We start from the raw sequence: 144,179 nt of genomic DNA, 5'->3' as shown, positions 1-144,179 counted from the left end.
AAACAACTACTGATGCAAAATATCATTTTTTCCTTTCTAATGGATGAGTAATAACCAGGAGATTTCTGAAAAGCTGTCCAGGGTGCCTGTCAGAGCTGGCAAAATTTCTGACCCAGAGAAATATATTCACGAACAGGCCCTGTGATTATGAGTTACAGGCCCCTTTGGAGCAAGCTGCTTAGAGAAGCACCAGAGAAATTATAAAACTAGTCTAAATACTTGGCACATAGAATTCACCATTCATACATGCATACAATTTCGCACAGAAGAAAATATATAAAATTATATGTTCTGAATTAAATTTAAAACAACATATATGGAATATATGTTACACGAGAACTCTACAATGAAACCCTATTTCAATAGATGCCAAAGGGCTGGAAATCAGGAAATGGATGTAAATTAGATCAGACTTTGGCACCTTGCAAATCCATATTCCCATCAGTCCCAATCCTAGTGCTCCAATTTAACTTGATTCTGAAGATCCTCTTTGTGGTCTGATTTGGAACCTATTACCTCTCTTTTGAAAGGAGAACAATAAGGGAGGAGAGCAGGAATATGTGAAGAAAGGTAACCATAATTCACTTGAATTAAGGGATCATTTTGCTTCATGTTCCCTTTCAGTCCCTCCTGCCCTTGCGTAGATCTTGGCAACGGTTGCTGTTAACGGTGCCAATTTAGTGAAGGCAGTGGGCACCGTGCTGGAGTGGAGAGGAACAGCATAATGTCTCCAAACGGAAACTGTTTGTCAAACGCCAGAAGCCAACAGAGTGATTTAGGAAACTAGGGGTTAAAACAACTGTGATCATTCAAATCAGCGCTTTTGTTCTACACGGGATTTCTCTTCACAAGGGCAGTTCAGTAGCAGGCGCCTCTGCCTGGTCCCTGGGAGAACTGCCATAACTTTCCTCTAGGTGGTCTCTCAGAGTGCTGTTCACTTTGCAAAGCTGGAAGGAGTGTGGCCAATCAGTGAGGAGTTGTGCACTTAGCAAGGTATATATACAGGATCTATACAAGATTATTTACAGGGCCTTGAAATGAAAATGATGAATGCAGTGTTTATACAATTCCTATGCACATAGTAAGCTTCTTGGACAAAAATCAGTTAAAGTGGCAATTTGGCATCCCCTGGAAGAAACATCTGGTTAGTTGACTACAATTTCATTTGTGAATCAGCAGTTTTGGCACTGTACAGACACAATCAGAGATTAATTTTATGACGTTATCCGAGCTTATTTGCACTTCGTTTTGAAACTCAGGCAAATGTCCAAGTGTGATTGGGGGATGATACAACAACGGTAACTTTGTCTAGTGAGTAAATTGCATTAATACTAATGGGATAAATATTTTAGATAGCAATTTAGGTCATATTTACAGTCTGCAGAGTACTTCTATAGGTATTATATCATTTGGTTCTCATAATAACTATAGACAAAGGAGATCTTTTCAGATTCACAGTAGAGGAAACTGAGGCCAAGGAAGTTACTGGGGCCCAAGGTAACTTCTCAAACCAGAACTTTAATTCAAGTCATCTGATTCCAATTCTAGTGCTAATTTGCATCTCACCGGGCTAGGGAAATATGCTAAATGTAAGAAAGGGTGCTTTAATACTTGGTCACAGGGTTGTTGCCGTTGGTTCAGAAGTGGAAGAGCACAAGAGCATGAAAGGCATCCTCGTGACTCAGAATCTGTTGCAGAGAAACAGTGGGTGTTTGTGGATATTGGTAGATACAGTCCATATGTATTTAAGTGTGCACATTTGCGTTTGGTGTGGAACCATGCCCTACAGAGAGTGATCAGTATTCATATGGCTGGTGTGGTTGAAAATGCACAGGTAAGTCTGGTCTTAGTCACCTTTTACATGCCCTAAAACAGTACAGGTACTTCTCAGTTAGCTGTCACTATCGCCTTATTATCCTTTAGGAAGATACAAAAAAGGAAGGAAGCATGGGTAGGTGTTGTTCACAGTAGCAAACAACACCACCGTCATTTTCAGAGTGCCCTGGATAAGAGACAACTTTCAGTGCCTATCACATCTGAAGCTAGCATTCCAGATTCTCAATTTTCTAATTTGAAAGAGAAGATGGACCATCTCTTTATTCTAATGTGTTTATGAATGTACCATTTCCATTTTTAAAAATTCCAAAATACCCAACCTCCCCCCCCCTTTTTTTAGATGCAGTATATTTACGTGACATTCTGAATGTACCGTGAAACTCAGACAGAGTGGAAATTTAGTTTGCTATCGGCTAATAACTTCTCCCTAGCAGTTCAACCTAAAATTCAGGAAATTGACTCTTCACATGCGTGTGCCCAGAAGCACTTAAAAAGAAGCAGTACCTGTGCATAAGGGAAATAAGGAGATAATGGTAAAGAATATGAATGCCACGGAACATGGTGAGTTTCATAGGCTTGGTTTTTAATTCCTGCCATTTTTTCACATTTCGAGAGTAAAACAAAGAACAAGCGAACAGCAAGAGATTAATGCAAAAAAGGTGGCTCTTCCCCAAACATTCTGCCTTTTTATCCTAGTGTCTGGAAAATGAATTGAGGCTTCTGAAAGTAGCAGTGCCTTTGCATTTTTCTTCATTAGGAAGTGTATTTGTAAAACAAGCTCCAAATTTTTGCCATTCATGATTCCTGGTCACAGGGTGATATTCTTCAGTGACACAGTCTTCGATGTATATGAGCCAAAGGATCATTTCTCATCCAGGGCTCAAGACGTAGTTAAAGCGCAGCTAAAACCACCCCTCCCACACTCTCCACTTCAACAACAGCAGCTCATTATCAGAAGCACGTTGCAAAGGGCGGTGCAAGCACAAAAATCAATCTGATTGCCTGTATAGCTCTGCAAAATCATTCCAGGGGAGAAAAAAGAAATGTCGGAGAGGAAGGAGGAAAAGGGGCTGGGAGGTGGGAAAGAGCAGGAATGAGGACATAAGCCCTCACAGGCCCATAAGGACTGAAGTTTAATGGCTGAGTGCTTGTTTTGAACTGTGACCTGAGGTTTGGCTGGGCACTAACAGTGGCATGCCTCATCAGCCACTGTCATAGCCACCCCAGGGTATACCTCCAGCAGGGAGTCAGCTCCGTATCCTGAATTCTCAACTACCAGCTACCCACTGCCTCCTCCGCACGCACTGCTGAGACCCTGCCGAGAAATCAGCATGCAACCCAAGGAAGCATCCTTTCCTCTGGAATAAAAATTAATATTACTTGTCATATTTCATGTCTGAGCTCTTTTCATGCTTTATCCTCTGGTAATGAGGGCTAAATTACCAATATTAGTAGATTTTCATGGCTAGCACAGAAAGAGCTGTTACCAGAATAAATGTTTGCCTTGCTTCTGTTGGACACAGGCTCTGCTAATGCAGCTTTGCTAATTATTTCTAAATAGGCAATAATCTGCATCCCCTAGTGCTGGATAGTGGATTGGCCACGTACCTGCTATTTCCCTTATTTACATGTTTTACAACTTTATCAACTACACTAATTACACTCTGAGCACTGTTTAAAATTTTCTGTTAATAGAGATACAATGATGCACCAGAGGATGTGTATTTATGCCATAATTACGCCTCTGTTCCTACGATGCAGTCTCCAATTAGCTGTCTACGGTGGCACAAGCAGCTGCCTGATATTCTAAAGCAGTGAAACATCTGCACGGCGGATGATACGCTCACATGGATTTTTTTTTAAGCCTAGAAATTTACACCCAAGGGAGTGCAGACAAATAGGAGCCTGTCATGTGTAGGGATGATTAGAAATCCTCACCATGGCAACATTGGAGCAGCCATGTCACAGAGTGAGGGGACACATGTCTAGATGAAGGCGCTAAAAACATTTGCCATTTTTTTTTTAGCTTCAGTCTTCCAAACTTCCCTCCCTCCCCCTTTCTCTTTTTCATATTCTTCTCTTTGCATCTAAAGCCAACCAAAACAGCAGGTGAAAAGGCCAAAGTCTGCAGCCATGCAAGGCATATGACACCCGGGATTTAGTGTTAGGAAAAACAGTGCGCAATCAGAAATGTTAGACCCAGAAAATGTGCAGGGCCAGGAAGGGGTGTGCGTGTGTGCGTTGTTTGAGAAATATTGTAATAATAATTTTTATCATATATATATTTTTTTAGTGGCCGGTGGTGTTAAGAGCAAGAGGCAAGATAGAAAATAAATATTAGACAGATTATAACAGTTGAGGTACCTTATTCCAAAGATGACACCTAATTTAAAATTTCCTTTTAACCCTCATTAACAGTTACAATTTCTGCATGAACAGTTGGCTAGCACACATTAGTGAGAGTAGGGGAAGGCACACAAATGTCTTCTAGTTTGATATTGAATATATTTCTTAATGGCTGCTTCTTTGATAAGCCTGCCTGTATAAAGACAGTGCATGGATGTATTTAACCATACATAAAAAGGGCATTGAACCCTATAGGCAAATATGGAGAAAATATAAAAACACACCATCCCTTTTCCCAGAACTGTATTGATTTGTGTATTATAGTAATTACACTTTTGTTAGGAATAACATCATACTTTGCCTATGATTTGACCACATAGGCTTTAAAGATGCATCTCATGGTATTTATTGTTTTGCTCAATATATTGCCTTTATTCCAACATGAAAATACTGAAATTTAGTTATTAACTTAAAATTGGTTTTCCAAATAATTATCTTATCAGATGGTCATGGCAACACTTTACAATTAATAACAAAGACATGTTTAAAGGTATTTAATTAGCAGAGAGCTGAGAGGTGAAGGGGGCTCCTACTAGTGAAATAATTAGAGGGAAAATGCTTTAATATGAAGAGTAATTATAGGTAGGAGTAAAAACGTAACATATGTGCTAAATTATAAGAGTACCACAAGCAATGTGAACTGCATTAAGGATCAAACCTAATCAGTTAGAATCAGCACTTGTTCTGTGACAACAGTCCTGGTGGGAAGGCACTTGGTAGTCCATACCTGTGTTACTTAACATCACTTTAGATGCTACTAATGTCAGAGTAAGGTCCAGATCATTCTATCATAACTGGACTGCTCTTGGGAATAAGTCGTTTTTAAAATGCACATCACCTAATTCATTCTCTCGAGAAAGAATACAACATTAGAAAATGATTGTGTTATTAAAAGGCATATATAATAACTTCTGTTAACAGACTAAGTGTTTGCATATATGCATATATGTATATATGTGTACACATATACGTAAAGACTGGCAATGCTTTCAAATTAATTGCATGATACGATACATCCATAGTGAAGAATCTCAAAATTGGAGTTGTGTGTTTTAGAAACAAGGTTTTATAATTCCTTGATATGTTTAAACTAACTTCATAAAATTCTAATAAAAATTTTAACGAAAAGATCATTTTCAGTTAACAGACTATATGCATTAGCTTGGGTTAATGGCAGATAAATCTCCTAAGCCCACTTCTTCTAATCTCCCAACACTCTGGTACCATTGGGTACATGATGATCAATATTTCAGTCAGTCCCCTCAGGCTCCTGGCTTTTATCAGACCATGGCACTAAAGCACCTTACAGTGTTTACCAATGAAATCATAAAGCATTATGTTAACAGTGAAAATGTCTTTCCTCTACTTAACACTTCAGGTAACGTGGGAATTAGTTACTTATTCAATTCCAAAAGAGAAACTGAGAGTTGCCTTCATTTTTCCATACCCAGCAAGCGAATCCTGAGTGCAGCTGTATAGTGACCACATAAACAATTCTTGTCATGACTCTGGTCTGTGGGTCTCCTCATCCCTCAGCATACCATATTTTGTACAAGCCTTATATTAGAGGAGTATGATACTGAAGATCCACCATCCACCACATCTGTCAGCATAAGGACAGAGTTTATCTGATAAACAAGTCATTTTTGGAAACTGCAGGTGCTCCCACTGTGAAGTATTAAATGTGGCCCCGCTTAGATACATAGAATGGGGTTCCGGTCGACTGAACGCGGGCTGATAAGCTCTGCACAGCTCAGAATGCTGTTTGCCCACATACTAATGTTAAACAAAAGAACCGCAGACTGCAGAGAAAGGATGCGGGTCAGACCAGTAAATTGCTTAAACCCTTAGGCAGCCTTCTGAAAAGAAAAGGCATGAAAGAAGCTGATATGAGCTTTTATGCAGAATTGTTCTGTTTATTATCCCTGTTAAGGAAATGATGGCAAGTGCCTTGTTAAACTCTATATTCCAACAAGGCAAGAGGACTGACTCCCTCTAAACAAGATGCAATATGCCACTGGTCATCACTTGATAAACCACACATCTCTTCTATAGTATTTATACATTGTGAATACAATAAAATGACAATAATAAAGCAGCACAGATAATAACCATAAATGCTGTTCAGTTGTGTCCTAGTAGCACCCTACCTGATTTGTCACTGGGCATTCCAAACTACTACTATCTGTCATGGGAGAAATTCATTTTGTATCAAAATTTCACAATCTTCCGTTAAAACTCTGTTAGTTTTCAACTGTGATGGTTCGACTGCAAATGAATTGCAGAGACAGTTTAACAATAAAATCAGAATAAAGTATGTTATTGTGGCAACATGTAAACTTACCCTGAGTAAAACAGGGGTAGAATTTTATTAGTAAAATTCTCCAGTGGATAACATGACAGTCAATATTGAATCTCCCATGTGGTTGGGGTTTGAGCTGGTGGAAGGGATGGGAAGATTCTTGAGTTTGCTAGACTTTCAACACTTCCACTCAGAGCTGCCCCCTTAAAAGACGGCATCTTTTCTGAAAACAGAGTTTTCTTCTGCTAGGTTTCCTTTCCTACACCTCCCTACCTACAGAGACACTCCTGTTCTGATTCATTGTTGGGACAAAAGAAATGAAGGAAGATCCCAAAGCTTAAGGAAAATCTGATGAGAGAACTCTAATAGATAAGCAATCTATTCCATCCAAATCACAAAGCAAGAAAAGATTTGACATTCAAAGGGCCACTGTGCAGGAGAAGGAAATAAAACTACATGATGTAAAGACAGAATAAAAAAACACACACAGGCAACTGTACCAACAATAAAAAATTAAAAATTACCCTTTGCTTAAAAGTAGTATAACATGTCATTGAGTACTACTTTGACATTTCCCTGCGGCTTCTCTCAACAGGCAACAAATGAAAACAATCTTGAACCTGTTCTGCTAAAGGCTCAGTACAGGAGGGCTGTCCATACGTTGTCATCAGATAATCTTACAATCATGGTCAGGCTTCAAGTATTGATGCTTATAAGAGCAACAGGTTTTAATAGGAAAAGCTCAAATCTGGTCACAAATGTTTAAAAAACAAACAAAAATTTAAGACACACACACATGCACATCCATTCCCCTCCCCCCCCCACACACAAGCACATACTACTAAGATTCTTCCACATTATATCAAATTTTAGAGAAAATAAAAGTTTAATAGTTCTACCCTTAAGGGACATATAAGCTGAGAAATATTTTTAATCAGGCTAATAAATGGTAACAAAGAGAATCCCAACCATCAAAAGGAGAGTGGAAGGGGAGGGCCAGGCCTGCCCAAGAACATGTGACTAGGGATTGTGCAGACTCAGTATGACCAGTGAAGAGCTCAGCTAAGGACAGACATCAAAGGAAAAAGGAGATTTCCTAGAAGTAAAAAAAACATTCATCTCTAGATTTAAAAAGAAAACAAAACACACACACACACACACACACACACACACACACACTGCCAATTCTGACACTGTGTGACATTGCAGCTCTAGTGAATGGTCCATGGAGGGAGCTGTTGACACAAGTTCCTAGGTGGAGATAAAACGACACCATTACCATCTGCAAAGAAGGAAAGGGAAGAGAACTTAACTAAGCAACACATTTGAAATGATTTGGTAGAAATAACTTTCCTTGAAGCTAAGAATCTGTTCTCCAAGGGCATCACCTAATGTAGGTCCCTTCCAGGCACCTCTACTGGCCTCTGTGCGTGCTTCAGGGCTCAGTGCCTCTGCCTCTGTCCTATATGGACAGAGGCAGATAGCCTTCAGATCACACAAATAAGCCACCACTCCAAAAAGGAGAGCTCTGAGAAAGGCTAGGAGTAAGTGCTTAACCCCTGCCATGCCAACCATATTGTTATGGTAATTATTTACTCTGGGTAACACCGGTGGTAAATAGGTTGGAAGGATGCTCTCATCAAAGAGCTAAATTCAGACCTCGCAGAAGAATGAGCCTGCTGGAGATGTATCTTTTTGTATATTGTCTGACTCAAGAATGCATAATGGGTGCATCACTTCAAATAATTTTCATTTCACACATTTTCCAGTGTAGAAATTTTGCAGAGTAAGCCTTTCTTTTTCTTCTAATTCCTTGGCAATAGGCATTGACAGGCTTCAGGTGATGAAAGCAAAAGATTATATATGTGGACTGAGGATCCTCGCTGCTCAGGATTTATTCCCAAAGACCTTCACCCACCTAATCTGGAGGGTCTTTCAGGGCAGAGAGCTCACACCCTGCCTAAAGGAGGTTCACAGAAGGAAAAAAACTCAGCAGAGCTAATGTAGAGCAGGGCTTTAGAGCAGTCTGTCCTCAGCTGCCTCCTGCTTCAGCTCATCTGAGGAAGACCTATAAGAAGCCACACATTTTCGTGGAGTCTAAGAGCAGCAGTGATGACATTTGTTCGCAAAAGTGGGATAAGCTTTGAAAAAAAAATTCAGACTGTCTCCCCCTCCCCTTTCCTTTCTTTAGACATCTATGTGTGAGAGGGTGAAAAGCTCAGCTCAACAAGGAACAATATTATGTAACTTGGTAAACTTGAGTATTTTGGATTAATCTTTTGGAAAATAAAACTTTTTTTTTCCACAACACATTTATATATCCTTTTAGAAAACCTACCACAATGGCTATTTTCTGAAGTTGAGGAATATTGAAATGAGAAAGGTATCTTTTACTTCTCAATTTCTATGAAATTTACACTCATATTCAGCTCTTATGACAAAACATTTTGCCCTCAGGTCATAAAAATTATGTCTATCTTTTTGAAGTATGAAAGATCCTCATGAATTAACATTTACTAAAAACAATGAATATAAAAAAGAACAATAATTACAACCATGTTTTGACCCTACATATACTTGGAATGGTACTAAAATGGATAGACCAGGGAAATTATTTTCCATGGCATTTTGGTAAAAATTTGTGAAATGGTGAGTCTCCTCTTTGAGTCCTTAAGGATTACCTTGAGTTAAATGCTCCTTTGCCAGTAGTATCACATTTATCCTTCTCACAAACTTACGATGTCGGACAGAAGTTATTACTAATATCAAGGTTTTCAATGGAGAAACGCTAATAAAATATTAATGTTCATTAATTAATGCTTTAATTAATTAAGAGGAATGCTTTTTTTCTTCCCATATTTTTTTCAGTAGCTTTTGCTTCTTGCAGTGACTTCAGGCCCTGGGGCAATTACCAAAATTATTTTTGACATACAACCAACCTAAAGTTGGTTCTCAAAAACACAATGACTATTATTCACCACATAGCACTAAGGATTTATGTATGGATCCATTAAATTCTTCTTGTTTTCTAATAAAGAATCCTTCCCAGTCTGGCTTTCCTGTGTCTGAATTGCAGAGGTGTTTGTGAAGTGTTCTAATTGGTCAAGCTGCAGGAACATTATTGTTCTGTTAATTATTTTAATTCAGCCATACATAAGAACAGGTGAGGAAACAAAATGGAACAATAAAATGAAAATAGCAAAAAATAAAATAAAGGAATGAGAGTTACTGATGGGATAGTGTGGTATTTCTGTCAATGTGAACATAGTTTGACACCAAACATATTTCTAGAATAGTATCAAAATGAATGACATCATAAAGGTTATGATTGGGCCTTTCAGAATCAAATATTTGCATATTTAGCATATCCCCCTCTGCTTAGCTGTGTGTGTCATCCTAACATACTTGACCTCTCTGATGTCAGTTTCCTCACATATAAAATGCTCATGCTAATACCTAACCCATAAAGTTGATGTGATAATTAACTGATTAGTTAATGCGACAATATGTGTGGTCAAATTGTATCAATTCAGATAACTAAGGATTTTGTACTGCATTAATTGCATATTTTGGTTTTATTTAGAGCAAGCTATTGGAGATAAAAATTATTGGGTGAGAAAAAGAAACCATGCACTGATTGTGTACCTATCATTCTTGATTATTTTTGGAATGAAAACTTTAAAAAGTTCACTGAAAAAAACAACAACAGGTGCTGTCTGGATTGGGGGGTTTCAGCCTTAATTTCTCCTCAGAAGGAAATTCTGTTTCTCATAGTCCCCCTCTATGGACTCAGTGGATCCGACATGCTTTGTGGCAGTGGTTACTAACTGCCAAGTAATAGCCTCCTTCTCTGGCATACTCTGAATATGGGACAGCCTCATTTAGATCCATTACTTGGGTTTATAAGTTTATCAGATAAATAGGAAACGTTGGGAATAAAAGGGGACATTGTTGACAGCCAGTCTCTGACAACAGAAGTAGACGCAGATTCTAACAAACAGGGACATGTACTTCGTCTATTTATAGGTATCACTCTGTTGGTGAGCGATTTGTTTTAATTAATACATGAAGCCAATACCTTGTGAAATATTTCCCCCTCAATCACATGCTTCCCACTTAAGAGTGAGGTAGAAATTTTGTCTCTATAACAAAGATTTTAAGTGAATTTCAAGAAACTACTTAGACTGCTGAATACATACTACTTACTCTATGGCGTGATGAACATCTCTGTGATGCAGAAATTATTTTCTGCAATAGTATTTTTTAAGGCAGAAACCTGTAAAAGTTTGCTTATGTTATCGGGTAATATCAATACACTTCTTCATCGAAAAGGGGTTTGCTGAATTAAACTGAACAGGAAAAATATCTGGCCATTCTTAGACAATTTCAAAAGAACATAAAAGTCTGACATTAACACTTAGTGATTTTTGCCTTAATCTGAAAAATGCAAGCCATTATAGAATATTGAAAATATATACTTTGATCTCTGTGGTGAGATCTCCACTGCCACTAACTTCCCTAGAGATCCTGCTCTGATGCGATGAAGCTCTATTGCGTTAGTGATGATGCAACAACAGACCCTTCTGGCCAGATGAGGTTACCAGAAGCAACCCCTCTGAGCGCTGCAGGAGCTTCCTCTAGTTGGGTACAGGATCATCTTGCCATCAAATGTGACCTGACACGCTCAACAACAGTTGATATATGTGCAGTAGTTACTAAGGGTAACTCTTGATCAATATGTCAGATTTCAAAAGCGATTGCAACACAGTAGACTGTGGATTATGAGGGATCTGAATGCACAAAGGCAATAGAAGGACAAATCAGGCAGGACTGCCTGTGTTTTGCATGTCAAAGGACAGAGCACATGATGCTGGATCTATAAATGCTCTGAGTACTTAAGAAGGCAGTAGGCTGTGGATCATTTGGCGGGCTAAAAATGTTAAACATTACAAGTTAATTATTAGTAAGAAGAAGAAAGAGAAGAGGAGCATGAGCACACAGAGTTCTGTAAACCCCAGTAATTCTGCCCAGGCCTGTGACTTGCTCAGACCTCACCTAAGCATCCATTAACATGATAATGCGCATTAATCCCGCCAAACACAACTCATCTGTCATCTGCACTGGCAACCCATCTGTGTGCATGTTGAGGGGGGAAATTCACAGTTTTAGCTGTCGAGGGATTAGCTTCAGAGGAAAGGCTGATTTTCCGTAATTCTTTGCTAGGAAAGCACTCATTTGTTTGCATTTATTGAAGCACCTATTTACTTTTCAGCTTTCATTGTCCCACCAACATCTTTAGCAAAAGCTAAGCAGGGGATGGAGAAAATGGCAATAAAAACCTCTCAGGACAATCAGGCTGAAGCCTAACATAGCTCTCTCTCAAAGTTTGCGATATTATTTATACTTATTTCTTTGGCTGATCCTTCCTTATTTCCTTTTGCTCTCTGTCAGAGCAAAGGAAAGATAGGGACATATTCTTATATCTTTAAGTTTGTTCATTAAAGGGCTATCTTACTGACTTAAATGTAAAAAATACATATGTCTTATTGTCATACATATATTCTGTTATATGGACAAGAAAAAGAAGATACATCTTCAGAGAAGGTAAGAATAAAAACAAGTGTGTTTTCCTACCACTTATTTAAAAGCAAGCACAGTGCTTTTTTCTCCTCGCCATGAAACCTTATCTAGTGGTTGAATAGTTTGTTCTTTGGTTTATATCTACTTTGGGCAAAATTACGTATGTACAGTAAGTAAATACAAACTTTCTCCTAATGCAAACCTACAAAAAATATAAGAAACACTGGCAAAAGAAATGCCATTAAATGTTTTTGAGGGTAAACTAACAATTCCATTCAGCCAATTTAGTGGAAAGAAAAATCAGCCACAAGGCATGACTGGCTGTTTGACTTAATTATTCACTTTTCAATGGGTTATGTTGGAATAATCCAGCAATGACCTTCTGTGTTAAAGAAAAGATGCAAATAGCCATTTAAAAAAATAGCCATCATCAAGCAATCACTTTGGCTAGTTTTTCATCAAAATGATCTGCCATTTAACTAAACTGATCAGCAAATATATTTAAAAATCATATTGTTTGTTCTATGTTTGAGCACAGCCAGGCATTTGTTGTTGTTATTGTTAACACTCATAAAGGTAGTAAATCTCATTTATTTTCATTACCCTAGTCTAGAGTGTCCTAAAGTATACCCTGTGGGATGTGAAAAGATCTTATATGCAAAATGTTCCCTCATATCTAAGTTTGGTAAAAATTGGGCTAAATAAGATTATCCAGGTTAATTCATGGCAAGACGTCTTAGCTAATGAATTTTGTACATCCTTAAATAGGAAATGCATGAGGAAATTATTTTACATTTTAAATTCTGTTTCCTCATCTGTAAAGTGAGGAAAAAGCAGGACCTAATACCAACTAATGCAGCCAAAGCAAATGGTAAACAATCGAAATTAGCTAATATTGTTAGCATGTATACGTTCTCCAAACGTATTTGGGAAAGTATTTTTTCCCAAGTAATATTTCTTGGAATTAAATTTGTAGAACTCACTCTTGGAAACACTAACCTAGATTAACATTGTAAAATTTCTATTGTTAGACATATCTATCGGAGAATTTCTCCAATTAATAAACCCCTCAATGTGAAAAGATGCTAAAAGCAGGAATTTTTTTAAAAGTACCTATTAAAGAAAGATAATTAAAATTAAAGCCAATACATTCAAGGTAAAAAAAGATCAAGCTATGAAACTTGTTACTTGAGCAACTTCCTTTTGGGTACCTGGTGCTGAACATTCATTACCACCTGTCCATCACACCTGGAAAATGAAACAGATGTGAGAAAGCTGACACAGTAAAGCAAACACTGCTACTTAGCTTTCGTGTTCTTTTTTCTTCCTTTTAAGATGCTACTAATGGAAATGACATGGAAATCTGTGTATGGCAGCACTTCTGAAAAAGAACATCTATGTAAAAGAGCATGAAGGAGGTATGACAGAATTTAGCCAGCTCCATTTGGGTCTTTAGACCTAATAGCCCAGATTTGGCCCTCAGATGTGCATGCATGCATCAGGTAATACTGAATTTGACCGAAGCTGTGCAAACAGTCCTAAAGCGAAATGAGTCAAATGCTTGATGCCTCAAGAATTGGAACTGCAATTTCCAGATGAGATAGTCATAGAAAAGCTACTGGGGCACGCAGGAAATACCCTGTCTCATCCGCACTGAGACTAGAGTGACATTTTAAGAGACAGAAACGTTTAGAGATTCTTAGTGTGATTTTTTTCCTAAGGAAACTAATAACCAGATTTCTTTTCAAATTTACTTGAACCCATTAAAAGTAAATTTTGTGACATAAAACATACTTTATTTCAACCACTTAAAAATATATGGGTATTTGTGATCTATCAGCCCGAGTAAAAGATTTGAAACTTGTATATGTGTACAAAACTTCAGTTCTAGCAGAGTGAACTCAGTACATTTGCTTGCATATGCAATGGTGCAATCACTAAAATAAATGTACTTGCTGCACTCAATTAAACATTGTATTGTACATGTGTGTTTATTCAATTGTGTGACGATACAGTGATTGAAACACACACGCTTGGCACATTTGTCTCAATCTGTAGTGCATTTATTTAAATGTACAATCAATCACGGGCCTCTGCTTTTACTTTTGCCTTTGTATTTTTAAAGAAGCCTAGTAGAAACCATTGTGTGTATCCTGTGACATGGTGAATAACTGAAATGCACATTAAATAAAGCAATTCAGAACTGGAAATTTCAAGGAAACAAAGTATGCTACTAATATGTGTGAATGGACAACTGCCATCAAGTTGATTAATGGCTGCATGTATGTGCATATGTGTATGTTTATGTATATGTTTAACAGTAATTAATGATTTGAGTCTTGTTCTGTAATATTATTTGAAACATACTTATTGTAATATCAGTCTATTCTACTTGTCTGATTTTGTTGTGATTCTCATCCTTCTGCATGTTATGTCTGTGAATTCTCACTCAGAGTACAGTGTATCATATTGTGTAGTTTTTTTAAGGCTTATTTATTTCTGAGAGAGAGAGAACATGAGCAGGGGAAGGGCAGAGAGAGAGGGGGACAGAGGATCCAAAGCAGGGTCTGCAATGAAAGCTTCAGGGCTGACAGCAGTAAGCACGATGCAGGGCTCAAACTCACAAACTATGAGATCATGACCTGAGTCAAAGTCATACACTCAACCCACTGAGCCACCCAGGCACCATACATATTGTGTATTTTTATTTTAAAAAATTTTCAATGTTTAATTTTTGAAAGAGAGAGAGACAGAGACAGAGCGCAAGTGGGAGAGGGACAGAGTGAGAGGAAGATGTAGAATCTGAAGGAGGCTCCAGGCTCTGAGCTGTCAGCACAGAACCCAATGCCAGGACTCGAATCCATGAGCTGTGAGATCATAACCTGAGCCAAAGTCGGATGCCCAGCGAACTAAGCCACCCAGGTGCCCCCATATTGTGTAATTTTAAAAAGTAACCTCATCTTCAGTAGAGCTTTATCTATGCCTATTCGGTGTGGTCCAGTTGAGGGACTGTCCCCGCAGAACAAATTTTCCTGGCTGATGTTCTAGCTTAGGACCCCAAGTCAAGGGTTTCTTATTCTCACAGGACAGTTTTCTCTCCATCCAGTGCCAAGGTGGAGAAAGATAAACTTCCTTTCCCACTTCTGGACTTTTGCCCATGACTTTTACCTAGAAAGTGCTTTTTTTCCTACACTTGATATGGCCAACTCTTCTCATATTTTAGATCTTAATTTAGGTCTTCTTTAAAGTAGCTATCTCTGAAGACACTTCTACTGTTTTTTTTTTCTTTCTTTATTCATTCAATTACTATTTATTGAATGTTCATAACATTACAGGTACTGAGAATATAGTGACGGAGAAGCTAGATACGACCACTATACCTAAGCAATTGATATTCTAGCAATTGTGACCCTTCTATTCATGTCCTTATTCCATTCCTTCTATAGAACATGATGTAATTTGCAACTTTTCTGCTTGATTATATTTTTTTTCTTTGTTTTCCTCTTTTGCTTGGCTACTAGTTTCCTAAGTATGAACACTATGCCTCTCTTGCTCACCTGTGTTTTCCTCAACACACAAACAATGCCTGGAACATAATAGGTGGTCCAAAAAAAAAATCAGATGAATTACAGTTGACCCTTGGACAATGCTGGGATTAGGGGCACTGACCACCCGCACAGTAGAAAATCCATGTATAGCTTTTGCTCCCCCAAAACTTCACTATTAAACAGCCTACTGTTGACTGGAAGCCTCACTGATAGCACAATAGCCGATTAACACATATTTTGTATGCTATATGTATTATAAACTGCATTCTTACAATAAAGTAAGCTAGAGAAAAGAAAATGTTATTAAGAAAATCATAAGGAAGAGAAAATGCATTTATAGCATTATACTGTATTTATTGGGGAAAAATCTACAAATAAGTGGATCCATGCAGTTCCAACCCATGTTGTCCGCCAGTTGACTGTAATTAATTAAGACACAGATGAATTTAGTTCCCACAATGATCCAAAGCAAACACTATTGTTGCTAGTTTGCAGTTAAAGACACAGAGGCTAATGGTACTAATGGTATGTCCAAACCATGCTGTTGGTCAGTTATAGAACCAGAGATTAATGTAAAACCATTAATCTGTGACTCAGAGTCCACACTCTTCTCTGGGGTATTCTGAATCATTTTTCTGTACATCTGTAGGCAACAGCAAGTAGTTATGAAAGTAACTTGCAGAGAGCAAGTTTCAAATGCAGAAAAGTTTCTTAACCTCTCTCATCTCTGTAAGTGTAGGTAGTAATAATACCTAACTCACAGATATGCTGGAAGCATTAAATAAGATGATAGGTGTAAAGTGCTTAGAACAGTATGAATATTGTTACTACCATTGTAGTGATTATTACCCAAGAACAAAAAATATATAACTGTCAGAAGCATGGGCACCTGGGTGGCTCAGTTGGTTAGGTGCCCACCTCTTGACTTTGGTTCAGGTTATAATCTCACTGTTCATGTGTTTGAGCCCCATATCCAGCTCAGGGCTGATAGTGTGGAGCCTGCTTGGGATTCTCTCTCTCTCCTCTCTCTCTGGCCCTATTCCCGCTTGTGCACTCTTTCTCTCAAAATAAATAAACTTTAAAAAGTCAATTGTCAGAAGCATGTTCTGTGTGGAAGTTATTTGAATTATATCATTCCAATGAAAAGTCTAGGGACCACTTATATTTCTGTTGCATCTAAATTAGTATGTAAGTGTGCCATTCCTCGAAAGTCATTCAATCTATATGTGTTCTATTTGATCTATAAGGAAGGACTAGATTCCTTTGCTAAATAAAGAATATATTGCAAAAGATTGCACACTTAATACTTTGAAAATGATAAAGCAAGCACAGTCTCTTAAAGTATGTTTAAATACAAGAGTCCTGTGTGTTTTTGGAATGTAGAGAAACCTCTAGGGATCAGAATAGTCCAAAATTTTAGGCTAGCCTCTCTTAACTTTCCTATATAAGTCTTGTACTATCCAACGCCTATAAAATAGAGTTACCAGGAAAACAGAAAAAGATGATGATGATACTTAACAACATATTTGGCAAGGCCATTATTACCATTGAAAGTAGATTTTAAGACGTAAAGCATTTTGACATTTTAAAATACTATACACTTTGGAGATATGATTACTTTTAGCAATAATTGGCAACAAGCACCTGACTTAAGGCAAAGAGAAAAGGACCCAAGCGTCAGTCATGATTTCACTCACTTATTTGAAACTTTCAACTTTTTTTTTCCCTTGTGAGATTCAAAGAGAGGTGTTCTTCCTTATCTCTATTCAGAGGACTCAGTTACCAGGAGTCTCTCCCTAATCCAAGGCACAAGGGAGTGGAACAAGGTGTTATATAACTCATGAGAAGAAGGGAGACAGGACACTTGGAAGAACAGGACCACAATAGGGATGATCCAGAGAGCTCCAAGGACTAACGCCTCACCCTTTCTCCTAGGAGCCTGAAACACTTCCTGCCATTCACTAACCTCAAATGGGCAAAAGATTATCCTCCCTGTCAACCAGGATAGGTTCACTGTGGGCTCTTAGGGGAAAACACATGTCTCCTTCTCCATAAAAGACAGCTACATGACCAACAGAAGCCAGGCTCTGGAGCCCAGGAGGACCTATATTAGTTTGGAATCTGCCTGGCTTGCACCTGGCCAGCCCAGGATGGGAGCAGCCACACTTGGCAACTTACTTCTATCAGGACAAGAACTTCTCATTTGACTCTGAGCTATGTTATTCATGAATCCTCTTTAGCCATTGGCCACCATCAATTTTACCCTATCCAAATGTTTACTATGTGGGCTACATCATTTTTGCCACATTACACCGACATCAGTACCACCTGCCTGAGATGCTTCTGCTAAAGTCCCTGATTCCTGGCGTAATTACAGACCCATAGTTTGCCTGAGACAGTCCTAGTTTGCATCCCTTGTGACTATATGAGACCCAAGCTCCCTTTTTACTCTCAAAAGGGTCCTGGATTGGATCCTAAATTATATGATCATACTGCTATACCCTGACTGTAAGGAATCTGCTTTCACATTCATTCAGCAGAGAAATGTATCCACAGCCAAGTAGATAAATCAATCACTGTGTTAGGCTATCCAAGAAAACTAACAATGAATCAGAAACCAGTAATTTGACACTCAATGCCACAGTATTTATCAATACTAATACACTGTATGTTCCCAGCTTAGTTATTATCCATCTTCCCCAACTGGAATATAATTTCCACAAGGGCAAGAAGTTTTTCTGTTTTGTACACTGTTGTATCTCTAGCGTTTAAAAATTAATTGATAAAAAAAATGTTTTTGGCTACATAAACGAATGAAAGAAATCCAAGGGCTAAAAGAGCAGAATATGAACCTTACCATGATCCCAGATCTAAACCAAGGTCTTTACATATACTGTATTTTTCAATCCTAAAAATAACTCTATACTGCAAATATTACTTTTAAAGATGAATAAACCAAGGAAGATCAGAAATGAATAATTTGGCCAAGGTCATATGGCCAGAACACCTTGTGCCCAAGATACATATGTGACTATAGTGTCACAGCGCTTAGACAGTCATAGATGCTATAGCTCAAGCATCCATCCCTGTTTGTTTTTTTTTCATTTTCAGATATTTGGTGGGAACAGAAATAGACTAGCCCTATTGTTCTGTTTTGTTTTAGCTAACTTGAGAAAGATAAGGTTTAGGTAGAATTAAACACTTTCAGTTTCTAAAGACATATATTTTGATTTTTTAAAAACCAATAAACTGAGAAGTTGTCATGCTTCCAAGTCTGAAGAGTCATTAATGAAAAAAGCATATGCTTTATTTCACTATTTCCCTAAGACAGTTAAAATAGCTAACACTAGACCAGGCAGTGTTGACTGTACTCTCACCATCTTGCCAGTAGACAGCAGAAGGAACTGTGAGTACATTCGGCAGCAAGGTGTAAACAGGCTATGGCAAAAGGGGGAAAGCGACCAACTACAGTGTACATTGCCCTTGGATCTATCCTCATCTTAAATATTATGCCATTTTATTATGAGCTTCACCTACCCTGACAACTTGTTGTCTTCTGAATGATATCTCTAAAACATTGGCTTTGCATGCTAAAGTACTTAGAATTTCTTTTTTAGTTGCTTCACTGGAATCTCACTGTCATTTAGATGAGGTTGAAGCTACCTGCCCAAGCCCCCAAGGGTTTTTACCACTCCTCTTCTTTCTCTCTCAGTCATTGCCTCCTCTGACCTCTTCACCTCCTTCTCACAGTCTCAACCATCTGGAACAATTTTCTTATTTTCCTCTGACAAGTGTCATATCTTACTTAAGATCCTCCTTAAAACTCTTCTGAGGAGATCATTTCAAGCTTACTTTGATAGATGTGTGAGCATTCTGGTCATGACGTCTACCAACCCACTGATAGCCCGGGGTTCATGACACTAGTCTACTGTCTGGTCAATTGATTTTTTCCCTTCTCACTAGTCTATGTGTCCCCCCCCTCCAAAAAAAGGGCCTGATAAATGAGAGAATTATCTTCTCACATAGAGGAGAAATATTTTTAGTCAAGAGTGTAGGTATCACTATAGTCCATTGTAAGAAGCAGCAAAAGTCTTAGATGGTTGAGGAAACAGTTATTCTCTCTTCAAATAATGTGGGGGGGGAGTTCAATGCATTCCTCACTTGTTTCTCTCTCCTACATGACTCTTAAAGTATCAAGGGGAAAATATCCCATTGAAATTATTGTACCACATGGGTCAATAAAGTTATTTTTAAAACAGAGAACCAAGGCCTATTACAATTTCAGTAGAGACTCTAATAAGCATAGAGGTTAGGCATTAACAGAAATTTGTTTCATAGAACTGTGACACCAAAAGATGTAAGCTAGAAGGGTTCCATGGTTACATCATCTTAGAAGGCAATATACATATACTCTCCACTTTGGAAACATTTAACAGAATAAGCTTTGAGAAGTCCTCTCAAAGACACTCTGATTATTTTACTGTGTTTTCTAAATTTGTTCAAACTCTTCTCCTTTGCATTTACATAGCACACATTGTTATAAAGCAGAAATAGCATTCGACAGAGCACAAATTGGGAAATATTGACTCAGAAAATAAAAGCTGGAACAGGCCTATAAAACAAATCAAGTCCAGGCGACTGATCTTATTGATAAGTAAACTTGGACATAGAAAGGATGCCTTGAAAACTCATGAAACATCACATATTTTAGTTTATCAGCTTCCTTGAGTCTACATTTCACCTAATCCCTGCCTGAGTACCTTCTCATTGTCCAGCTTCCATCATTTTATGTCATAGTCAAATACCTCAAAATTACCTCATTGACATAACTTAGAATTCACACTTCGTAGCATGGCATTCTGTATGATTTGAGTGAACCGAGCATATAATTTCAGTGTCATCTAAATGTGCCCAATGTGCTGGCCAAAGTGTAGAGCAGCTTTCCAAAAACACTCAGTTAGTGCTTCTCCACTTCTGGATTTTCTGTTTATCTCAGTTCACCAATCCTACCCATCCTTTGAGGCCCTTTCAATAGTATTTTCTCCATAAAAACTTCTAAGACTCTCTAAATTAGAATTTTACATTCATCCACGCTCCCAAAGCACAACATGTGTGTACTCCAACTTATCAGACTCTATTTTTTATGTATTGGTTTGTCTGATATTTTCCTTGAGGGCAAGGTCTGCATTTGACTCATCCCAGAATCCTGCTGCCCAAAGGTCCATAGTAAATGTTTGTAGAGCTAATCATAGTAGTGACAGAATGATGCTTAGACCCTACCACCTTTCAGGATTGGTGTTGTTGCTAATAAAACCTAGTAAAAGTAATCGGAATGTGTATGTTGGTACAATACCGTCCTTTTGGGTTTTCATAGGAACCATAACATGCCATCAATGTCATCATTGCAATGCATTCATCTGTTTCATTTTGGTAACACTTCAAAATGAGTAGTAAAGATATGTGAAATTACTATATAATTTACAAAATTCCATCTTGGGATGAATCCTATAAAAGCAACAGAACTGTGGAAACTATTGTTTCTATAAATATTGTTTGGAGACAAACATAGATTTGGTCCCTTCTTAGAGGACATTCTAGTTTCAACTCTTTAAGCTTGTTTCTTTACTTGTAAAATGACGAACAATATTTATTGAGCATTACCCATGTGCTATGAATTGAATTTAGCCCACACTTAGCATAGATTGTCTCATATAATTTTCATAACAAGTATGAGGTAAATAGTATCCCTGTGTTATATGTAAGGAAACCAAAGATCATAAAGTATTCTAATAACATGACTAAAGATATACAGCTAGCTACTATGTATCAGAGGCAGGATTCAAACCCAATATTTGAAAAGGTAAAGCAAATTCTGTTTCTGTATTTCCTACCTCAGAAGTAATGGTGACAGTTAAGTAAAAGGATGCATTTGAAATCCCTTGATATAGTGTATCTCATACTATATTGGTTCCCTAAATGTCCCTTCCTTTCCCATTTCATTTTCTGTTCATGGATTAATGGAAATTACACCAAATCAAGAATGAAAAGACCTATGTTTAAGGAAGGCTTTTATTACCTAATGGGGATAATAAGACCATAATTATAAAAGAACTTAAAAAACTCAAAAGGCCTCATAAATGTAAGATTTTGTTACTCATTAGATGAATAATCACTACAGTATGGATTTGCTTATTTGGCATTCTAAGATTATGGTTTCATAGACATAAGTGTTAGTTTATGTTAAGAGCTCAGCTCTGCAATTGTTTTATTTAAACTCATATCTAAGGGAAAAAATGAGAAAATTAGAAAAACTATTATCTCGATTTTTTGCCTTACTAACAGATAAGTTCCCAAAGTCTAAACCAATTTTAGCCAGGTGGCCTCTGATGGTCTTGCAGAGTTGTGTCTATCTACTGATATTACTGAGTTGAATACCACAAGAAGCAATCCTGTCTTTCACACTTTGTCACTGACTCTCAGAATTTTCTATAATTGAAACTTGAGCTAGTTGGTCCTTGAGTCCAGATTTGGATGTTCAGAGAAAGACAAAGAAGTTCAAAGCCCATTGCTCTTTTTTCTAGATTGTTTCATCTGAGTGGTGGCATTTTTTTCTACACACACACACACACACACAGCAACAGAGTGCCAAAAATATGCAGATGTAATATGAAAACTCAGCCAATCATCTTAGTGTTTAAAAAATATCCAGATGTTGGATATAATGTAGACAAACCATCTGGCAGATCAGTTTAGTTTTCTACTTTTCATCCAGCTGTTGGATACTATGGAAGGACAGCCTAGGTTTGTACTTACAGATGAGCAAAGAAATTGTGTCAGATGTATATTGCTGGTCCTCTAGAAAACACTTTTTTTTGAGAGAGAGAGAGAGAGAGAGAGCGTGAGCAGGGGACAGGGGCAGAGGGACAGAATCTTAAGTAGGCTTCACACTCAGCATAGAGCCTGATGTGGGGCTTGATTCCATGACACCAGGATCATGACCTGAGCCAAAACCAAGAGTTGGACACTCAACTGACTAAGCCACCCAGGGGCCTCTAGAAAATACTTTTTTTTAAGTTTATTTACTCATTTTGAGAAACAGGGGAGGGGAGAGGCAGAGACAGAGAAAGAGTATCTCAAGCAGGCCCCATGCCCAGTGCAGGGCTTGATCCCATGAACCATGAGATCATGACATGAGCCAAAACCAACAGATATTTAACGAACTGAGCCACCCAAGTGTCTCTCGAAAACACTTTGATAGGTTCTAGGAATCATTCTTGAGTAGAAAACAAACAAACAAATTCCATACAGCAGTGATTTTTGTTTGGAACTTCCCACTTTTAAAAGACAACTTATTTTTTTCCAGAAACTTGTCATCTTAAAATAATACTGAAATTTGAAGAAATTGATTCCTACAAGCAAAATTTACAGATTCATATGTACAGTCAAATATTTCATAGAAGAAAAGTGTCATAGAATTATTTTAACAGCAAGTTATCAAATATATACTGCCAGAAAGCAAATAATCTTTGGCAGGTGTCAAAGAGCATAGCATCACCCAGCACCAAATTATAGACCAAAAGATGTCCTATCAAATACTGTGTCCCTCTACCTCCATCAACATACTCACGTGTGATGAGGCACCAAAGTCAAGATCCAAAAGCAGAGGCAGTCATTGGGATTAAAGTCTGTTTTGAGTTTACTTTGCAAAAAAGTTATATACATCTCCTGGTTAAAAATTTATTTTTTTAAAAAAAAGGTATAACTAAAACAAATGAACAACTTTTTCTTTCCAGATAAAAAGTGCAACATTCATATTACATAGCATTAATTTTTAAATATTCTTTTTTCTTAAAAGTTATAACTATACATTAAAAGGAAAAACTAACAAATGTGATAAATGCTCCTTCCCTCCTTAATTTCAGTAAGGCAGATTTTTTTCATATTTAGAATTCATAAGTGGGATGAAAATGTCTTATAACAAGGCAGTAAAAGGGACAGTGAAAATGAATAGATACAGCAAATATTATTTTGTTAACAATAAAGTAACCGCAAGATCATAGTACACATACCAACCTCTGAAAAATTATTAAAGGATGCCATGAGATAAAGCAGGGAAAAGTGGTGCACAAAAAAATCAGACGCTTTGGAAAAAGCAAGGAGAAAAAGATGGGCATGAAAATTTATAGACAGTTTGAGGGTAGGTTTTCAAAGTGGCATGTGACAGAGCCAAGCACAAATCCTCTTACTTATTAACGGGATTTGTCCCTGTACCTGTCACACATTGCTTTGAAAATATCTGCCTCTGTGAAAGGTATACTGCTTCTCTCCGTCAGTTTTACTCTTAAGAGACTAATGTATAATCTCTTTAGGTTTCATCTTTTGTATTTCTGTGCATATGACAAATTGTTTTGAACACTCTTCATCCATACACATAAGAAGGTAGGCACTAAGGGCTTATCACCGCATATTTAAAAATCCCTGGGATACTATTTTCCTTATTGGAAATAATTATTCTATTAAAATAATCTCTAGATTTATCACTGAGAATCTTCCAAAGAATGCATTCATGCCCTGACGCCATAAGGCAATTGTACTCAACCTTATCAGACTTACTGCCTCCTTTTTATAACAAATATTTTATAGCCCATTTACTATACTGAAATAAAATTCACAGATGTTATGACCACTCTTAGCACATCAGTAAAAAATCAATACAATGCCCCAACTACAAAATAAAAGAGAAATTAAAAAAGAAAAGTTTTTCATAACACAATAGCACATATAAAATATAAATACCTGAGCTTGCTACATAATGAAGACAGGAAAAATTGAGTGCTGATACCTATGCAGAGAAACTTGTAAATCTGTAAACGCATCAGCTGTCAATGCAAACTGACACAGGATTATTGTATTGATGTAGCAAACACCATAGAATTACCACTAATTGCTAAACTGTGATCAACAATTGGTAAAGTTCAAAGTAACGTTTTTCTCTTAATTTACATGATAGTTTGAGTTTCAGAAAATTCAGTGTTATGTTTTAAAAAGTCTTTTATAATTACATGTAAAATAAAAATAGGCTTCAACTGCAGATAATAATTGGGTTTTTAATCTACATTGATTATCGGATAGGATATTGAGTCCTGCCAACAAGGAACAGTTTTTCAATGTGCCGGGTCTTCCTGCAAGTTGTAAATGTCTAGCATTTTTTTGGCTTCACCCAAGCCAGTCCCAATGGCACTCCATCCAATTTTTGTAAAAATCTAAAACACTCTCATAAATTCCCAAATTTCTCTTTAGGGTGTAATATTGTACCCCAGTGAGAACTTCGGCTATAGGATTATAGAAAAAGGAGCACTAAAATGGTAGCAGCACCTTTTTGTTTTTATTTTGCTTTGTTTTTGCTAAGGTGAGTCAAAGCATACTTCTTTTCAAGTTTATTTACTTGTTCAGAGAGAGACCCTTGAACCATGAGATCATGACTTGGCCAAAATCAAGAGTTGGATGCTTAATTGACTGAGCCACCCAGGCACCCCCAAAGCATGGTGTTCTAAAACCCACCATGCAACCAACACTGAGTTTACACATTCTGTGGCAGTGCTACTCAAGAGTCTTCTGATGATAACTTTTAGTTAAAAATAAATGGACTTAGCACATTGATTGGGCACACTTGAGTGAAACTTGCTTAATGAGGTATCATGCACGCTAAAGCTGACTACTTAACTTAAAAATAGAAAGACTAGATTTTTTCCTCAGAAATTACATTTCACATGTATAAAGAATTAATCCAGATACAAAAATGTAATCCATAAATCAGAGGGGAAAATGAGATGCAGAAGGAATTTGAGGGAAAAGAAATAATGGTACAAGCAGTTGTTTCAATGGAAAAAAAATAACTTCGCCACATGACATGATATAGTGCTAGATTTATTATTCCATTTATCCATTTATTCTTAAAACAAGCCAACCATAGACATTTACCTTAGAAATCTAAAGTTGCTTATTTCTGTGCAGTACAGTTCTACAGAACCATGGATTGATGGTTTCATAAGGTATCAGTCACACTTCCATAGCATTTGCTGATATAAATATAAAAGCTTCATTTTAAAGGATAAATAAAGCCACACTATTATCTAAACAGGGTAAAATTTAACATCCTTGTGGTTTGTGGAAATTTTTGATGTGCCTGCTGGCTTTTCAATAAAAATCAATTATGCCTTAAATGCGAGCGGTAGTCAACATACTACAGACTATAAATTCAATTTCATACTCAGAAATATGGATTAGCTGAACTTGATGCCCTTCCATTGATTTCAGAAAGCAAAAGCTGATAAGGTAAATAATAGTAAGAGGCTCTCTGACACTCCACATCAAGTTCCGGATTTCCATATTATTTTTGTAAGAACTTTGCAGTCACCACAATATCCTCCTTGTGAAATATGTATGATGAATAGATATTATATGGATTGCTGATTCATCTCTCCATACAGAATGGATATTTGGCTTTCATAAGCCAGGAAGGAACCGCACAGAAAAAAGAATATGCTTATTTCCCTCAGCTCAGCACAAGGTATATGTCAACTGACTGTGAATAAATCCAGTGCATAATTAGAGAACACACCGATTAAGCACTCAGATCTCACTTATAAATAAAAATTCTATAAACCAGAAGCAAATGTACACTCTCTAATTCTTCAGTGTTTTTTTATATGTGTGTGTGTATATTTGTGTAATATGTGTGTGTATACACACATAAGCATATATATACACTATATAAATGTTATGTATATGAGTATATACACGGTGTGCATGAGCATAAGCATATACACTATGTGCCATATATATGTATATGTGTATACATACACATATACATATATATACACATACACACACACACACACACACACACACATACACATGGGGGGAGAGAGAACAGGAAATCATTCTAGAAACTGAAAATCACTTAGTCCTTCTGTTCACTCAAAAGAGCACCTTAAATTGGCAAGAATCTCACGAAAGGGGGAGTCACGAGAGGGGAGGGAAAGAAATGATTTGGTACTAAGAAATCTAAGGAATAATGATCATGAGGAAGAAATTTAGAATAGTTTTCAGCATAATGAGAAATCCAATCACATCTGCAACAATTTTCTTCTCTCCTCCTTTAATGTGCAGAACATTTAGGTTTTATAGAATTGTTCAAGTCCACACTCCAAGCATTTTATGGCTCAACCATTCTCTTTTGCAGTAAAGCCTAGTGCACTGGGCTTAAATCCCCAGAGTTCTTAGGAAGGTTTACACAGGCTCTGGTCTCACCTTTCCTCAAGACCAGATTCTGTGTTCCTGACACAAACAAGGATTGCTTTGTCATACTTCCAGCATGCTAACAGAAGAAAACTATGACTCACGTCAATTCAAAGATACACATTCCTTATCAGAAGAGTTCCCCAAACCTTCCCTAAAAGTCAGCATTTTGAGAGTTCATATAATCATCTTGGTAAAAATCCATGGCCAAAGTTCTCCGCTACTCCAAAGAAATTAATTATACTTGAATTTCTCAAGATAGAGGTAGTTTATTTAAAATAAAAATTTAGTAAAAATGCATTTTTAATGACATACAAGTAGTTTTATTAAAGAATGTTAAACATGAAAATAACCCACATAAAATGCTACAAATAGCAAATGAGACAGATCCTAAAGATACCAAATGAGAGAGATCCTAAATATTTAGGAAATCCTAAATATTTCCAATAGTAAATAATTTTTCATATAGTCATGTGGTATTGTTTCCTCCTCACTAGCAAGTTCTAGAGAAATCACAGAAAAAAATGGCAATGTAGTTATTGTGGATTTCTTTCACGAATAAGAAACTGTTTACACAAGAAGAACAAAATCACAAAAGAAATGGTACAGTTTCATTTCTGACTTTTTCAGTTATTTGTCGCATGAGAAAAAAGTCAATAAGCATGTTTTATTTGTAACTCTTAGATACCTGTGTGCATGTATGTTTATTTATAAATATATTTTCTTTTCATAACTGGGAATATAGGGGCAAACAGTTTTCAGCAATGTCTGTTCACATGTTATTTAAATGTAGGTAAAGAATACAACTAGAGATTTTGTTTTTCTTATATGAATATATACTCATAAATCTGAAAAACATGAAGTTTCTAATAAAATATTTATTTTGAGAACTCTAAAAGTTTAAGTTTCAGCGTATGAAATAACACTGTCTTTGAAACCTATGTAATACAAAAATGCCACAACCAACAATTTTCATCATATGTTGTAACGTGACTCTAGCATATGAGGAAAAAGGCATCACATTGTTTATGAAAAAACAATTCTTGTAGATACACTTGGAAAACTGCAAACATTCATAAACAGTTACTCTTTGGGGATAGAGAAAAAACTGCCATTAAACAGGTGTTAGAATTTAAATGACATCTCATTAGTGACTCCTTTTTGCAGCTCTGAGACAAATAAAACCTTCATTTAAAAGCATTAGTGCTATTCCTAAGGGTTTCTGGTATCATAATGTTTTGTTTTATGAAGATATTTAGTTTCTTCCAGCATTCTTGCTTATTTATACAAAATAAACCAATTGCATTTCCAAGTTTAGCTGAGCATGAAGTCAGGGGGTGAATAAGGCCTTTGCAGTGCTGTAAATACCCTTGCCCCTCCCTCCACTCCAGCAACTCTGGAAGGTTGGAAGGTTGGATCCCAGCCCAATAAACAAAGGTATTTGTGAGCATCACTTCCAGGTAGAGTCATTCCTTGTGTCCTTTGCCCTCGATTAAAGGGCATATAAAACTCAGGTTTTCTTGATGTCAAAGCCATTAACTATTTTTCCAATTCCTCTCAGTGTAAAATGTGAGACTATAATTATAATTCAAGAATTATACCAGAGGGGGTAGCTATTGAAAAGTCACCTGTTAATTGGAAAGTCTATTAACACTGCTATTGTATACTATTCTCCCAAAGATGATCTCAGGTCCCAAAATGTGAATCCAAAGAATAGCACACAGAATGCAAGTCCCAACAATCAAGCCAGTAGAGTAAGGACTCATTCATTTCATTGCCTCAGAATATTACGCAATTCACTCTGAGTTAACTCAGCTGACTGAGATCCTTGGAATTCCAGATATTACAATTCTAAACTGTATTGGGGGAAGTGTCTGCTAAGACAAGCAGAAAGAAGACAAAAACTTCAAGTAGCTGCTTCCCTTCAAAATTAATAATTACGACTGAATATCGGGTATAGGAACTGCACTGATATGTTTTAGAAATGTAAAGATAATTAGGCCAGATCTGGCCCAGAAAGAGCTTAAACTTGAATGGGGGGCAAAGATGGTGGGAAAATTATGGATAAGATAATCTGCAAGTATCTATAATATAATTAGGACCATTGAATGGTCAGAAAATGCAAGGGGGTAAAGTTCACAGAAGAAAAGATGACATTGGACTGGGAGAATCAGAAGAGGAGATGGCATTTGAAATGGATTTTATTGGGTGATGATGATTTCAAGAAAAACAGATAGGTTGTGAAATATAGGCTCTGTTCAAGGAACCTGCTGGAGATAAAAGTGACCCTGATATAGAAGAACCTAGGTGCCAGACTAAGAACATACCCTGAAGTATTAGGGATAAGGAGTTTTTGGAAACTTTGGGAAGGATAGAGGTATGAGGGCGGTGGGGGGGGATTATTGTAAAGGAGTGAAGGATGAGAAATGAAAGATAGGGTGACTCCTCAGAAGGAGGAGGCAAGAAAGTCTGAAGGCCCCATTAACAGTGTGAGAGAAAAGACTGAGGAGAAATTACTAATACTGTAGAGATAGATTCTATTGAATGTGGCAAATGGCTGAAGAATGAGGTATAAACAGGGATCTGAAAGCATCTTGCCTGGTGGCTTACAGTAGAAGGAGGCACTGGTTTGGGGGAAATAATGAAGGAGGTGTTTTGGAGCATGAGACATTAGCAGAATCTGAGTAGATAGTGTAAAATGACAATGCTAGCATATTTCCCAATTAAAAAATAAGTTTGCAGTAACTTTCTACTCCAGTATATTATCTGGGAGGAAAATTATAGTGTAACAGCTTATGCAGATAGAATGAGAAATAAATTAGTGGCATCTGATTTAGAGAAAATCTGAGCTTTATGAGACTATTATTAATCCAATATTCAATGATAAAAGTGAGGTTGAAGACAGAGAATTCTCTGGGCTAGATTTGCAAGCATTTATCTGCATAGGAATGAAACCACAGGAGGCAACAGTATCCAGAGGGAGAAAATACAGAGATTAAAAAAAAAAAAAAAAGAAAAAAAGGAAAAAGCTAGAATCATGGGGACATATACATAAGCCAAGCCAGAAGACCTGAATTTAATTCTACAAAGGGCTAGGATGTATTCAGTTACTGTTTATACATTTGGTGAATAAAAAAAAACAACAATAAGAAATGATGAAATTACTTATGTAGTATTGCTTATTAAAATAATCACTAAATACATTCTGGTTGATTTTGACAAGGTTGTAACACTGTGATCATTTCAAATTATCATCCAATTCTTATTTAATCACACAGTTTAAGCAAAATACAGAGCCCAGATAAAAAGGGGATGAACAGAGAACCAAAAGGCAGTTTAAACATGGTAAGTGACATTTATTCGAAAAGAACAAGTTGCAGGCTGCAAGAAAAAAAAGATGTTTCAGCTGAAATCAGCTTATATTACAAAATACATGACCCTGTGACCTAAACATTGGAACACTATTCTAGGATAACTCTAGAACAGCAGAATATAAATATGTGTATGTGTGACATTTAAAAAATATTCCCCTTTGAATATAATGAATAGATGTGCTTTTTTGTTCATTGGCTTTATTCTTGTCCTCATCCAGGAAATGAATTAAAAATTTATGGGAAGGATAAAATCAAAGAAGAGAGAAAAAAGGGACATAATAAAATGCTTTGGACACCTATAAATACCAGGTAATTTGGTCTTTTTACTATGGTTAAAGCTGAAAACAAATGCATCTTAGTTCTCCCGGTCCTCCTCCCTGCGTCTTAACTGTCTTACCTCTTTCTCACCCAACTCATCTACCTCAGATGCCCTTTACTTTCAAAATAACCTTCCTTTACTCAACACCAATTCTCAGGTAATGGTCTGATCTCTGTTGTTCACATCTTTATGCAAGTTCTAGTCAACATGTAACTAACTTCTAATCCTCATTCCCTCTTTTATACAGAATAAGTGAGATGTTAATAATTACTATCATGTACATTGGCATCTTCTGAGTTCATGCTTTCATATGTATTATCTCACTAGATTTGTAAACTATGAATTAAAAAATAAATTATTTTCTCTGTGGTCATTTTTATTATTTCATAGGTTTAAGTATGCCTTATTTATTATTATTATTGAAGTATAATTAAAATAAAATATTATATTAGGTTCACATGCAGAGCATATTGATTTCACAGTTATATATATTACTCAGGACATACACTTATACACTCAATCTTATATACTCAACTACACAATGAGTATAGTTACCATCTGTCACCATGCACTGTTATTACAGTATTATTGACTATATTCTCTATGCTGTATTTTTATCTCCGTGATTTACTTATTTTATAACTGGAAGTTTGTACCTCTTAATCCCCTGCACTTATTTCACCTTCCCCTTCCCTCTGGCAATCACCAATGTGCTCTCTGCATTTAAGAGTCTGTTTGGTCTTTTATTTGTTTGTACATTTGTGTTTTTAGATTCCATATACAAGTGAGATCACTTATTTTTAGTTAATGTAATATCCTCTTGGTCCATCCATAAATCTGTCATAAATGACCAAATTTTATTATTTTTTATGGTTGAATAATATTCCATTGTGCATAGATATACATACATATAGATATCACATCTTCCTTATCCATTCATCTATTGTTGGACACTTGGATTGCAATGTATGTCTAATTGTTGATTAAAAGTTTTTACACACTTCATAGAAGAATTGAAAGACTACAGAACAGATGAAGATGTCTGAGCAATAGAAGGAACAACAGGAACCCCTAAAATCCCAGTTTCCAGGAAACTGCCTATTTTAGCCACCACATCTGAACCAAATAGTCCTCTGTATGGAGGACCTGAAGTAGGGAGTTCTAGAGCTTTCCAGTGGTTGCTAGGAAAAACTTTCCCTATTTGGGTAACAAAAGAAGTGGCTCTAGCAATACAAGATTAAGCAACTCATCCCTGATTGTCCTAATCTTCTCTTTCCTTAATCCTTTCCTCCATAAAGGAGAAATCTTAGTTCTTCAATTAATTGTTAATACCTCATACTCTTTCTTCCTTCTTTCATGCCTTTCAATATCTTTACTTGCCCTAGTTCAGTCCTATTAAATTGTAAATGATTATAATTCTAATGATTTGCTTCATTTTGTGCATATGAAAGTTACCTCTACCAAGAGCTGGGAACTCCTAATCCTTGACCCTGTCTCTGGGCACTGAATAATATTAGCCCTAGTTAGGCAGATTTAGGGAGATATCTCTCTTTATTTTCTTAAGTTTATTTGTTTATTTTGAGAGTGTGTGTGAGCAAGTAGGTAAGGGAGGGAGGGAGGGAGGGAGGGAGGGAGAGAGAGAGAGAGAGAGAGAGAGAGAGAATCCCAAGCAAGTTCCACACTGTCAGCACAGAGCCTGATGTGGGACTACATCCCATGAACCATGAGATCATGACCTGAGATGAAATCAAGAGTCAGATGCTTAACAGACTCAGCTACCCATGCACCCCAAGGGAGCCTTCTCTCTTTAGATTTGACAATCACCATCAAGCTGTCATTCTGTTGGTTCTGCTCTGACCTTGTATGTTTTGCACCCAAATCTCAAACCTCCATGTTTGGCTCCTGTTCCAGAACCTGAGTCTGTTGGTCCTAGCCCTAGTAACACTAGTTACACTAGCAACATTAGGACACTAGGGTAAGTACCTTGTAACCTTGCAGCCATGAAAACTCATTTCCAAGCTGTGGCCTGGTCACCTGCTGCCCAAGTCACTGCTGTCTGCCGCCTTCATCACCACTCATTGTCCATTCATCCACATTCATATTTACAAACTGGAAAGTCAGATGCCAAGAGGTTATATAATCTGTTCAAGACAATACAGCTAACAAGTGGCAAAGATTAGATTCAAACCCAGGTCTGATTAATTGTAAAGTCCATAATCATTTGCCATACATCTAACTCACACAAAAATATGCATATACACACACAAAAATAATATTTCCAAAAAGGGTGCAAAATTTTCATAACAAACTGCAAGAGACAGCATCAGAATCTTCAAATAAAGATAAAATAAGCATTAAACAGAAGTCAATAAATGTAACAATGTTGCTGAATAAACAGATAAATTTAGAATCCCAGCTAGGCATTTAATTCCTTATTTCTCCTTCATACAGCTCTTTTGGAAGATGCAAATACTATTTTAGACATATTTGGAAAGTATTTTTCACATTTCAAGAGTAATATGCACATTCATGAACAGATCTAATATCTGCCATTAAACAATTCTTGATTTTCAACTCTTAGAGTTTTCTCACATGTGAGTTAAGTGTATTTATAAATATATGTTCACATTTATGATTCCCATCAGAAGTTTTTATATATGGCCATGTGTCTGTCTCAATTTTATCACAGAAAATCAGGTCTTTAATTTTTCTCTTGTTCTTCCTGTCCACAAGAGAAAAAAAAAGCAAACTTGACCCAAAATAATTACCAGTACATTAAAAATTCTACACACTCCTAGGTGTGCCCAGTTTGCTCCTTAATTAAAACATTGCCCTGAATGTTTGGCAGATTAAAGTCCCACATGAAATGAAATACTGGTGAAGAATGCTTTCTCTGTTAAAGAATTAGATTCAGAACAATGCCTTTTAGACTGGATCAAACTTTTTAGTAACTGTGTCAAAAAGGCTAGCCTTTAAAGTTGAAATTTAGTTATTTCACTGACCTTAAATAGGTATACATGGTATACCTGTCCAATGATGTAAATAAAAGTAAGATCTAGAGATAAAGCAAGAAATTCCTAAATTAAAAATATTTTAAACCACATTCAGCCCAAACTCTCTCTCATTATTAGACAGTATAATACCCCTAACAAAATATATTTAATCATAAAAGTGCAGCACTTTAAATATCTTTTAATAAGAATGGTCAAAACTCTTGCTCTTTATATTCAAATTCCTATACCGCCATTATCCCTTCCCATTCACATTATCTAATCGTTTACAATTGTTTAGAAATATTATGAGAAAAACTTCCCCAGGACAATAACTACCAGCTAAGAGGTTAAATTGCTGCATCACTTTTATTTAAATCACACTGCATTCCTCAGGAATGCCTGCATTTATGCCCCTGTCATATACTCTAGGCCACCAAAGTTCTTACATATGAGACTGGTATGAATATTGTTTGGTATTGCACACAAATCACTGAGGATCTATTCCAAACAGGCTTTTTGTTTTTCCCCCTTCCTTTCTTCCTTTTTTTTTTTTAAAGGGGGGAAAAACTGTTTTATATCGACAACCATCTGTGAGCCTGTCTTTCAGGCCATCAAACTCTCCCATCCATTACGGAGCCTTCCTCACCTCCGCTGCATGACAGCACAATAAAGATGACATACTAATTCAATGACTTGTAATTTCAGCTAAACAAAGACAAGTGCCGCAGCTTCTTCTTTTGTGTTAACAGTGCCATATCGGTGAAGCCAGCTATGCAAACATAGCACTGGGAGGGTTTTATGACAGCAGTTGAATGGGGAGACTAGCTTGGTGTTGCTTTTTATGGTTTTTGGCTCCATAATTTTTGGCTCTGAGCTGCTGGCCATGGCTATTGTGTCTGGATTCTGTGTCAGCAGCAGCTAATTGTTCCAATAATGTTTATCATAGGGATCCACCAGGGAGCTGTATATGTGGAGATAAGCTACAGGGCAATGATACACACTATCTTACTGATCTCTATACACAGTGCTTTTGCCTCATGCCAAAAAGCTTTTTAGGTTCCCAGTCTTAAAAAAAAAAATAACAGCTTAATCATCGTGCCAACAATAGTGTCTAAGGGGATGTAATCAGGTTCCTCTGATAATCTTAGCAACACATGAAAGTCATGCGCAAAAGCAGTAATTGAAGCAGTTGGTTCATTCTACCACCTGCTGTTGAAGTCACAGGTTAATCTAAATGAGGTCCCCTTCCGATGAAGCAGTGTGCAAGGCACTTTTTATATCATAAATGTGCATTACAGAAGCTTTACAAAATAATAAAGTAACAGTTCATTAAATGAACTGTATGAAGTATTCCAGGCTTGTCCAGCTTCTCCCGCTGCTGTCGAATGGCATATCCAAGTGTAAATTCCCTCCTCATGTCTATACCCCAATGCACACTTCAGTTTGCATATGGTTCCAGACAATGGGAGTTCCTGAGACAGATGCCCAAATGTAACTAAACGTCAGGCAATCACGGGAATCAGCTGCAGGAAAGTGAAACATTTTTCTTTGTCTGCTTTTGATGCTATTTCCCCCAAGATTACTAAATAGGATATTGACAATGTAAAAATGGCCCTAGAATCAACAATTAAACGGCTTGCCATGGTCTACATTAGCCCATGTATAAGGGATGCATTTTTCTAATTAAACTTTTAACACCTGATTTCCATTTAAATTTTTTTCTACTGTTTTTCAAAAGGTCTTCATCTGACAAAGAATAGAACACTACGATTATGTAGTATGCTGCTCTTCTAATAGGCAATTTTTTAACAAAATGATTTTAAAAGTTATGAGAACTGTCAAAATAAGCCTCTAATGAAATATTTTAAATATAGAAGAAATGACACATTCAGATTAAAAATTGTGCCTGATTTTAGGTTATTTCATTGAATAATAATAACCACCATATACCGAGAGCCAACTCAGCATCAGGTACTAGGCTAGGTAATATTATCTTACATATTTAAGTCTCAGGGCCATTCACTGAAATTGTATTATGTCTGCAAAAGCTGAAGAAACAGTCTTAGGGAGGCTGCATAATAATCCAAGTTTCTGGGTAAATAAGTGGTAGAGCTAAGACTGGGAACCAAATCAACATGAATTCAAAGCATGCACTTTTCCCAACAAGAGAAACTGATGCAATGTATTTAGCGTAAAAGAAGGGAAGGAAAATAGTGTTTAAGTTGAGAAAGAAGCTCCAGTTCTGAATTAAGGCCATGAAAGAAAGTAAATTTATGAACATAAACTGGCATACTCCTAAATTTAGTGGTGAATGTGGTTTGGGGTGGGGGTGGTGAAGGGTAGAGTAGATACTGTTATAGGACCAGGAACAATTTTTTGTAAAATAAATAACAGATTATGTTCATTTAACCCAATTCAACAGCACAAGTCAATAATAGTTAACAGGGTGACTATAACATTGAAGGTACATAATAAACATCAGCCAAATTTTAATGGATGAATGATTTTACCAAATAATAGTTATAAATGCAACCACAGAAACCAGTACACTTAGGAGTGCTTACTAAGTACCGGACACCATCTAAGCAGTTCACATATGTTTTGTCTTACATCCTCACCACAATCTGCTACCTTTGGAATGATTATCTCCATTTTACAGGTGAGGAAATTGAGGCTCTGAAACACTAGGTCACTTGTTCATGGCTCTGTGAGCAGGGAAGTGGGAGAATCAAGATTTGAGTCAAAGATAATCTGACTCCCCAAAGCTCTTGCCTGAACAAATTAATGAGTAAACCTAAAAATAATAAGAATGTTTTTAAAGTTCTCTTTGGTTGTCAAAGATTCTTTTTCTTTAAATTTTTTATTTAAAAAAATTGTTTTAATGTTTATTTATTTTGAGAAGGACAGACAGACAGAGTGTAAGTCGGGGAGGGGCAGAGAGAGAGGGAGACACAGAATCCAAAGCAGGCTCCAGGCTCTGAGCCATCAGCACAGAGCCCGAGTAGGGGCTCAAACCTACAAGCTGGGAGATCGTGACCCAAGCCAAAGTTGAATGATCAACTGACTGAGCCACCCAGGTGTCCCTGGTTGTCAAAGATTCTTACATTGTCTCCAAAGATAGCAGCTTCATGCCCATGGAAGTATGCAAAAGAATCGCAGTAATATAGTAATGACTGAGTTTAGGTATTTGGTATACTTTCTTAACAGCAAGAATTGTTAAGGTCTGGTATGTGGTACTAAAGAAGGCTCGAGAATTTTCTTTGAATATTCTAGAAAACTTTGTAAACAAATTTTACTTACATCTGTCTTGATTATTTTACTCAGAGGCTAACAGAACAGAATAGGTGACCTTTAAAGACATATCTAGTGCCAAGTTCCTATAATAACTGGATGCTAATTCTTCCAGAAATTCTTTCTGTGATAGATAATATATAAGTTAAAGTCTATGAATCTGAAAAGCAATGCTCTATGAATTTCCAGAGCTTTTAATACCTTGTTGAAGTATACTTTATGCAACTGCCTATCATAAAAAGTATATTCATCAGACTTGAGTATTAATTTTCTATTAATTCATGCCTGAAGAGGATTCATGATGACATCTTGTTTGGCAAGAGCAAAAACCAAAATAAAACCAAATTAAATTAAATTAATAAAAATAAATATAATATAATATAATATAATATAATATAATATAATATAATATAATATAATAAAACAAAACAAAAATATAAAACATAAGACACTTTCCCCTAAATAGCTTCTGTTAGAGAAGTTTTGTTTTTTCACTGATATAATGTTTTCAACATAAAATTTATTTGTTTGCCTGAAACTATTTTATTTTTTACTTTTTTAAAGTATAATTTATTGTCAAACTGGCTTACATACAACACCCAGTGTTCATCCCAGCAAGAGCCCTCCCCTATTTTAAAGTAGATCATCACTTAACGTTTACCCACCAAGGGGCACCTGGGTGGCTTAACCAGTTAAGCATCCGATTCTTAGTTTTGGCTCAGGTCATGATCTTGCAATTTTGTGAGTTGAAGACCTACATCTGGCTCTGCACAGGCAGCGTGGAGCCTGCTTGGGATTCTCTCTCTCCTCTTTCTCTGCCCCTTTCTCTGCACTGGAAAACCAAACATTCATTTGACTCACTTTTCTGTGATATTTGCTTTATTTCAGTCATCTGGAACCAAACCCAGAATATCTCTAAGGTATTTCTGTAATATTTTGCCATTTTGAATTTTTTATTTTACGTTTAGACTCAAACACATTAGCCTTTTAGGTACAACTAAGAGCTTCTGGTTTCTGGTTTCTGGTCTGCATGTAAGGAGCTTAGAAGTCCTCACACTATCCTAATGGCAAGTACAAAGTGAAAAAACTGAAAAATCAATAACTTTCCTTGGTCCATCAGAAAAGTGAGGTTATAAGGCAAATTCATGGATAGGAAGACAAAAAATTGTCACAGTCTAGTTCTCAACTCAGTCTAAAGATTCAACATAATCCAAATCAAATGCTTATGTTACTTTGTGTATATCAATAAATTGATACTAAAGTTTATATGGAAAGGCATAAGATCCAGATGAGCCAACTCAATATTGAAGGAGAAGAATAAAGTCAGGGGACTGACACTATTACTTTAAGATTTAGTATAAAGATGTAGTAATCAAAACTGTGGTAGTGGTGAAAGAATAGGCAGATTAATCAATGGAACAGAATGATGAACCCAGAAATAGATTCACATAAATATGCTAAATGATCTCTGACAAAGGATCAAAGATAATATAATACAGTATTTTCAACAAACAGTACTGGAACAATATTGGACATCCACATGCAAAAAATGAATATGGACACAGACCTTATAGTTTTCACAAAAATTAACTCAGAATTGATCATAGACCTAAATGTAAAATGAAAAACTATACAATTCTTAGAGGATTAGAGGAGAAAACCTAAGTGACTTTGGGTATGCCAATGACTTTTGGATATAACACCAAATATATGATCAATGAAAGAAGGAATTAATAAGTTTGATTTCACTGAAATTAAGAACCTTTGCTCTGTAAAAGACACTGTCAAGGGAATGAAAAGATAAGCCACAGACTGGGAGAACATATTTGCAAAAGACATACCTGCAGAAAATCTGTTATTCAAAATACAAAACATATTCTTAAAGCTCAACAAAAAGGAAATAAACAATTTGATTAAGTAATGGGCAAAAGACGTAAATGGGGGGAGGGGGGCGCCTGGGTGGCTCAGTCGGTTAAGAGGCCGACTTTGGCTCAGGTCATAATCTCGCGGTCTGTGAGTTCAAGCCCCACATCCGGCTCTGTGCTGACAGCTCAGAGCCTGGAGCCTGTTTAAATTCTGTGTCTCCCTCTCTGACCCTCCCCCATTCATGCTCTGTCTCTCTCCGTCTCAAAAATAAATAAATGTTAAAAAAAAATTTAAAAAAAAGACGTAAATGGGAGTGCCTAGATGGTTTAGTCAGTTAGGCGTCCAACTCTTGATTTTAGCTCAGGTCATGATATCATGGTTCATGGTATTGAGCTCCACATTAGGCACTGCACTGACAGTGTAGAGCCTGCTTGGGATTCTCTCTCTCTCTCTCTCTCTTCCCCTCTCTCTCTCTCTCCCTCTGCCTCTCCCTCACTTGTGCACTCGCTCTCAAAATAAATAAATAAATATCAAGAAAAAGAGGAACAGACACAAAGAAGAACAAAGAAGATATACAGATGTCAAGTAGGCTATGAAAATGTGTTCAACATAACATATGATCAGGGAATTGAAAATTAAGTAAGATTCTAATACATACCTATCAGAATAATCAAAATCTAAAACATTTACTATGCCAAATGCTGGTGATGATGTGGAGCAATAGGAATTTTCATACATTGCTGGTGGAAATGCAAAATGATTCAACCACTCGGAAGACAGTTTGGCAGTTTCTTACAAAACAAAATATATTCTTATCATATGATCCAGGTATTGCATTCTTTGGTATTTACTAAAGGAGTTGAAAATTTCTGTCAATAGAAATACCTGAACTGTTCATAGCAGTTTTATTCATAATTTCAAAAATTTGAAAGCAAACAAAATGGCCTTCATTAGGTGAATGAATAAACTGTGGTACATCCAGACGGTGGAACTTTATTCAGTGCTAAAAAGAAATGAATTATCAAACCATGAATAGACATAGAAGAAACTTAGATGCATATTACTAAGTGAAAGAAACCAGCCTGTAAGAGCTACATAATCTATAAATCCAACTACATGACATTTTGGAAAAGGCAAAACTATAAAGATAATGAAAAGAATAGTGTAAACTAGCATCTATGTAGGAGGCAGGAGTGAATAGGTAGTACACAGAGAATTTTTAGGGCTCTGAAACTATTCTGCATGATACTGTTATGGCGGATACATATTTGCTTTTGTCAAAATGTACATCAAGAGGGAACCTTAATGAAAACTGTTCACAGATTGATTTCTAGGGAAGATGGCAGGGTAGGAGGATCCTAAGCTCATCTCATTTCATGTATACAACAAGGTGACACCCATATCAATGTAAACAACACAGAAAATGATCCAAAGAACAGACTCTCCACAGCTATAGGTAGAGAAGATGCCACATGAAAGAAGGTAGGAAGGCGGAGATGTGGTCAGGAGCCAAACAGATCTATGGGACTGTCAGCAGGAGGGAGGCACACAATAGACATGGAGTAGGGAGAGGAGCAGACTCCCAAACTAGTCAGGAAAACTTGTACATGGAAGACAAATCCCCGTCACATTTGACTTTGAAAATAAGAGGAGCCTAATGATCAGTGGGGCTTAACCCCTGAAATGCTAAAAATCAATGAAGTAGGCTCTGGGAGAGGTGGGAGGGAAGAATCCCTGCCCTTAAAGAGGTAACACAACAAATAGCCCCACTGAGATACAGCATAGAAGCAGCAGTTTCAAAAACTCATAGGGTACATGGGAATAAGATTTACTAATCTCAGAACATGTGCTGGAGGGGCAGAGACCTTTAGGACACTTCTCCAAGAGAAAAAAGAGTTGGTGAGCACCAATTCCATCCTCTGCCCCACAGTCTAGATGCACAGACACCTGTGAGAATATGCAACATCAATACTCCCCAATACATTTGCAAACAGCACACTCCACCCTCTGCACACTTCTGCAGATCTGCCCCCTCCAACCTGGCAGGCCTTGGCTGGAGTTTTCTCAGGACGCTGTTCCCCTCCCATAGCAGAACAGCATGGATCTTGGTGGCACTGCATGCCCCCCCTCCCTAGTTCTTCTGTGGACCTGCTCCTTCCAATACACCCTTGGAGGGAGCCCAACCAAAGCAGTGCCACAAGCCTGACAGTATGAAAGTAGCCCTGACAAGGGTCAGCACCACTGTAAAGGGACTGCTGCCCCAGAGAGAGTGGAAGATAACTACACACACCAGTCCAACTGCAGTCCCAGGAGTGGGTTGGGGACAGACATCAGGTATGACTGCAGGCCTAACCCACCAATGAAAACTTCCCAGGGGACAACATGAGAAAGCATCCTGCAGTTCAGTGCTAACTGCATCTCTGGCAAATGCCTTGTCTGACTCAACTGAAGCCTGAGGCAGTCCCAGGCTGGCCCACTAACAGCATAGAGACCAAACCCTGTCCACAACAGGCAAAGAGAACCATTGCAGATGACTGGACTGTAGGCAAAAGTGACTCAGCCACAACAGTGGGGTATGTACAACACAAATAGGAGACACCATAAAGCACCAGGTTCTAATGAACAAGTGACACTGCACTGTAGGGCACTATAGGACCTCTTCTTCATTAGGCCATCACTTTCAAGAGTAGGAGATGCAGCTGACTTTCCTAACACATAGAAACAGACACAGAAAGACAACATGAGGAGATAGAGGAATATGTCCCAAATGAAACAACAGGACAAAATCCCATTAAGGCATTTAGACAAAATGGATAAGTAATATGCCTGATAGAGAATTTAAAGTAATGGTCATAAAGATACTGACTGGACTTAAGAAAAGAGTGAAGGAACTCAGTGAGACCTTCAATAAAGAAATCAAAAACATAAAAACAATCAGAGATTGAGAACTCAATAACTGAAATTAAAAATACACCAGAGGGAATAAATAGCAGATTAGAAGAAGCAGAAGAATGGATCCATAATGGAAAGCAATTATGCTGAACAAAACAGAAAAATATAATAAAAAATGAAAATAGACTAAGAAAACTCAGTGATATCATCAAGTGTAATAACATTCACATTATAGGGACCCCAGAAAGAGAAGAGAGAGAAAAGGGGGGAGAAAAGTTATTTGAAGAAATAATAGTTGAAAATACCTGAACCTAGGGAAGGAAGAAGAAATCCAGATCCAGGAGGCACAGAGAGCCACCAGTAAAATGAACCCAAGGACAAAAAGACACACAGTAATTAAAATGGCAAAAGTAATAAAGGCAGAGTTTTTAAAGTAGAAAAGAAAACCGTTACATACACGGGAAACTCTATAAAGCTAGCTATCAGCTGATTTTTTTCAGCAGAAATTTTGCAACCAAGGAAGTGGCATGATATATTCAAAATATTGAAAGGAAAAAACCCTGAAGCCAAGAAAACTTTATTCACCAAGGCTACCATCCAGAATAGAAGGAGAGATAAAGAGTTTCCAGGACAAATGAAAGCTAAAAGAATTCATCACCACTAAACCACCCTACAAGAAATGTTAAAGGGGACTCTGAGTGGAAAACAAAGACCATAAGTACAAGTAAGAAGAGTAGGAAGCACAGAAGCATTAAAATTAAGTATATTTATATTAATCAGTCAAAGGATTCACAAAATAATATGATGTAAATTATGATATCATATACCTGAAAAATAGTGGGGGAAGAGGAGTAAAGAATGGGTTCAATCTTAAGTGACTATCAACTTAATATAGACGGCTATATGTATAAGATATTATATATAAACCTAATTGCAACCACAAATCAAAACTGGTTAAAAATCAAAAAGTAAGCCAGCAAACCATGAGAAAAGACAATAAGACAAGAGCAGAACAGAGAAGAACTACAAAAACAATCATAAAACAGGTAACAAAATGGTAATAAGTACATACCTATCATTACTTTGAATGTAAATGCAGTAAAAACTCCAATCAAAAGACACAGGATGATGGATTGGATAAAAAAGCAAGACTCATCTATAAGCTGATTACAAAAGACTCATTTCAGAGCTAAAGACACAGGCAGATTGAAAATAAAGGAAGGGAAGAGCATTTATCATGCAAATGGAAGTGTAAAGAAAGCCAAGTTAGCAACACTTGTATTAGACAAAATAGACTTTAAAACAAAGACTGTAACAAGGGACAAAGAAGGACACTATATAGTCATAAAGGGAATAGTCCAACAAGAAATATAACAATTGTAAATATTTATACACCTAACATGGGGCACCCAAATACACAAAGCAGGAAAAAATTTGGAAAAATATAAGTAAGTTAAATAACATGCTCCTAAACAATGAATGAGTCAACCAAGAAATCACAGAGGAAATCAAAAAGTACTTGGAGACAAACAAAAAGAAAACAAAATGGTTCAAAATCTTTGGGATGCAACAAAAGCTGTTTTAAGAGGGACATTTATAGCAATGTAGATTTACCTTCAGAAGCAAGAAAAATTGCAAACAGTTGACCTCACACCTAAAAAGAGCTAGAAAAAGAAGAATAAACAAATCCCAAAACCAGTAGAAAGAAGGAAATAATAAAGATTAGAGAAGAAGGAGAAATAAAATAGAAATTAAAAAGAAAATAGAACAGATCAATGTAACCAGGAGCTGGTTCTTTGAAAGGACTCGTTAAAAAAAAACAAAGGAAAGAAAGAAAAAAAGGAAAAGAAAAAGAGAGAGGACTCAAATAAACAACATCAGAAATGAAAGAGGAGAAATAATAACCAACACTGAAGAAATACAAACCACGGTAAGAGAATATTATAAAAAAGTATATGCCACCAAATTAAACAACCTAGATAAATGGACAAATCCCTAAATCATACAAGTTACCAAAACTGAAGCAGGAAGAAACAGAAAATTTGAACACACTACTTACCAGCAGTGGAATTGAAGCAGTAATCAAAAAATTCCCAACAAACAAAACTCCAGGAACACATGGCTTCACAGATGAATTCTACCATACATTTAAAGAAGAGTTAATACCCTTTCTTCTGAAACTATTCCAAAAAATAGAAGAAGAAGGAAAGTTTCCAAATTCATTCTATGAAGTGATTATTACCCTGATATCAAAATCAGGTAGACTTTATTAAAAACAGAGAACTAGAAGCCAATATTTCTGATAAATACAGATGCAAAAGTCCTCAAGAAAATATTAGCAAACTGATCAAACAATACATTAAGAACATCATTCACAACAATCAAGTGAGATTTATTCCTGTGATGCAAAGGTGGTTAAATATTTGCAAATAAGTCAATATGGTACATCACACCAACAAGAGAAAGAATAAAAATCATATGATCATTTCAATAGACATAGAAAAAGCATTTGACAAAGTACAACACCCATTAACAATAAAAACCCTCAGCAAAATAGGTTTAGAGGGAATATACTTCAACATAATAAGTCCATCTAGACAAACCCACAGCTAACATCATACTCAATGGAGAAAAACAGTTTTTCCTGTTAAGTCAGAAAGACAAGGATACCTATTCTAACCACTTTTACTCAACACAGTACTGGAGATCCTAGCCATAGCAATCATACAACAAAAAGAAATAAAAGGCATATAAACTGGTAAGTAAGAAGTAAAACTTTCACTATTGGCAGATTACATGATACTATATGTAGAAAACACAAAAGACTCCATCAAAAAAAAAATACTAGAACTGACACATGAATTCAGTAAGGTCACGGCATACAAAATCAACGTACAGAAATCCATTGCATTTCTATGAACAAATAATGAAGTAGCAGAAAGAGAAATTAAGAAAACAATCCCATTTACAATTATAGCAAAAATAATAAAATACCTATGAATAAACTTAACCAAGGAGGTGAAAGTCCCGTCTCTAAAAATTGTAAAATGTTGATTAAAACAAAGATGATACAACCAAAGAAAGATATTTCATGTTCATAGGTTAGAAGATCAAATGTTAAAATGTCCACACTTCCCAAAGCAATATACAGATTTAATGCAAACTTTATCAAAATACCAACAGCATTTTTCACAGAACTAGAAAAAACAATCTTAAAATTTGCCAAAGCAACCTTTAAAAAAGAATAACAAAATTGGAGGTATCACAATCCCAGATATCAAAGTTTAAGTTTTCCAAATTTTTAAAAATGTTTTTTAAATTATTTTTGAGGAAGAGAGAGACAGAGCATAAGCAGGAGAAGAGCAGAGAGAGAGGGAGACACAGAATTCAAAGCAGGCTCCAGGCTCTGAGCTGTCAGAACAGAGCCTGATGCGGGGCTCAAACCCACGAACTGTGAGATCATGACCTGAGCTGATGTCGGACGCTTAACCAACTGAGCCACCCAGATGCCCCAAAGTTTAAGTTTAATACAGAGTTTAATAATCAAAGCAGTATGACACTGACACAAAGAGACACAGATCAACAGAATAGAGAATAGAGAGCCCAGAAATAAACCCATGATAATAGGGTCAATTAATCTTCAACAAAAGAGGCAAACATGTGTGATAGGAAAGAGTCTTTTCAACAAATGGCATTGGAAAAACAGGATAGCTACATGCAAAATAATGAAACTGGACCACTTTCTTACACCACACAGAAAATTAACTCAAGCAAAAGAATGAAACTGGACCATTTTCTTACACCATACACAAAAACAAATTCAAAATGTATTCAAGACCTCAATTTGAGACAGGAAACCATCAAAATCCTAGTGGAGAACACAGGCAGTAACCTCTTTGACATCAGCCATAGAAACTTCTTACTAGGTATGGTTTCCCTTAGGCAAGGGAAACAAAAGCAAAAATAACCTATTGGAACTTCATCAAAATAAAAAGCTTTTGTATAGTGAAGGAAATAATCAATAAAACTAAAATACAACCTAGGAAATGGCAGAAGATATCTGCAAATGACATATCTGATAAAGGGTTAGTATCCAAGATATATGAAGAGCTTATAAAACTCAACACCCAAAAACAAATAATCTAGTTAAAAAATGGGCTGAAGACATGAATTTTCCATAGAAGACATACATATGGTTGGGGCACCTGGGTGGCTTAGTCAGTTAAGCATTCGTCTCTTGATTTTGGCTCAGGTCATGATCTCACAGTTGGTGAGATCGAGCCCCACATCTGGCTCTGTGTTGACAGCACAGAGCCTGCTTGGGATTCTCCTCTCCCTCTCTGCCCCTACCCCTTCTCAAAAATAAATAAACTTTTTTTTTAAAGAAGACATACAGATGGCTAACAAACACATGAAAAAATGCTCAACATCACTCATCATCAGGGAAATACAAATAAAAACTACAATGAGGTATCACCCCATACCAGTCAGAATAACTAAAATTAACAACACAGGAAACAACAGGAGTTGGTGAGGATGTGGAGAAAAAAAGGAACCCTCATGTGCTGTTGGCAGGAGTGCAAACTGGTGAAGCTACTGTGATAAACAGTATGGAAGTTCCTAAAAATATTAAAAATGGAACTACTATGTGATCCGATAATCACACTACTAGGTATTTACCCAAAGAATATGAAAACACTAATTTGGAAGGATATACGCACCATGTTTATAGCAGCATTATCAACAATAGCCAAATTATGGAAAGAACCCAAATGTCAATCAATTGATGAATGGATAAAGAAGATATGGTATGGGGTGCCTGGGTGGCGCAGTCGGTTAAGCGTCCGACTTCAGCCAGGTCACGATCTCGCAGTCCGTGAGTTCGAGCCCCGTGTCGGGCTCTGGGCTGATGGCTCGGAGCCTGGAGCCTGTTTCCGATTCTGTGTCTCCCTCTCTCTCTGCCCCTCCCCCGTTCATGCTCTGTCTCTCTCTGTCCCAAAAATAAATAAACGTTCAAAAAATAAAAAATAAAAAATAAATAAATAAAAAAAAGAAGATATGGTACACACACACACACACACACAAGAATATTAGCCATAAAAAAGAATGAAATCTTTCCTTTTGCAACAATGTGGATAGAGCTAGAGAGTATTATGCTAAGTGAATGTCAGGCAGAGAAAGCCAAATACCGTATGATTTCACTCCTATGTTGCATTTAAAAAACAAAATAAATGAACAAAGAAAAAAGATTAACAAAAAAAAGACAATTTTTTTAATGTTTATTTATTTTTGAGATAGACAGAGTATGAACAGGGAAGGGGTAGAAAGAGGGTGAGACACAGAATCTGAAGCAGGCTCCAGGCTCTGAGTTGTCAGTACAGAGTCTGATGCAGGGCTTGAATTCATGAATAGTGAGATCATGACCTGGGCTGAAGTTGGATGCTTAACCTACTGAGCCACCCAGGTGCCCCCCAAAAACAGACTTTTAACTATAGAGAATAAATTGATGATTACCAGAGGGGAGGTGGGCCAGGGGTTGGGTGGGTGAAATAGGTGAGGAGGATTAAGAATACACTTACTATAATGAGTACTGACCAAACGTATAGAATTGCTGAATCACTATATTGTACACCTGAAACTGACTTAGCACTGAATGTTAAACACTGGTATTAAAATTAAAAAGAAAAAAAAGAAGAAGTGAACTTTAGGTGACAATGATGTGTCAATGGAGGTTCATCAATTCTAACAAATGTAATATACTACTCTGGTGGGAGATAGTGATAGTGGGGGAGGATGTGTGTGTGTGTGTGTGTGTGTGTGTGTGTACAAGGAATATATAGAAACTCTATGCACTTTCTGTTCAATTTGCTGTGAATCTAAAAGTGCTCTAAAAAGTAAATTTTATTAATAAAAAAGTAAAAGCCAAGAAGTTTTGAAAAAAAATAATAGGAAAAACCTATTCTTCACTTAGCTGTCAAGACTTGGTTAAAATATAAATCTAAGCTTATCATTCCCAACTGCTTACTTGAATACATGTAACCCATCAACTACTCCCCACTGCTTACTTGAACACATGTGGTATGTATATGCTTAGGTGTCACCTGAGTTGATTTTAAGCACTACATGGGTAACTATCCTCCAAATTTTTAACCATAATGCATTTACTGTAGAGTGTATTTAAAAAATAAAACTAGCATAACCAAAGAAGTAGAGGTTGCATGATCATTTGCTGATTTTGATAATTGGGTTATCTCTATATAATGGTATCTTACACATTCCAGAATACTCTTTAACAACTCAATTTCTTGTAGAACATTCTTTTTCTTCCATTATTATCCGCTGTAAAATTAGAGGTATTTTCTGCTTTGGGGGAAGAATTTTAAGCACTTGAATGTTAAGGCAGTTAGCATTTTTAAATGATGTAGTTCATAGACTAAGTTCCTAAATACAACATAAAATGTTTTATAGTACTCAAAATATTTAAAAATGATTTAAAATAATCATAAAATAAGCATAGCTGTAAGTAAAATATATTAGGGTAATAGAAAATAGAACACTCTTATACCTGGTGAAACCAAATTAAAATGAAAACTTTTTCACCAGCCTTTTACAACTTAGTGCTTAAAGAAATCATATATAAGGTAATTATTTATATTTACTTTTTTATCTTTTTTATAGTTTTATCATCTCTTGAATTTATTGGTCTTTTTCTAATTGGTTTAACCAATACTGTAATACCATACATTGCTATGCAGCTGTAGCTTGATTTTTCCCTTGGCAAGGAAAGACGACAGTTGCTAAAGCCAAGGTCTAACACCTCCAGTCTTTGAAATGAAGGCCCTCTCCAGTGCTGGGAAAGAATAGGAAATGACAGAAATATTTCTCTTCCTTTCATCCATGATAGTATTGCTACATGGGAGAAGACTCCACCAATCCAGGACTATAAAATCATGACTAACCAAGACTGGCAAAGTACTGACTTGTCTTGGAAAACAAATGGTTACAGAATATTTCAGGAACCATGGAAAGGGAGCCAGGAACTTCAAGAAGAGCTAAAGCTGCAGCTGGAATCTCTTGATTTGGAATCTCCTGAGGCCAAGGAGTTAAATCTTACAACCTGAATAATCTGTTAATTCCTCAGGTTCATAGTACTGATTTTCATGATTTTCATTTCTTAAGTAATGATATTTTACTTCTTGTTCAACTTACATCTTGGAGCCTGTGTCACTATTCTTCTGTGTATGCACAAGATTACACCATCAGAAACTTAATCAGTGTCCCCTCCTCATCCTCACACATGCCTGTCTGGTACATAACAGACTTAAATAAATAATTCCCAGAAACATCAACTCATTTCAGCTTTAAATCTCTTTGTCAATTTTATACATATCTTCTTTATGTCTTATTAAGGTGCAACAATTGGTACAATTACATTTTTTTAAGTTTATTTTGAGAGAGAGAGAGCAAGCATAGGAAAGACACAGAGAACTGCAAGCAGGTTCCTTGCTGTCCGCACAGAGCTTGGCAGGAGGCTTGATCCCACGATTGTGAAATGATGACCTGAGCTGAAATCAAGAGTCAGAAGCTTAACTGACTGAGCCACCCAGATACCCCGGTAAGAATGCTTTTTATACACTCATGCCTATGATGTCATCTACTATGTACGTATATATTATTTATGAAATGTAGAAATCTTTTGATAGAAATCACAATTGTGACCCAGATTGTATCATTGATGTGTTAAGGTTTATGTTTATAGAAGCCACACAGAATACACTCACATGGTTATCCATTACATTCATTATTTGCATGTAGTATGCCTCTTTTCTTTGTCACAACCCAATTTTTGAAACTTCCCATTTTCATAGTTCTCCACATGTGCCTTTCCTTTATCATGGGCAGAATTCCCAAACATTTTTCCTGGTGTGATAGATTTAAGTATTAGTCCCTGGTCTTCATCCCTCTCTTTACCTATTCCCTTTGTCATGTGACTCTGTAGTCCCTTCCACTAGGGGTGGAATGTACTTCTATTGACTTTGGACTTGGCCATGAGACTTGTTTTAGGCAAAAAAAAAAAAAAAAAAAAAAGTAGGATAAGTAATAATTGCTAATTCTGACACTAGGCTGAAAGAAACATTGTGTGTTTCTACTTGTTTTCCCAATTTCTTCCATTACCATGAAAAATGCTTCTCTTGGGTAGCTGCTGCCCCTCAGCTTGAGCCCCAAAATGAATACAACTGGATTCAGACTGATTTCAATCCATATCAAAGAGCCAAATCCAGCCAGGGCTACACCATGAAGCAGAGCCACCCAATCAAGCCTCACCTATATCAGCTAACCTCAACTACATTGTAGATGTGTGAGACAAAAACAGATGAGTATTATTTAAAGCCGCTGAGTTTTATATGCTATGCTGCAGCATTATGGCTGATATAGCTTTTGATAAGTGCATTCAATAACCTTCCCACAATTTAAATAGCTTCTAGTAAGAATTGTAGGGCTAGAATGAGTACTGAAGAAGCCAGCCCAGTTGTGGAGGCATGGTGTTTTTGCAACTGCTAAAGCTGCTGGTCCACAAGAGTTGAAATGCAGGAAGCAGCAATAGATGAATCTCCATGTAATGATCTCTTGGTATAGTTTAGTATTACTAGCTTGGTGGCAGTCAAGCCTGGTACACTGGCTTTCCCAGTAATCCTGTAAGCTAATTAATACCCTGAAATAGGGGCGCCTGGGTGGCGCAGTCGGTTAAGCGTCCGACTTCAGCCAGGTCACGATCTCGCGGTCCGTGAGTTCGAGCCCCGCGTCGGGCTCTGGGCTGATGGCTCAGAGCCTGGAGCCTGTTTCCGATTCTGTGTCTCCCTCTCTCTCTGCCCCTCCCCCGTTCATGCTCTGTCTCTCTCTGTCCCAAAAAAATAAATAAACGTTGAAAAAAAAATTTTTTTTTAAATACCCTGAAATAAATACCTTTCCATTAATTAACTAGAGTAGATCATGTTGCCAGAAACTAAACCTTGAATTAAGATAGTAATTGTCTTACTTTGACTTTTTTTAGAGGGTAACAAGTTTTAATGATTACCATAAAATAAATTGATTAGAGCCTACTGACATTAAAGAAGAAGAGAAAACTATTAAGAACTACATGCTGATACAAATGACAAATTAAAATCAAAAGTTAAATTGTGATTTGAGAACTTTTGTCTTATTTTTTTTCCTGTTTAATTTCTATTCTTTTTAGGTAGTGAAATGCCAGTTGGATAACCAGAATTCAAGGCCCAATTGTACTTTTTATCAATTATTCAGTCTTGGATAGGTTATATAATCTCTGGGAGCCCTAGTTTCCTCATTGGTAAAATGTGGAAAACAACTGGCACCAGCTTCTAAGAAGCATTATTACGAATAAAAAATTATATTATTAAGAGTCACTTTAAGTACTTTTAAACAATGTCAGGCTACATATATGCATATATATGCTTACATATGCACATATTCAAATATAGGTGTCTATGCTTCACAGTCACCATCAGCTTGAATGTACTGAATAAAAAAGTGACCCATGGGTTTATTTCTGTTTCAGTACTGTTTCCAATTATAACTTCCCATCACAGTTTATGATCTCATCTACCAAGTGCTTTATTCTTGCTTTCTGCTTTTAGACCACGGAAAGGGTATTTATCAATAAACATGGTATAAAACATAAATCATTCACCAGGAAACAGTTAATTGTCCATGATGTTTATGTCAATCCTCTTCTCAGTTGACCATAACAGAGCATTTAAAACTGACTGAGCTTCTAAACATGTGGTTATAATCACATTTATTAACCAATCTATAAGTGCTCACTTAACAATAGAAAAAAAATACATGCTTAATGAGAAAAAAGTCATGTATTACCAAACACTGCGTGAATAGTTTTAGGTTACAAGAAGAAAACCTCAGAGTTGATTTTTGATTTCCTTCTTAATATTCACTTTTCTCTAATAGTAAATATCTACAAATGGCTAAAATTAATAACTAAACAAAATGTGGTATCTTGTGAATACACACAGAAAACAGTTTTGGAGACCTTGCAACACAAACTGCTCATATTCAGCCAAGAGAATAATATTTTTACTCTTTTATCTCATTTATGCAACTTTCTAGAACAGAGGCATATTAATGGCAATAATTCTCAGCCTGGTGACACTAGAACCCATTTAAAACGCTCTCTGTAGGAGGGTAGTGACTAGAAACAAAAATATACTGTTTTTTTTTTCCAGAAAAGTTGCAGCCAAGTATGAGAATGATGTCACCACCCTGCTAATTGTTAGCCTAATGTCAAGTATCTAGTGATTACTCATTCAACTAACATCTAGTGAGCCTTAGTCCATGCCTACAACATAAATGCCAAGGGAAGAGTGGAATTAAGTAGATGAGATTCATGAGCCAAGGTAGCCCACATTCTACCTGTCTCTGTAGGGAGAGGCAGGACAAATGTAAACAAGTAAGTAATGTAAGTTTAGTTAGGGAAGCATATTTTGAAGAAAATAAAGTCAGCAATCACCATAGACAGAGGTGATAGAGAGTAACTGGGCAACAGTAGGTAGGACAGTCAGGGAAAGCCTCTTTTGAGAGGGTGATATTTGAGGTAAGACAAATAGCTATGGAAGGTATATAGCACATTTAACTGTTTTTTACTCTAGAAAGAGCTCTCCAGAGGGAAGACTTCAGAACTAATTAAAACCAATTTCGCTCAAAAGAAATTTGTCCAAGATTTAGACCAAGGTATGAGGAAGGACAGCTGGAAATAAATAAGAACATTTAAGAAGTAGATACAAATGTCTAAATTCTGATATATTTGACATAGTTTGGGCTTTTCAGTCAGATAGACCTGAATTTAAATCTCTCTCTGAGGGGATCAACAGAGTGACCTTGGACAAGTCACTTCATCTCTGATAGTCCCTGCCTCATAGATTTAGATTACAAAAAATATATTCTTATCCTTCTTTATGAGGTGAGAAACACTCCATCATACAAAATTATAGCACAGTTTGCAAATGCTTGGATCACTGAAAAAAATTAGAAGGTAGAAAATCCTAAGGTTAATTACATTTTTAACAAAAACCACGTGATGAGCAGGATTTAGATTTTATATGGGAATCAAAAGGAAATCAATTAGAGGCAGTAGAGTGCTCTTTCCCTATGGATGTCCTTGTGTTATAGCTGTGGGTATATCTGCCATCATATCATACTCTTAGGTGTAATGGCCTTTGTTCCATGAACTGTTAAGAACACTAGCAGATTCTCACAACTGCAGGTATTTCTTATTCAATATCACTGCATGTTGATAGTGGCCTTTTATTTTAGTTTTAACTAAAAAATAACTTCTTTTATTTGAAAGATTGGACCTCAAAACATCTTTTCAGTAAGCTTATATGTGTTCAGATTTTTGAAAAAGCAGGTAGCCTTAATTTTGCAATACCACGTAACACAATAAATTCTAGCTATTTTATATTTTGCCTCATGTATCTTTAACATAGCCTATCGCAAAGCTTCAGCTGTAAGATCACTGTGGCTAATGAAAATATATGACTCGGCAAAAGTTTTAGAAACTACATTCATCTGCAGTTCTGGGATATAGGGAGGAAAACCCTATTTTTTACTTATAAAATTAAGAAAATCTAATCTGCAAATCACTTAAGAAGAAAACAGATGTTATTTTGAAAGTTTTGTTTAAAAATGATTTCTAGGGGCGCCTGGGTGGCTCAGTCCATAAGCATCTGACTTCAGCTCAGGTCATGATCTCACGGTTTGTGGGTTCAGGCCCCACATCAGGTTCTGTGCTGACAGCTCAGAGCCTGAAGCTTGCTTTGGATTCTGTGTCTTCCTCTCTCTGCCCCTCCCTACTCATGTACACACACATACGCTCTCTCTCTCTCTCTCTCTCTCTCTCTCTCCCCCCCCCCGCTCATTCTCAAAAATGAATAAACATTAAAAAAATTAAAAAATAATTTCTAATATTGTTGGAAATACCTTCCAAATATACTTGTTAATGTTCTCCCAAATTACTACATTGATAACTTTCCAGTAGACTTAAATGAAAGTTTTCAAAATACAAACTTAAAAGTAAGGAATTATTTTAATCCTGTTACATAATTACTGAGTAACAATTATGAGTAAAGCAGGACTCCAGAGGACAGAAGGATGAATAAGTATTCTCAGGGAGCTGACAATCCAGGCAAGAAAGCAGAAAGATGATGCAGAAATAGCAAACCTATTTGTCATCCCAGAGAGCCCCTTAGGAACACGAATGCCATGCCCATTTCTTTATTTGCTCCACTCTCTCTGAGGGAGATGTGACAATGAAATCACCTGAGACTGAGTTTTTTCAACATTAAAGTGCCTCAGACAAACAAGTGAATGAAACTCTAACCAATGGCTTGAATCCAACCTAAAAACTTGGGTCTTTGGACCACTCTGCCTTTCTGAAAGCCTTATCAAAGTGTCAACCTTTTCTGCCTCTCTGGGGAACTTTCAACAGGTGAGTGTTTCAAATAACTATGACTCTCTAGTACTTCAAACCAGAGAAATGGTTGCAAGGCTATTTCTCAATTTTGGCGGTACACATACACTTGAAACTATTGGCCTTCTCCACATACGTATAACACCCACTGCAAAGGCCATGGCAAACACCTTGCACTCAATTTTCCACTCAACACCATCTTTACTTTCATTGAAGTATAATTTCTCCCCAAATCATATATTTTTTAAGTGTATGATTTGATGAGGTTTGACAAATTTGTACACCTGGTTAACCATCATCAAATCAGAGTGTGTGTGTGTGTGTGTGTGTGTGTGTGTGTGTGTGTGTGTGTATACATATATACACATATACATGTATAATATATACATATATATAATATTTCCATCTATGATCACTTGTTTTATTCTTTTCTCAGGATAAATCACTAGAAACTAGAGTGTGGAGTGAGAGTCACATATATGTTTTAAAGTTTTCAAAATATATCACCAAACTACCTTCCAGAAAATTGTTACAATCAGCCCTGTTCTCAGTCCTGTGAGAGAAAGCTAAATTTAGATAAGAGGTCATTGCCTTATTGGCAGTCATGTTGTCCCTTCTAATAAGATCTGAATTTTGATTAAAGTGAATGAAAAGAGCTTTAACAGTGATTTTTTTTTGCTTTGATAATTATTATCATTAAGTCATTGTAGAAGTGGAATCCTTAAGAGCAAATTAAAAGCATGTTAGAAAGAGACTATTGGTATATTTTTGAGAAGATGGCAATTTAATATAACAGTTTTAAATGATCCTTATTTTTCAAATATAGAAAAACTATAATCAGGATGACATTTACATAAGAGAATTTTGTCTTACAGCAATGCTATTCCAAAGGTAGTTCATAGGTCAGTATTATCAGTTATCACCTGGGAGCCAGCTAGGGATGCAAATTCTTGGGCCTTGAACAGACCTAATCAGGAACACTTGGCTACAGGCCCCTCAGTCTGTGTTTTAAAAGCTTCTCTGGTTGATTCTGATGGTTTTAGAGGATATTTGATAAAGAGAAAAATATTAAAATCCTTTCTAACACTGTGGAGTAAATCCAGCATTCATTAATCACTTGTATGTATATGTATATAAATTTCCAGTCTTTCCTTATGCCTAGTTATTTTAACTGTATAATATGGTTGAAACTATTTCTTAAGATTTTTTTCAAGATTTAAAAATTCACTATTGCCATGTGCAAAACTCTGAATTTTGGACTCTGGCAGATGTAAAGAAGTCATGAATCAAGATCATTAACTTCAAAGAACTCACCATTTTGTTGAACAGGCATAAAACCACAAAACCTAGAGGCCCTATTGGTAACTGTAGTGAGTGACACAGATAGTAAGCCATACAGGCACAGAGGACATGGAGACCACTGAGGGTTTTTGTGGGCACATTGGGCCACTTTGAGAAGATGCAATCTGAAGTGGGCATCAAAGTTAGGTAGGCATCAAAAGTCATATAAGTTTTGCTTAAGTGGAAGGGGGTGAAAGGGGTGCATATCTGGTGAGAAAACAAGCCAAATTGAATAAACTCTGTTTTAGGAAGACTTTGTAGCTGTTTGACTATGTTGGAAACTACAGGTGGGTATATAGCTTCAGATGAGCCCATAAAGGAAAGCTGAGTCAGAAGGATATTGGAAAGTCACATGCATTTTCTGGGTATTTTGTGAAGTATGCAGTTCTTAAAAGTGATTTGAGGTAAGGAGAAAATGAGAATCCCCTTGTAGGATTGTTTGGCTATGCAAATCAGATCACAAGGTCCATATTAAAATAAAACCAAGTCATTTAAGAATATGCATAAAGATATCTTTATAGCTGACTGGAGAAAAGTAGATTTGAACTATAATTATGCTTTTGAAAACCTCTGAAGTTTACCTGCTTTCAGAATAATAAAACTTGAAAACTTGCATCTTCCTGACAAAGAGAATTGTAGCTAATGTTTGGCATATTATTTGATAAAAGCCATGTTATGACCATGTTTTCTTATGCAACTCAAAAATCCAAATATTTAGGGGCGCCTGGATGGCTCAGTCAGTTGAGCAACCAACTCTTGATTTGGCTCAGGTCATGATCCTATGTTTTGTGGGTTTGAGCCCCATGTCGGGGTCTGCACTGACAGCACAAAGCCTGCTTGGGATTCTGTCTCTCCCTCTCTCTCTGCTCCTCCCCCACTTGCTCTCGCTCTCTCTCAAAATAAATAAACTTTTAAAAAATCCAAGTATTTAACAATACGCTAGTTTAATAAAATTTAAAAACCCTTATGACACTGCTGTGGGATATTAGGCTAGGCATATGAAAAAAATAGATACAATAACCTACACAAATAGAATAGGGTATATTTACCTCGTACAATTCTCAGGAGTCTGTTTTTCTTTAGAAAAATTGCAATGAAATTAGAAGTATAGGTAGGAAGGTCAAGGAGAGCCTAATAAAATAAGAACTATGCCTGTCTTATTAGTAAGAGAAGATGACATTTTTATGCACAGGAATCTGATAAAGATTTTTTAACACCATTTCAAGTCAATCTCACTGGTCTACTGATTGATAGCTGTAAGTTAGCAGCAGTTTGTTAAAATAACTTACTAGTGTGCTGCATTCAGTGGTATCTTTCACAAACTCTTCACCCCTCATGGGTATGATATTTGCATCTAAAGGCAAAGGATAATATAAAATGCAACTTAAAATATGAAGTAGAGTTTTTCACTTTCAAGTATACTGAGTTCATGAAACTGCTCTAGAAGGTTTATGATGAAGCACTGGCAGTGCCATGAATCATAATCAGGTAGTGTAGCCCACCACACTTCGTTGGTGCTGGTGGTACAATTTAACATTTAATATTTAAATAGTTCTCTGAAACTAAGGAGCTCAAAACATCTATGTAATTTTAATTTATAATAGTAATTCCTAGAAAGAAAAACAAACTTGAACCATTCCAATTGCTACTTAGTAATTTGCAGAATAAAACAAAGTGTGTGGCTTTGTCTACACACTATAGAGGTTTGACTCCAGTGTTCAACTGAGTGCTTGACTGCCTCGGCTGATGCTTTATTGAATTGATCATTGTGAAAACACAATTTTGCCTTTAGATAGTCATTTGTTGGCCTCCCCCAGTCAAAACCACTTTGCTTTTAATAGAGCTTTGAACTAATAGAGTTTCTAAAGGTTTCTTTGAAAACCTCCCTATTACTTATCTCTATAAATAATAACAGTATTTATAACAGCTCTCTCTGAGCTGTTACCTCATTTTCCTGTCTAATAATGTGACATCTGACATATTTATTTGAAAGGAAAAGTGACCAAGAATTAATCTGTTGTAAACTACCATCACTTGAACAACTTTGCAAATACATGGCATTATGTACCAATTTCCTAATAACTTCTCTCCATAGAATACCTATTTTAAGCACAGAGTAAACAAAACTTAGCTCTAAAATATTCCTCAGATATATTTACAACAACTTCCACTAACAGCAATTTCCATTTCACTGTATTATCTCAGAGTTGTACATTAAAACTTCAGCAAAATAGAAAACAGTAGGTAAGATTACAGTTTTTACAGATGAAACTTTAAAACTTAAAATTCAGTTTCTACATTCAAAGACAGAATAGCTACATTTATAGCCCATATATAAAGCAAGATGTCTGTTAAGTCATGTACAGATAATCACGTAATACGTAGGACCACAGTATGAAAAACTTCATAAATACCTCTCTCTACATATAGGTGTTTTTCTATTATGTGACTTTATTTTTTTTTATGAAATTTATTGACAAATTGGTTTCCATACAATACCCAGTGCTCATCCCAAAAGGTGCCCTCCTCAATACCCATCACCCACCCTCTCCTCCCTCCCACCCCCCCATCAACCCTCAGTTTGTTCTCAGTTTTTAACAGTCTCTTATGCTTTGGCTCTCTCCCACTCTAACCTCTTTTTTTTTTTTTTCCTTCCCCTCCCCCATGGGTTCCTGTTAAGTTTCTCAGGATCCACATAAGAGTGAAACCATATGGTATCTGTCTTTCTCTGTATGGCTTATTTCACTTAGCATCACACTCTCCAGTTCCATCCACGTTGCTACAAAAGGCCATATTTCATTTTTCCTCATTGCCACGTAATATTCCATTGTGTATATAAACCACAATTTCTTTACCCATTCATCAGTTGATGGACATTTAGGCTCTTTCCATAATTTGGCTATTGTTGAGAGTGCTGCTATGAACATTGGGGTACAAGTGGCCCTATGCATCAGTACTCCTGTATCCCTTGGATAAATTCCTAGCAGTGCTATTTCTGGGTCATAGGGTAGGTCTATTTTTAATTTTCTGAGGAACCTCCACACTGCTTTCCAGAGCGGCTGCACCAATTTGCATTCCCACCAACAGTGCAAGAGGGTTCCCGTTTCTCCACATCCTCTCCAGCATCTATAGTCTCCTGATTTGTTCATTTTGGCCACTCTGACTGGCGTGAGGTGATACCTGAGTGTGGTTTTGATTTGTATTTCCCTGATAAGGAGCGACGCTGAACATCTTTTCATGTGCCTGTTGGCCATCCGGATGTCTTCTTTAGAGAAGTGTCTATTCATGTTTTCTGCCCATTTCTTCACTGGGTTATTTGTTTTTCGGGTGTGGAGTTTGGTGAGCTCTTTATAGATTTTGGATACTAGCCCTTTGTCCGATATGTCATTTGCGAATATCTTTTCCCATTCCGTTGGTTGCCTTTTAGTTTTGTTGGTTGTTTCCTTGGCTGTGCAGAAGCTTTTTATCTTCATAAGGTCCCAGTAATTCACTTTTGCTTTTAATTCCCTTGCCTTTGGGGATGTGTCGAGTAAGAGATTGCTACGGCTGAGGTCAGAGAGGTCTTTTCCTGCTTTCTCCTCTAAGGTTTTGATGGTTTCCTGTCTCACATTCAGGTCCTTTATCCATTTTGAGTTTATTTTTGTGAATGGTGTGAGAAAGTGGTCTAGTTTCAACCTTCTGCATGTTGCTGTCCAGTTCTCCCAGCACCATTTGTTAAAGAGGCTGCCTTTTTTCCATTGGATGTTCTTTCCTGCTTTGTCAAAGATGAGTTGGCCATACGTTAGTGGGTCTAGTTCTGGGGTTTCTATTCTATTCCATTGGTCTATGTGTCTGTTTTTGTGCCATATTATGTGACTTTATAAATTCACACTTGACTCTATTAATATGACTAAACTAAACTCTAAGCTTCAATTACTTCTTAATTACATCATTAATACAAAAAGTTGTGTGTGAATAACAATTCTGCTATTTGCACCTAATAGCTTGTGCATATTTTACGCTCTTATACAAATAACTTCAATGGGTCTTTGCAAGTAATATTGCACCTTACATTTGGTCACTGATGTATGATTTCACCTGTAACCCTAATAAATTTGAGCCTTGTGGCTAGGTCAATTCATGAAGTTATATTCACAAAGCCACAATCAAATCAACTGAATACTAATTGAAGAGAAAGTTCAGGGGTGCCTGAGTGGCTCAGTCGGTTAAGTGTCCGACTTCAGCTCAGTTCATGATCCCATGGCTTTTGAGTTTGAGGCTCGTGAGTTTGAACCTCGCATCAGGCTCTGTGCTGACAGCTCAGAGCTGGGAGCCTGCCTCGGATTCTGTATCTCCCTCTTTCTGCCCCTTCCCAGCTCACGTTCTGTCTCTCTCTCACAATTTGTAGGTACTTTAAACCATTTTTCAAAAATAACTTGAATTTGAGAAAATCTCAAACTTGAATAAAAATTACAAGTAGAATAAAATATTTTTTCTTGAAATATTTGAGAGTTACTTGTCAACTTCTTGCCCCACCACATCTAAATTATTATGTATTTTTTATAAATAAGTACATTATTTTAAATAACCGCAATATAGTCAGAAAATTAACACTGATACATTACTACCATATAATCCTCCGACCCCTTTGAAGTTTCACCAATTGCCTTGCAGCAAAAGGATCTAGTTCAGAACCATGCATTGCATTAGTTGTCATGTCTCATTAGTCGCATTTAGTCTGGTACAGTTCTTTACTCTTTTTTTTTTTTCATCACCTTGACACTTTTGAATATCGCAGGCAAGTTACTTTGTAGAATATCCTTCAATTTGGGATTGTCTAATGCCTCCTCATGATTAGATTTAAGTTTCACATTTTTAGCAAAACATCACATGTAATATTTGTTGTTGTAATTGCTTCCTGTTATCAAGTGGCACACAATTTTGATTTATCCCTTCACTGATGATGATCACTTTAGTTTCTTTTTTGAGTATTTGTTTTGGCTTAAATGACAGAAATTTATTGCTTCATTGTTCTAGAGGCTAGAAGTTCAAGATCAAAGTATCAGCAAGGTTGGTTTCTTCTGAGGCCTGTGAGGGAGAATCTGCCTCTCTCCTTGCTTCAGGTGATTAGCTGGCCATCTTTCACATACACACTCTGATTTTTGCATTCATTTTTACATGGCATCCTCTTTGAATCTATGTCTCTGTGTTCAAATTTTCCCCTTATACACATTAGATTAGAGTTCCACTCTAGTCCAGTATGACCTCATCCTAACTGATTACATGTGCCATGACCCTATTTCCAAATAAGGTCACATTCTAAAGTATTGGGGGTTGTACTATACCATACAGATTTTACAGGGGACACAATTCAACCCATAACAGAGGCGGAAAGGGTTGCTCCTTCCAGTCTATGTCTGTTCCTGCCAGTGCCAGTTGGTTCCAGAAACAGTAGTTAGTTCCTGTTTCCAGGTGTTTTTTTTTTTTCACAGTCCTAGAAAGAGCCTCATTGTGCCCTGTCATTTTCACCAGGATCAGCTGGACAGGACCACTTCTTCAGACTCAGTCTCAGCCCTGTGGGGATCCTCCTCCAAACATCTAGATTCTACCTTTTCCCCTGCAACATTACTGGGAATAATTGACAAATATAGTTGTATATATTTCAAGTGCACAATGTGATGATTTAATATACATATACATTGTGGAATGATTAGCAAGATCAAGACAATTGATAAATCCATCAACTCACATAGTTAATTCCTTTTGTGTATATGGTAAGAAGGTTTAAAATCTATTCTCAGCAACTTTCAAATATACTATACCTTATTATTAACTATAGCCACCATGCTATACGTTAGTTTCTCAGAAATTATTCTTCTGATAACTGAAAGTTTCTGCTCTTTGGCCTCCTCCCTCCAGTCTGGCAACCGCCATTCTATTCTTTGTTTCTATAAAATCAACTTTTTTAAAATTTTACATATTAAGTTATGCCACGTAGTATTTGTTTTTCTCTTTGTGTCTTATTTCACTTAACATAAAGACCTCCAACTTTATCCATGTTGTCAAAAATGGATTTCCTTTTTTTTAAAGGCTGAATAATATTTGTCTTGTGTGTGTGTGTGTGTGTGTGTGTGTGTGTGTTACATTTTCTTAACCCATTCATCCACTAAAGAACATTTAATCTGTTTTCATATTTGGCTCTTATAAATTATGCAGTGATGAACATGGGAGTGCAGGTATCTCTTCAAGATAATGATTTCATTTCCTTTGGATGTATACTCAGGAGTGGGATTGCTGGATCACATGGTACTTCTATTTTTAATTTTTTGAGGAACCTTCATACTGTATCCCATAGTGGCTACACGAATTGCTGCACACAGGTCCCCTTTTCCCTACATCATTGCCAACATTTGTTATCTCTTTTTTTCAAAGTTTTTAATTTTAACTCTAGTGTTGTTAATACATAGTGTTATATTCTTTTCAGACGTACAATATAGTAATTCAACAACTCTATACATTACTCAGTGCTCATCATGGTAAGTGTACTCTTAACCCCCTTCACCTATTTTACCCATTTCCCCACCTCCCTCCCTCTGGTAACCATCTGTTTTCTATAGTTAAGAGTCCATTTCTTGGTTTGCCTCTCTCTCCCTCTGTCCTTTGTTCTGTTTCTTAAATTCCACATATGAGTGAAATCATATGGTATTTATCTTTCTCCGACTGACTTAAGTCACTTAGCTTTATACCCTCTAGATCTATCTGTGTTGTTACAAATGGCAAGATTTTGTTCTTTTTTATGGTGGAATAATATTCCAGTGTGTGTGTGTGTGTGTGTGTGTGTGTGTGTGTGTGTGTATACATATATACCACATCTTCTTTATCCATTCATCTATCAATGTACATTTGGGCTGCTTCCATAATTTGGCTATTATAAATAATGCTGCAATAAATATACGGGTACATGCATCTCTTTGAATTAGAGTTCTTATATTCTTTGGGTAAATACTCAGTAATGAGATCACTAGACTGTATGGTAGTACTATTTTCAACATTCTGAGGAACCCCCATACTGTTTTCCACAGTGAGTGTACCAGTCTGCACTCCCAACAACAGTGCACATGGATTACTTTTTCTCCACATCCCTCACCAACACTTGTTTCTTGTGTTTTTGATATTGGCCATTGACAGGTGTGAGGTAATACTGTGGTTTTGATCTGCATTTCTGATTGGTGGTGTTGAACACTTTTCATGCACTATTTGGCCATTTGTATGTCTTTGGAAAAATATCTATTCAGACTTTTGCCCATTTTTAATTGGATTATTTGCTTTTTTTGCTATTGAGTTGCAGATGATATGGTTTTATGTTTAAGAACACCTTAAAGACTCCACCAAAAACTATGAGAACTACTGAATAAATTCAGTAAGATTGCAGGAAACAGAATCAACATATAAAAATCATTTACATTTCTATACATTAATAACTATAAGAAAAATTTAAAAAGCAATCCCATTTACAATATAATCAAAAACAATAAAACACTAAAGAAAAAAAATTTAGCCAAGGAGGTGAAAAACCTGTACACTGAAAACTGTAAGTCACTAATGAAAGAAATTGGAGATATAAATGGAAAGATATCCATGTTCTTAAAAATTAATATTGTTAAACTATCCCTACCACCCAAGGTAAAATTCAGTGCATTCCCTATGAAAATTCCAATGGTGTTTATTACAGAAATAGAAAAAAATAACCCTAAAATTTATATGGAACCACAAAAGACCCTGAATAGCATAAATAATGTTAAGAAGGAAAAATAAAGTTGATGGCACCATATTTCATGATTTCAAAATATACTAAAAACCTATAGTAATCAAAAAAGTATGGTGCTAGCATAAACAACATGCACATAGACCAGTGGAAAAGAATAACGAGCCCAGAATAAGCACACACAGAGAATACCAACTAATTTTTGACAAGAGTGCCAAAGGAAAAGGCGAGTCTCTTTTCCTTTTCCCTCTTTTCCCTCTAAATGGAATTGGAAAAACCTTACATACATATGAAAAAGAATGAGACTGGACACCTGTCATATACCACTCACAAAAATGAACTCAAAATGGATTAAAGACTTAAACGTAACATCTGAAACTCTAAAACTTCCAGAAGATAACAAAGGGGAAAGGATTCTTGGCATTAGTCTTAGTGATGATTATTTTGGGTAAGACACAAGAAACACAGACCAACAAAAAGCTAAAATGAACAGACAGGACCACATCAGACTAAAAAGCTTCCTCTCTTCTTATCTTTATTAATTGATGATTTTTTTTGTAATGGTATGCTTTCGTCTTTGTCATGTGTGTATCTATTATAGGTCTTTAATTACTATGCAAGTCTATTTTAAGCTAATAAGAGCTTAACTTTAATTGCATAAAAAGTTCTACACATTTATTAATCCCTCCTCTCACATTTTGTTTTGTTAATGCTATAATTTACATCTTTTAATACTGTGTATCCATTAATCAAATATTGTAACCATAGTTATTTTTAACACTTTTATCTTTTAGCATATATGCAAGGGTTCCACGTGATTTACACATTACAATTGTAGTATTAGAGTATTTTGAATTTGACTATATGTTTATCTTTACCAATGAATTTTATATTTTCATATGTTTTCATGTTACTATTTAACTTTTTTCATTTCAGCTTAAGGAACTCCTTTCAGCATTTCTTTTAAGGCAGAAATTGTGGTGATAAATTCCTTTGGCTTTTGTTTGTCTTGGGAGGTCGTTATCTCTCCTTCATCTCTGAAGGGCAACTTTGTTGGGTACAGTATTCTTGGTGGGCAGTTGGTTTGTTTGTTTGTTTTTTCTTTGAGCACTTTGAATATATAATCCTACTCTTTCTTGGTCTGCAAGGTTTCAGCTGAGAAATCTGCTGATACTTTTATAGAAGTTTCTTTGTACGTCATGTCTTTTTCTTCTGCTTCTTTCAGAATTTCTCTTTGATTTTGAGCATTTGATTATAATGCGTTTTGGTGAAAATCTCCTTAGATTAAATTTGTTTGGGGAGTTTTGAACTTCTTGTACCTAGATGGCCATATCTCTTCCCAGATTTGGAAACTGCAGGTAATTTAGGAGCTTTACCTCCAGCTCCATTCTATACCATTCTCTATCATCCCGCCCACCTCCATTATGTAGATTGTTTTAGCCACTCCCACTAATTTCTTACCCTCTTCAGATTTCTATAGATATGACTCTATCCAACATTCCTAATTTTTCATTATAGAAGATCTGGGAAGTGGGCAGCAAAAATTTTCCATCAGGGTAAAAGATAAAAAGGATGAATTGGGGGAAGATGGATTGAGGAAAGGTAGATCACCTTCATATTTTATTTCTTTTCCTTTGTTACTCTACTTACCTTCCCTAGCTTGGGAAATAGAGCAGTAATTTACAGGACATGTGGTTAAGGGTAGCAATACAGCTCATGAATAGTACACAATACAATTTCACTCTTGATTTTTATCTATCATAGCTATATTTTTATCAATTTAGCTAATCAGTGACATCATTATTTTTTAAAGCACTTAAAAAATAAATATGCTCAATAAAATCTTGAAATCATATGCTCTTATTCTCCATTTGCATCCTTCAATTTTCCCTTTCAAATAAGAGCTAATATTGAATTTCTATAGTCCTAATTTATATGAAAAATCTATATGCCAGTTATATAAATCCATACAGCAATTATAATTATGTGAATGAAAATAATAAATATGCATAAAGTATAAATAAGTGCATAAAAGAAAAATATAGCAGCAGAAACTACTTTGAAATCAAATTCTAGAGAATATTTTGAGGAAAAAATAGAGACTGGATTAAAATTATAGTTGATAGTGAAAATTAATAGCCTTGAATAAGGTAGAAGAAATGAATATTTATAAAGTAACTACAAATAATTAATTTTACTTAAAAGATGTCATTAGGAAGCTCTGATAGCATTATAATAGTCTCATAAAGAGCACAGGTGAATGGATTACTGTCTCTGAAGTAAACTTTCACTTTATAAAATGTCTCTGACACCACAAATTTTGAATTACTATGGATTCCTTTGAAGGCCTAATAGCCTTTTTATCCATTTCCTCCTGTATTAAATATTTTCAAGGAGAAATAATCAAACATAATATGGTTTGTTCAAAAGAAGATCTAACCACTTCACTAGTGTACTTCATTTCTCATCAAATCTGCAATAGGGCAGAGTAAATAAAATGTTGTCTTCTATTGGCTATGTATTGCACTATTGCTTTGGAATGGTCTTAATATTTAACTTAAAATATTTCAATGTGAAGACATAATTTAATAAAGTCTGAACTCTTATGCTAAAGAAAGTCCAAATAGAATAAGTAAAATGTGGACCTACTCCATAGCTCATTATAATAAGCAGGAGGTTTCAATACAATTTTGCTAAACAAATAAGTGAATAGAAAAAATGAAATACTGAAAACATTCACTTCAAAACAGATATGAAGTCATTATTTATCCATCATACTCTCTCAAGAAAATTATTATTCTTAATGAATTCTCATTGTCCAACTGCAAATAATACCTTACTTACTTTAATTTTTATTATTCTGGTAAATATTGGTGACTCTTCTATCCCATCCCAACTCCTGATTTTTTTTTAACGTTTTTATTTATTTTTGGGACAGAGAGAGACAGAGCATGAACGGGGGAGGGGCAGAGAGAGAGGGAGACACAGAATCGGAAACAGGCTCCAGGCTCTGAGCCATCAGCCCAGAGCCCGACGCGGGGCTCGAACTCACGGACCGCGAGATCGTGACCTGGCTGAAGTCGGACGCTTAACCGACTGCGCCACCCAGGCACCCCCCAACTCCTGATTTTTATAGAAGAACAAGATGGATAGGGTATATCTTGTTTAACAATTTATCTTTACTTCTTTGAGAATAAGCAAGAGGTGCTCAATTTCCCTCAGAGGATTCTATTAACTTCTTCCATGCTTTAAGTATAACTCCAGCTTTTAGAGCAACGATTCTCAACCAGTGACCTATATCTCTGAGGGTCAAGATATATTTGTGAATAGTCCCAGAATGCATATGGAAAGAAAGCCACATATAATGGCTGAAGTTGTTTGTTTAATAGGCAACACACACATAGAAGCACTGAAGTGTTGTATAATGACTCAAGGGATTAGTTACTTAATTAAATGAATATATATATATATATATATATATATATATATACACACACACACACATGTGTACACATACGTATGCCTGTCTGTGTGTGTGTGTGACTTAGAACACTACCTAGGAAACAGTAAACTCAAAAAAAAGTAGCTAATATTATTTTCATTAATATTTAAAACATCTTAAGAATGATGGAAAGGAAATGCTAATTATTTAACATACAGATAATATCCGAACATTTGAAGATGTTTTATGAGAAACTTTCATTTTAAGAACATAATAAAATTTTTATTTTATCTATTTAAAAAAACCATAAATTCATGAAGAAAAAAACAAACATGCAACCTAAGTCATTTCTGTAAGACAAGTATTAGAGTGATAATGTCATAAATATATTCATTTCTGTTCTGGTCATTTCCTACATGGATCATATTCTGCTTTAAAAACAATAAAAAGTTGAACTTTTTAATAGATTTATACCTGGGAACATTAAATATTTAATCTGGTATTAATTAATTTCTTAATACATCTACTCAATCTAAGTGTTCAGAAGTCTCGGTTGTTCTGTTTTTTTGTTTTGTTTTGTTTTTTGTTTTTTAAATAATGCTACAAATTCCTAATGTAAGTAAACTTTATTTTGGGACAAGAGCCTGACATTTTGGAAAAAATGGATTTTCATAAAATCCAATATAACCTTAATTTCCATTACTTTTTCAGTCAGATTTCACTGATTGAGAGGTTTTCTGCTATGGAAAAATTTCTAGATAAAATGGGCATACCTTGAACATGACATACATCAACTTTAATACATTTTACTATTTAGAGACTTTAAAATGAAGAGAAATACAAAAGATAATATAGAAAATCCCATGCAAAATAAGGGTAATTTTATTTAAAAAATTTTTTTTTCCAACGTTTATTTATTTTTTGGGACAGAGAGAGACAGAGCATGAACGGGGGAGGGGCAGAGAGAGAGGGAGACACAGAATCGGAAACAGGCTCCAGGCTCTGAGCCATCAGCCCAGAGCCTGACACGGGGCTCGAACTCCCGGACCGCGAGATCGTGACCTGGCTGAAGTCAGACGCTTAACCGACTGCGCCACCCAGGCGCCCCAAGAAGGGTAATTTAAAAAAAAAAATAGGATCCCTCATTTACCTCCTTTTTATGTTTCTTTAAGAAATAATAACTTACAGATAAAGTTGAAGCCCTTAATATTCTTCCCTCTAATTCTATTTATCTTCCTGCCTCTCTAAAATGAACCATTGCAATGAATTTGATCTGTATCTAGTCCACATTTTTATACTTTTACTACATATAAGTATATAAATCTCTCTATAGCTACTAATACACTGCAAGTTTTGATATACAAGCATTTTATCACTCAATTTTAAGTATTATGTCACTCCCACTGTTATTTTTTTCTTAACCAATGAGTTGTTTTTAACCACAGAGGAGGCTTTTATTTTGATTCTTAAAAGTCTGGTTATTTTCTTTATGATTTACTTTGAAATTATATTTCACTAAAAAAACCTTGGCCTAATAAGCAGTTAGTTCCTTGAAATCTGTTGAAATTACTTTTTGACGTAGTAGGTGGTCACTCGTCTTTTATAAATGTTTTACATGAACTTAAAAAAAAACCTATACTCACTATTTGTTGGGCCAGGATTAACCTAACTTGCTAAGGATTTTTGTGATTTGTCTTTAGATAATTGGTCATACTTGTTAGGCTCATTTTTGATAGATTTTGATGCCTCCAATTGAATTATTTTATTAATATAGATGATTAGTACCAATCATGTCAACATACCAACTATTCTGTAGGTATCTTGAAGACCTAGTCTTGTTATTTTTGGAGTTCCCAAATACCTTGCCTGAAAGTTTCACCTGAAGCAAATGTGACAATATTCCCTAGCAGAATTCAGCTAACCATTCTTAAAGTTTAGGTATCTAATCTAGGCTGTATCCCGTAAGGGAGTGGGTCATAGTGCTAACCAGACTTTCATAGCCTGATCATGCATCAGGAGTGTACTGTGTATACAATATTCTAGCTGATCTCACTATGCTAAATGAGAACCTATTTCTAACATTCAGAATGCTAATTAGCAAGACTTTCACCAATGAAAACTCATGTCTAAAACTCATGATAATTAGCAAAGGCTCTGGTGTTGATGGGAGTCAAAGACCGCTGAAGCGCTTTTACTAGACACTTCTAAAGTGTGGGTTTGAGATTAAACACTCTATAACCACGAATGAAGTGTAAATTTCTGATAAAACAACTGAGATGAGCCCCTAGGGCATGTATCAAGATTAACACACCCATTTATACTGAATTGTGTCAGAACAATCTTATAGTTTAAATCATCCATATCCTGTCGACTTGGGATCTGATTGATCTTTCTTTTTTTGACAGGAGGATATTCAATCTGTTATTGCAGATTTGTCCAGTTCCTCTTACACTCTTTTCAGTATTTGTGTTACACATTTCAAGATTATTTGATTAGCTGTATACAGATTCATATTTTTTATATCATCTTGATGGACTGTTCATTTTAGTGATTTGTAATGCTTCTTCTTAACAATGGTGTTGCTTTAAAAACTTGCACTATCCAATATTAATTTTGTTACAATGGCATTGTTTGGACCAGTGCTATCTTTATATATTTAACCTTTGTGTGCCATTTTCTTTGTGTGTTTCTTAAATATTTACATATAAATTAATCTATCTATCTCCAACCTCTCACTTTGTCACGTTAGTCCAGTTTCTTTAGTTGTATTTCCAGTTGGTGATATATAAAAGATTATTTCCAGACTGATATTTTTGGGTTTTGTTTCTACTTATTTCTTGGCTTCTTTCTTCCTACCTATACTCCCTTTTAATTTCTATTTCTAAACTGATGTTTTTCTAATTTTTCCCTCTTTTTTTTTCTGCTAACAGGGAAGTTACTTCCATTCCTTTAGAGCTCCTCTCGCCTTAAATTTCTAAGATTAATAATTATATTTTTTTCTAACCGTTACTGAGTTTTTATAACTTTTGAATGCTATTTTCTACACACTCAACCATATAATATAGATCATAATTTCTCAACCTCAGCAATACTGATGTTTGGGGCCAGATAATTCTTCATTAGAGGGTGCTGTCCTGTGCATTGCAGGATGATAGCAGCATCTCTGGCCTTGATCCACAACATACCATAGCCCTTTCCTCAACTGTGACAAATAAAAATGTCTCCAGATACTGCCAAATGTCTACTGGGGGAGGCAAAATCACCCCCAGTTGACAACCCCTGATTTAGAGGATACATAAGACTGATAAAGCTCCTACTTTGCTTTTTTATACTGACAAGAAAAAAAGGTAAAATTTGCAAGCTGATATATACCTAACCATCTTGTACAATTAGCCTCTTAATTAACAGCTAGAGGAATTAAAAGCCAACCATATGTCTAAGTTTTTAGAATTACAGTTCTTGCAAAGTTGTCTGATCACCATTTATTTTCCTATCTTCATGAAACTTCAGTTAAGAGCCAAATAAAAGTAAAAAGAGAATTTTACCTTTAATTGCTTTCCCTAAAAGTATCTGTGTGTCTACAGAGATTTAGACAGCCACTGGGGCCAAGCCAGGATTCCCGTAGTGAAACAATTGACTTGGCATCACATTGACAACATATAAACAACAGTTTGTCAACAGGCTTCACATTAGTGACAGAACATTTTTTGGCAAAATAGAGGCATCCTTCTGGGCACCATGGCAAAAAACAGCTACTCGCTTTCATTTACGACTCTTCTGTATGGAGAACCAAATTAATTAAAAGATTATAATTGTGACATTTGTTTAGAAAAGATTTTTTAAGGAAAAAATACAGCAGAGCAGAATTTCTGCTGAAAAAATTTTTTTGCCTCTAGCAGTTTATTCATAGTTGCTATAGACCTATAAACTGTGGGTAACTGTTAAAGGTTTTGTGGTTTTGTTTTCTTTTGTTTTGATTTGATTTGATTTTTTTTTTCTTGCATTAAAACTAACAGTATGGAAGTTATTTGATAACCAAATTTTGGGAATGTAAGTATTTTCCCAAAAAGATGATCATAATACTATACCTTATTCTGCTTTCAAAGTTAGCTCATAGAAAATGAAAACAAGAGACACAGTGAAAGCAAAACTACACATTTATAATACCATCATTTCTTGGAAATAAAATGTAAAGAACGCTTCATAGCTTTCACAGAATAGAAAGTCATGGCAACCTAAAAATGCTCAAAGAAAAACTAATTCTCCTAATTCAAACTTGAATAAGTAACCACTATTTCAATACCAACACCAATTAATAAAGGTGAAAGCAGTTTATCCAGCTGGGGATATAAACCCAATGCATACTTCCAGGGCTGGAGATCACCAAAGAGCCACAGAGGATGGACTCTGCTTGGTCTTTCTATACCTAGTTTAGGTGAGCACTATTTACAGAATATTTAAATATTCACTGTTTGTTGAATAAAATAGTCACTACAGCACACACTTGTGTTCCTTTAACTCAAGGGTAAAAAGTCCTGGAGACTGATAGAGTCATTTAAGAAGACCAGGAATATAAATGTTGGTGAAGCTGAAAGTGCTGGACTTAAAACTCACTAAAAAGTATTTTCAAAGCTATTTTTACATATGGACCCAGACTTTTTATGTTATTTGATGATAGTAATATCTGGAATAATGTTTCTAATTCTAATAACTTCGTCTTTCTTGAAGGAGTTTGTCATAAATGGTATCTCTGCTCTGTGAACATATATTCTAAGTCCCTTAGGGTGATAACTCAATTTTTCAATCCTTTTTCTGACAGTCCTGTGCTCCTAGTCTATGCCAGCACTGTGTTAAGTGTGAAAGTCAGATGTATTCTCTCCTCTGCAAGAACTCACGGTCTATAAGAGAAGATAAGCACATTAACTGATAGTTATGTTATTAAAAAGTTCCTAGGGAATATCTAACCCAAACTTAGTGTCTGTGGTTCACCCTGATGAAGGGTGGGAGGACATTTAAGGCCAGATTGTTGTATAAGAAAGGCCACAGGTTGGGGCGCCTGGGTGGCGCAGTCGGTTGAGCGTCCGACTTCAGCCAGGTCACGATCTCGCGGTCCGTGAGTTCGAGCCCCGCATCGGGCTCTGGGCTGATCGCTCAGAGCCTGGAGCCTGTTTCCGATTCTGTGTCTCCCTCTCACTCTGCCCCTCCCCCATTCATGCTCTGTCTCTCTCTGTCCCAAAAATAAATAAACGTTGAAAAAAAAATTAAAAAAAAAAAAAAGAAAGGCCACAGGTAAAATAATATGCACTATGTGGGTACATACAAACAGGGTATACCAAGTTGAGGATGCAAAAGGAGGTAGGCCTTGTGTGTGGTACTCAGGATTTGGACCTCGTTCCAAAGTCTTTGGGATGCTTTTGAAGAGTTCTTTGAAGAGGAAGGACATGAACAGTGTTGCCTGTTGGAAAGTTCATACTTAACAGCAGTATGGACCCTGCTGTGTAGAAGGGCATCCTAGGACAGAAAGCAGTCAGCAGGCTTGCTCTGACAGGACAAGGAAGAATGGAAATAGATTTAGAAAAAGGCAAAGAACTGAGAAATACTTAGAAGGGAAAATGGGCCAAACTTGGTGATTTAACTGAATGTGAGAAGTTAAGAAAAACATTTCTAAATTTTTTTATTCTTTATTTATTTTTGAGAGACAGAGAGAGAGAGTGTGAGCAGGGGAGGGAGAAAGAGAATCCAAAGTAGGTTCCAGGCTCTGAGCTGTCAGCACAGAGCCTGACACGGGGTTTGAATTCATGAACCACAAGTTCATGACCTGAGCTGAAATCAGATGCTCAACAAACTGAGCCACCCAGACACCCCAAGAAAAAACATTTCTAAGATCAGTAATTCTGTAGTAACTATACACACACACACATATATGTGTGTATATATATATATATATATATAGAGAGAGAGAGAGAGAGAGAGAGATTATATAGTATATATATATTGTGTGTGCGTGTGTGTGTGTGTGTGTGTGTGTGTGTGTGTGCATTTTGGCCATGCAAAATTTAACAAACATTTGCTGAGTATTTACTATGTACCAGGCACATTTAGGAGTTAGTGATACCACAATGAACAAAACTGACAAAAATACCTGCAATTTTGAAGCTTAAATTTATTATGAGAGGCAGAACAACAAGATAAATATGTAAAACATTCAGAATGTTAAATAGTGATCATAATAAGAAGGAGAAAAGAGAAGAAGAGATGGATTGTAGAACTTGAACTTTTAGATAATGTGAGCAAGGAGCAACTTTACTGAAAAAAATGACTTGAGTAATGAGCTGGTTTGGAGTGGGAAGCAATAGTCATCAATATTTACAAAAAGAATGATAATCACAGAAAATAAATTTTTTACTTGCAGTTTAAAAATGAGAAATCAGGAAGATTAATAATAACTTTATTTTTCCACTCTGGTTCTGCCATCTACATCTATTGCCCACATGGGACTAAATATGCCCATAGTGGTCAATTCCTTCTCACAGATAGTATATTAAATGTCAGAAGTTCTCATCACCTTTAACAATTTCTTATGCTGTTCGGTCTCATGGAATTCAAATAATCAACTATTTTATTTTAATGTTTCAATTTTACTGTACAAAATATGCTAAGAGATATTCTCTACCAATGTTTTCTACAAAATAACCTCTCCTTAAGATTTTCTTGCTCTTTGTGGCTGCTGTGATGGAAAGGTATAGGTCCCTTTTTCTTCAGATTTTAACTATGTTTTAGGCCAAGAAGACTGGACTTGTATCACTCAAAAGTCTTTTCCCTTAGTAATGTTTTCTGTGCCTTAATAATTCTACTTATACTTCAGGGGCGCCTGGGTGGTTCACTCAGTTGGGTGTCCGGCTTCAGCCCAGGTCATGATCTCACGGTTCGTGGGTTCGAGCCCTGCATCAGGCTCTGTGCTGACAGCTGAGAGCCTGGAGCCTGCTTTTAATTCTGTGTCTCCCTCTCTCTCTGCCCCTTCCCTACTCACACTCTGTCTCTCTCTGTCTCTCAAAAATAAATAAACATTGAAAAAATTTTTTTCAAATAATTCTACTTATACTTCTGATTATAGCTCAATATGGTTTTCTCTTACCGGTGTCTATGAGTCTTAGCATGTGAAACACAAAAAATTACTGCATTCCTACTATGTGCCATAAAGACCAATAGTCTAGGTTACTTGCTTTTAAGGAGCTCCAGATTGAGAAACAGAGAAATAAAAAAGATTACTGTGTATAATTTGATGATTAAGATTTTTAAGACAGTGCTATTCCACAGAACTTTTAATGAGGATGAAAATATTTTACATCCCTGCTGTCCAATGTGGTAGCAACCAGTCATACATATGTGGATAACAAGTTCTTGAAATGTGAACAACACTACTGAGGGAATGAATTTTCAAATTTTATTTAATTTTCATTAGTTTAAACTTAAATAGCCACCTCTAGCTAGTGGCTACTCTACTGAACAGCACATTTACAAAGTAAATAAACACACTGAAGAATAACCAGAAATTATTACTAAAAATGAGTTATGAATAATGACTCTAAGTTAGCCAGATGTACTCAGGAAAGGGACTTATAAAGATCGAGGGAAAACACAGAAAGTTACAGATATGTTAGAGATCATGACAAATTCAAAGAACTATAAGACTTTCCAAAATGGATCAGCTGATAGTATATTAGATGTGAAGGCACAGTAGGGGGTTGAAAGAAATGAAGGGGATGAAGGGCTTTTTCTGTCATACAGAGTGGTTTAGATTTTATTCTGTTGGCATGGGAGGCCACGAAAGAACTCAAAAGGAAGCAGAACATAATCAGATATGCATATTAGGAAGACTATCTTTTGAAATCAGACAGACCTAGTTAAAATTAAGTAAGGTCCTAGAGTAATCGTATTATATAATAAATAAAATGATTAAATAGATTAAAGGAATATCCATAAAGTATTAATACATCCATAGACTACTTAAAGGAACCAATCAGATAACTGACCACAAAGAAAAAAAATTAAATCCAGGGACGCCTGAGTGGCTCAGTCAGTTAAGTGTGTGACTTTGGCTCAGGTCATGATCTCTTGGTTCATGAGTTTGAGCCCTGTGTCAGGCTCTGTGCTGACAGCTCAGAGCCTGGAGCCTGCTTTGGATTCTGTGTCTCCCTCTCTCTCCGTCCCTCCCCTGCTCACACTCAGTTTCTCTCTCAAAAATTAAACATTAAAAACATTTAAAAAAAGAAAAACCATTAAAAACATTTTAAAAAGGAAAAAAATACATCCAAATCAAAGGTAGAAACTTTAAAGGCCAAAGTTTCTGCTCATAAATACAATTAACTATAAATAGTATTTATGAGCTTAACAAGAACAATTTTTTAAAATGTTACACAACATGCCAGTTAAAAATGTACAGGTATCATACTGAAAACACCTCATTTTGTGCCCTGAGTACTTTTTCAACTTGGTGTGTTTAAACTTGTGTACCTTGGCTTTGTGATCACATTTTTTTGGCTTGATTCTTGGCAACTATCATTGTAAGAGGGTTTAGGTAAGATATTCAAGCTACCTTTTTAGAAAAAACTTAATAACTGCTTATTGTCCATCACCAAGTCTGCATCTGAATAAAAATAATATTTAATTAATGTTCAACATACTCTGAAAAGAATTCTTCTCATTTGAATTTTGTAAATTTGGGTTTAGATTTTAAAATCTTTCAAATTCCCTTCTGAATTCCCCTGGTAGCCTAAATAGATGCATAAATCATATTTACCACAATTAACCCACCTACTTTCCTTTGTTTTTGATTCTTTTTTATTAATGATTCTTCTTTTCAGCTTATGGTTTCTACTAAATCTATTCATGGGCAGGGTGCACAGGATAATCATAGTCTTTGAAAAATGGAGTAACTTTCACATTACTAAACAACAAAAATAATTTGATTTTCAGTAGTCAGGTTTTCAAAATACTTCAAAGTCATATTATATGCTTTTAATCAATTCAGTGAAAGGTTAATATTTTGAAATATAAGGACTCTATATATTTCAATTATGATTTTGAATACTAGGTACTCATTCCAAACAAAATGTATTTTAAATTTTGTAGCATTTGGTAAATACATTATGTGCTTTTTAAAGAAATGTATTTACTATTTAGAGTACAAAAACATTTTAAATATAATATACTAATCAAGTTGAGAGATAAACAGGTACAAATCAAATAATTATTTTAAGTATGTTAAGAATTCAAAATAGGGACACTCCATAACAGTTTTCATTCAGGCATTTAAAGTACACCAGACTGGCCCTGTGATGACATTACTTCCGTGTAATATTACTTAGCAAGTGAGTGAATTTGATAATTAAAGACCTAAAAGCAATCCTTATGAAATAATTTCATGGCATTGTCCCTGGAGAAAGCCTTACGTGCAGGTTTGGTTTGTTTACTACAATCATACATTTATTGTACAACCACAATACTTGAAAAGACATCAGTGAAGAGGCTGTGGTATTTAGGTGAGCAGGCAGCAGAATCGAATAAAAAGGTGAAAAAAGCATGCTCCATGCCTTCAAAGTACAGAGTATTGTTACTTACTAGTGATGACACAAAGGGTTTGTGCCAAAAATGTGGTGAATAAAGAATCTGGCCAAAATTAACTGTTTGCTTGCTAAATGAATTTCTTCCAATAACATCAGAATTCTTAAATTTTCATAGCAAAGACTTCTTAAATTATACTATTTTTTTACCATTTCTATGCATTATGCTTTAAAATTTAGAAGTTTCTAATTTCCCACAGTAAATACCTTTTATGAAAAACAATTCTAATACATATGGTCATTCATATAAGATACACGAACTAAGTGTTCAATTATTATTGGCTCTGTTTGCCTGATATTTCATTTTACATACCAAATAATGATCCTTCTACTTAAAAAAAAAACCTAAAGAGATAAGAAGAATCAAGCAATACTTTTCTTAAAGGAAATTAAAAAGAATGACTTCAATTAAGTAATCCGACAGTTTGTGTTCAAAGGATTTTTTTAAGAGCTTAATTCTTCTGATGGACAACAACCTACTACAATTAAGACTATCTTCTTAGCAGAGAGTTTGCAAGATAATAAACATTTATTAAGTAGTGTTTGCAAAGTATTCCTGCCTTAACGTATGTGTTGACTCATCCCTCTATATTCTTAAGTAGTTTTATAAGCTTCAGAAAAATGAAAACCTGTTTTTAAAACACTATAAAATGCTCTTTTAGAAAAAGGTATACATTTTACCTGACATATAAATTGCTTTCCAGGAAGAATTTGGTAGCATGTATGGACAATGATAGTCCTACTCTGAAAAGGTTTGTGAGACTTTTAGGCTAAGAACTTTTCAAGTGAGATTTTCCAGTCATAATACGTTTTCCATACCATAAATAGTGACTGAAAATAAACACGGGTTTTTCTGAGAGGTAATTTTACATTTTGCCACATATTTGTCACAACATTCCACCTTAAAATAATATTTCTGACTTCTTACTTTAACTGACCCATTAATAGTCTTCCTCCCCAATTTCATGCTTCAGTGTGATCACTAACAAAACAGTCTACATTTCTTAGCTGGGAGGTAATAGCATTTCTGAATGACCTGAAATCCTTTGGAATTATACTCTACCTGATTTTCAAGGGTGTTTAATCCATTTGTATGCTCCAAATTTTCCATTAGAATTTGCATCAGGTCATGTAATATCAGTTTCTACTATGTCACCTGATGTAGCAATAACTTTATATAATGTGACACTGTGTAATGCACAGTTTAAAAAGAAAACAACCTTTTTCTTCTATAAGAGTTGGATCTATCAAATGTTGTATCTGTCCTACACCACTGATTTACTTAATGAATGTAACTGCTGAATCAAAAAATATCTAGCTAGTTTTACATATCTCAGGAACTGTTACCTACTAATATTCCTAATTAGCCAAACCATTTTATACCATGAATATATTTTTCTTATATAAAATTGCATAGAAGCAAACACATCAAAACAATAAGAAATAAATTAACTAAAAGTTCATTTTTCTCCTCTCCTACTTTTGGAAATTGTCAGGTTGGAATGAAAGAAAGCAATATCATTACTGAATTTTATTTTATGCTCACTTAAGCATTAAATCATGGGAGGTAACATTACTCCTGGCTAGAATTTGGTAGGCAAAGGATAGTGAATTCCTTCTTTAAGGCCAGAATTTTGTATTATCTTCTAGATTAGTAGTATGCATAGAATGGTTCACCGATTAAATCTGAACCACAGTCTGTTTTTGTACATAAAAGTTTTTTGGAACACAGCCACACTATTCTTTTTCATATAGTCTTTGGCTGCTTTCAAACTACAAAGGCACAAATCAGTAGTTGCCACAAAGTATATATGCCTTACGACTCAATGCCCCTCAAATTTCCTCCCTGGCCCTTTAGAGAAAATTTTTGCCAACCTCTAGTCTAGATCATTTAAGAAATGTGAACTGTTAGTTACATGATATTAAAACAGACATTATCATAAGAATTCTTTGCAAGGTGCCATAATTTTAAAAAGTAAATAGGTTGAAATACTAAGAGAAATGAGTTTCCTCGTAAGTTCCAAGAAACAGAGTCATATCTTGTAGCAAAAGGAGTTTTCATTTCTTATTTAGTACAATGTCCCATAACTTCATATAAGGAAAACAAGCATTTGAAAAGAGTAATCCACCTGCTTCTGAGGACAGTTAGTAAGACACCTGGGGGAACCTAGGGGGAACTTGCCCGGAGTAATGAGGCATTTGTACTTCTAGTCCGACGAAGCAAGTCTTTAAAACAATATTAAAGAAGAGTGAGTTTCACTCTAAGACTCAAAGAGTGTGTCTAGCACACACTGTAATTCCCAGAGATAATTCCTCCATTCAAAAAACCTGTAAGAGAATCTGGAACTAACAAATTTCATATGCTATAGCATCATCTTTACACTCTATTCCCTAACCACACTGGGAGGGAAATTTCCAAACTCCTCTCTGTCAAAAGACCATTTCTGAAGAGAGTTATAGACATGATGTTGGACTAGGGGACTGATGGGCCCGTCAGTTGAGGGTAGTAATTAAGTTTGTTAAGAGAGGCCTACAGTGAGGATTACAGACATAACCATCAATGGACATTGGTGAATAGACCCTATGGAAGGGACCTTTACCAGCAGAAGTCTGGTGAAGGAGTAGATACCAGCATCTAGAACTGTGCATGATTTGATGTGAAAATGGAATTTTTTTCTTGGTGTCTTCTAATGATGTTTAAATGGTATTATTTAATTTTTCCTTTTGAGGAAGAAGTGCCCTATATAAACATATTTGCTCTTTTGGAAGACACACTCAGAATCAGTTACTGAAGATCTCCAAACACTGGCTAACTGGAACTCAGTTACAAAAGCCACTTCTAGCTGATCCTGGCCAACTAAAAGTAGGGTGATTGTGATCAATTTCACTATCTGCTATCTCTTAAACAAACAAAAAAACCTCACAAGAATGTCAGCCAAATCCTCATCTTCTATCCATCCCAACCCATATCAACCTGAGGACAATCCCTTGCTTTTACCTTTCCTTACTCCAATCCCTTGTTGAAGGTTTTGCCAACTTGCCTGACTCTTCTGTCCACTCAGGAAATGCGCTGTACTTGATTTCTGCTTCAGTCTGCTCAGAATCCCCTGGAAACACGGATCCCGTTGCCTGAACACTCACCTTCATATCCATGACAATCTAAAGAGGATCTTTGAATTCTGGGTTTTATATCCTCAAAGGGTCTTGGCTTTGTCTGTTAGTTTTATATCTGTACTTACCCTCTGTCTTTTCAGCGTTTACTAATCATTAAGGTTCTGGCACGATATTCTGCTATAAACATTAGGGTAATGAAAATGCATGGAAAATCCCTTCTTTCTCAGATGATAACCAATCTATCCCGAATAAGGCTTCAAAATAAACTGAAGGTCTTGGAATTATTTTAGAAATTGGAAATACGATTGATGTCTGCCTCCTTTCTTAGCTTGTATTGCACTTAAACTTTATATATACTTTGCCTTATATTACTTCATTCTTTTTTGTTTGTTTTGTTTTTATCCCTATATTGTGCTCTTGAGTGCTTTCATCACTTGCCATAGCAAATATCTAGGCAAATACAATAACTGGTCTTGACTTACTGTTGCCTGCTTGTTGTATCTTTCCCACTCATCAGGTTTCTTTCCATTCCCTGAGGCTCGTTAACTTAATTAGGATTTAGTTATCTCTGTTATAAATTTCCACTGATTCCAGAAATAATAATCAGGCAGGAGGTACTAATACTACTGAGGTTCGGAGCAGGAAGTGTCAGCAAATACTTGAATATCACCTCTGACTATTAGTGATCTGAAACACCCTTGGGGTTCTGACTCCATGGCTCACTCTTTCCTTTGAGGCAATTTTAGTTTGGGTCTGATTACAAGATATAGAATCCATTGTCAATAATATAATTTGCTTAAATGATTAATCAGTTGTTCAAATGGAAATAAGAACTGAAATGCTTATATAGTTGCAGAAATTGTTACCGAGTACACAGAGCAAGTTTTCCTTGTGGAATTAACAGGACCTGTGGGAAAATTCAGTCATTAAACTTGATTTTGTGTCTGGGACCTTTCAGGACAATAGAGAGTCTCAATCTAGATTTGAAGTTAACAAGGGACAAAGTTTATGAATTAAATTCTCTTTGTGTTCTACTATTTCCATTCTGTTACTTTATTTATTTTTTTTCAACGTTTATTTATTTTTGGGACAGAGAGAGACAGAGCATGAACGGGGGAGGGGCAGAGAGAGAGGGAGACACAGAATCGGAAACAGGCTCCAGGCTCTGAGCCATCAGCCCAGAGCCTGACGCGGGGCTCGAACTCACGGACCGCGAGATCATGACCTGGCTGAAGTCGGACGCTTAATGGACTGCGCCACCCAGGCGCCCCCCATTCTGTTACTTTAATATGGACACAGAGTGAGATATGCAACAAAAGCACTGTATACATTGATACAGTCCAGAAACCAATCTCTATCTGTACTTTTAAATTTTTTTTTTTCAACGTTTATTTATATTTGGGACAGAGAGAGACAGAGCATGAACCGGGAGGGGCAGAGAGAGAGGGAGACACAGAATCGGAAACAGGCTCCAGGCTCTGAGCCATCAGCCCAGAGCCTGACGCGGGGCTCGAACTCACGGACCGTGAAATCGTGACCTGGCTGAAGTCGGACGCTTAACCGACTGCACCACCCAGGCGCCCCTCTCTATCTGTACTTTTATCAAATTTAATAGACATGCTTAAAAAGAGTGTCTATCAGGTATCCTACCAAAGGTATGCAAGGCACTGCATTAAAAAAAATGAAGAATCTATTCAGGTGTATTTTCAAGTGCACTCTATGTACATAATATAAAGCTGAAGAAGCTCTCAAAAAATTCATTTGTTTCTGCAGAAGCATCTGGAATTTTAAATCTTCTGACTGTAGCTTTGGGGAATAGCAGCTCTCAGGGACAACCTAATCAGTCCTTTCACCTTAAATGCATAAGATAATTTGACCTCTGGAATCAGAGCCTTGAAGCCTGTACTAGTTTGTTTGCGTGAACTTCCCAGAGACAAAGTTTCTTCTTTTTCAAATGTGTTCGATCATGAAAGCATACCCATCCCCTCCACCCTTTCTAAAGCCCATATACACCATATTTATACTTCTTAACAAAATGACAGAAGGGCAGAATAAAGTGGTGTCAAACCACCAATAAATAACATCATGGACCAGACCACCCTAGGCACTTCAGTGATTTCCTGGAGTTAGACATGAAGGAGAATAACAAGGCTGAAGGAACAAGGTAGCATTTATTCCTTTTCTTCCTGGGAAGACAATGAAAAAGTCTAGAGTTGTTCCCCGGTGACAGACACTACAATGCAGTGTCTACAGAACACATCTGGTGATGCTTTTTGGACCAAGTGGGCTTCTACACATCTGTAGCACTCAACGGGACACTATTTTTCCAAGGATTACATTTAGTGCAGTAAAAATAGCATGAGTAGAACATACCCAATGGTGCTTGTGAGATCTCCAGGCAGTCTTGAATTAACTTACTCCCTGACTTCCTGAGGTACTACAAGGAAATCACTTAGGTACAAAGGAGACTTGGGCCATAATTGTTATTTTTACTGATTATTGAGTTGGGTAATATTAAATTCCTAGTAGCACTGATGAAAATGATTATTTTTAACAAGGATACAATTTTAATTTAAATTATTTTAAAATTTTAATAAAATTGAAATGACCTCTTAAAAACTATATATTTGGGGCACATGCATGGCTCAGTGGGTTGAGCATTGACTCTTGATTTTGGCTTCCGTCATGATCCCAGAGTTATGAGATCAAGTCCCACGTCAGGCTCCACACTGAGTATGAAGCCTGCTTAACATTCTCTCTCTCTCCCTCTGCCCCTCTCCCCCACTAGCTCTTGCTCGCTCACTTGCTCTCTCTCTAATAAAAATAAATAAAGAAGTAAAAAAAAATACAATATATATGCAGTATGTCTACTGTTTACCAGCCAGTAAGATATTTATAAATAGATATTGAAATGAGAAAATGCATTTGAAACCATCTTTTAAATTAAAAACAATTTTAAACTATAAGATACTTTTAGTCACCTTTGAAAAGTAATACTAGATTTCTCATCATAATATGGCTTAGCCTACTGTATACTTACTTGTACATTTAATGTATTTGATGAGCTCAATATATGACCTAATCGGTAAAGCTATTATGATATCATGTGGATGCTTAAAATGGATTCCAGGGGAGAAGAAGGCTCTATATTGCATCAGCCATACTCCTGGCAGGAATTTGGTGACATTGCCCAACAGTGTAATTAAGAAAAGTTTAAGGGGTGCCTGGGTGGCTCAGTTGGTTGAGCCTCTGACTCTGGATTTCCACTCAGGTCGTAACCTCACAGTTCATGACTTTGAGTCCCACATCAGGGGATAGATACTCTCTCTCTCTTTCTCTCTCAATCTCCCACTCTCTCTGTCCTTTCCCCAACCATGCTGTCTCTGTCTCAAAATAAATAAATAAACTTAAAAAAAAGTTCACAGATGTGATGGACAAGTTTAACTGAAACTAGCAATAGAAGGTAAAGTACTCTCAAGCTATAGTGGGGAGTTGCTGCCACTCCTAGCCTGAAGGGCAAGGATACTAGACCCCAGGGAGAGAAGCACAGAGAGCTTTGGGAGAGGAATGTATCTACACTTGTTCCTTGAATAACATGGCTCATCCCCTTTAGCCTACTTATATGTGGATTTCTTTCAACAAATATATTGGTAAAAATTTTGGTGGTGTGCAGTAATTTGAAAAAAGTCACAAATTGGACTACATAGCCTAGAAATACGCAAAAAATTAAGAAAAAGTTAGACATTGTAAGAATACAGTATATAATCCATATAACATATAAAGTATGTTTTAATTGATGTTTATGTTATCATTAAGGCTTCCAATCAACAGTTGGGTATAAGTAGTTAAGTTTTAGAGGAGTCTAAAGTTACACATGGATTTTTTTTTTACTGCACAGAGCGTTTGATGTCCCTAATCCCCACATTGTTCAAGGATGAACCATACTGCCATGTTTTGGAGGGTTCAAACTGCTACCACTGCCTTGGGAATAAAATCCCAACCTTCCTCAACTTTCACCCTCCAATCTTTTGCTTATTATTTACTATCAGTTGAACACAATCTTAGGCCAGAGAGCAGGAGTTCCCATTAACAAAATTCATAAATGTTAGCTCCTTGAGGCACAGAGCAGGGTGGATCTGGCAGGGTAAATAAAGAATATAAAAATATAAACAGAACTAAATTCAGAATTAGATAAATTTCTGAAATGACTTTTCTATGCTAATTATGAAAGTGTGCATTAAAAATAAATTTAGTAGTGCCTGGGTGGCTCAGTAGGTTAGGTATCAGAGTCTTGATTTTGGCTCAGGTCATGATTTTACAGTTCATGGGTTTCAGCCCTGCGTTGGGCTCTATGCTGATAGTGCAGAGCCTGCTTGGGATTCTCTGTTTTCTTTGCTCTCTGCCCCTCCCCTGCTTGTGTTCTCATATTCTCTCTCTCTCTCTCTCTCTCTCTCTCTCTCTCTTTCTCAAAATAGATAAAATTAAAAAAGATAAATATATTTAATTACTATAGATGGTGTTCATTCATTCACTTATTCAGCAAAACTTGTGAAAACCTACCATGTGTTCTGTTCTGTGCAAGGCACTGAATAAAATACAGTAAAATCTTGGATTGCAAGTAACTTTTTTGAGTTTTCCACAAGACAAGAAAACATTTCTAATAAATTTTAACTTGATAAATGAGCAATGTCTTCCAATACAAGTAGTATGTGTTGCCAAATGTTACATGATCACAACTGAGCCAATGGTTCTTAAAATTCACTTTGATACACAAGTGCTTTGGATTACAAGCATGTCTCTGGAATGAATTATGCTCACAAACCAAGGTTTTACTGTAATTTGATATGATACCTTTCTTCAAGAATCTTATCATTTCTTCTGAAATATGGGTGAGAAAAGCCAACTATTACAACCCTATCTTATAAAAGAGAAAGTCAACCAGATAGGAGAAGAAGGAACTTAGAGGAAGCTTCAGGAAAAAAACAAAACAGGAGCCAGTGTTAAGGAAGGATAAGAATTAGACAAGTGGACAGTGAGTGAGTGAGAGAAGTGACAGTACAGGAAGAGCAAATATCACATACAAAGATACATCAGCTCAAAAATCTAGATTCAGAAAACTGGAACTTTTTCAATTTTCCTGGAAGGAGGGAAAAACCTAGGGCCAACGAGGCTGGCCTAGATCATTGAGGTACTCTATTTGATATGTTAGTAGTTGTGCTTTATCCTAAAATGGATGAGGAGCCTAGGAAGAATTTTAAGCAAGAGAACAGCCTACAGAGATTTGCATCTGAAAAATATAATTATAGCAGGTATATGGAAGAAATATGGGAAGAGTGTGAAACTGGAGAGCAATTAAGAAAGTACCTCAAAATTCAGATGAAAAGTGCCAAGGGCTTTGTATTAGTCAAAGTTATCCAGATCTCCAGAGAAACAGAACCAATAGGATATAATCTACAGTAGACAAGTTGAAGATCCAAGAGAGCCAATGGTATAATTCTAGTCCAAAGGACAGTATGCTTGAAACCCAGGAAGAGCCAATGTTTCAGTTTGAGTCCAAAGGGAAGAAAAACCCAGTGTCAGTTTGAAGGCAGCCAGGCAGGAAGAATTCCCTCTTACTCTTGAGAGGATCGGTTCTAATTAGGCTTCCAGTTGATTAGATGGAGTCCATCAAATTTATGGAGAGAAATCTGTTTCATTCAGTCTACTGATTCAATTGTTTATTTCTTCCCCAAAACCCTCACAAACACACCCAGAGAAACTGGCCAAATGTCTGGGCACCCTTTGGCCTGGTCAAACTGACATGCTAAATTAATCATCCGAGGCTTCAAATCACGAACAATAATGCAAATGCTATAAAAATATATGTAAAATAAACTGGAAATCAAATGGCTCTCAGAGATGATCATCAAGCCTGATTTCCAGGAACCTGTCTTGTACACCGTTGTAAAATGTGATGTCACTGACCACTAGAAGATACACTTGAGGAGGAGTAAATATAGGGGAGATTAGGTTTGGAAAGGTTGGGCCAGTGCCAGCATTCAGGAGGAAGGTTTGTTGTAAAATAAAGATTAGCTTTATATGGTCATTATAAACATTCAGAGGGATGGCATTTATATAAGCAATTACTACTATAGTCAAATCACAACCACTCAATATGGGCCTCTTTCATATGATCAGATATAAGAGAATTTGATCTGCCATTTTCATAGAAAAAGAATAATTATGATCAATGGTCCATGTACATTTTACATGTAGATTTATTATATCTTCAACAGATTAATATGTGAGTATTGTAGAATTTTAATTCAATATTTTTGTTAGATGTTATACTTTTACAATTTTCTATATCTTTTCGTACTGGTGTTTGAAACAATAGTAATAACATTGTTTATTTAAAAAATCGATTCAGGTAAATAGCTATTCAATAAAGTATTATGAAAAAAATCCCTTAATTAAACTACCTTTTGCTCCCAACCATTTGTGTAGATAACACTTCCATAACCCTGGACCTTGCTATATATAAAATTACTGTATTTTTAACATATCAAAATTATATTTTTTAATCACAAACAATAATTACCTAGTTAATTTGTCTTGTGTAGACCTCTATCAAAGTATATGCTATGTGATTATACCCCAAAATGAATATGTGCAATACCATTTGCAAAAAATACATTTGTGGTATTATTTGCAAGGGCAAATAAGTTGATATCAGTTGCTTATTCAATACTTAAATTCAAATCATATTATAACCCAAAGCCGCTACCACCACCTCCAATTCCTCCTTGTTTTTCACCTTCCACTCAAATTCTTCCGCACTGTGGAGCTTGCTCTGGTTCCTACAGAATTTGCCAAACACTCTTGTTTCCAAGTTCTCTAGAAAATACTCCATACTAAAAATATACCATCTTCATTTATTGTTTCTTGTTTTTGTTTTAATTTGAACTCTGAAGGCAGATAGTAATCTCTTTGAGGTCAGGGGCTCATCTCTTACTTTAGGGTTCATTGCACCTAGTAAGCAATGTTAGTAATATTTTTTTGTGTTCTTTATATTGGTACCTTTACTTATCCTGAGCCCTACACAGGAAAGACTGTAAGAAGCAAAATAATATTCTATATAAGTTATTGCCAGATAATTTAAAATTGAGCAGAAAATTAAACTTATTGGACATATGAGTTTTATATAAAAGAGAAAATAAATAATCTTAGTCAACAGCTTAGATCTTAGATCTATGATCTAACCTCAAAGAGATATGTTTTTAATTTTAATTCCCTTCATGATTTTTAACTTTGGATTAAGATTCAATTTATGGCATAACTCTAATACGTCTATGTAGAAATCACTTAAAAAAGAAGTTATGTAAAGTTAACTTCTTTATTACAGAAAAATTATTTATTTTCAGTACAAAAATAATAAACTAACCACATCAAATTTGTTCCTATTTTAAAAACCTATTTGAACTTATGTATAATTAATACACAAGTTTATATTCTTTTATTTCCTTGTAGCTATTGTAGCATATTTCTGTGCTTATATATTTCCATAATACTCATTTCTAAAGATAAGGCATCCATGTTCTCCTAAATTTATTACAAAGTGAAATTCTACAAACTGAATTTCACTTTTTGGTTTTCTTCAATAGTAAAATAAAACAAAAAGCTGAAAGAACTCACATTTAGGAATTAATCCAGGTCCAGTAAACAAAGGTAAATATTTCCCAGTGTGTAAACGTCTTCAGTTCTACCAGCACTGACACTTTGCTTCCACAGTTATAAATGCCAATCAATGGTCTAAATCTCACTGTGGGATATACCTAAATTCCATTAAAATTTTTAGAAAACAAATTCATTTCTCATTTTGTTGACATTTTAAAGCATAATTTCATTTTAAATTAGCTAAGTATTTATCCTTAATTCTTTCTAAAATATTGTAGGATTTTGTCCCAGATGAAATTTTAGGGTAGAGAAAAACATTTTTTCATACTCAGAGTATCTTACTGTTGTTGTACTTTATAGAAACATTATTTTCAAATAGGATACATGATGCAGAGAAAAATTTAAATGCAAATATTGAGGTAGTATATTAGGTATGCTACTTATTCTCACTAATCTTCGTTTGTTATTAATTCTTAATCTCTCTTTTGCCATTTTACCAACGTTCAACAAAAAAAAGCTCACCTTCACAGGAAAGACCCCATTTATCCTTCCAATGTTTCTTGTTTTCTTTTCCTTCCTTACCTAGAAGAATGATAGAGAAAAAAATTCATATCACAGTGTGATGCTGCTGGTGTGTATAAAAAACCCTTGACAGCCATTTTCCCATCAGCAGTTTCCCTGCTGGCCAGCTTCTAAGTCTCTCCCACTCCCCTTCTCCTCAGGTAGCTGGCTGCTAGATGTTTACTGATTAATTTGCATTAAATGTTCTCCTAGCAACCAACACTAGGATAGGATTAGATACTTTTGTAAAAGACTGTTTTCTGTTAAAGAAGCTTAGACTTTCTAAAATTCCATAAACAGAAACTAATAGTCTTTAAGCAAAGCTAAATGTGATTCCTTCACATGTTTAAAAGAAATTTCAGCCAATTTCCTTTTATTGTTATTTTTACTTGGGAGAATTAGTCATTTTTTCCATTTAAAAAATTAGCATTTGTAACACCCTTACTCATAAGGCAGTTAAACTTGACAGTGAGAAAACACATAATATGTACTTTTAAAAAATCCATAAGGAATTCATGTCATCTTGCAATTGTCAATGCTGGAACTAGAAAACAAATAGGCCTGGCTTAATTTTTTTGAGGTAAAATTAATATATATCATTATATAAGTTTCAGGTACAAAACATTATAATCTAACATCTGCATATATTACAAAGTGATTGCCACCAAAAGTCTAGTTACAATCTATCACAATACAATTAACACTCTTAACCCATTCCACCCAACCCTAATTTGCTTTCTCTCCAGGAAGCATCAATCTGTTCTTTGTATTTATTAATTTGTTTTGGTATTGTTTTGTTTTTGTTCATTTTTGTTTTTTAAGATTCCATGTGAGTGAAATCATATGGTATTTGTCTTTCTCTGACTTATTTCACTTAGCATAGTACCCTCATTGTGCATCCCCGTTATTGCAAATGGCAAGATTTTGTTCTTTATGGATGAGTAATATTCGTGTGTGTGTGTGTGTGTATGTTGTGTTGTGTATAAAACATTTTATTTATCCATTCATCCACTGATGGACGTTTAGGTTGTTAATCTTGGCTAATGTAAATAATGCTGCAATTAACATGGATGCATATATATTTTCAAAGTAGTGTTTTCATATTCTTCAGGTAAGTATCTAGAAGTGCAACAGGTGGATCATATGGTAGACCTAGCCTTATTTTTTAAGAAATCTCCATACTATTTTCCAAAATGGCTGCAACAATTTGCATTCTTACCAACAGGGAACAACAGTTCTGCTTTTTTGATATCCTAATACTTGTTATTTCTTGTCTTTGAAGTAATAGCCATTCTAATAAGTATGAGGTGATATTTTATTGTGGTTTTTATTTGCATTCCTCTAATGTTTGGTGATATTGAACATTTTTTCATGTTCCTGTTGGCCATCTGTATGTCTTCTTTGGAAACATGCCTATTCAGATCCTCTGCCCATGTTTTAATTGAGTTGCTTTTTTTAATTGTTGAGTTGTATGTATTCTTTACATATTTTGGATATTAACCACTTATTGGCTACATGATGTATGAATGTCTTCTCCCATTAGGTGCATTGCCTTTTTGTTTTGATGATGGATTTCTTCTCTGCACAGAAGTTTTTAAGTTTGATGTAATTCCATCTGTTCATTTTGCTTTTGTTTCGATTGCCTTTGGTATCAGATTCACAAACACATCACTAGACCAAACTTAAAGGATTGTCCTTTCTCCATTCTATGTTCTTGGGTCCTTTGTAGTAATTAATTGTCCATGTATGTGTGGGTTATTTCTGGGCTCTCAATTATGTTCTATTGATCTGAGTGTCTGTTTTTATGACAACTGCCATACTATTTTGAATAGAATAGCTTTATAGTATAGTTTGAAATCAGGGAGAGTGGTACCACCAGCTTTGTTCTTCTTTCTCAAGATTGCTTTAGCTATATGGTGGTTTTGGGTTTTTGGTTTTGGTTTTGTTTGTTTTTTTTGTGATTCCATAAAAATTTTAGAATTATTTATTCTGGTTCTGTGAAAAATTCCATTAGAATTTTGATAAAGATTGCATTGAATCTATAGACTGTTTTGCATAATATGGACATTTTAACAATACTCTTTCAATCCATGAACAAGAAATATTTTTCCATTTATGAAAAATAAATAATATTTATTTCCTTCATCAGTATTATAGCTTTCACTGTACAGGTCTTTAATTTCTTGATTAAATTTATTCCAAGGTATTTTATTCTTCTGATACAATTGTAAATGGGATTGCTTTTTGAATTCTTATTTCCAATAGTTTGCTACTAGTGTATAGAAACACCACAGAATTCTGTATATGGATTTTGTCTACTGCAACCTTACTAAATGCTTTTATTAGTTCTAACAATTTTCTGGTAGACTTTAGAATTTTTTATAGAGAGTATCATCTGCAATTGGTGACAGTTTTACTTCTTCCATTCTGATTTGGATGCCTTTTTTTTCTTATTTACTTATCTTATTGCAGTAGCTAGGACTTCTACTACAATGTTGAATAAAAGTGATGAGAGTGAGCATCTTTATCTTGTTGCTGATCTTAGGGGGAAAGTTTTTAGCTTTTTAATAGAGAATGCTAGATTTAAGTTAGTCACATATGGCCTGTACGATGTTGAGGTATGTTCCCTCTATAACCATTTGAGAGGTTTTTTTTTTTATCATAAATGTATGTTGAATTTTGTCAAAGTTTTTTCATCTTTGGAGATGATCATATGATATTATTCTTCATTTTGTCAGCATGGTATATCACATTGATTGATTTGTGAATATTGAACTATTCTTGTATCCATGGAATAAATTCAACTTGACCATGGTATATGATCCCGCTAATGTATTGTTGAATTTGGTTTGCTAATATTTTGTTGAGGATTTTTGTATCTGTGTTCATCAGTGATACTGGCCTGTAATTTATTTTTATGGTGTCTCTGGTTTTGATTTTAGGTATCAGGGTTATTCTGGCCTTGTAAAATGAATTTGGAAGCATACCTCCCCTTCGATATTTTGGTAGAGTTTGAGAAAGATAGGTATTAAATCTCTAAATGTTTTGTAGAATTTACCAATAAAGTTGTCTGATCTTGGACTGTTGTTTGTTGGGAGGTTTTTGATTACTATTTAAATCTCTTTATTAGAAATTGGTCTAATCAGATTTTCTGTTGCTTCATGATTCATCTCGGGAGATTGTGTGTTTTAGGAATTTATTCATTTCTTCCAGGTTGTCTAATCTGGTGGTGCATAACTGTCCATAGTAGTTTCTTATGAAACGTAGTTTCTTTTGTATTTTTGTGGTATCAGTTGTAACTTACCTTTTATTTCTGATTTTATTTATTTGATCACTCTGGTTTTCTTGTTAGTCTAACTAAAGTTTGTCAATTTTTTTCATCATTTCGAAGAACCATCTCTTAGTTTCATTTATCTTTTGTCTTTTTAGTCTCTATTTCATTTCTTTCTGCTCTTGTCTTTGCTAATTCCTTTCCTTTACTAACTTTGGGCTTTGTTTGTTCATCTTTTTCTAGTTCCTTGAGGTATCAATGTTGGTAGTTTTTTCAGGATTTTTCTTGTTTCCTAATGTAGGCTTGTATTGCTATGAACTCCCTCCTGGAACTGCTTTTGCTATGTCCCATAGATTCCAGTATGTCACATTTCTGTTTTCATTTGTTTATAGTTTTTTTTTTATTTCTCCTTTGATTTCTTCAATGACCCCCTGGTTGTTTTTTTATGTGTTATTTTATATTTAAGAGAGACAGAGAGAGAGAGAGAGAGCATGAGCAGAGGAGGGGCAGAGAGATGGAGACAAAATCTGAAGCAGACTCTAGACTCTGAGCTGCCAGCACATAGCCTGACATGGGGCTCGAACTCACAAGCAGTGACTGAGATCATGACCTGAGCCAAAGTCAGATGCTTAACTGACTGAGCTACCCAGGTGCCCCAAGACCCATTGGTTGTTTTATAGTACATTATTTAATCTCTACATTTGCATGTTTTTTTCCAATTTTCTTCTTTTAATTAACTTCTAATTCCATAACATCCTTATTGGAAAAGATGCTTGATAGTATTTCAATTTTGAATTTATTGATGTATTTTGTGGCCTAACATATGACTCTTAAAAAATGTCCCATGTGTAGCTGAGAAGAATGTGTATGCATTCTACTGCTTTTGGAGGAATGTTATGTATCTACTAAGTCTATCTGGTCTAATGTGTCATTAAGGGCAATGTATCCTTATTGATTTTCTGCCTGGATGATCTATCTAATGATGTGAGTTTGGTGTCAAAATCCCCTACTATTTTTGTATTGCTGTTTATTTCTCCTCTTAGGTCCATTAGTATTTGCTCTATATATTTGGTACTCCTATGTTGGGTGCATATATACCTATAAATGTTTTTTATTTTTGCTGGATTTACCCCTGTATCATGTTATATCCTCCTTGTCTTTTATTGCAGTCTTTGTTTTAAAGTCTTTTTTGTCTGATATGAGTATAAATACACCAGCTTGCTTTTGGTTTCTATTTGCATGGGATATCTTTTCCCACCCCTTTACTTTCAGTCTGTGTGTGTTCTTATTTCTGTGGTGAGTCTCTGGTAGATAACATAAAGATGAGTCTTGTTTTCTTAACTATTCAGCTACTTCAACATATTTTAAATAGAGAATTTGGTCCATTTACATTTAAGGTAATTATTAATAAGTAAGTACTTATTGTCATTTTGTTAATTGTTTTCTGGCTGTTTTTGTAGTTTCTCTCTGGTTCCTTTATTCTTCTCTTTCTTCTCTTATAGTTCAATGGACTTCCTTAGTAGTCTCATTTTCTTTAGGGTGTTTGCTATAAGTTTTTGCTCTGTGGTTACTATGAGGTTTCCATAGACCATCCTACGTATATATAATGGTTAGTTTTAAGTTGATAGGCACTTAAGTTTGAACACATTGCAAAACTTTACATTTTTACTTTCTTATCTCACATTTTATAGTTTTGATGTCACATTTTTTATTTTTTAATTTTGTTTCCCTTAACTAACTATTGTAGTTTTAGTTAATTTTGGTGCTTTTTATCTTTTAAGCTATTGCTGCTTTACAAGTGACTGATTGCTATTGTTACTATATCTTTGCCTTCTCCAGTGAGATTTTTACTTTTGCATGTTTTTTGTTATTAATTATTGCCATTTCTTTTCAGCTTAAAGAGATTCCTTTAACATTCTTGTAAAGCCAATTTAGTGGTGATGAAGTCTTTTAGTGTTTGCTTATCTGGAAAACTCTTAATCTCTCCTTCAATTGTTTTTTTTCTCTTATTTTTTAAAATTTTTGTTTTTGTTTTTGTTTTTTCAGTTTCAGGTGTAGAATTTAGTGATTCATCACTTATATACAATACTCAGTGCTCATCACTACAAATGCTCTCCTTAACCCATTACCCATTTAGCCCAACACCTACCCACCTCCCCTCTACTCAGTTTGTTCTCTATAGCTAAGGGTCTATTTCCTGGCTTTCCTCTCTTTCACCCCCAATATGTTCATGTGTTTTGTTTCTTAAATTCCACATGAGTGAAATCATATGGTACTTGTCTTTCTCTGACTTATTTTGCTTAGAATAATACTCTCTAGCTCCATCCATGTTGTTGCAAATGGCAAGATTTCATTCTGTTTTATGTCTAATATTCCATTGTGTATATATATATATATATACCACATCTTCTTTATCCATTCATCAGTTGATGGACATTTCGGCTCTTTCCATAATTTGGCTGTTGTTGATAATGCTTTTATAAACATTGGGGTGCATGTATCCCTTCAAATCAGTATTTTTGTTTCCTTTGGGTAAATACCTAGTAGTGCAATGGCTGGGTTTTAGGGCAGTTCTATTTTTAATTTTTTGAGGAACCTCCATACTGTTTTCTAGAGTGGCTGCACCAGTTTGCATTTCCACCAACAGTGTAAAAGGGTTCCCCTTTCTCCACATCATCACCAAAACCTGTTGTTTCCTGTGTTGTTAATTTTAGCGATTCTGACTGGTGTGAAGTGATGGCTCATTGTAGTTTTGATTTGTATTTCTCTGATGATGAGCAATGTTGAGCATCTTTTCATGTGTCTGTTACCCATCTGTATGTCTTCTTTGGAAAAATGTTTGTTCATATCTACTGCCCATTTTTTAGCTAGATTATTTTGGGGGGCAGTGTTGAGTTTTATAAGTTCTTTACATATTTTAGATACTAACCCTTTATCAGATATGTCATTTTCAAATATCTTCTCCCATTCTGTAGATTGCCTTTTAGTTTTGTTGATTTTCCTTTGCTGTTCAGAAGCTTTTTATCTTGATGAATTCCCAATAGTTTATTTTTGTGTTGTTTCCCTTACCTCAGAGGATATATCTAGTCAGAAGTTGCTATAGCTGATATCAAAAAGGTTACTGCCTGTATAGTCCCCTAGGATTTTGGTGGTTTCCTGTCTCACATTTAAGTTTTGAATCCATTTTGAATTTACTTTTGTGTGTGGTGCCCCCTTCAATTCTGAATAATAACCTTGTTGGTCAGAATCTTGTTGGAAGTTTCTTCCTTTAGGCACTTTGAACATGTTATGCCACTCCCCAGTGGCCTGTAAAGTTTCTGCTGAAAAATCTGCTAGTAGTTTTATGGAGTTTCCTTTGAATGTAACAAATTGTTTTTCTCTTGCCACTTTTGAGATTATCTGTGTACTTTAACTTTTACCATTTTAATTATAATGCAGCTTGGTGTAGATCTCTTTGGGTTCCTCTTATTTGGAATTCTTTGGAATTCCTGGACTTATATGTCTGTTTCTTTCCCCAGGTTTAGGAAGTTTTCAGCCATTATTTCTTCAAACACTTTTTCTTCCCCCTTTCTTTCTCCCTCCTTCTGGATCCTCTATAATGTGAACACTATTTTGCTTGATGTTACCCCAAAGCTCCCTTAAAGCATCTTCACTTTTTAAAATTATTTTTTCTGGGGGTGCCTGGGTGGCTCATTCGGTTGAGGATCCAACTTTGGCTCAGGTCATTATCTCGCAGTTTGTGAGTTTGAACCCCACATTCAAATCCTATGTCCCCCTCTTTTTGTCCCTCCCCAGTTGCATTTTCATTCTCTCAAAAATAAATAAACATTTTAAAAAACAATAAATTAAAAGAATTAGTTTTTCTTTTTGCTGCTCTGTCTGGGTGAGATCTTTTGTTCTGTCTTCCAGCTTGCTGATCTTTCTTCTCTTTTATCCAATCTGCTGGTGAATCCCTCTAGTGTATTTTTCAGGTCAGTTATTATATTCTTCAGCTCTACAACTTCTATTTAGTACTTTCTTATATTTTTTGCCTCTCTCTTTTTTTAAAGTTCTCACTTCATTTATCCATTCTTCTCCCAAGTTCAGTAGGCATCTTTAAGACCATTACTTTGAACACTTTATCAGGTAAATTGCTTATCTCTGCTTCATTAAGATCTTTTTCTGAGGTTTTGTTTTGTTCATTTGGAACGCATTCATCTGTCTCCTCATTTTGCCTCTTTCTATATATTAGGCAAATAATCTACTTCTCCTAGTTTTGAAGGAATGACTTCCTGTAGGAGATGTCTCATGGGGCTCAAAAGTACTATCACCAGAGCCAGGCATTCAGGGTCATCCCTTGTCTGAACTGTGCATACTGCCTGCTCTAGTGAGTCTAAAGCTGCAGCTTGGGGGCAGGAAAGGCTCTCACCCAGCTAGGCTGTGGTAGGTGACTGTGGCATATGGGAGAATAAGGCCTTCAGTGGGACACATCCTTTTGTCCTAACAGGTTAGAAGAAGAGTTCCAAAAGAGCACCTGCAAGCATTGGTATTAGAAAGTTAGAATGAGATTGCAAAAATGGTCTCTATCCTTAGAAAAAGTCCCAACAAATTCTTTACTCCCCACCAGATGTTTTAAGATCAGGAAGTGATTTCCACATATGGTTTAGTTCCTTTTAAACTGGTGTGTTTATGTTGGGTCCTGTAGCAAGTAAGTCTGTACAGGAGCCCCTTAAGGGCAGATTCTTTGTTTTCTATTAGTTCTATGGATTTCCTAGATGTAATCCTGTTGCTTCTCAAATCTAGGCATTTTGGGAGCTCACATCTCCTGCAAAGGATCTAGGGGTTGAGTACCTGATGTGTTTATACTCCTCACTTCCTAGGGTAAAGTTCCATATTTTTGATATCCTGCCAACTGTAGATCATTGTGCCTAAAGTGGATTTTTGTTTTTGTCTGGCAAGACTGCATCACTCCTCCTATTCATTTCCATGTTGTCCCTTTATTCTTTGTTGTGGAGGCTCTGTTCATCAAATTTTTAGATCTTTTTCAGAGGAAATTATTCCATATATAAATGTAAATTTATTGTGTCTATAGATGGAGGTGAGTTCAAAACAAATGCCACCATCTTGAACCACGTTCCAAATATGTCTGGCTTCTAAGGGCCAGTTTACTTATATAGAGGGCATGGTAAATTTTCCTATAAAACATTGTAATTAATGTTCATTTTTTTGAACAAAAATAATGTGAAACCTAAAAGTTTAAATTATGATTTATTTTACTGAAAAGTTAATGTATGTGTTTTCTCTCTACTTCTCGAAAAGTGTTACTGTGTCATCAGTTATGTGTAAATTCTGATTTTTTTTTAATTCTCAAGTTAGAAAGCATAAAGTGTAGTCTTGGCTGCAGGAGGAAAACCAGTGATTCATCACTTAGATATAACACCCATACCAAAGCATGATTTGATGGAAAGAGCACACATAATATACAACATGTATAAAAAATCATCTCCAATAACATTAAATTGACCAATAGTACATGATTATTATCTTAGTAGGTCTTTGAAACAAAAGGAAAAATACTTTATTACGCCCCATTAAGATTTTAATCTAGCAGAGTGGAAAGTAAAATATTTTAATAAGATCAATGACAGTTATTAGGTTATTAAGATTAAAAGTGATAATCTTGAAGCAATGAAATATTTTACAATTTAAAAACTAAGATTCAAAAATAAAAATCTATAATTTAATGATTTGATGAAGATAATTGAATATTTTCCCAAGGATAAGAATAAAGCAGCAAATGCTTCATAAGAAAAATATATTACCAATTCATCTGTAATGGCTATGTCACTAGAATATTAGAATTTCAGAGTGTAATTTTTCTTTTTCACTCATACTTTGTGTAGGTATTTCTTAAACTTCACATGTGCTTTTGGGGCACCTGGGTGGCTCAGTTGGTTAAGTGTGACTTTGGCTCAGGCCATGATCTCAGGGTTCCTGAGTTCGAGCCCCATGTGGGGCTCTGTGCTGAAAGCTCAGAACCTGTGGCCTGCTTTGGATTCTGGGTCTTCCCCTTTCTCTGTCCCACTGCTGCTTGTGATCTGTTTCTATGTGTCTCTGAAAAATGAATAAATGTTTAAATTTTTTAATGTTTTAATTTTATTTGAGAGAGAGAGATAGAGAGACAGAGAGACAGAGTACAAGTACGGGATGGGAAGAAAGAGAGGGAGACACAGAATCTGAAGCAGACTCCAGGCTCTGAGCTATCAGCACAGAGCCCAATGCAGGGCCTGAACCCCTGAGTGGTGAGATCATGACCTGAGCTGAATCAGACTCTTAACCAACTGAGCCAACCAGGTGTCCCCCAAAAATGAATAAATGTTTAAAAAAAATTCACACGTGCTTTTAAGAAATCTGAATTATAGGGGCGCCTGGGTGGCTCAGTCGGTAAGCATCCAACTTCAGCTCAGGTCATGATCTCACGGTTCGTGAGTTCGAGCCCTGCATCGGGCTCTCTGCTGACAGCTCAGAGCCTGGAGCCTGCTTCAGATTCTGTGTCTCCCTCTCTCTCTGCTCCTCCCCCACGCTCTGTCTCTCAAAAATAAATAAACATTAAAAAAAATTAAAAAAAAAAAGAAATCTGAATTGTAAACACTAAGTTTCAAGGTTTTAGTTTAGTCCAATTTTGAAAATTATACATATAGATGCTATAACATTTTAGCATCTTGATAGATCATTGCAAAGCAAAGCAATCTTTTACTTCCTAGGCACTAGAGACATGGGAACCCATATTTATTGAAGACGTACTGTACATCAGCTACATGTAAGTCTTTTTAACAGAATATCTCATATAATCCTTTCCAAAACAGTTGAGACAAATACTATTATTTCCAAATCCTAGATCTTATCTGAGATTTAGAAATACTAAATACCTTGCCAAAGTTCATAGAGTAAGGCAAAGCCAAGATGAAACTCATGACTGTGGAATACCCAATTCTGTTACCATTTTTACTATATCAAACTACCTCCCATAATTATGGGAGTGAAACCATCAGCTTGGACGCACCCAGCACTGTGTTGATGCCCAAGTTTCCCAAAGTATTCATTCAGACTTTCCTGGATTTAAAAAAAAAATAAGTCTATTCATTTTGAGAGAGAGCGCAAGCAGGAGAGGGGGAGAGAGAGAGAGAGAGAGAGAGAGAGAGAGAGACAGAGAGACAGACTCCTAAGCAGGCTAGGCATTGTCAGCGCAGAGCCCAACATGGGGTTCAAACTCACGAACTGTGAGATCATGACCTAGGCCAAAACCAAGAGTCGGAGGCTCAACTGCCTGAGCTACGCAGGCACCCCACACTCTCCTGGATTTTAAAGTTACTACTTGCTTTTTCTGATAGCTTATCAAAACTCCCACTCTTTTCAGATAGCAATGGTAAAAGATTACACAAAAAGACATAGAAATATGAATGACTAAATAATCAGATAAGTGTTTACCTTCAGGTAGAGAATAAAATTGATTTTGAGTGTGTGTGTAAAAGAGAGAAATTATTTCTTACAAAATCATACACGTGCACATACACACACACTCAAGGATGCTTTTCTACTCCATCTTTGTATAGCCTTGTGTAAGAAACACTTTGCTAATGAGATTTGAGGAATAGGTGTCCTTGATATGCATGTACTGACCTATCAAAGGGTCCCAGATCAATCCTTTGGGTTAAGCCATTGGTCCTTGTTAAAACCATGGCTATATTTATAATGAATGAGAAAATGTAGAAAAAAATAATCTGTTGTTATACTGCTGAGTTTTGATTCCCTGTTGAGTAGCACCAAGCAAGAGATTTACATAGAAATTTTTGGAAAATTTATTATTACAAATATACATGTTCAATGATGTCACCCACATTTTGAAGAGTACATCATTAAGAAATATGAGCTAAGTGTCTATTTTCAAAACATTGGCAAAAATAATGGCTAAAACTTCTATAAGAGGAAGCAATACTAAAGGATAAAATGATCTTTTATATATGCTCTTTGTATAAAAAATGAAAGGCAAAATTGAGTGCTAATGCTTTACAGAACTCAATATGATGCCCTTAGTAAAGGTGGTAGAGGAAAATGACACCTAGAGGGAATAGTAAAAGGAATGAAACATAACAAATACTAAAATAAATTCTGGAAAGTATGCCATAATAACAAGAACTTGAAAATGCTTAAGAATTTGAGAGAGAAAAAGAAGTGGAGTATTGTCTTAATTGTTTATGAACATGCAAAAGAGCAAAAGAAAAAAGTCCCTCTGCAGTGGCCTGAAGAGGTGGGGAATGAGCAGGTTAGAAAAAGTAAATCTTTTTAAAATAAGACATCCTTGCCACTGTCCCCAACCCATTAGCACAACTGTAGATCAATTTTATCAGAAAGGCTATAAACAAATCATATTTTGAAAAACATTAAAAAGGTTTTTACATTAAAATACATTTTCTTTAGGAGTGCCTGGGTGGCTCAGTAGCTTAAGTGCCCGGTCTTTATTTCAGCTCAGGTCATGATCTTATAGTTTGTGAGTTCGGGCCCCACGTCAGGCTCTGTGCTAACTGCTTGGAGCCTGCTTGGGATTCATTCTCGATCTCTCTCTCTCTCTCAAAATAAGTTATATATATATATATATATATATATATACACATATATACACATATATACAATATACATATATATATGTATGTGTGTGTTTTAAAATACAGTATATATATATGTTTTTAAATACAGTGTATATATATATATATATTAAAGTTTATTTGTATATTTATATATAATATATATGTAATATATATTTATAAAAACATACATATATTTTCCTTATACATTCCAATGTACTATCTACATCCACAGCAGCTATTGCCTCTAAGGGTGACAGTGGGTGGTAAAGTACCCCTATCTATTTCCACAGAAGCAGTTCTCGCTGAATGAGTTTCCTGCATACAAGGAACTCAGAGCTATTTGATCCAGCTCAAAGCTGCTCTCCATCTGATTTCAGCATCATTCTCATTTCTCCACTCCAACTCCAAATCATTCTCAGTTCTTCACTCCAATTCCTGCCATCATCCATGGTACCTTCAGCCCATATGATCAACTCATTCAGCAATCTAAACTTGTGACTCTTCTGCTAATCCCACTACATCTATGATCATGATAACTTGAATAAATTCATAAGCACCAACACACCCAAGGGCTGGAAATGACTCTAACTAAAATAATAAATCCCCAAATCCTGCTTTTTCACTACAATGCTACATCCTTTTTACTTTTCCTCTATATCATTTTAACACCATATGGGCTTCCATTAAGTTTTCCGGTTCCATACTACCACCCTTGTCTCCCAGCTTCCTCTTGCTTTCACTACTCTCTATAACTGGCTGAGCCCTCAAGATGCTCCCATTCAAGCTCTCCTACCCATTTACCCCAGACACTGCACTCAAGGATTCAACCCAACACTTTTGCTGTTTTTACACCTGGGTTGCTTGTGGGATATGTTGCCTTTAAAATGTTTTCCCTAACTTCAACCCAGCTCAGTGGATTTTGGTCCTCCTTTATCAATCGGTTGTCAACTGTTTCCCGTTCCTCAGAGTGCCCCTTCAAAATGCTGTTATCCTCAAAAGCTGTACTAATGATGCGTGCCACTATGTAATCAATCAACAGCTCTTTGAAAAACAAAACAAACGAAAAAAGCCCTAATCTATAGCATGTGCTGATTTTCAATACGCAAATACTCCCAGTGTGGCCCATTTCAAGGTACTATTTGACATCACTAAACGGTGAGGAAGGAATGTATTCTAAACAGCCTATCTTCTGTGGTATTTCCACCAGATACAATATTATATTTGTTCTCAGACAAAATAGATAAAAATAACCTCAAGTTCATCAATAATAGTAAAGTGTAGTAAAATAATTAAGAAGTGATAAATGTTGAGTATTACCTTTGTTTCAATGTAATTTGTTTAACTGTAAATTTATGTAATTTACACTATAATAATGGGCATGTTTAACAACTGGCTGGCAAAATTCCTGAAAATTGAACAATTAGTTCTACTGGGCAGCACCAGCACATCATTGCTTCACCCACTGTAAATCTTCATTTCTCTTTGTCAAAGACCCTGCCTCATACTTTACTGAGAAAACGGACTGTATGTGATTTCCTCAATTTCTTGCCACCATATCCATAAATTTCTTTGCAATTTTACTTACTCTGACTTCATTCCCAGCTGTCTCAGAAGTGTCTTTTATTCAGTTTAAGATGGATTCTTTCACCTTAGTTATTATGACTTCCTCCCACTAACCTCAGAACTATGTGTTCTTGGCACTCCCTGCCTCTCGTATATTTCCAAGTGCTCTGTCTCCTACCTCCATCTGTATAACATATTCAAAATTGCCTATCAATAAAATTAAAAACATCTCTTGACCCCTGACCCTATGCCTACCTCTAGCCATCTGCATTTTTTATACCTGCCTATCATTTTTATCAGAAATTCCATAGGAAGAACAGTTCTTGTTAGCAGTTTCTATATCTTCATTCTAGTACCTTTTTCTTTATTCTAAAATCTTATGACATTACTATGGAAAGAGTATGAATCACTTCCAAAATGCCAAACAAACTTCAAAGATATTTTTTTGAATTTTCATATTGCTTTCTAAAAAAATTCTTTCAGAATTTGACCTTGTTGTACCTTCCTTCTTAAATTTTCTCTCCCTCTTACTGCTGCTTGGTGTTCAGCAATCTGTAAATCTGTGAGAGAGTGGGCAGGGAATCCTCCATGAGCATATCTGCAAGGATGATCAAATTGGCCTCTATGCCAGAAGGATGTTGACAGGGAACACTAAATATTTGTTGCAGCAGAGGCTGGGAGAGCCTTAGTCTTTCCAGACAAATGGGGTAGAGATGCTTTTTCCTGTTACCTTGAGAGGGGATGACCACTTGACAAACCAACTGGTTACCTGTATCTATCTTCGATAGTGGGATTGTTGCTGCTCATTGCATCCCAGAAGTTGGATCTGAGAGTCAACACCTACACAAAAGAAAGCAACACATCTAAGGAGGCTCACAGGCACTTGGATGGCTCTGTTGGTTGAGCATCTGACTCTTAATTTTTGGCTCAGGTCATGATCTCATGGTTTGTGAGTTCGAGCCCTGTGTTGGGCTCTGTACTGACAGCACAGAGCCTGCTTGGGATTCTCTTTCTTTCTCTCTCTCTCTATCTCTGTCTCTGTCTCTCTCTGCCTCTCCCCACTCACATATACATGCACGTGCTTTCTCTCTCTTCCTCAAAATAAACAAACCTAAAAAAATATATAAAGGGACTCAGAAGAATGCAGAAGATATTCACTACACTCAAAACAGGTGATTCCTTTTGAAACAGAACTGAGGTAGATTAAAAAACACAGCTTGATTAAACAATAAGATCACTCAAGCAGATTCAAATTTAATATTTGTATATACACATACACATACATACTGGGCAATGCATGTTTCCAAAACAATGGTGATCTAGAGTTAGCTCATTAGGTCCATTTTCTTCCTCTAAACCATACCCAGGAGAAGTCTCAGAAGGAACAGGGATGATGGTGAATCCTGGAACTTAATATGAGACTGTGAGAAAACGCTGGGGAGAAAAAGGTGGCTAGGTTCTAGTATCAGAGAAAAACAGTAACTTCAAATAAGGAGAGGACTACATGATACAGGTTCACATGAATGGCAAATGCCAGAAAGATAACATTAAATGCTGTCCCAAACTACAGAATAGGATAGTATTAAATGTTGGTAGGAGGGCACATCCTGGTTGAGAGAACAATCTAGCAGTCTTTAATGAAATCAAGTATTTAAATACCAATGTCTTATCAATCTTGCTTCTGAGGATATCAGGGCCATAGGAGAGAGTTGTCCAAGTTGTGTGTTATGCAGTTCCAGAGATCTTTCACATGGGTGATGCAGATGTATGTTACATATGAAATTACATATGAAAGTACACAGTCTAGGGGCGCCTGGGTGGCTCAGTCAGTTGAGCGTCCGACTTCAGCTCAGGTCACGATCTCGTGGTCCGTGAGTTCGAGCCCCGCGTCAGGCTCTGGGCTGATGGCTCAGAGCCTGGAGCCTGCTTCCGATTCTATGTCTCCCTCTCTCTCTGCCCCTCCCCCGTTCATGCTCTGCCTCTGTCTCAAAAATAAATAAATGTTAAAAAAATTAAAATAAAAAAAAGAAAGTACACAGTCTAAACAAATGTTAAGTTGTTAATTTTTTTAAGTTTATTTATTTATTTTTGAGAGAGAGACAGCATACACAAGTAGGGGAGGGGCAGACAGAGAATGGGAGAAAGAGAGAATCCCAAGCAGGTTCCCCACTGACGATGTGGGGCTCAAACTCACAAACCACGAGATCATGACCTAGCCGAAGTTGGACACTTAACTCACTGAACCACCCAAGTGCCCCAAGTTGTTAAATTTATAACTAATTAAAAGATAAAATGAATATGTAAAAAATATGTTGATGTAAGTACATATAATTAATTGAAATAGATGGTTATATGCATTCTTCATAAAAGGGTGAAATACTAGGAATTCTTCATGTCTAAACTATGTTTTCAATAAAAGTCATCTATTATGGTTGAAGTCTTCAAAAATGTATGGAGACAAAAAAAGAGAATTATTTTTAAATAGATACATTGTACATAAAATCATATCCTTTCTAATCTTGTTTTTTAAATTATTTTGTCTTGACCTGTCAGTGAGAATTTTTCCCCTGACTTCTCATAATTCAATATCTGAAACCCAGAAAAATGGCTGTTTCCATCTGTTTCACTCAGAGTGATCAATATTTAGTTAAGTTCATGCATAATAATGAATATATATCTCCCAGAACGTGCTTTGTCAAATTTTGGTATATAATTTGGTCCAGGATCAGACCTTGACAGAAGGGTATCTGCATTTTCATTTTATTTTACAAGGGATGTGGGAATGCTGACTATCTACTTTCTACTTTTTCGCCATATTATTGTTTTGTAAAGGAAAGCATTCTGCCACAGTGAAATAGACATGTGTTTCAGAAAATTCTCCCTTTAGGCCCAAACATGGGCTAACTTCAATAAATGAAAGTGGCATAGTTTACAGAATTGGTTTTTCACTAAGTACTTGAGTTGAATCAGCTTTTTAGATGCCTTCAAATTTTTAAGGGAAGCAAAAGAAAAAGCATTCTTCCAAGCATCAAGAAAACACTTTACCACAGATAATTGTCCCATTTAATTTGCATTCCAATGCATACCAAACTGAAAAACAGCAATACTCAGAAGGCCAACCGATGGAAGGCTTCCCATCAAGTAATAAAGCGATAGGTAATAAGAGGGAAGGGGGGAAAGGACTGGGAGAAATGACTTAGTAGAATCGACTGGTTAGCTGCAAATTTTCAAGTTCAAATGATCAGTTGTTCTTCCTGCTTTACTACTTACTACCAGCAACTCTTCTGCCAAAAAAGAAAGAAAGAAAGAAAGAAAGAAAGAAAGAAAGAAAGAGGAGAGAAAAATTTTTAAAAATTCCCAGACAGCCTAAGAAATCAGCTCACAAACCTCATTATTGATGGCGTCAGGTGGTAAATCAATGCCAGAGGAAAATCAATGGTAAAAATATTTTTCAGTGATGCATACAGATGAAGAGCCTCAGCAGCATTTCTTGATGGAAGCCACAAAAGTCTGCAGCCACCCGTGAGTCACCACTTCATAGGAAGCAAGAACTTATCTGGTGCTTTAGGGATACTAATTTGCCCCATATGAGTTCCTGTGTTGTAAGTGCATGCAACTCCATGAAAAGAAAAGAAAAGAAAAGAAAAGAAAAGAAAAGAAAAGAAAAGAAAAGAAAAGAAAAGAAAAGAAAAGAAAAGAAAAGACATGGAGAGTCTGCTGATAGTAAAATGTAATTTCTCAGTAGTGTTTTGTTTTTTGAACACTTACTACATACATGGATATTTAATAAATTTAGAGATTGGAAAGTTTAAAAGTTGGAAAGCATGCCCAAATTGAAAAGCATGTCAGTTTTTCATTTGAAGAGAGTATGTGAAAGTAATTTTCATTTCATGGAAAGATAATGTTCTAAAAATAATTCCATATCAAAGGATGCTTATTTAATAGGAAAATGACAAGAAAGCGATTTTGAAGAATCCTGATTTATAACCTATAATACCAAAATGCCCTTACACTGCACAACAATTTTCTTTCAAAATCATAGACCAGCTCAGATCAGAGCACTTTCTGACCCCAGGGCTCATGGATCCTGTGAAGTGATCAGACCAAGATTAGTCCTTGGTGAATTGGGGAACTGATACTACAAAATCAGGCTTATTTTGTCACTAAAGAAGCATAATTTAGGTCCTCATTTATACAGGTGTATGCCAAGGTTCTGGGAGGAGCACTAAAAATATAATTATGTATATTTTCCTAAAGAAGGTCTCTCATTGTAAACTTCAGGAGCCTTAAAACTTGGATTTGCCCCTAGGTGTAACCCAGTCTAAATCTACTGAGATGAATGTGCTCCTTAGTAAATGAAAGAGTGTCTATAATTTTGCCACAATTGTATCCTCATTAGGGGAGAAAAATTATCTTCTTGAAATAGATTATATGACTTTCACCAAGGCGAGAGAATGCAGAATCCTATATCAAGGGAAAAACAGTACAGAATTCCTAACAAGATTTTAGTTACCTCTTAGAGGAAATGAAGCACAGTTTAATGAGTATTATTACTGTAAGTAATTTATGAACTTCATATTTTTAAATGTTTTTACTTGCATTTGTATTATATTTTAAAAATTTGTATTATATATAGCCTGTTTCCACATACTGATTTGCAGTGAAACACCGAAAGTTGTCCTTAAGACTGTGGCAAGTGGCTGAAAACTGTCAAGCCAAGATGGAGACTTTCTCTAATGCCTCACAGTCAAGTTAACCCGTTATGAAACCCCATTGGCTTTTACTCTAAAATATTTCCAGATCATTTTCTCTTGTCACCTTCTCTACAACTACCACCAACACCATTATCCTTTCTTGCCTGATTTTTCCAGCAGTCTCTTGACTCTCCTCCATAATTCTACCCTTCACCTCCCCCGCATACTTGCTTATTCTCTGCATAGCAGTCAGAGTGATTCTTTTAAAATAGAAGTCAGGTCACGTCATTCTCTGCACAGACTAAAGTGTAATTCTAAAAATGGCCCACAAGGTCCTTTGTGATCTTCATTTGTTACCTCTCTTTATCATCTTTCTGCCTTATGTTTTACTTCTTTCTCCCTTGATTACTCTGCTCCAGCAATACTTCTTGCTGCTCCTTGGCCACATCAGGCACATTTTTATCTCAGTGCCTTCCCATTTGCTGTTCTCTCCAGACATCCACACGGGTCATTTCCTTCCTCCTTCAGGTTTGGCTCACATGTTACCTTTTAACCAATACCTTCTTTGGCTGTCGTATGTAAAATTGCATCTTTACCTTCAACATTGCCTATCTCTCTTCTCAGATTTATTTTTCACATTAGCATTTATTGCCTTTGATAACTGTTTTATTTTATTTTATATTTTTGCTCATTGTCTGCTATTTTATACTAGGTGTGAGGACTATAAAGGAAAGGCATTTTGCCTTTTGCTTACTGCTCAATTCCCAGTGCCTAGAATGGGACAGGTGCTTACTAACTGTTCAAGAAGTACTCCTTGAAGGAATGAATACATTAATGAGTGATTGAGCAGAACAATACATGTGGGACTCTCAATTAGCTTCTTATTGTTTTCAGTATAACTTAAAGTATTTTGCAAAGTATTAGAAGTCCTTCATGGTGTGTCCTCAACTGATTTTTCCAGACTCATTGCTTAACATTTCCCTTCTATACTCTGCCAACCAGTCAGGAAAGACTATCCATTATTTCCTTAATACCCCAGGCACTTTCATGCCTCATTCTCTTGTTCACACTGTGCTATCTCCCTGGAAAGTCTCTTTTTATCTTTTTTTTATTCTTTCCTTAGCTAATTCCTACACATCTCTAGAGACCTAATTCCAATGCCTTTTTCCTCTGTGAAGTCGTCTGTGACTCTCCTAGACAGAATTAATTAATCCCTGCACAGTGCTTCCAGAGTAGATTTTATGTGTCTCTTTTAAAACAATCAAATTATATCACAGTTATTTATAACCCCAGCATGGAATACTGTGTCTGACACATAATAAATATTTGCTGAATAAATCAATATCTAAGAGCTCCATCTTTCTAGGCCCAAGATATCAGGTTAATTCATATGTTTTGCCTCCAGTTTCCTACCAACCTGACTATAACCATATTACTGTCTTGGTTATTGATAATTAGTATCCATTAATCACTTGCTACATACCTGACACTATTTTGAACACTCTACAAATAAGATTTTATTTTTTTTTAAATTTTTTTTTCAACGTTTATTTATTTTTGGGACAGAGAGAGACAGAGCATGAACAGGGGAGGGGCAGAGAGAGAGAGGGAGACACAGAATCGGAAACAGGCTCCAGGCTCTGAGCCATCAACCCAGAGCCCGACGTGGGGCTCGAACTCACGGACCGCGAGATCGTGACCTGGCTGAAGTCGGACGCTCAACCGACTGCGCCACCCAGGCGCCCCTACAAATAAGATTTTAAATCATTAGAATGAGTGGTTTCTATATAAGTCCTGCTTGAGGAAACTGAGTCATAATATGGTTAATAAAGGTCTGCTTACTGAAAATGGGCTCTTGGCCATCAAGCTATACCATCTCCCAGTGAAATGGTTTATCCAGAAAGCCTATGCTGCATAAGAAACTATTCAAATATACAACATCTTTCACTTTCTGAGTGTCATTAGTAGAACATATCTTCACAAGGTATATAAAACTCATTAAAGAATATTAGACTAAATCATGGTCCATTGACAATATTTGAGTGATACTCCAAAATGTATATAAATTCAGGAAGATTTACGGGATTAACCAATGAAGCACTAAATATTTTAATAACTGACAAAAGATGGAAAAAGTGTTACCCTGTAAGTAGAAATTTTCATACAAGAAATTCCCCCTCCCACACAAAGAGAATTAGCTCTAAAGAGAGAGTGGGGATTTATCAGCATGCCCATCCAAGCCTCTTCGTAGCCCTAGTTGCCTTCATTAATCTTGGATAACCTCTAAATAAAGGGAAGGTTAAGGGGTGCCTGGGTGGCTCAGTTGGTTGAGCAACTGACTATGGCTCAGGTTGATTCATGGTTTGTGGGTTCAAGTCCCATGTCAGGCTCTATGCTGACAGCTTGGAGCCTGGAGCCTGCTTTAGATTCTGTGTCTGCCTCTCTCTCTGCCCTTTCCTGCTCATAATCTGTCTCTCTCTCTCAAAAATAAAAACAACATTAATTTTTTTTAAATAAAGAGATTGTTTAAAAAATGCAAAATGTACATGAAAAAGGGTGATGCATTTATGAAGGACTACTCTTATAAGGGAGTTGTAGAACAAAAGGGGTATTTATCACTTATATTTAATATTTCAAAAATACTCCTACTAGATTTTAATCTTATTTTAAGAAAAAAAAAATTGGATTTTAAAAAGTTAGTTGGGAATTCTAGTTTCCAGTCTAGCATGTAATGGAAATCATCACTCTGTCCAAACAACAAGTAAAAAGATAATCAAACTGAAAACTCAATAATCATTCTTGGATTCATCAGAGAAATGAGGTCACAGAGCAAACCACTGTTCCCCAAATTAGAGACAGAGATGAATCACAACTTACTGTAGCAGAAACCCCTGAGCGGGAACCTCTGCAGGACACAAGGACAGGAAATCTAAACTTTAAATTGACAAATTGCTGGAAACTCAGTGTGGGTAAGTCTGAGAGCTAAAAACTCCAGGGAGATCTAGTCCAAAGAAAGTCCCCCAGCTTCATGAGTTTTACCTTCAGGAACTCTACCAGGTCCTCATAATAAATATTAGGAAAAACTCCCCTCTACTTTCTGGCAAGGATAGGGAAAAGGAATCATTTTGAAATATGCCAGAGCATTCTGTTCTTCACAAGGTCTGCTCTGAAAAAAAAAAAAAAACCTGTTTTCTGAGACCATAAATTACTGGGTTTTTTTTCAGAGCCTAACCAACCTGGAAGGAGAAAAATGCCCACCTCCATCCCATGTTGGCCCACCTGTCCCACCTAATGGTGCAGGAAAACTGAGAAGTACTTGTGAAGTTCACAGGCCAGAGGCATAGGTTTATTATTCACAGAACTATAGGACAGTTTACCAATACATTACTGAAGGTCCATTTATTGCAGTTCCTTTTAATTAATGTTCACTTATAGAAAATTATAAGGTATAATAAAAGGCAAAAACCCCACATGGTTTGATAAGATACAGCAAGCACAGAAACAGACTCAGATATGTCCAGGGTATTGGAAACAGACTGGAAATTTAAAACAACTATGACTAAAAGTAGATATGATAAAGTAGAGAGCATGTAAGAACAGATAGGCAATGTAAGCAAAGAGATGGAAATTTTAAGAAAGAATCAAAAAGAAATCCTGGAGGTAAAAGAGACACTATAATAGAAATGAAAAAATAACTCTGTGAGCTGTTTAGTAGACTGGACATGGATGAGGGAAAAAATCTCTGATCTTGAGGATATCTCAATAGAAATTTTCAAAACTGAAAAGTAAGGAGAAAAAAGACAAAAAAAAAAAAGAACAAAATACCCAAGGACTGTAGGATAACTACAGAAAATGTAACATACACATATTGGGAATCCCAACAGGAGAATAAACAGAGAAAGGACCAAAAGCAATACCTGAGGCAATAATTACTGAGATTTCCCCCCCTCGAATTAATGTTAGATACCAAAACACAGAACTGGGAAGCTCAGAGAACATCAAGCAGGATAAATGCTCAGGAAATTCACCTAGACACTTCATATACAACTCCAGAAAATCAAATATTAAAAAAAAAAAAAACAAAAAACACTGAAAGAAGCCACAGGACTAAAACACCTTACTTAGAGGGAAGCTAAGATAAGAATTATATCTGGCTTCACCTCAGAAACCATGCAAGCAATGAGAGTGAAATATTTAAAGTGTTGAGAGAAAAAAAAACCCACCAACCTACAATTCTGTACCCTGAGAAATTATCTTTCAAAAGTGAAGAAGAAATATTTTCTCAGGCAAACAAAAATTGAGAAATTTATTGCCAGTAGACCTGCCTTGTAAGAAGTGTAAAACAAGTTATTGAGAGAGAAGGAAAATTATATAGATCAGAAATATTAAAAAAAAATAGAGAACATGAAGAGGATCAAAGGAATAAGTGAAAATAAAATAAAAGCACTTACTTCTCAAGTCCTTAATTGATTTAACAGATAACAGTTTGTTTAAAATAATAGTAGCAACAATGTATTTACTATGTATACATATTATATATTTGTGTTCATGTGTATAAATATATATATTTATTTATTTATATATATATGCATATATATATAATATATATATTTATATATATTTATACACATGAACATAATATATATATTTATATATATATGCATATATATAATATATATATTTATATATATATTTATACACATGAACACAAATATATAATATATACAGTATATATTGTATATATACAATAATATATATATTATATATACCTGAACAACTTGGGGGTTAGGGGCACCAATCCCCATTCAGTTAAAAATCTGTGTATAACTTTGGAATCCTCAAAAACTTAACCAGTACCGCTTACTATTGACTGGAAGCCTTACCAATAACAAAAACAATCAACTAACATAGATTTTGCATGATATATATGTTATATACTGTATTCTTATGGTAAAGTAAGCTAGAGAGAAGAAAATGCTATCTAGAAAATCATAAGTAAAAGAAAATACATTTAAAGTACTGTAATGTAAAAAATCAAAGTGAAAGGGACCACACAGTTTAAACCTATGTTTTTCAAAGGTCAACTCTGTGTGTGTGTGTGTGTGTGTGTGTGTATACATATATATATACATCCTGTATACGATATAGTGTCATTTGAAAGTCGACTTCGATTATTTGTAAATATATGCTGCAAATTATAGGTGAATCACCAAAAAAAAGCAAAAAAAAGTATAACTGTCTAAAAAGGAGAGAAAATTGAATAATTTCAAATGTTCATTTTGAAACCACAAAAGTCAGAAAAATAGTGGAAGACAAAAATAGGAGGAAAGAACAAAGGCAAGAAATAAAAAAAAAACAGTAAAATATATGGTAGATATTGTTACAACCATATCAATTTGAACTTTAAAGTTCAATGGTCTAAATACAACAATAAAAGACAAAATATTTTCCGAATAGATCATAAAATTATATCCAATGATATGTTTTCTATAGGAAACCCACTTTAAAAGTAGAAACACACATAGATTTAAAGTAAATGAATGGAGAAAGACACACTAATTTGAACACTAATCAAAAGAAAGCAGGTGTAGTTACATTAATTTCAGATAGAACTAATTTCAGAGCAAAGAAAGTTATCTGGGGTAAAGAGGAACATTAAATAATGTTAAAGGGGTAAGCAATAAAGACATAATAATTCTTAACATCTATGCATCAAAATATGTAAGAGCACCAAAATATGTGAGGCAACAAATGATACAATTTCAAGGAGAAATAAATGAATCTACTATCATAGTTGGAGACTTTAACTCTCTACCAGAAATGGACATGTCTAGCAGACAGAAAATATGTAAGGATATAGTTGAGTTCAACAACTCTGATTGTGCCAACAATCAGATATAACTGACATACATAGACTGCTTCATCTAACAGCAGCAGATTATACATTCTTCTCAGACTTACAAGGATCATTCAAGAAGACAGACCACATTCTGGGTCATAAAGCATACTTTAACAAATCTAAAAGAATAAAAATCATACAATGTCTGCTTTTATTTATTTTTTTTTCAACATTTATTTATTTTTTTAAGACAGAGAGAGACAGCATGAACCGGGGAGGGGCAGAGAGAGAGGGAGACACAGAATGGGAAGCAGGCTCCAGGCTCTGAGCCGTCAGCCCAGAGCCTGATGTGGGGCTCGAACTCACGGACCGCGAGATCGTGACCTGGCTGAAGTCGGACGCTTAACCAACTGCGCCACCCAGGCGCCCCCAATGTCTGCTTTTAGACTACAATGGAATTAAACTAGAAATCAGTAAACAGAAAAGTAGCTGGCAAATCCCAATATATGTGGAAAATAAACAGCACACTTCTAAAGAACACATGAGTCAAGTAAGATCAAGAGAAATTATAAAATATTTATAACTAAATGAAAATTAAACTACAACCTATCAAAATTTGTGGGATGCAGTGAAAACATTATTTCGAGGGAAGGTCATAGCATTGAATGTATGTATTAGGAAACAAGAACTATCTAAAATCAATAAACTAAGCTTCCAATGTAGGAAACTAGAAAAATAAGAGCAAATTAATTCTAAAATAAGAAGAATAAAAAAATACGGGGCGCCTGGGTGGCTCAATTGGTTCAGCATCAGAATCTTGGTTTCAGCTCAGGTCATGATCTCACGGTTCATGAGTTACGAGCCCTGTATCAGGCTCTGCGCTGACAGCGTGGAGCCTACTTGGGATTCTCTCTCTCCATCCTTCTCTCTCCTTCCCTCCTGCACACACTTACTCACTCACTTTCTCTATCTCAAAATAAATAAATAAACCATTAAAAAAGAAGAAAAAGAGGGGTGCCTGGGTGGCTCAGTCGGTTGAGCGTCTGACTTCGGCTCAGGTCATGATCTCACGGCTAAGAAGTTTGAGCCCTGCGTCGGGCTCTGTGCTGACAGCTCAGAGCCTGGACCCTGCTTGGGATTCTGTGTCTCCCTCTCCCTCTGCCTCTTCTCCACTCACACTCTGTCTCTCTCTGTCTCTCAAAAATAAATAAATGCTAAAAAACAAACAAACAAACAAACAAACAAAAAACCCACTAAACCCGTGTCGGTGGCTATGTTCGTTAAGATCTGACATCAGCTCAGGTCACGATCACGTAGTCGTGGGTTCAAAGCCCGCATCAAGCTCTGTGCTGACAGCTCGGAGCCTGGAGCCTGCTTTGGATTCTGTGTCTCCCTCTCTCTCTGCCCCTCCCCTGCTCATGCTCTGTCTCTCTCTGTCTCAAAAATAAATAAAGCATTAAAAAAAAAAGAAGAAGAAAAAGAAATAATTAAAAATTAGAACATGAATCAAGGACGTTGAAAGGAATAAATCAATGGAGAAAATCAACAAAACCAAAAGGCAATTCTTTGAAAAAATAAATAAATAAATTAGAAGTCCTCTCACCAGGGTAACCAGGGGGGGGGGGGAGGGGGGGAAGAAGAAACAAATTACTAGTATCAGAAAGGAAAGGGGGCTATTACTATTGATCCTATCATATCAAAAGAATAATAAAGGACTATTATGAACAACTCTATGTTCCCAAACTGGATAACCTAAATGAAATGGACCAATTCTTTGAAAGACACAATCTGCCAAAACTGACACAAGAAGAAATAACAATGTGAACAGACTTAAATTAATTAAATAAATTGAATCAGTAATTAATATCCTTCCCAAACAGGAAGGCATGAAGCCCAGAGGAGTTCACTGGTGAATTCTATAAACATTTAAAAAAGAAATGATACCAATTTCCTACAGTCTCTTCCAGGGGCTAGAAACAAAAGGAATATTTCCTAACTCATCCTATGAGACCAACATTACTCTAAAACCAGCACTAGAGAAAATTTTTTTACAAGAAAAGATCTTTTTACAAGAAAAGAAAATTACAAGACTGTATTATTCATTAGCACAGATTAAAATCCCTCACATAATACTGACAAATCGAATCCAATAATATATATAAAGAATTATACACACAACCAAGTTGGATTTATCCCAGGTATGGAAGCCTGGATCAACATCAACAATTAATGTAATCCATCACATCAACAATGTAAAAAAGAAAAATCACATGATAATATCAACAGATACAGAAAAAGCACTTGATGAAGTGCAATATGTATTCATGATAAAAACTCTCAGCAAACTAGGGATGGAGAGAGGCTTCTTCAATTTGACACTATCTACAAGAAACCTACAGCTGAAAAAAAAAGGAAGAAAAAAACCTGCAGCTAACAAAATACTTACTGGTAAGATACTCAAAGCTTTCCCATTAAGATTCAGAATAGGGCAAGGGTATTCCTTCCTAACACTCCTTTTCAACATCAGAACTGGAAGTACAAGTTAATGCAATAAGACGAGAAAAGGAAATAAAAGCTATACTAATTGGGAAAGCTGAAATAAAACTGTCTATTTTTACAGATGATATGATTTCTATGTAGAAAATCTGAATCAATTTAAAAAACCCTGGAGGTAAAAAGTAATTATAGCAAGATTGTAGGATACAAAGGTAATTTACTTTCCTGTATACCTGCAATGAATAACTGGGATTTGAAACTAAAAACACAATACCATTTACATTAGCATCCCACAAAATGAAATACTTAGGTATAAATCTAAGAATCTGTACAAGACATATACATAGAAAACTATGAAACTGATGAAAGAAAGCAAAATAACAAATAATGGAGCAATATTCCATGCTCATGAAGACTCATGACATATTGGCAGGATGTCATTTCTTTCTAACTTGATCTACAGATTCAACATTTCCAATTAAAATCCCAGAAAGTTATTTGGTGGATATCAACAAAATAATTCTAAATTTTATGAACAGACAAAAACCCACAATAGCCAAATACAATATTGAAGAAAAAGAACAAAGCCAGAAGATGACACTACCCAACTTCAAGACTTACTACAAGCTTACAGAAATCAAGACAATGTTTTATCAGTGAAAGAATAGACAAACAGATGAATGGCACTGCATAAAAAGTCAAGTAATAGAACCATATAAATACAATCAACTTTACAAAGAAGCAAAAGCAATACAATGACACAAATACAGTCTTTTCAACAGTGGTCCTGAAACGACTAGAAATCCACATGTAAAAAAACTTAATCCAGACATAGACCTATACCCTTAACAAAAATTAACTCAAATCGCATTATAGACCTAAATATAAAATGCAAAACTATAAAACTCCAAGATAACATAGGAGAAAACCTCAATAACCTCAGGTATGGTGATGACTTTAGATATAACACTAAAGGAATGATTCATGAAAGAAGGAATTGATAATGAGCTTATTAAAATTAAAACAACTCCTTTGTGATAGGCCCTGTCAAGGGAATAAGACAAGCGACAGATTGGGAAAAAATATTTACACATCACATTTCTGAGAAAGAACTATTGTGCAAAATATACAAATGGCTCTTAAAATTCAACAATAAGAAAACAACCTGATTTAAAAATGTGCCAAAGACTTGAACAGGCGCCTAACCAAAGAAGATATGTAAATAGCAAATAAGCATATGAAAAGATATTCCATACCATATGTATTTAAACAACAATGATCTACAACATATCTATTAGAATGGCCAAAATCCAAAACACTAACAATACCAAGTGCTGAGGAGGATATGGAGCAACATAAATTCTCATTCATTGCTAATGAGAATGCAAAATGGTACAGCCACTATGGAAGACATTTTGGAAATTTCTTACAAAACTAAACATAATCTGACCATACAACCCAACAGTTGTGCTTCTCAATATTTACCCAAAGGAGTTGAAAACTTAGGTCCACACAAAAACCTGCACAGGGATGTTTATGGCAGCTTTATTTATTATTGCCAAAACTTGGAGGCAATGAAGATGTCCTTGAGTAGGTGAATATGTAATGAATATGTAAATAAATTGAGGTACACCCAGACAGTGGAATATTATTCAGTGTCAAAAAGGAAATGGGCTGTCAAGCCAGAAAAAGATTTGAAAGAAAGTTGAGTACATATTACTAAGTGAAAGAATTCAATCTGAAAAGTCTAATATTTTATGATTCCAACTATATGACATCCTGGAAAAGGCACAATTGTGGAGACAGTAAAAGGATGTTGGGAAAATATATAACTGCCAGTTGACAAGTGAGCCAGACCCAAATGATTAGAGGCTCCTCACCCCATCCTTTGTCTTTGAAATGTGGGTTCTGCTTATCTTTCCCACTCCCAGAAGCTGTTCCAAGGACATGGCCTTGAGATAATGATGTGGTGTTGATAACACTTACATGGTATATGTGACTGAACCCAGTTAAGATTTGGCAGGTAGGTGCAGGGATCCATTCATTTGCTGCTGCCCAAGACAAGCTTTGGTTTGTATACAAGTTCCTTTTGCTTATTAAACTCCCAGTTACCAACCTGGAGTGGCCTGCCTCTCTCTTCAGACTCTCCCTTATCTCTGCTTATGGGGGTGATTTAAGACTCTCCCAGGGTGCTCTGGAGATAATTGTAAATTACCAAATGATTAGTAGCGCCAGTGACTAGGTGCCAGGGAGGGGTGAATAGGCAAAACAGAGAGAATTTTTAGGGCAGTGAAACTACTCTGCATTATTTTGAAATGGTAGATACGTGTCATTATGGATTTTTCAAAACCCATAGAAATGTACAACATCAAGTGTGAACTCTAATGTAAACTGTGAACTTGGGTGACAGTGTTATGTCCATGTAGGTCTATTGGTTGTTAAGAAATGGTCCAATCATGTTGGCTGTGCACACGTTGGGGGACAGAGGGTATATAGAAATCTCTGTACCTTCCACTTATTTTTTCTCTCAACCGTAACTGCTTTAAAAGAAAGTCTATAAAAAAACCTCTCCAGAATCAGTTTTTATCAATAAAATTTACAGTTTTACTTAACAACTCTTCATTTTTAAAATAATCAAAATAAAAAGCTAGATGTTTTGAAGGTTGTCTTCTTATATCCATTAATTCATACTTTTATTAAGTATTTTATTTAGGAACAAATCTTCTTTACAGTAACTATTTAGGCATTGCCCTTTTTGAACCAAAATGTCTTCTCTGTCTCCCTCTTTGTTTTGACTTGGCCAAGAGATATTTAAATAAGTTGGATTGTATAGAGAGCATTTTTTAAAGTGAGAGAATAATCCTTTGCTTCTCTTCAATCTCTGCTAAGGTGGCTTTTTAAAAAAAAAATGTTAGTATAGGATGAAGGCAAAACTTGTCTATCTTTCAAATTCTTAGCTGTTGAAAAGATAAAATTTCAGATCCTTCTTAACAGCACACAATGACTGGTCAGCACCTCTCTGGGGTATATGGATTTTGGATTATGCCATAAAAGATGACTTTTTCTTGATTGAGGTGAAAGGTGGAACTAACCTAGGAGATGAACTCATGGGTAATTCTATAGATAAACACTTTCAGAGTAAAACTGTAAATGTAATTTTCTGATGAAAACCCAGAAAGGTTTTTTTTTTTTAAGCCTTCCAATCAAAAGTCATCTGAAAACTTCTGGAAAATGAATCTGGAAGATTGAGAAGAATTGCAGAAGATTTAAGAAGAACACGGGTACTGGAAAAGATTTAGAATTATTCTCCAATAGATTTATCCCTGCCGGTTCTTACCAATCTGGCTTACAAAGGGCCTCAGAGAAATATTTCCAATCCATGATAGTGAACTGGAAGCTACTGTTTAGCATGACTTAGGTCAAAGTACAGTACTAAGCCCAAAATGCTGTCTACATTCCTTTGTGGTAGAATTTGGATTCAAACACTGTCCTTTTGGAAAAGTTGTGGCTACTGTGATTTAAAATATCTACTGTGAAACAGATATGTTTATAGCAAGTGATATTTGATTTACAAATGTTGTAGACAGCTCCCCAACCACCTCCACCATCAATAGCACCTGCTTTTTAAAATTTTTAAATGTTTATTGTTAAGAGAGAGAGAGAGAGAGAGAGAGAGAGAGAGAGAGAAAGAAAGAGAACATGTGTGTGCACATGTGCACGCATGAGGAAGGGGCAGAGACAGAGGCAGACAGAGGATCCAAGCAGGCTCTGTGATGTCAGCACAGAGCTAGATATGGGGCTCGAACTCATGAATTGAGATCATGACTTTAGCCAAAATCAAGAGTCAGCCTTTTAACCAACTAAGCCACCCACGCACCTCAGTACTTGATTTTTTTTTAAGTCAGATAAAGTCATTAAGTAAGTCATAGTTACTTATGAAGGGAGAGTACATGGTGGCCCAAATGCAGAAGTGGTATTTCTTCTGATTTTCTATGTGCAGAACTCATTTCCTCCATATAACACAAGTTACCATAAAAACAAAAGTGAAAAGAGTCTTTTTGTAATCAATTATCTATTTTACGCGCGTGCGTGAGCACACTCACACACACACACACACACACACACACACACACACACTACTATATAGTAAAACAATATCAAAATCAGTGTGCCCTTTCAGTGTCTTTCTAGAAACCCTATGGAATCCAATCCAGTGTGCTTTGAAGAAATCTTTGCTCTCATATTGGAGAGCTATTTTCTAACGAGTGCAAAAATTATAAGGGATTAATATTGGTCACCATGAGAACAAATGGATATCTGTAAGAATTTCCTTTGACTTCTCAAGATCCAATTAGGACATCCCTAGTGATCCTGAAGGCAGTGGATCAGACCACAAAATATTCAGTTAGTTCCGGATATGTGCTGTTGGCTTCATGTAACATAATGCCTTGCCTTTCAACAATACTTTATATAATGGAATTCTTTTTTTTTTTTTTTCTCAGCTATGGCATACCTGGCTCATTCTTCTTTACTTTTACGGAAAGACGCATCACTAAATCTCTTAGAAGTCTTATCATTTTTAGGGGCGCCTGGGTGGCGCAGTCGGTTAAGCGTCCGACTTCAGCCAGGTCACGATCTCGCGGTCCGTGGGTTCGAGCCCCGCGTCAGGCTCTGGGCTGATGGCTCAGAGCCTGGAGCCTGTTTCCGATTCTGTGTCTCCCTCTCTCTCTGCCCCTCCCCCGTTCATGCTCTGTCTCTCTCTGTCCCAAAAATAAATAAACGTTAAAAAAAAAAAAGAAGTCTTACCATTTTTAGACTTCTTAGGAAGTCTGATCATCTTTGGTCATCTCTGGTCACAGCAAACTCATTAACATTTCAAATCTAATCATGATCTGAAAGAATCTTTATAGCTTGTGTCCTATGGCTGGCATTTATCTCTGCTGTTTACTGATTTCCACAACTACTAAATGTGCCAATTAAAGTGATTAGGGAATATATAAGGAATCATATAAACTAAACATCAAAATGTAAAAGATTATGCCTTTAATAAGTGAATACTTTAGGAAAATATGCAATGTACATTTTGATAGCAACTTCATCAAGAAAGCATATTTCAATATTATTTTTGTTTACTTTAAGTTGTCAGTCATTAAAATTCATTAATGATTATAAAATCATTTACCAGTCCAACCAGACTCCCAATATTTTCACTGGGGAAAAGGAAAAATATATCTGCAAGCTCCTATGATAGGGAAATCTCATTTGCAAAGCAGCCTGAGAAATGTTTATTTGGTGAGACTGATTAAAAGCATTATTAAATATTCATCAAGTCTCCATTTCATTCCTTACTCTTCTTTTATTCTGCTAGCAACACTGACAGATAAGGTTCTATATATTCTAACACTTACATAATTGAATGCAAGCAGAAGTATACCTAACTTCATACAATTGAGAAAGACATTCAAAAAGCTAGAACAGAGACTAATAGTTGGAAATTCTTCTTTTTTTTATTCTTTATGGACAAGGGACAACAACAAAAAAATAATGTTATATTTGACTATAGAGCATTTCTCTTTGTTTAAACAGGAAATATTTATCGCCTCAAGTATTAAGTTTCAGATTATTTTATTTTGGTTTAATTTTTTTCTGTCTACTTTACAGCAAACACTGAGATCATATAGGTGTGACTAAAGAATTACATCTTCAGTTCCCTTCCAACAAGGTGACCACTCTGCAAGAACTCCAATTCTCAGAAACAGTGACTCATATCCTGATCAAGCACATTAAAGGTCATCTAAGTAATGCCAGGAAAGGATGTGGCTCCCTGCCAAGCCTTCTCTTCCCAGTTTTTAAGTGAAAACAATGGTCATGTTTCAAATCAGTACATGCAGTCTTATTGACAAACTTTAGTGTTCTGGCTATAGCCATAGGATTGATATCACAAATGAAGTATTCTGAGCTAGTTCAGTAGCACCTGGAACATCAAGAGATTGAGATTTGTGACTATTTGTCACAGCACTGAAGTTAAATGGGCGTCTGGTTTGACATGGGGCAAGAGGCAAAAAAATATATTATATTACACAATAATCATATTCTAATGCTTATTGTAACATTTCCTGAAGTGAATGACAAGAGTAGAATATCATTAACAAGGCTGTACAATTTAACACGGCAACACTCTTAAAAAGAAAAGAACATTGGCTTTTGTCATAATTCCATTAAGTATACCCAATTTGAATGACTGATGAATGGCACTTTACTACTTTCCTGTCTAAATTTTAGCAGCATGGTGGGATTGAACTTTTGAACTTGTGTCCACATGCATATTTTACTGGAGAGTCCTGTTTCATGTTTTAAATGGGTGCCTGCAATAGTGCCATAGGGGGAGATGGAAATGTTGACTGTTTCAAATAAAAGTACATCCTTGTTGACAGCAGAATTCACCATCTGAGAATGTGGTATTGAGCTACAGAAAGGCTGCAAAGTAAAAAACAAGTAGGAACAACAGAGGGATGACTGTCATTCAGAAGATCACAAGTGTGACTGAAACTAGGTTCAGCTACTTTATAACTCCAGTTTTCCTTGTCTCTTTCTTTTTTACCATTTCCTGCCTACATTTATTTTGTCACCACTTCCTTATTTTTCTCAGTAAGATTATTCTATATGTTGAAATTCACTGCAGATCTGCAAAAAATCTAAAGTCACTGCCCTTTTGGATTTTGCTAGGAATGAAATCATTGGTCTAAATGCCTCCTTTCCTTTCATTTTCCATACACCACTGACTTCCTTGCCCTTTTCTTCCTTCAGCGTATTCTTTTAGAAAAATTCTAATTCTTAAGGCTACTGCAGCCATGCTGGATGTAACTGGAAAAAAGCACCACAACCATATAGACAGTGTTTAAATGCAGTTTAAATTCATGACCATGAACTTTAAGGGTTCCCTGCTGGTCTCTAGCAGTCCTACAACACTTCACTTACCCATTCAATAGTACACCTTCCTAGGTGACTATTTTTGTAACTTCTCTCTTCTTAAATCCCTAACGCCTCCTCCTCCATTTCTACTCTCAGCCAAAGATGGTGCTTTCTATACCACTGGGAAAATAGAAACAGACAAAAGATAACTTGCTTAAGCTTCCACCATCATATCTACCCAACCACCATAATCTGTACTTATGCATTTGCTTCCCTTCTTGTTAAAATAGATGGAGTCCTTGAATTTCTAAGGCCATCACTTCCACTTTTGCACTAGATCTCAGTTCTTGTCTGTTGCTTCTGGAATTTTCCCTTCTGAAATGCTTCATCAATTTTTATTTTCCCCCTTAGTCATATAAACATGCTCTTATTTCTTCCATTAAAAATAATAAAAACTTTTCTAGCTCTATATTCCCTTCTGATTCCTTCTTCTACTTCATAGCAAAAAATTCTCAAGAGAACTATCTATAATCCATCTCTAATCCCATTTTTCTCTTAAATTTATTCCACTCAGGCTTTTCCCTCACCACATACCAAAAAGGCGTTAACAGTCATAGATGACGTCCACAATATGAAATCTAATGGTTATTTCTCAATCAATTTCTTTAGCCATCAGAAGCATTTAATCCAGTGAATCTTTCTCTCATACTAAGTACCTCTAAATTTAGTTTTCCTTCAGCCTCAGTGGCAGCTCCTCTCAATGCTTCACCAATTCTCCTCCTGTTGCCCAACATCTTGATGCTGGAGCGTCCCTGTGCTCAGTCCTTTGTTCTTATCTCTAGACACACTCATTTCCTTGGAAGTCTCATTTAGTCTCTTTCAAAATCTCATCCAGGTTTTAACTACCATCTATATGGAAATAACTGTCATATTCTATCTTTAGCTCAGATGTCTTTCATGAACTCCAGACTCTTATATGCAACTGTTTATCAGCATCTGCACTTAGATGTCTATTAGGCATCTCAAATTCAGTTTACTAACCTGACTCTTGGTATTACCCTTCAAATCTACTTTACTCACAACTTTTCTGTATCAGTTTACAACAACCCCATCTTCTCCTTCCCCAGGCCAGGTACTTTAAGTCATTCTTAACTCCCCTCTTTCTTTCACACACCAAATACAATCAGAAAATGCTGATTTTTCTCTCCAAGCCAGCTCCCTAACTTATCTCCTTGGCTTTTTCCTTGTTGCCTTATAGCCTCTTTCCAATACAGTATCCAAAGTGATTCTTTTAAAACTGGTATTAAATCTGTCACTTCCCTGCTCAAACTCTAATAATTTTACATTTTATTGCCTCATAAGGGCCAGTAGCTTACAAAGCCCTACATGATATAGTCCTTATACCTCTGTGACTTCATATCCTTCTGTGTTTTCTTTGCTCAGTTGGTTCAGCCCTACTGGGTCACCCTGCTGATCCTTGAGCAGTAGCCATAACTCAGCCTTAGATCCTCGGTTCTGCTGTTCCTGGTGCTCAATGACAGCCCCTCAGGTAATGGATGACTGCTCTCTCATCAGCTTCAAGTGTTCGCTGAAATAACTCATGTTCACGGAGTTCTATCATGATTACTCTAAAATTGTAAACTGCCTTCCACCCCTCACTCTCTGAAGTGGCCCCATTCTATGGCCCTGCTTCACTTTGGCTTTTATTTCTTAGAAGCTATAATATAATATTTTTTCATTTAAATGTGCATTATTTATTATTACATATTATTAGTGTCTTAGAATATAATCTTAATTAAAACAGTTCTCTGCTATTTGGTAGTAGATCCTTGTTTGTTGAATGAACAAATAATGCATACTTATAATCTGAGAAAAAATATGTCCACATGAAATCAGGGAGATAAAAGGAAAGAACTGGGGATAGAAAAACAAGAAAAGGCTGTAAAATATCTTTCAAATGGGTTCAAAAAGGAATAAAAAGAAAAGTAAAAAGGAAGTTAAAGGGGAGGATAGAAGTTGAAGTTTGGGGGAAATTACTGTAGAAGAGTTTCAAAGGATAAGATGGTTACAATTTGATATAGTAATTTTAAGACTGGATAAAATAATTTCAGCATTGGAATTATTTTAAAATATTTTAATATATATTAATATAGATAATATATATTAATACAGGACATGTTAATATATGATAATTAATATATAGTAATATAATATATGTTAGTGTATGATAATATATGCATTGGCATAAAATATTAATAGTAATTAATTTTAATAAATGTTAATATAAATAATACATTAATATATTGCATATATATACATATATATATGTGTGTGTATATATATATGTATATATATATATATATATATATATATATATATATATATATATATAAAACATGCAAAACTCTGCCTGTATTCTTCTCCATTAACGTTGTTGCTGGTATGTAAATAAAACCAGCCAACAAACTGGCTTGCAGTAATACCTACTCCACTTTAATTAACTCATAAAATATACATCAAAGTTCCTATTTCCCCTCTTCCTTAAAAATGACACTTTCTAAGGGTCAAATTCTGTGATTCTTCATTCATAATATACACAGATGTACCTGCTTCCCTTGATGAGTTTGATTTCTTTCTTGCCTTACTTGACATTTTTATGAAAAAGGGTCTTTTTATTTCTGACAACAGACAGATCAGTCTACTATTATAGACTCCCAACACTTGGAAACCGTAATTAATAATTTGTGATTGAGATTTCCTATGGTCCTAATGTATTTTCCCCACAGTATTTAGAATTCCTCTGCTCCCACCTGCTCAGATCCCTTTTTGTAATCTCTATCTCCATTCTCTGTTTAATTCACCAATAACGCTATTAGTGTCCCACCTCCCCACCCCCTACCAAGCTGATAAGCTGGTTGCATTCTAAACTATCAAATATTCAAGTTAACCTTTTACAATTATTCTTCTGATCACCCATACTTAACTTTTTTAGAGCCATTCTGACCTTTCACCTACTTTTGAGAACTTTCTACTATTAAATTTGTTTCAAATCAAGTTGCTTTGAGTTGTTTTTACTAAATCTTACTCCCAAGACTCTCTTTCTATTTATTCTATTAATCCTACTAATCTTCTGGTTCGAGTCATCTTGTCTCATCTCTGGACTTTGAATATAAGCTTCTAAATAAGTTCATCCTCTTCCTTAGGTCATTTCTTCTCTAAAAAGTTTTCTATACCACATCCAGATTGTTCTTCCCACATGACTGTAGTGTTCAAGCCATATAATGATATTAAAACTTTAACGACTTTACATGGCATGGTATATTAACCTCAGATTCTCCAGACTAGCACAAAGGACTTTTTACAGTCAGGGATCACTCTGTTTGCCTCAAATATATATGGATAATTTTACATATATATGTTATATTATCCTACATATATATGTCATATAAACTTTTCACACATCTGTGTATATTAATATACATATTTATCATTGTATATATATACATACATGTATGATTACATATGTGAGTATATACATTATATATGTATATACAGTGTATATATATAAATGTATTGTGAGCCAAATTATGTGCCAAATGTGTAATGACTATTGGAGTTTATCCCAGGAATGGAAGATTGGTACAACACTCAAAATTCAGTCAATGTAATTCAATGTCAATCAATGTCAGTTGACTGAAAAAGAAAAAAAAACATAGACTCATCTCAGTAGATGCAGAAATTTTTTAAACATTCAATATTTATGATAAAAAATTTTCAGTGAATTATAAATAGAAATCTCAATATGATAAAAGGTTTCTATTAGAAACCTATAACTAACTTACAGCAAATCATATTTAATAGTTAAAAATTGCTTTCCCAAAGATCAGAAATGAGATGATTGATTATGTCTACTTAGACTACTCTTATTCAAAGCTGTAGTGGAAATCCTAGTAAATGTAATAAAAAACGAAAGAAAGCCACATTTAGATCCAAAAGAAAGATGCAAATTTTTTAAAACTGATAGATACTATGATCACCCTAGAGAATCTAGAAAAGAGCTACTAAAATGAATAGGTTAGTATATTGGTTCTCAGTTTACAAAGTTAAATTTAAAAATTCAGTTGGATTTATATGTAGTAGCAATGAATGACTGAAAATTGACATAAAGAATACCATTTACCTTAGTATTAGAAAACCTTAAATATTAAAGGGCTGTATCTACAAAACTGTGTAGGATTGAATACTGAAAATTTCTAAACCTGTTTGAGAAAAGTTTAAAGAAAGACAGTAATGGATTTTTTTTTTTTGGTACTGAAACGCTTGAAGATGTCAATTCTTCCCCCGCCCACCCCCCACAAAAAGATGTCATTTCTTTCCAAATGTATGTAGTTTTGATGCAATTCTGAACAAAATCCCCCTACTTTTTTGTAAATATTGACAAGTTGGTTCTAAAATGTTTATGAAAAAAGCAAAGGATCTAGAAAAATGAAAATACTTTTTCTCTCCCCTCCCCCACACTCTCTCCCTCTCTCAAAGTAAATAAATAAAATTTTAAAAAATGAAAACAACTGTGGGGGGGGGGGAGTTGGAGAATACACTTTACCTAAATTCAAGATTTATCCTAAAGTTACAATAATTTAGATACTGTGGTATTGGGATAAGGGCAGACCTATAGATTTGCAGAACCCAAAGGGAGTACAAAAGTAAACTCATAGGTAGTGGGTAGCCTTTAAGATGGCTTGTAACGACTTTTTTTTCCAGATATTCACATCCTTAGGAATTTCTTCCTCCTCAGTATGGGTTGTATTAATGCTTCACTTCTAATTAACAGGATACAACAGAAGTGATGAGATAGTGCTTCTAAGATTAGGTTGTAAAAAGACTGTAGCATCTATCCTGGGTGCTCTCTTATAACTGGATCTTCCACTCTGGAGGAAGAAAGCTGTCCCTGTGGAGAGGACCACCTGGCAAAGAACTGGTATCTCTAGCCAATATCCAGTGAAAACCTAAGGCAGACCAATAATTGCATTACTGAGCTTGGGAGCAGATCCTCCCTTGAGTTTTGACTAATGCCTTGACCTACATTCTGATTACAGCCTTGTGGGAGATCTGAGCCAGACTACTTAGCAAAACTGCTCCTGGATTCCTAACCCACAGAAAATATGAGATAATATATGTTTAATGTTTGCAGCCACTAAGTTTTGTGGTACTATATTATATAACAACAGATAATACAACATAGATGGTCAATTGATATTTGCAAAGATGTCAAGACATTTTACTGGAGAAAGCATGATTATTTCTATAAATCATGTTAGGACAATTATACACCTGGCTAAAAATGAACCTGGATCCTCACCTTACACATATGAAACAAAACTAAAAATGAATTCTAGAGCTAAAAGCCTCAAACTCAAAAACATCTAATCTAAAAGAAAATGTACCAAAGTAAATCACTGAAACTTTAGATTACATGATTATTTCTTAAATAGAATTCAAAAAGCAAACTTTAAAGAAAAACTGAATAAATTGGATTGAAGTTAAAAAGTCCTGCTGTTTGAAAATGACTTAAAATAAAAAAGCAAGACATAGGCTGAGGAAAAATATTAGCACAACACATATCTGATAAATGATATGTACCTAGAAAAACTCTCCAAACTCAACAATAAGGAAACCAATAATCTAATGTTTTAAAAAATAATTAAAGATTTGAACTAATACTTCTATTCAGAAGTACCAATGGTAACTACATATCATAAACAGATCCTCCTCCTCACTAGTCATGAAATGGACATTAAAACCACAATAAGAGGTCATTATACACATATAAAATGGCTGAGCAAATAGCAACTTGGCAATAACAAATGTTGGCTAGAATGAGGTGCAACTGCAATTTTCACGCATTGCTGCTGGGAGTGCAAATTGCATAGCCACCTGGAATCAGTGGCTGAGTATAAATCTAGTAGTTGCATTCCTAGCAATCCATCCAAGAAAACAGGAGAACGCAAGCCCACACAAAGTCCTTTTTGTGAATGTTTACAGTTTATTTACAATCACCGAAATTCAGAAATAAGCCAAATATCCATCAATAGGTGAATATATAAAAAAAAAATATGATTCATCTTTAAAGGGAATACTACTCAGCGATAAAAAGGAACGAACTGCTGATACACTCACAACATAGATGAACTTCAAAATCATTACGCTAAATGAAAACATCTAGGTATCAGCTTCTGTATACTATACACCCTCCTATTTATATGACATTCTGGAAAAGGTAAAAGAATAGGAAGAGAAATAAAGTAAGTTGTTTCCAGTGGGCTAGCAATCACCTACAGAGGAGAATAATTTCATCTTTTTGTGGTGACAAAAATATTCTATATCTTTCTTGCGGTGGTCGTTATATAATTATTTGTTTATTCAAACTCATCTAACCATATACCTAAAAATAACGAATCTTACTGCATGTAAAATAACATAATAAACTTGACATAAATAATAAACTAGAGAGTAAAGGAAATATGTGTATAGAATTAAGCAACAAACAAAGAGAAAATAATAAGAAAATGTAAAATCTGAATATTTCATTTAAAGAATTTTAAAAAATTAAAAGAGACTGAGAAAAAAATATTTCAACATATAAAACAAGATAGATTAATTTCTAAATGTATGCAGAACCTCTATAAATCATTAAAAACATGATAGCCCAGTAGAAAAAAGAAATGACTGAATGGTAAGAATGGCCATCATAGAGAAAAAATTCAAATAGCAAAAAATTATTCCCACATCCTCCTAAAATACTAAGATCACAAGTAATCACAAGTATGAAAATAAATATAAATGAGATATATTTTTCACCAGTGTTGTCAAAAATTAATAATTTGATAAGACTTGATGTGGATAAGAAAAAACATACATATATATAATTTTTAGGGAAAAAATCATGGTTATTCTACTTATAGAACCATACATTGGTGTAGCCTTCTTAGACAATTTAGCTATCTGCATCAGAACTGTAAGCATATATATTTTGAATCAGTGATTTTAAGCCTAGATATGTACCATAAAGGGATACTTGAATGGGGACAAAAACAAATATGAAATATGATTTTTCAGCTTTATAGGTAATAGAAAAATGTTGAAAATTTTAAATTGTCCATATATATGTAAATATTTTAAATTATAATTCTATATCAAGGATTACTTACATCCATTAAAAATAATGTCATATCTATACATAACTACACAGAAAAAATTACCCAAGATATATTGCTAATGGAAATAAAAGTCATAGAATATGTGTACAATATGATCCAACTTATATACTATGTGTTTATGTACATACACCTATAGCTATGTAGATACAGAGATTGTATACAAGTATGAATAGATGTGCATAGATAATGCTTTGAGGGAAAGTACACCAAACTCATAATAATTGTAACCTAATGAAGAGAAATAGGATTTCAAAAGAGTATTTGCAAGAAAATTTCTCTCTCTTTTTTTTTTCTGTGTTTCTATATCATTTATTTCTAAAATTATCATGTATTCCTTTTTTTTCTAATAAAAAAAGTAACAGATAAATAAGACACAGTCCCAAACTTTAAGGAGCTTACACCCCAAGGTGAGGACAGACATCTCAACCAATAATTGGAATGCAATGTGGTATGTTCCTTGATAAGAATGGATACCAAACTGCTGTGGAACCATACAGGAAAGAAGACATCACACTGTCATGAAAACCTGGAGAAGGTTATACAGAAAAAAAAAAATTATGATTAAGTGACTCATCAGTAGGTAAAGAAGAGGAAAATTATTCTCGAAAGAGGTTATCAAATACAGTGAATGAGCACAGACTTTCAAATAAATCAACTAACATGTGCTAAAATCTTGGCTACCTTATTTACCAGCAGAATCATTTTGATGTATTACCTAACTTTCAAAGCTGTATCTGTAAAATGGGTATAATATGAACATCTCAGACAACTTGAGAAATGATAGTATCATTAATATGATAGGACAGAAAGCAGGAAGATTGGGTTTGAGGAAGACAATGAGTTTCATTTTTAATATGTTAAATCAATATTTTTGAAGATTACAATTTATGAGGCTGAGGATAAAGAATAACAAATCATGAACACACAGGATATATTTAAATTCATGGCAGTGAATTAACTGGCCAAGAAGATTGTGTCTACTGAGAAGAGGCCCAAAGGTGGTTCCCCAGGCCTTGCCAGTCAATTGTGGCCCATGGACCAGCAATAAGGGCATCTTCTAAGATCTAGTTTGAACTGCAAAATCTCCAGACCCACCCCAGATCTGTTAAATTTTTTTTGAGAGAGATAGAAAGCACACATGAGCATGAGTGGGAGAGGGGGGGAAGAAAAGGATGGAGGGGGAGACAGAGAGAGAAAGAGAATCTTAAGAAGGCTCCATGCTCAGCACGAGCCCAATGCAGGGCTCAATCCCATGACCCTGGGATCATGACCTAAGCCGAAATCAAGAGTCTGATGTTCAACCGACTGAGCCACCCAGGTGCCCCCACTCCATATCTGTTCAATAATAATCTGCATATCAACATATCCCTCAGGCAATTTGTAAATGCAGTAAAATAATAAGCACAACACTAAGAGAACACCATATCTTGAGGGTCAATTAGAGAAGAAGGGATCAGCATGTAAGAGAAAGGTGTAACCAAAGCAATAAGTTGCATATTCCATGATATTTATAGACAACATGGTGAGAGGAGTCATGAAAAATCCATCAAGGACTTAAAGTTTATTTTTCTTAAGAGAAAAGCACTGGTGGTGTTAAATATTATTCTTTTTCCCTGGTCCACTCTAATCATGTTTATTGTGCATTTGACACCTTCCATTATCCTTTCCACAGCTCATTATTTTAGTAGAAATTGTGCTGCTCTCTTCACACTGAACATGATATTGTCTCTGTTGCACCAGCAGCAACTTTGTGTTCATTCATATACACATATTAAAGAGTGGATTATCATTAATTATGCACTAAAATGTTCTTGGCAACAGACTAAGTGACAAAACATTTGCTTTTGTCAGAGTTCTATTAGGTGAACCCAAGTTGAACCATGGAGAAATATGACACTTTTCTTTATTTTAATTTGTATCACAAGGTCAGGATCATGACAGTGACTCTATTTTGCACATTATTTTCTCTATCATTGTAATGATGCTAATGGAATTCTTTTAACTAAACTGTTTTCATCAGGTCTACACCCTATTTATTTCATATTAAGAAAAAATTTCATGTTAACATTACTTAATCTACTGAAGTTTCAATTCAACAATTAAAAAATGCTTTTCTGAAGGATATCATTGGTTAAGAGAGTTTAAATGATGTTTTTTTTTACCTTTAACAGCTAATTCAAGCAGAAATTGGAATAAATAAAATTACAATAATATGTCTGTATAAGTTCTAATTATAGATCAAAGAAACACTTCATTAATAAACAGCATATGTTATAAGTTGCATTTGATTATAGAAGTGATTGGAGACTTAGAGCTTACTTTTAAGTATGCATAAAAAGAAGAACTGTATAAAGAAATTTTTTTGAGGTAAATCTAATGCTAGTTTTTATGCTAATGTAAATTACATTATAAATTTTCTATCGATGATTAGTTCTGGGTTGGAAGTAATTTTAAACAACTTCAGTACATTTTCTCTTGGTACATGGTAGACCCTCAGTAAGTAGTACACTATACCTACCACATAGTTCCCTGAGTAAAAATTCCACAAATTAAGGAGTGAACTGTTGGTCTGCTACCAACATTTCTATAACTAAACTAAAATTTAGTTGCAGAAAGGCAGCATGAATAGGAGAACATGCTGGGTTCTTTAACTCATTTTTCAGGGATAGGCTACACTACACCTGGATAGAAAAGACCTTATCTATTCACTCTACATTTATTTGGTGTCTGTACGGTGCCATATTATGTTCCTAAGAAAAACAGTATTGTGTGAGATTAGCATTCATATACGGCTTTGTTTGTCCATTCTTTTGGTTTTAAAGTGTATTGATTAAATTTAAAAACAGTTAAAATTAGGCAGAGTACTTGGAGCCTCTAATGGGGACAGAAATGTGACTAAAACTGTATTTCCTGACTCCAAGTATAGTGTTTCTTTAAAACGGACAAAATCCTACTGACTAAACTCCTGCATTTGATTGAATTGATATTATGTAGATCTATTCACAGGCACCTTATATGGGAATAATTAAACAGAGACTTTTTTCCTTACTTTTGCTCAATCACAATGGATTTCTTGAGTCGCTGTAAAGCCAGAATAGGAAAAGATACTGGTTGAAATACCTTTATGTTAGCACTAGCAATTCTGAGAACCCTATGTGATATGTATTCCTCTATCATAGCACACTACCAGACGACTGCCAAAAATGTCAAACGTCACACTCACACACACACACACACACACACACACACACACCACATATATACATTAGGTAGGATACATGATAAGCTATCATGGACCTTTGTGCTTTGCTTAACCTGATTTCTTTCTCTGATAGAATGTTTCTTTTATATAGTAATATGAGAGACGCTGCCAGACTTTCCATTAGAGTAACAAGTTCAACATGTTAACATGGAAACAATCACTGATAAAGAAGCTATGTTAGAGGGATGAATTCTAGTATAGTAATAAATGACTTAGGTTTTCACACAAGTGTCAAGTCTATCAACAAGTAAAGGAGGCTTCTATTATCAATATGGGTTTTGATTGCAGATTTATAAATGGCTAAATAAAATGTTAGGAAGTTGAATCTGTTAGTGCCAATCCCAGACTGGCCAACGTCAAAACAGTGAGGCTGTCAATTTGTTATATTCCTGTAACACTATTTTCCTTATCTCAAATATATACCCTTACCTTTCAGTAGCCTCAGGGCCTCTTAATGTCTCCTATGTTGCAGGATTGCTTCTGATGGTCCAGTGGGGGATTCCTTTCCTCCTCACAACAGAGTATTACTAACTCTTCTGCCCAACCTTGCCAGTCATATCCCATCAACAGATACTATACCTATATCTCACACCCATAGAATCAAACTTTATGCTCACATACGTATGAATATTAAAATATGTAAGTGAGCATCATGTACAAACTTATTACAGCATTTATATTTTACAATATTTCTTAAATCCTTCCTTTGGATATTGGAACAGTATTTTACCTGATTTTTCTAAATGCCATTACATAAATGTAGAGGGACTTTCAACATTTCTCAAATGACATTTTGAGATAGCATCTACAACAGCTATGTAGGAATGCACTGTGTGAATGATGCACAGAGAAAATTACAAATTACTTTGACAATAATCTTGTTACAAGTTTGCATAAATTGATTTAACTGCCTATTAGGGCAGAAATATATTAGAACTTCTTCATTTTTCCTCTATTCAGGCAAATAAGTCTTAGGGAGTTTAATACAACTTTCACAATCTTCCTACAGGTTACATATCTATTTCGGTTGTTTAATTCAGTTGCTTACAGCGCTGTATTGAGATTGAGGTCTGACCCATATTAGTCAGGTTGCCTATTTTAGCATTCTGAGTCAAGCTTTCCCCCTCTCCAGCTTTACTGAGATATAGTTGACAAATAAAATTGTAATCTATTGAAAGTGTACAGCATGATGACTTGATGTATATATTTACTATGAAATGATTAACCCAATCAAGCTAACTAATCCATTTATCACCTCACATTGTTACTTTTTATTTTCATTTTTTTGGTGAGAACACTTCAGATCCTCTCTCTTAGCAAATTTCAAGTACACATCACAGAATTATTAACTATAGCCATCAAACTGTATATTAGACCCTTAGCAATTTTTCATCTCACAACATAGGCCAAGTTTCTCAATGCAGTTCCATCACCATAAGCAACATATCCTAATGAAGACCCACAGAATCACATATGAAGATCGTAATAAATAAATCACAGTTCAAGTCTGAATGTCTAAATGGCAATTCTGTCAAGTCTTTCTTCTCCATCAAAGACATGGGCACGTTAAAGTTTATTTTCATTCTATACAGCAGTCAGAAAAGAATTTCCTTAATTGACAGTTGTTTTCAGGTTATAAGGCCATTATTACAAAATTGATTCTGAAAATTAAATAATTATTATATTTTCTTCTATGTTCCCCACTATCTCCTCTAAGCACCATTTTAACTTCTAGTTATAACAGAATGTATATCATGCATTCCCAGAAAAAAATTTAACTCTGACACACACACACACACACACGCACGTATGTATGTATACATACACATGTATAATCTGAGTACATAATATACACATATAAATGGAGATACGGAGAATGGAGAGCCAGGTAACTACAGTGCATATGACTTCAAAGGACAACCTAGCAAGTGTGATTCATGTATATTTAAAAGAGCACTTGTGAGGATGTACATTATCTATGTTTCTCGTATAACTTCAGGAACATAGCTATTCGCTATCTATACTTCCCAACCCCCCCGACCAAGGAGGCTATTTCTTCTATCAAAGGAAGTTAAGTGAAAGTAAAAGCTAAAGAATGCTAGTTTATAATCTGATGTTTTAAGAGTAGAGAGCAAGCTCCACCTGCATTTTACAAAGTCTCCTTCCAAAACACTAACAGTATTATTTTAGGTAAATTTTGGTGCCATTATAGTCCATCTGCTCCTTAATAACTCAAGGCTCAATGGAATTAAAGCTTTTTAACCTCCACATGCATGTTTTATAAATAATTTCTACATAGTTTTGAGTCTTCATTATATGTTTCCTTTGGCATTTTTACTTTGGCCTGATAATTTAAGGCCCAATACTTGAGGCAAGAAACAGAAAGTATACCCTCTTTTTCTCCACATATAAGGTGTAAAGCCTTCGTAAAATGATCCGTATCTCCTTGATAGTCTTTGGCCACATCTCTCCCTCTACCCCCAACCAGGCTACAGATTCTTCCAGAATTCTGTTTACAGATATGTAGTGCATTTTTCCCTAGCAATAGTATTTTTATTTTTATCTCATAGCTACCAAACCATTAACCAGAAGGAAGCTCATAAGCAAGGTACAAGGCAGACAATGTCTGTGATTTCCAGGAGAAGGTCATAACCCTGAATTTTTTTTTAAATAACTATTACAATGAGGAACAGGGTGCAGCCACAAAAGGAATAGTTATAATTTATGCCTGACTTACTTCAGCGGAATATAGTTTATTTATAAACTGCTTATGGCAAACTCTGTATGCCCCTGTTCAATGCATGTGCTGAACTGTCTTCTGGTAAATTATTTAAATTACACCTAGCAGTAATTCCTGAGGACTTTCATACTTCATTTTCTCTATTAATGTAACAGGGAAAAGCTGCTTTGCGAGGATTGCTCTAAATTCCCAGAGTGTGAGTTCCAGACTCTGTATGTGTTGCATTATGCCTGTCAAAAAACTTGTCTTCTCCTGAAATTTATTACTGAAGTTTCTCCACCCGAGCTACTCATTGAAGCCTTACAGAAAGCTCATACATGATTTAAGCTGCTAACAGCACTGAAAGAAATAGGTCAGGTTAAAAAAAAAAACTGAATTTAAGCTACCTTCACTTATTACTTATGCAAGATTATGCATAATTTAGCACACTGCTGAATATGCAGGGCCAGAATAATTGTTTACCAAAATATTTACTCTGAGTTGGTACCTGTGTTTTAGTGAGATAAGGTGACTTCTCAGCATTTGCTAATCACTTTTGAATTAAAAAACAATGAGCGAGTTTTGATTGGATTGATAACTGCACAACAGTCTATGTAAACAGAGATCTTGTTTAACAACTTCATTCAAGTGAAATACATGATACTGTTGTACAGATTGAACAGTTTCATTAAAGTCATTCCATTTTAGAAAACATTTCTTCTTTTTTTTTTGCCTTGACTAGAGTCCTATAGCATGCACATACAAGTGTTGCAGAAAACCTCTCTATAAAATGAGCTATATTTTTCTTTCTAATTTAAGTTGAACATTGCATAGCATTTTTCTAACATTTAGAAGCAGACCAAAGGGGTGAAGAGCCATTAACATGAAGAAGAACTTTGGGTTGAAATAGGATCTTTGCATCAGCTATTTTCCAAATGTAGAAGTGTTTAATAGAATAGAAACTATTCGGCATAAGAATACATTTTTTTGCAGCTTTTCAGGACAATTTTTTAAAAAATAATCTTGTTCCTTACCAGGGAGTGTTTGTTGGTGTTTAATCTATAAAATGAAGGTTAGTATCCCCTAAATTAAAAGTTTACAATTACAAAAAGCCATCATACTAAAATGTTAACTTAAAAAGTTGGAAAAAAAAAAGTTGAAAAACATGTTTCAGGGGTGATATAAATTCATTAATGCCCACAATTTGAATAGATCCAAATTTCATTCCCAATATAAATTTTTATAATTCTGAAAGAATTGTCTATTTAAAGGCTTACCTTGGACAAGTCAGAGTTTTTATTTTTTTTAAATAATGAGAACTCATGAGAGAAAACATAAGGATGAATCTTAATACATTTAATTTAATCTTCAGAAATAACGCCAAAGTAGACTTAATTAAAATAGTTTTAGAAATATAGAAATAAATGTTACTCAAAAATATAGAAATAAATAGAATAAAATACTAGCAGTAGATTCTATTATACATTTATCATATCTTAAAAAAAGAGAATTGTAATAGAATAGAAAAATACAGGATTTTTTAAATGTAGTGGTCTTTAAATTAACTAAAATTGAGGATTCCACCTATAGATAGACACCAAAATAAATTCTAATTGTATTGAGATATTTAAAATGTATAAATGAGAAAATGAAGAAAATATATTTGAATATTTATAAGCTCTCCTATTTTAAGCTTTGAAGTGATAGCAGAAATTAGAAAACCAAAGACAGACAAGCTTTACCATACAGAAATTAAAACTCTGTTAAGTTTTCAGAATGAAAAGGAACATGGCCTACAATAAAAACTATTTATAACAACTATGGCCACAGGATTTTTTTATGTTATATAAAACATTTAAAAATTGATAACAAGTATGTATGTATAAAATATATATATACATAAATATATACATATATATACATATATATACATATATATATATATTACACACATATATGTAAGCAAATCCAAAGGACATAAGGTGAACAGTTTACAAAATAGAAATATAATTACTATACAGAAGAGAATATGTTTATAATTTAAACAATTAAGTAACATCGTTTTCTATCAAACTTGATTTTAAAATTATGAGTCACCCTAATGAGGGTGAAGTAGAATGAGAAGTTAATGGCAAAATCATTTATGTAAACAAAAAATGTTAAAATACTCAAAAAGCAAATATAAATCTTCACATGTTATTTTATTTGTTGACATTGAATACGAAAATTATGAAGTCAAGCAACATGGAACTTTTTCATAAAGTACATTTTTTTAAAGCTTAATACAAAATTGTAACTACAAGATGGTATACCTAACATTTATATCGATATGTACTGGGGTTAGAGAGAGAAATCAAATGTCAATAGTGAGGGAATCATGGCTTTATAAATAAGTTTATCTTTCATTTTGTTTTAACTGATTATATGACAACATTAATTATAACATACTAAACTATGTTATAAGCACGTTAGTACTTACTGATGTTTCTGAATTATTTCCATTTAAGTCTCACTACGATCCTATGAATTAAGGACTAATGTCTTTCTAAATGGTTTAAAGAAATTTATTTGTGGTAGATTGGTGGAACATTTGCCCATTTAACAAAATTTTATTCCCTGATATATTTTCAGTGGCAACAAAAATAAAATAATTGCCCCAGAACTAATGTTTAGAGTGGGATGATACTTTATTGACATATATCTATTATGTTTTATAAAATTAATGTGGCTATAACCAGCTAAATATGTTCACATATATTTAATGGGGCAATGTGTAACACTTCTGGTAGACAAATTAATAAATATTCTAAAGTATGCTGCTGTAAAAAATGGGATATTTAAGTCCATTTTGTCACTTTTTTCCAATAATTGTACTGACTTGAAAGAAAACTACCATGAGCACTTTTGCTCAAAGACACCATACATTGGTCCTACTGACTAAATCAAATACCACAAAGTTCAAAAAATCATTCTGAAGAAATTGGAACAACAGATTGCCAACATATGGACAAATAACCATGTATTAGTATTAATCTTACAATTTTTCAAATAATGATAATTTCAAATGATCACAGCATAAGCATATGCATAAGATTTATTGCATAAGCAATAAATCTAACAAGGCTACGTGGCCATAAAATACATGAATTCCAATTAAATATTTCTCTGTATTTTTGTGTTCAACAAAAATATAACTCAAATATGTCATATGGATAAAAATAGAGTATTTTTAATAAGCATATATATCTTATATTTATTAATAGGCTGGGGGTCATAATTAAGGATACTCATCTTAATATTTATACACACAAATACAACAAAATTATTTATATTTTTATGATTTTATTATAAATTTCACCCTAGTCCCCAACTCTTATTTTTGCTTTTTATTTTCTCATAATTGCTTTTGCACTTTGTTCATGCTTATATGAAACTGAATAGGGTAGAAATGAGAAATATTAGCTAATGACATTAACTTGATAATATTTTATGTTGTGACAGAAAATTACTGTTTTCTTTTCTACAAACTCAATTTTAAAAGGGCACTTCATCAGATTGTTTGTTTGTTTGTTTGTTTGTTTTTTAATGGAAGCACTAGAAACTAGCTATGATGTCAGACTTCCCACCAGGAGCAAGTTACCACAGACTATCTCATAGAATATTGGATATTCCATCCATATCACATAAAAAATAAGGAAGAACTCAGAAGTTAAAAAACAGGAAAATGCCAAAATATTAAAATTAATTAAAATATTTTTTAAAGCAAATGACTTGAAAAGATAATTCACAAAAGAAGAAATCTAGGGGCACCTGGGTGGCTCAGTCAGTTAAATGTCTGACTTCGGCTCAGGTCATATCATGGTTCATGGGTTCAAGTCCTGCATCAAGCTCTGTGCAGACAGCTCTGAGCATGGAGCCTGCTTAGGATTCTGTCTCCCCCTCTTTCTGCCACCCGCCCCCACCCCCCGCATTCACACTCTGTCTCTCTCTGTCAAAAATAAACATTTAAAATTTTTTAAAAAATAACAAAGGAATCTAAACCTCTCCAACTCCCTCTCTCCTGTCCCCATTAATCAGGAAATAATCCAGTGAGATGTTGTCTCACATTCAATAAATATGGAAAAAAAAAACTGGAATTCTGAAAATATCCAGTGTTGTCAGGATATAAAGGAAACAGTCACTTTATTTACAGCTGGTAGAAGTATTAATTGTTAAAATAACATAAGAGAACCAATGTAATAATATCTATACAGACAATGGTTCAAGTTCTTTGCAACTTTAGTCAGAGTATATACTCTCTCCCTATACTCTCTCTATATATACTTGAGAGGCGAGGGGTTGAGGAGATGGGCAGGTGGGTGAAGAGGAATGGGATATACAAGCTTCCAGTTATGGAATGAATAAGTCATGGGAATAAAAGGCCCCTCCCAAAAAAGTATATACTCTAAAGACACTTCCACATGTACACAAAAGGCATGTACAAGAGGCTCATAACATCATTGCTTGTAATAATTTTTTAATGAAAATAAGCCAAGTATATTTTAATAGGTGAATAAACAAAACTTGGCACAAAGTGGAATATCATTAAGGGACAAAAATAAATGGAACCACAAGTCTCAGATTGTCAAAAATATAATTTTTGGTGCAAAAAGTAAGTTGCTCAAATATTTTTGCAGTATAAGCCATCTTAATTTAGAAACATATAGCCAATGCTATATGTCGTTTAAATGTATTTATTATAAATATAAAGAATTGCAAACTCAGGATGGGAGTTAATTCTTGAGGAGAATGAGAGATCTGACAAACACAGGGGTTTCTAATGATTTTAAAGTTTTATTACTGAGGCTAGTGGGTGTTTCTTATATAATTTATACTTTCTAATACCTAATACATTTTATAAAGAAAATATATCAATGCCTATTTGTCCATCTATGTAGGCATAAATTGGACTACAGATTATCATAAACACACATATCATCAGGATATGTAATTAATATACATCTAGTATAATACCTAAGTAAGAAAATTAACATTTTAAGAGAAGTGCTTAAGTAGTAAACCAAATTCAGTATTTTTCCCTTATTACTTGAGGCTAAATATATTCTTTTGTCCTTTTTAAAAATAGTCTGTGTTAGGTATAATCAGCCAAATACTTACATAAAATAATGCATTTTTATACTGCATACAGCTAGAAATATAAAAGGGATGTTATTGCAGTTTATTTCTAATCTGTGTGCAATGACAGCTTAGTGCTATGTCCTCATTACAGACTGTGAATCTTAAAATTCACAGTCCTGCTTCCTGATTGGAAGGGTTGTGTGCTATTCAAAAGCCCCATAAATCAGGCAGAATAATTTTTTTTCATTCAGTAGCCTTTTCTGAATCAAATGAACTTATTCTGAAAAAAAATTGCACTGTTAATTAAGGTATTATTAACAATAACTTATGTGAAATGTTATTTTTCAACCAAAGAGGATAAGTGCATTGTCAACTGCTATATGAGAACTAGTAGAAGCATCATGCTTACACTTAGATTACTGGTGTGAAATATTCTGTTCCTAATCATGATTTCCATATTGGTATGCTATACAGGCCAGGAAGCAGGAGCAATTAATTTTAGGTTTACAGTCTCCCCAGTAAATATCATGCCAAGTCTTGCTATTGCCTATCACTGGGGGTGGGGGTAATTTATGTAATATAAGATCCCTCACAACCAATATAATCATTTATCCTATGATCCCATATCATAACCAAAGCCTTAACTTCAATTCTCAATTTGAGAAAAAAATTTCAATTTTCAATTTGAGAAAACAAAGTTGGGGTTCTCTCAGACCTACTTTAACTATTTTACCACCTTCTTTACTACTATGAACCATTTATTCAATAATTTTCATATAAAGTTCCTAGATACATTTGTTCATTACTGCTTTATTTATTACTGAGGAACTATATGCTCTGCACTGTACTGATCTCTGATGATACTATGTTCAAAATGAATACAATATTTACTCCGTAGGAATTTACAATCTATTGATGAGAAAATGATTAGCAAACAGCGCGCCCAGTCAGTGAGACTGCCCCGCATGAGCTAGGGATCAACTGTTCTCAGAGAGGCATTTACCTCAGTTTTAGAAAACTAATAGCAGGCTTCCTGAAGGGGGCTCCATCATCTGGGATACAAAGAATGAATAGGAGACAGGCCAGAGGTTAAGGGTGGGGTGGGGTGGGGAAAAAGTGTTCTAGGTTGAGGGTGGGCCACCTGGTCAGCAGCTCTGAGTTGGGAGAAAGCATTTCTGAAGCTCATCCTTTTGGTTAAATGCTCTTATTTGGAACAGTAACTAAACCTGCATATATAGCTATAGTGAGCCCTCGATTTATGTCTTTCTTTCATTCAAAATGATACAAAAACTTTTATTGCAGAACACCCACAATTAATCCCACTCCACATTTATCAGTGTTCCACTGAGGATATGGATGCTTTAAACATGGTAATAAACAGTTGTTTGTATGTTGAACTGTATAATTTTTTACATTTATCAAAGCATATCCAACTATCCCATAATTCTTCTCAGAGGTTATGCATTCCATTTTATATTTATCTCACCCTCCACATCTAGATGAGTGCTTTGAAAATAGTGCATATTTAGCAAATATGCTAAGTGATAATGAGTAAAAATAAATATCCTACTTAGGACTGTGATTAAGAAAATACTGGCAATAGGAGCTCCTTTTGGATTTTACTAGTAATTAGATATTATCTTACTAATGCAATTTTTTCAATTATAAGAAATACACAATCAATATGTCACTGAATGTTATTATTCCTATACATATAGAAGAATATATGTCTCTCTTGTGTACAAATATAAAAGCATGACTATTGAAATTTCATATAGAATTATATGGCTTTTGTTCTAAATGTTAGTCACTAAAGCCCCTTAACAAATGAAGAAAATGCTACGTAACTTACATTTTTCTTTCTGTCACAAATGTTTATCAGTTTCTTTGAATTTTATCTAGATAAAAATATAAATTACAGTATTACCAAATGTTTTATATTTTTAGTCATTTTTTTATTCCATTTAATGCAAATTGAACTCTCCTTAGCTTCACAAAAATAGTATGTGCGTGTTTGGGAGATCCGTCTCAAAATTTCATACTCAAAATGAAAACCAAAACTACTACGGGAAGCTGAGAGATTTGAACCTTAGAGGCAACCGGCCCTAGAATTTTAATGTTCCTGGGATATTTCATTTATTTTCTTTGATTCCTTCTACATGTTATTTGCATACTCTTTCTTTGTAGACCTGCACTTTCCACGTGGCCATTGACAGTTCCAAAGTTATACATTTTACCAGTTTTAGCCACCAGAGAGAGATAGAGAGCCCTTTTTTGAATCCCAAATTTCCAGGTAAGGACTATGGTCATTCCCTAGGTCAAGCTAGGGTCAAGTGTTTACTGCTGGACTGAGAGTGAACATGGTAAGAGATTACTATGATGGATTAGCTTGAGTCAGGGAGAACTTTTGGAGGGCTAGCTGTCATATCATTTGGATAAGGTTAATTCCCAACTGAAGGTGAGAAATCTGATTAGCTAGCTTGAAGCACACATGCTAATTTCATTTATCTTCCACTTATAATAATAATAAAGATTATCCAGTTGTTACCCAGTGAATTTCAAAAAATTATTTCCAGAGATTAAAGGATATCTGTTTTAATACAGAGAGGAAATAGCCTATGCTAAATATATATTCTCTATATCACATTAATGCACCTGCGGTTAAACAGACATGGTTCATCATTTATTAGGGTCCTTAATACCTGATAATTTTATAGTATTAATGATTTTAAGCATTTGTATCTGCGGGTGCTCAGGAAAAAGTAAAGTTGAAAAAACCGTCTTAGACATCATTGGTGCTGAATCAAGATAAACATGCAAAAACAGGTCAATTAAATTATCTTTAAACTAGCAAGACCTGTCACAACAGATGTCATTAGTCATCTGTATGAGGAAATCAAGAAACTATCTAGTATTTCAACCTCCCAAAGTAGGGTCTTTGCTAAAATGAGAAAGAGCTTTGGTTACACTAACTTGAGAATTCTGGACTGATCAACATTTGTATTTTTCATTGTAAATTAATAAATCATCATTCAATGTTTGATGTAGCATTTTCTGTGAATGTGATTAATGGGTGTCCAGCTCTGTGGAACCTATGAACTCTTGGTGTGCTGACCAAAACAAATTGCTGATCCTGAAAGGCTGGGGACCAGGCACAGGGACAAGGCAAGTTTATCAATGGAGACATAGTATGTTAGTGACCTCTGAGTGGTCAGCCTGCATCACCCATCAACTCCCTGACATAGTCTTTAAAGTGAAAAAGATGCACTTATTTTGTTTTGGTAGTTTTTCTATAAATACAAACATTAAACAATTATTAAATACCAGAGAAAACATCAGTGTTTCCCCCAACCCTTTTCTTTGTAATTGATTTCTAAGGGAAAACATTTTCATCACTTTTTAAGGAGACCACAGTCTTCTTACCACGTCAGCATCAGACCCCTGATTATATTTCATTCTGGGCTTACTGTGCACAGTCTGTTGGCTGCAAACATATATTTCTGCCAAGTTAAGTTTGTATACGTGTCTGCTTTTCTATATAATGGAATGTTTATGCCACCAAAGGGTTTCAAATGGCATAACTTTGGAATAAAAACTTTCAGATCCCCAAAAGTGATTCCAAACAGGATCAAGCAAAGCTTATATAGCCAAACAAAAAATCTTAATCTCATTTTGTCTTTTTTCTCCCTTTTAAAAAAAAACAATGATTCTTAGTAAAATTACAGAAAGCAGTACTGGCAGCAATTTCATTGTTATGTTATCAGCAATGAAAAAGGAAGTAAGAATCAGTCACTGATTATTAAATCTTTTTATAATCCACTAAAACATCATAGCTGATTTCTCCAGCCCTATTAGGCTCTTGTACTTAGGTCAAGTTTGTTATTAAAGCACATCTCTCAATCACAGAACAATTTAAAACTAGCACCCCAACATGAGACTAGATGTTAAAAAAGTGGTTAGCCATTCATCAGTTGATGGACATTTAGGCTCTTTCCATATTTTGGCTACTGTTGAGAGTGCTGCTATAAACATTGGGGTACAAGTGCCCCTATGCATCAGTACTCCTGTATCCCTTGGGTAAATTCCTAGCAGTGCTACTGCTGGGTCATAGGGTAGGTCTATTTTTAATTTTCTGAGGAACCTCTACACTGTTTACCAGAGCAGCTGCACCAGTTTGCATTCCCACCAACAGTGCAAGAGGGTTCCCGTTTCTTCACATCCTCTCCAGCATCTATAGTCTCCTGATTTGCTCATTTTGGCCACTCTGACTGGCGTGAGGTGCTATCTGAGTGTGGTTTTGATTTGTATTTCCCTGATGAGGAGCGACGTTGAGCATCTTTTCATGTGCCTGTTGGCCATCCGGATGTCTTCTTTAGAGAAGTGTCTATTCATGTTTTCTGCCCATTTCTTCACTGGATTATTTGTTTTTCGGGTGTGGAGTTTGGTGAGCTCTTTATAGATTTTGGATACTAGCCCTTTGTCCGATATGTCATTTGCAAATATCTTTTCCCATTCCGTTGGTTGCCTTTTAGTTTTGTTGATTGTTTCCTTCGCTGTGAAGAAACTGTGGTTTATATACACAATGGAGTACTACGTGGCAATGAGAAAGAATGAAATATGGCCCTTTGTAGCAACGTGGATGGAGCTGGAGAGTGTTATGCTAAGTGAAATAAGCCATACAGAGAAAGACAGAAACCATATGTGTTCACTCTTATGTGGATCCTGAGAAACTTAACAGGAACTCATGGGGGAGGGGAAGGAAAAAAAAAAGAGGTT

This window comes from Prionailurus bengalensis, chromosome B2, assembly GCF_016509475.1.
Source record: "Prionailurus bengalensis isolate Pbe53 chromosome B2, Fcat_Pben_1.1_paternal_pri, whole genome shotgun sequence".
Taxonomy (NCBI): Eukaryota; Metazoa; Chordata; class Mammalia; order Carnivora; family Felidae; genus Prionailurus; species Prionailurus bengalensis.
Note: the sequence above shows the minus strand (reverse complement) of the source record.